The sequence below is a fragment of the Dermacentor albipictus genome, chromosome 2 (assembly GCF_038994185.2).
Source record: "Dermacentor albipictus isolate Rhodes 1998 colony chromosome 2, USDA_Dalb.pri_finalv2, whole genome shotgun sequence".
NCBI lineage: Eukaryota > Metazoa > Arthropoda > Arachnida > Ixodida > Ixodidae > Dermacentor > Dermacentor albipictus.
Window position 1 is genome coordinate 67,825,238 of NC_091822.1, and position 109,220 is coordinate 67,934,457.

Below are 109,220 nucleotides of genomic sequence, written 5' to 3' on the forward strand. Positions count from 1 at the left end.
ATGTCCATCAGCTGTGCAGCACAGCATCACAGTTGCGAGCTGCTTCTCGTAGCTCGCAGAGCGCACCTTCATCTCCTTGGCACCCTTTTCATGCACGTTGCACGCCACTGGCATATCAAAATACACAGCCGTCTAGTTGGCGTTGCCGATTTGCCCAAGGTTGTAGCCTGCCGCTTCTCTCGTTTGTAGCACGTATAAGCCCTGAAAAGCTATCAGATATTGTTGGAAATCGCTTGGCAGCTTCTGAGTGATTGAAGTGCAACTTCGGAGGCTGAAGCCGAAGCGCTTCACGAATTTCATCATGCGTTAGGCTTTCTTCAGCATTAGGCCTCGCTTCCTCGAAAGTTCCCTAGCTTTCGCATGGAGAACTTCTGTTGTCACTAGAAGAGCAGCTGCTCTCTGCGTCCAAACAGTCGGCCGAACCTGTCTTCACTTAGTGTTGATGGCCTTTCTTTGGTCCGCTAAATGACATCCTCGTTGTGGCGCACGCAAAGAGCTGCTGTCGTCGTCCCCTCTAACGACGGACGTTTTTCTCGTCGACGCTGAAGTCCCACCCGGCTTGAAGGTTCGACGATGCCTCTGCAGCTAACACAACTTTTCGCTTGAAAGCGGCACTGTAGTGGCATCTCCTGCTTGGTGCCATCGCGATAACACCACGCCCCACACCGATACGGCCGACTCGACAAAGGGGAAAATGGCGACCTCGGTTGCGTACGGTTGGCTACTGGCACGACTAGTAGCGGCTGCGATACTGACTTTTCTAGATGGCGCCAGCTATGCACCACATTTAGCAGTTTCAATGAAAAACTGGTGCGTTGTTTTAATATCCTCGAATCTAAGCAAACCCTAGAGTTTGGAATATGATTTGGAAAAATTTATCGGCCTAGATTCGAATAAATATGGTAATTTGTTTCGCTACTTTTCTAAGTGCCCCATACAAGATTAACCTTTTCCATACTAACTTTATTTTTAGAAAACCACCGAAATTTCCCAAATATTTCGTGAGCAATTTTTGGATGAAAAATTAACTTGCCACAACTTGTGGGATCGTTTCCCACCTGTGGCAAGTTGTTTTTTCATCCACTTTCATTTCGATTAATTTATCGTTTCGTTATTTCATTTATTAGGCTCAAGTAAATTCCCCTATTTTGTCCTTGGTGTCAGTGTTGGTTGGCTTCTTATGATATTACTAATAAAAACTGGGCCCCTCGGTTAACCCTCTTTCTTCTCGTCTATTAAATAACGAGGGTCTCGAATCCAGTAACATTGATGCCTTGAGGTAGCATGTGTGAGTTTATTGACCGGTTGCCTTCATCCAAAAAAGATCACGTTCTCGTGAAGCCTGCGGCAGAAGGAATGTTCAACGTTCGCCGCCAAGGTCTGTGAGTGGTGGCGCTGGCTAACACTCCCAGGGTTCTACGAGGAAACACAAATACCTAAGAAAGTCGACGGGCAAACGGTGCCGCGGTAGCTTAATTGGTAGAGCATCGCATGCGAAATGCGAAGGTTGTGGGATCATTCCCCACCTGCGGCAACTTGATTTTTCATCCACTTTTATTTCCATTAATATATCGTTTCGTTGTTTCATTTAGTAAGCTGAAATAATTTCCCTTATGTTGTCCTTGGTGTCAGTGTTTGTTGGCTTCTTATATGTTATTGCAGGTGCAGCACGATAAGTAAACCGCAGAGCAGTAAGAAAAAAAGCAGTTTTTTTTTTCTAAACTGATCACCAGGGGCCCAAATATTCCTCCCAATCATCAGTATTAGGTTGAAGCTCCAAACATGAGTTGTTAGTTTTCCAGCTTCATTTCTTTACTTCAGATGAACAAATACATGACATATTTTGATATAATATGGGATTCTTGCATTGGACAGGCAACCTTTGTCACTGCAGCCACCTCACTTTGCACGGTCACTTTTAAAACCCAGGGAAGCCAACTTCTGCATAATTCCTGCTCACTGCGCCCCCAGATGTCAGTTTGCTCAGAAACTGACATCCCTCACACCAAACTGATGAAAACATTGCCGCTTGCATATGGCACTCAGTTGATATAATGAAATCACTGGACGAGTCAAACTGATCACTAGCCCAGAAAGAGTGAATGTGGTTATAATTGCACTCCCTCGAAGAATAAAATCGGGTGGCACTTGGTGCGAGCACTGTCAACGTCTTTCTTTGTGCCTATTCCTTCGTGATATTATATGTCTACTAGTTTGTCTGACTGAGTAGCTTAAGCAGAAGCTCTACTACAATATATGTTATCCACTGAAATTTTATTAGCCCGAACAATGCTGGTAATACAATGTGAGCTATATGACAGGGACATTAAAGTTCGTTGTATCTTTTATATTTTTTTTATCTTTGTCGCACACAGCGCAATCTACTGGTTCAGTTGGGTTACTAGAAGTCAAGGAAATAGCTTAGCTGAAAAGATGTGTTCTTTGCTCCAAACGAGCCATACTATAACCGATGAATGCCCGTGTAACTTGGCTTTGACCGTTCTGAAGACCAAAGCAATGAATATTGCACAGTGCCATGCAGCAGTATATACACCATGTCTTCATTTCCTTTCCAGTGCATATCTTTCGACCACCTGAGGGATGTTTTCAGCACACGAAGTGTATCCTTGTTGTCTTTTGACTTTTAGCAGTTAGCAGGATGCACATGGAGAACTGGCAACTGACCAGCCATAACATACCCGCTGTGGGGGCATAGTGGCTATGGCGCGGCGCTACTAAGCCCAAGGGCTTGAATCCCAGCCACAGCCGCCACATTTTGATGGGGTGAAATGTAAAAATAGCTGTGTACCGTACATTGGGTACATGTTAAAGAACCCCAGATGCATTATGCAAAAAAGGGGTGAGGCGTGCATACTGGACACAAGAGTAGAGAAGTGCACAACACGAACGCCGACTATCAACTGAAGGGAGCACTGAGGCGACAAAAGAAAAAAGAGACAAAACTCATCTGCGCAAGCTCTGGAATGGTATCACCACGTGTCAGTCGGGTACATGTGCACGTTTACGTGAGTGATAACTGTTAAGGCACTTAATCTCTTCAAGGAAGATACAAAACTCATCTGCGCAAGCTCTGGAATGGTATCACCACGTGTCAGTCGGATATATGTGCCGGTCTACGTGAGAGATAACTGTTAAGGCACTTAATCTCCTCCATGTTCTCCTACTTATCTGCACAATCCTGCTTCGTTAGCTTCCTTAACCTCCTTTTTGCATAATGAATCCTTACCAACATAGCTCAGCTTTCTGTCGTTCTAAACCCCAGATGGTCAAAATTAATCTGATGTCCCTTACTACGGCACGTCTTAAAATCAAATTGTAGTGATGGCATACAAAACCCCTGAATTTAATTTTATTTTTAAGCCATAACGTGAGTAGCTAGAGATTTTCATTCTTTTTTTTTGTAAGGTTGACTCCGCGAGTTCCCAATCAGAGCTTCTACATGATGATGCCATCATTTCGAAATGTTGGCTGCCAGTACAGAAACATACTGGCCTGAGGTATCATCTATCATGCATTAAAAACAAGTGTGTAGTGGAGCCAAACCTGTGGACCGTGAAGCAGAACTTTGTGGTTTTACTTCTGACTGACCCAGCGCAGCCTCAATTGTACAGGCACAAATTTCAATGAGAAGCCTTGCTCATCCTCAGTAGAGAAATGGTTATGCGCATTTCGCTTCGTAGTTTCGAGTTTTGCAACTACAATATACAATTATGTTCACTTTGTCATTTGGAGGCCGGGGCAAAAAAACAGAATAATTAACTAATCACTGATCTATCATGCAAGTGATGTTTGCCTTTCTCAGTAGTCTATCTAAAGACTGAAAACTAGGCTCGCGTGTTTTTATCTCTAAATGAAACGACAAGCTTTTATACGGCAACCTGTTAACTTGAAGCCCATAGTAGTCGTTCAGCTTCTATGCCATCTAGCTGTAGAGCACGAGTCAATTAAAAATTAGTGCAAAAGTATTAGTGTTCCCTGCTTTTAATGCACGGTAAAGGTACACTAAAGGAAAATAATGAGTTAAGTTTGATTTAGGTTAGCTTTTTGTAACAACAAATTCATCATTTCTAGCAAGGACAGAGCTTTTGTAGGCAAGAAAATTAGAGGACTGGAAAATCGGAGGGCACCAACAAATAAATTGAACCAAATTCTGTAGTTTTATGTGCCAAAGCCACAATATCATCATGAGGCACGTAATACGAGGGAATCTGTATTAATTTTGACCCCCTTGGTTACTCTACTGTGCATACAATGCACAGCACAGATGCGTTTTTGCATTTCACACCTATCAAAATGCAGATGCACACGTACAATTTGATCATCCACCCTCAGGCTTGGCAGCGCAACATCAAACAGCCCAACTCAGACCCCGTGCTTGTCAGCAACCTTCTACAGTGAGTACAGCGCTTGGTGATGATGAGGCAGTACTTCCACCTGCTTCAGCTGCTTCAAAGCGTGCGCACGGCTCGCTTTTGCTGTTTTACGGCCCTTGAAGCCCAACTACAACAAAAGTTAGGGAAGCGTAAAAAAAATGATTCCAACAGTGTAAATACAAAACAGCCTTCTTGTATTCTTGATACCGAGACTGAAATGTACGCCACAATTACCAGTAACTGGCAATGAGGTATGACTCAGATTGCAGGGCTCTTTAGTGTGGCCTACGAGATAAGGGACCACCTCCAGGTGCCTGCAGTGTGATAAAAAACCTGGAGACGATGTGGACTCTCGTCATAACCACTCACCACCAGGTTCATGCGTCGTCTGCTAATACACTATTAAAAATACCAAAAAGGAAAGTTAGACTGCTGCTCTTCAATAAAATTAGGCGGCTGCTACTCTTCATAGAGGGCGCAGGAGCCTTCAGACACGCTAATTGAAAGATCTATGGGAGGGTAGAAATCCGAGTACATCTAAGGACATCTTAAGAGATGGGAATGCGATAGCCTTAATGTCCATCTGAACGCCGCTGTGTGGTGCTTTGCGTTTAGTGCCACGAGTAATTTATAATAGAGGTGCATGCTGCCCGAGCCCGCAAGCAGTAATAAATTAATAAATGAATAAATAAATATTTATTGCTCCCCTGAGCGGCCGTTTAAGCAAAGCAACAAGTACGACGTGCTTTAGGCACTGAATGTTGAAGGGCATAAAGGTGCCGGGCTCTCCAATAGGCGGACGAGCAACGACGAAATGGGTCACAGCGAGCCTACGAGAACTCCTGATGCTAAGTGCCCTCTAAATATGAGCTAGGTTGCCAACCGCCTCAACTGACTGTATGACTGGTTACCGTCACTATTTTGCCGGACCGATCTTATATGATCCTTTGCAGGAATATGCAAGGATCGCTTCTGTTCTGCCCACGGTGGTTGTGCCTCAAGTGGAGGACAAAATCCTCGACAGTGAGAGGTCGTGCTTTAGGTGATGTCGCGACTTGTAGCGTTGTTTTCTGGCACTGCCTAGTAGGAAAAGCGTCAAGTTTTCGACTCTCGCATACGACCGCACCAGCCGCTTACATATCCTCGGCGTGAACGAACTGTGTCTCGCTTTTCTTTAGTGTTGCTGTAAATTCATGTGGTATTGTGTTCCCGCAACGTTGCATGGACATCACATGGGATTACAAAAAAAAAATATTCTTGTCAAAATTAGCTTCAGACAAAAATTCTACCATATTGCAGGATTCGCTAAGGGGGAAGGCGCGTGTAATTGGGCTCAGGTTTCTCTTTCACGAAATAAAAATTTAACAAGGCCACTTTTAACCTATATTCTTGGTTTGACATTTTTACTGCTGGGAACTTGTCCATTATAAGACGAAGAACATGTGTTCTCGTGGACATCTACAATACGGACGACGTGTATTGCAGTATAATTATGCTCTCTCAAGATCCTCGGCGGACAGTGCAAACTCAAGCATCTCGTAGTAATGATGATTGCTCAATAGTGCCGATAAGATGATCTATATCAAGATTTACGAGGTTTGCATAGCACTACATTCTCTCATTAACAATGTTGATTTAGCTTTATTCAGTTATCATTACATAAAAAATTCTCGCGAGAGATATGGCCGCCATCTTTGCACAACATCACAGTTTTATGATCTAAAGGATGCCTATAGGTGAAATGAATTCCTGCAACAACATTGCCTATCTCCAACACACGATAAGCACCACTCGAACAAGGTTGGAAAAGAATCTGCACTCAATAATACTGTCCATCTTCCCAGTGCGCAGAAATTGTCATACAATTGCGTAACAAGTGTTATCTTTAGATCGAACCGGATTTACCGGCTCAGATACCAGGGAAGCCGAGGAACCCTTTCGCCGGGGGCGCACCGATATTATTTCGATAATACACTTAAAATGTATAGCAACAGGAAAATGAATCAGACATCAGAAAGGCCCATGCAAAAATCTCAGATATTAAAAAAAAATAATTCTGAAAGAGTACTGAAAGGACGGGGCAAAGAAAAACAACACGTGAACGGCTCCCATGTGTTGTCCAGTTGTTTTTACATCCAATCTATTAGCGCTCGTCTTAGAGTATCAATTTATTGACAAGCTCCATATTCAAGTCATGTCCAATCAAAAATATCAAAAGTGCAAAGGGCAGTATGGCTACGTTATAAATCATCAATCATGAATAATATCCGTAAGCTATAATATGTCATTATTAATGATTCATAGCCAGCCACTTGGAGCGTTACACATGAAACCAAGCTGGAAATTTTTACATTCCACGCTCGTGCGATTGCACATCTAATATTTCTTGCGTGCTTATACTTCGGCAAGGCATTTACTGTTAGCTTATCGGTAACACATTTTTATTGTTTACCTATTATTTATTAACTTGGGCTTAACACCGTATCTGTCGAGCACTGCTTCTTTTTTTCTACAAATGCAGGTTATCGAAGTTTTCTTAAGTTTAAACAAGTTAGACAGAGTACCTCGGTGCTTAAGGTAGAGGATAGGTGTAAGGCATCACATTGATTAAATATTTACTCGCTCAATAAGAATGCTTTATACGTATATTATGTGATATAAACATTCACAATCGATGTATCACATAAGTGAAATCGCCTGCAGTAAACCGGGAATGTTTAGGCACGATGGACTGTCAGTAAGCGTTAAGTTTCTGTGAGCAGCCTCTGACAGTAGGCATACTACGTTGTCGAATGAAATAAAATAAAATCAGGTTTATTTTTCCATAGAGATACGGAGGGAGGTCTGAACAAATAATTGCAACTAGTAATTACTAGTATTCCCGCAGCAATAAGGACATCGGCGCACTGTCCCTGAAAGTAGCACGCTTCCCGATAATGCGGCCTGCACGCGCCGCCGTAGCAGACGATGCACATCACGACTCCACCTCTCGAGCGTCTGCGCCTGCGCGAGTTGCGCCGCAGCTCGACTCCAGCGCTCGCTGCATCGCCGATGCAATACGTGGCGGGTTTTCCCCTAAGTGTGAAACTGTACACCGTCCTTGTACCACTTCCTATGCAACGGATTCCAGGCCTTCTAACTGTTGCCATATTAAAAAAAATTATAAATGTGCAATGCAAAATGTGCACGCATTCACGCTACGCGGCGTCTACATGTAATCCGTGTCTTTTCGCGCTCTACACAGTAAAATAATTTACACCCTTGATGGTGAGAATTGCGAATCATAACACCCTTGAAGGGTGTTTTCATTCAAGAAACATCCCATCATCATGACTTTTTGCGAAGCATAGGGCAGTTCTAGATGCCATAACACCCTTTTACCCACCGAAAGGGTGCACTGACTAAGAATATTGGGGGTGGGTGCAAGGGTGTTTTTGTTTGTTTTTATCACATTCACAAACATACAATTGCACGAAGAGACGGCGTGTCCCACGGCACTAAAGACCAGTGGCGGATCCACAAATGGGCCCTGCCTTACCCCAAGCCCTTCCCCCCCGAGACATGTCGGGCTTTCAAAGCCGATAAAACTCCTGAAGAGAGTCCCCCTCCGTTTCACTGCCTGTTTTGATAAGCCATTTTAAACATGTCCTGGGAAAAACCTTTTGCTGAAGCACTACTATCTATTATGTCACAGTGTTCTAGGTGGCACACAGTTCCTAAATGTCGTCACGCACAAATTCCGCGGAATCCAAAAGCGCGCACCTACTTTTTCTAGTATTGAATACTTAACCAAAAGAAAAATGTTCAAAATGTTATCAGCAAGGCAGAACTAGTGCAGCTCTTGCTTTTGGGACGCCAGGAATCTAGCAAAATGAATAGGCCACGTGACAGCATGCAGCTGGACGCGCCACAATTGCTCTAAAGCAGTGCGGTCGTCTAGGTTTCTTTCAAGCATGACAAAACAGGCAGAAAAGGGTGCGACGAACCATACGCGGACAAAAGATACGCCGATTCGAGAAGCTTTGACCCCACCTGACCTTCTTTCGCCGAATCAATAACCCCAATTCGTTCTGCTTCTCTCAAGTTTATGAACAAGGTAGGTTCGTTGGCAAACTTGAGCCTTCTCACCCACCACAATGCTTTGCTCAAGCAGCATCTGCAGAAAGAGCCGTGCAAAACGCTCATGGCTTCACGTCTGCGTCAATTTACGAAGCTGGCTGTACAAAAAGAAACTATTAAGTTTGTAGTTGTATAGTAAAGGAACGTTCTACTGGCTTACAAACAGCTGCCTGAACGGAGTGCTCAAAAAGAAAGGGAGAATAATCTAAGAAAGTATAGAGAACCAACGTACAACTTGCGATGCATAAAGTATTTACAACACCGACTAACAACGGTATTTACTGAAATATTTCCCCTCCCAAATTGGAGACAGTATTATTGCATGCATGAATAGGATAACAAGCCAATCATTGTAGATATAACGAGATTCCAGAAATTGGCGGGGCATTTGCAGACCCATCTTTGTTCACGGAACAGTGGTGAGGCATTTTTCAAGTGTGCGCGCTACTGCCCGCCTGCCAAGTACGTTCGCGATGTCTTGGCATATGTAGACCTGCGCGAGACTCGCCCGTCTCCCCTCGCGAGACGGGTAGGACAGGTGCACATGCTGAATACGGGAAAGAAATACTTTGCAGAATGAAATTGAATTTTGTCAAAACACCAGAGCTCTGGATTGCAGGTTACAGCGTGCACAGGGGCGCTCTGCCAGATTTTAAAGCGAAGCTTTCTGTGCCTCCTCCCTCACTTTTTCCAATTCTGCTGCTGCTGCTGTCACTGGCTTGCCAGCCGCGTCGGTGGGTGGTTTGGGAGCGTGCATAATGAACATGAGAGGGACGCGGGGAAGGCGTGTGCGAGTCCTTTTAGCGAGAACTTCGTGGGCATCGCTACAATACTCTTTGGACCTCTTTGGCCGTCACAATGCCCACTGAAACACCCTGGCCATCGACACAATGCCCTCTGGAAGACTAATTACGCGTTAGCCCCCTACTGCCCACCCCCACCCACCGCAAAAGTAGTGCAGAAGGTGCAGCACTTACTTTTTTGTACTCACATGCAACAGCGCAGAGGAGAGACAGTATGGTACTAAAGGGAGACAAGAAAATGCTTAAAGCCAACACCCAGACGAAATGTCATCACAGTTCCCACACTTTGCCAGGAAATTGTTGTTGTCATTCAATAGCCTTTACCACAGCTGCACCCTCGCCGAGCAAAGGGGTTCGGCGATGGTATAGGCACAGCTATTGAATGGGAACAATACTAAATTGCTCTGCTCGTGGTAGTTTGAGGGCGAGCGTAGTTGGGTCGAAAATGACTTGTCTACCGCATGCACAAAATACCTCGATTTTGAATATATCTTCCTCATTACCCGTCAAACTGCTATTATAAGCAACTGCAGTAAGACAAAGACCGACATCAGATTATGACAACGACAACTCATGGTGCTGTCCACCAGAGGGGAATCGTTGTTATATTTGTTCTTTCTTTTGAGCGGTCATAGGCCCCACTCGCTCACCCGCTCATAAAAACAAAGAAAAAAAAACTCCGAGATCTGGATTCGCTTCGGTTGCACTTTCACGACAGCAGGCAAAGAAAGACTTTTCGTACTTGGAAACTTAAGGTTTTCGTGTAATTCTGCACATGTGAAATTTCGTGGTGTCGCCTATACGTTTAGAAAGCTATTATGCAAGTACTTTTATATCTGCCGTTAATCCAAGCTATTTAAAATTTGAGTGAGCACTCCAGTTCAGAAATATGAGCATTGTGAACTTCTTGAAAATGCCAATTAAAGCTTTTTTTCTCTCTCTGTTTTTCTGTGCATAAAAGAAAAGACAGACTCGCAAGTACCTCTGTATCTTATACAATCAGGAAGGGCCACGTCTCTTTACAAATGAACGTCCAAGCAAACAAACAAAAAAGAAAGCATCGACAAATAAATTCACTTACACGCAGTTACCAGCCCACCTTTGCCCCATTTGATTTGATATCAGGCCATGTTTCTGGAAATAAATTTCCAGTGAAACTACCCGTAAACACAGAAAATGGCTTAGAGGTAGCGTAAAATAAATAGTTTTGAAAGTAATACACACACATAGTTTAAAAGAATATTTGTTTTTATGCCTTGAAAACGAAACCGAAATTGAAATAACTTCCCCCGACGGGTGTCGCCGCTATCGCCGCTACGTCATTTCCTGCGTCTCGCGGCGGGCCGCTGGGAGCACATGTGTGTGTTCTCCGTGACATTCTTGAAGTTGTGAGTAATTAGATTGTTTTTTGCTGCGTTTAGGTTGTACCACCTCGTTGTTTTCGTGTACTTTTGCGCTCATCGACGCGAAGTGAGCGTCCGGAGTGAAGGCGACGCGATTATGCGTCAGAAAGAAGGGCACCAGCGGCCTACGACATCGGTGTTTCTTTGTGACAGTGTGTTTACTACGCCTACGACGGCCGTCATTCGTGGCGAAGGAGAAAACATCTTCCATTCGGCCTGAACAGTGATGAAGTGGACGTTTTGTTTTTCGGCGGAATGCATCGTCAACATGGTCCATCCACTACGTAAATGAAACGGCGTGCCCAGAGTACAGATCGTGACGGCGCTCCGCCTTCAAACCGAGGGCCTTTTGCAAGGCGCATGAACTGCTCATATAAAAGGTACGTACAGCCTCCCTGATTTTTAATAATATAGCGCGAGCGTCGACTGAACTGCTGGTGAGCGCTTTAAAACGGCGATAAGCGTGCAAAAAGAGCGTGCAACAAGGCGAGTGCAACAAGGCAACAAGGCTCGTGCGCGAACTCTCGCCTTGTTGCACGCTTATCGCCGTTATAAGCAGTTATAAGCAGTTCAGTCGACGCTCGCGCTATATTATTAAAAATCAGGGAGGCTGTACGTAGCCATGTTCAGCGTCGCGTTTTTTATGGTGCGTCATTGTGGTAGTAATTTTCGCGTAATTTATTTAAAGGACAGCGCAAGGTGTGTTGGATGCGAGTGTAGTATATGTACTCCAGGCGTAGCCTATGGGCACCGAATGTGAAAAAGAAAAAAAAAATGAATGTTTCATTGTTCACGTGTCCTCAACTAGAGTTGTAGAGAATTAAGTACTGCTACGCGTCAGTATTCGGCGCAGGCAGGGAAATAATACTTTGGTTTGACTAATTCGTTCTTTCTGTTACCAAAGACGGGCGCGGACTTATACCGGGGTCACACGGCCACTTTCGAGCACGATTGAGCGCGTTCTGGATCGAAATTTTCGACCGCGATTGGCTCCCGTCCACCGATTGTGCAACGAGGCCAAACGCGTCCAGAAATTCCATTCCAGTCAGGATCGATCGCGGCCAAAAGTGTGCAGTGTGACAACCGTATTAAATGTCGCTTGTGTACTTTCACTCAATTGTTATTATTTATTATTTTTTTTTGTCGGAGGTCCCGTGGCAGGTAATGGCGCAGGCAGCTTGCAATGCTTGTGGTTTCATGACTAGAACTAATGCAAAACAAAAGAACCACGACCGTCCCGGCTATGTACTTACCAATCGCTTTAAGTTGTGCTCGTTTGTTATAGAAGCTGTCGTGCTGTTGCGGATGAATGCGTGGTTGCGCTATTTGTTTATAAATTTATCTTTTTGTATAAATAAGCACACCGAGCCTAATCAATTTTTTTCTCGTCCTTGTACTCGTTTCTTGGTTTCACGCAGGCGTGCTTATTATTACTACTATTTGTTTTCTTGTTGTGTGACTGAACCCTGCCTAAGGCGTCCTGTAAGTTGTCAACAGTATTTCTGAAATGAATTGCACTTAGCGTCCTACGGTTATTGTACGCTTCACTACCTTATTTTAATGTCTAGTTATAAAGTGTATGGTTATTGTGACTATTCTTGGCCTTTATATATGTATTTATTAAGCTGGTAAATGCTTAATTGTATTTGCAGTTTTGAGAGGTTCTTTTATTGAGTCGTCAATCTCGAATGGTATTAATGCTGGGTTGTTTTCTTGTGCCCATGCAGTTGTAGTCAGCATGAAGCAATTGCATGGCAACCGACTGGCTGTCTTGGGCCTACACGTTGCTGAAAAGACAGTGAAGACGTCTGACCCGACAGGTATACTTTTTTCATCACAATTGGCCTACATAGTTTTTTCACCGGAGGATGAAGACCTCCCCCAGTGAGCTCCAATTACCCCTGTCTTGCGCTAGCTGATTCGAAGTGAAGCCTGCAAAATTTTTTGACTTCATCGTAGTCTACTTCTCTACCGCCCTTGACTACCCTTCTCTTCTCTTGGCATCCATTCTGCAACTCGAATGTGCCACCGGTTATCTGCCCTATGCATTACATGGTTGAAGAAGGCACTTGGGCTAGTTGGTGCTCATTGCAGACTTGAGACATCAATAACTAGCGTGAAAAAGACAACATCAAGAAGCACATAAGAAAGAAGTCTAGACTTCATCTGAAATTTTTGCTACACAGAAACATGGAATGCACAGAATGTCGACGGACAGAAACAACACAGGAGCTATCGGAACAAATTTATGAACAGGTTAATTTCACTTACGAACATTCTTGGTAAGAGCCAGAGATGGGTGCTTACACACCTATTCCCCACTTTTTTGATGCAAAGTGGTTCGTATATTCCCCTATGTACCTGCTTCTGGAGCTGCCTGAGCACACGATTGCTTTGAAACTGCTCGGTGCATGAGCACGTATGGCGATGATTGGCCACCAGCCACCAAGGCACTCAAAGCTGCCCTATGTGTCCTCAAGCCAAACAGGTCGGTGTTTACACGACCGCTTGGGGGAACAAAGATAGGGCAGCTGTCATGGCTGGTGGCCATCTGGCCAATCATTGCTGTAAGTGCTCATGCACTGAGCAGTTTCAAAGCACTCATCTGCCCACGCGGCTCTAGAGGCAGGTCGACATGAAAATATTCGAAGCACTTTGCATCGAAAAGCGGGTGATAAGTGTGTAAGCACTCCTTCCCTTGCTCTCGCCAAAAAAGAGTGTTCGTATCTCGAAATGAACCTGCCCATCGATTGGCTCCAATACCTCCTGTGTCAGGCAGGGAAAAGGAAAGATAAATGTTGCTTCCATGCGTTGAGGTCGCATCCCCTGAATACTATGTTTCTGTGTAGCCAAAATTTCAGTTGAAGCCTAGAGTTCTGTCCTGTGTGCTTCTAGCTGTCGTCCGTTGTCTTTTTCGCGCTAGTTAATGATGTCTCACGCCTGCACTACATGGCCTGACCAGCTCCCTTTTTTTACTCTTTATGTCAGCTAGGATATCAGCTCCTTCATCTACTTTCTGAACCACGCTGCTGTCTTCCTGTTTCTGCTGCCATCAGGATAGGAGTGGACATGACAAATGAAACTGAATGTCATTTAGACAGAGGAGCAGTGAGACTTCCTGTGCTTTACCTTTTGCTGTTGTACATAATAGTTGAAATTGCACCAACACATCTTTTCCACCTTGTGATTTTCCCATAGCTGTGGCAAATAAATATATAGGCTTTAAGAAACTAGAATTGTAGTTTGCCTAAGAAAGAGAATACTCTTGCACCTAAAGGTAATGTGTATGATGCTCTGACTCCTTTGATGCATGTGCCTTGAGAGGTGTTGACGTTGTTCTTCATTTCTTTCTCAGTAAGCTTTACTTGATGGGTCTGACTTTGTATAAAGAAATAAGTTCTAAAGAAACCATAATACCTAACAGGCAGAATTGTCGAGGTTGAAAGTCAAGTTTTCTTTCATGACATATTTTTTTCAGGCTGTACTAGTTGATCCATGATGTTCGACAGACAGCGCAGACTTGTACAAGGGACGTCAAAAGTGGCGAGAAATGAAACAAATGCTATCGCCTCTTTCTCCATCCTTTGTCGAGTACACATTGTCTAACGTCATCGACCAATACCAACTAGCCCGTTTGCGTACCTGTACTAGTTGAGCCATTTATACTATGGTACTCTAAACCAAATGTGATAAATTCAAAATTGGTGCCTTTTCTATCTTTGTACAAATACCTGTTTCATAAAATAGTTTAAAGTGTTATGGTTGATGTCATGTTTCGACACCACCATAACCTCATAAAATATCTTCATGGATGCAAAAGGTGCCTCTTGTGCAAGTTCCGTTCTAGCCTGACACGGAAAACAAACCTGGCAGAAGGTAGAGCACATGCTCTTTTGTAAACAAAACGCATGATTGCATTTTTTGGCAGTTATTGCAATGTTTTCTGATGTTTATCTGCATGAACATTAATTATCTCAGCTGCTAAAGACACATCACTAGACACTGTGAGCAGAAAAAAGTGATTGTGCAGTACTGTTCAAGTCATGCAACATTATGTTTAAGCAAACTGGCAGGGATGCTAGCTGTTAAAAAGAAAAAGCTGACTTCTAGAAAAATTTGCACTCCTAAATGTGGAATTGAAATTCACTATGCTTATAAGCTACAAAAGATTTCCAGGATGATCGGACTAGTTACACTGGCCATTTGCTGATTCAATAAGGTTCACTGAAGCTTGTTTTTAAATTCACGCTGTTTTTATGCAGGGTGATGATTTTCAGTCTTGTGGAATTTTTAAATATAGTCCTGTTGCATATGGCATAATTCTAGTCCTTGAGCAGGAATATTCAAACACGCAGATATATCTAGCACAAGAAATCGAAACATATTAAACTAATTAAAAAAATTATCTTTCGAATGAATTACATTATAGCTAATATAACCGAAAAGAAAGGGGCTTAACCAAGAAACCCGATGTTTATTAATCATATCCTAAGAAGCCAGCAAACACTGACACCAAGGACAAGTTAGGGTAAATTACTTGTGATTAACAAATGAAATAAAGAAATGATAAGTTAATGGAAATGAAAGTGGATGAAAAAACAGCTTGCTGCAGGTGGGGAACGCACCCACGTCTTTGCATTACGCGTTAGATGCTTTACCAATTGAGCTACTGCGGGCGCCGTTTCCCCATCACTTTCTTGGGCATTTATGCTTCCTAGTAGAACGCTGGGAGCGTTTGCCAGCGCCACCACATATCTGGGGCACATATTGTAATTTACGAATCATAGCCAGTGAGATTACAAGGTGTATCTACTTGCAATTGATTTCCAGAATGGCGTCAGTTTGGAGATATGCACCATCAAACTTGCCGGAAAAATGCACTGTTGTACCACTTACTTTTTTAACAAAATGTACTTTTATGCACTGAAACACAAAAGTGGGTTGTGCACTGATGCACAACCCACTACTTTACCAGTAGTACTGAAAACATTTTGGCTCTTTATCATTAATGCACTGATGTTTAAGCTATAGAATGTCACTTGCCCCATCTTCGTATCTCTTCACGTTCCAAAGTAATCGAGCAATGCATGGCATCCAGTGGTGATGTCCGGTTGAAACAGTGGGCTGTAATTGAATTTCTCACTGCGGATGGTTCTGCGCCCTTCAACATTCATTGCCATCTGAAAGCAGTTTACGGGGATGCCTGTGTTGAAATCAGCACTGTGCGTAGGTGGGCAAGTACTGAGAAACATCAAAATCCAGCCGCATCAAATGTCCAGGATCAGCACCGAACTGGACAGCCCACAATGGCTTCTTATGAGGATCATCAACATCAGGCAGACGAGTTGAATCGGGTCAATCGTAGGATCAAGCAACACCAGATTGCAGCAACACTCGCTATTTCCATTGGTTCAGTGAACCACATAATTAAAAACCTCCTGGGTTACAAGAATTGAACTTGTTGGCTATGCTTCGACTTTTTCATGTCAGTCGTCAGTTACCGTGACACCCTACAAGTGCAAGTCTTCTTGTAACGCAGGTCTTTAATGATGTGGTTCACTGAGGCAATGGAAATGGCGAGTGTTGCAATCTGGTGTTGCTTGATCCTGCGATTGCACCGAGTCAACTCATCTGCTGATGTTCATGACCCTCATCAGAAGCCATTGTGGGCCATCCATTTTGGTGCTGATCCGGGAGATTTGATGTGGTAGGATTTTGGTCTTTCACAGTCCTTGCCCACCTCTGCACAGTGCTGACGTCAACACAGGCATTCCTGTAAACTGCAGTCAAATGGCCATGAATGTTGATATGCGCACAACCTTCCACAGTCAGAAATTCAATTACAGCCTGTTGTTTCAACTGGATGTCACCACTGGATGCCATGAATTGCTCGATTACTCTGGAACGAGAAGAGATAGGAAGGCGAGGCAAGTGACATTCAATAGCTTAAGCATAAGTGCATCAATGATAAAAAGTTCAAAATGTTTGCTGTAATATTGGCAAAGTAGTGGGCTTGGAGGCAATAATTTCTGAATTGCCCTCATATAGTTGTGTAGCCTGTCTCTCCTACATTCATGATGTGGCAGATTAAATGCCTTATTCTTTCGAAATAACGATTTCCTGGAAGTAAGCACTATCTGTGCTTGTTTTCTTTAACCTGCTCTTCATGTGATCTTGAAATATTAAAGTGAATGATGCAGGGAAGCGCTGCTAGTCATGTTTCGTGTACTTTTCCTGACATTAAATTGCAACAAATCATTTTGCAGGTAGAAAAGAAGCAGATGGCTACAGTGATCAATGAAGAAATGGCTTCATCTATGATGGCTCGCCTTAGGACATTGGAATAGAGCTACAAAAAGGCATCATCATCCTCGCCTGTGCCCTGGAACTTTGGTTTGAATGAGACTGTTCTTCAATGTAGAACGGCCGCAAGACTTGTCACCACAAGGCATAGTGCAAGCTCAAAATATTGTACAGGAGGCTAGAATAAATGACCCTCCATGCAGTCACTCTGTATCTGTGATAAATGGGACCATTTCACGCAGAACACTCGCAAGTGATAATGTGTTTTCTCTCAAAGTTGCTATGCAGTGCGTTTGTAAACACATTACCTATTGTATGCACACCATACATAACATTTCTGTGTGCTAGCCTAACTGTAGACTTAGAAACAAACAATGAAGTGCATATGTACCCGCTTCCACATGCCGTACTTCAAGGGCTATTATATTGCTCATTAGACCCGATAGGTGAAGGGGTAATATATTCCTGATTACACCCTTACACCCCATGGGTCGAAGGGTAATATGTTGTTCAAAACACCCTCAAGGGATAGGGTGTTATTGGAATATAGAATAACCATCATAAGGGTGTAATTCCCTATAAAACCCAGCTTTTTCAAGGGTGCTAGGGGGTTAGTTATAGACACCGAAAAAAACCCTTAGGGGTGTAAATTATTTTACAGTGTAGGGCGCGTTTATAGGTTTTTTTTTTCTGCCGCGGAATGCTAGCAAATACTTAAGTGTGTGCGCTGCGCAGGAACTTCCGCCAGACGCATTTGTTGGACGCATGTGTGTGTTTGCCAGAGTTTTTATTGTGCAGCAGTGTCCGTTCTGTAATATATCTTCAGTTCTGTTTTTAATGCAAGAAAGCAAAAGTGCGCTGGCGTGACTCAGCCGTAGAGCAGCTGAGTCCCATCCAGCGGGCCCGGCTTCTATCCCGGCGGGAAATGTTTATTTTTTTCTCATTTCCGGCGATAGCTGCTATGAACACCGTACACCTGTGGCGGAGGCAGCAGCGGCGGACATCGTCGTCAACCGAAACCGCTATTGCAACGAACCCATAGTACTTTGCGCTGCAAAAGGTGATACACAGGATGCGCTGGGTTTCTCGCTCGCATGACTTCGCTCAACGGCACTCAGTCAACAAAGATCAATCAATCAATCAATCAATCAATCAATCAATCAATCTTTATTTCCAACGACAGTTGGGGGTCCCTTAGGCGAAAAGCGGTAGTAACACCACTTGAAAATACCTAAGGGCCCACGTACATGACAGCGGTATTAAGATTCATACGTACAAAAACAAATTTACAGAAATCAAGTAAAAATCCAGTAAAAAAAGAAATTTAGGAAGAGGAAGATAGCGTGGGACGCAGGAAGGCAGCAGGCAATAAAACGTCGAGGTAAACCCACGTATTTCAACACGAGCGCACACTGCGCATGCGCCTTCCTTGTCTCTAACACTGAAGACTGGGTAATCTCACCGACTAGTGTCACTTATTATTTTCAACTCCACATTTCAATATCGCAATACCGTGACTGTCTCGATATCCATCTGCTCACTGTATCTCACTCACGATATCTATCTACTCACTGTGCTTGTTTTGTTGCGCGACGAGAGCGTGCTTTCTCTTTCAGGCAATGTCTGGCTATCTATAATTGAATACGAACAGTGAAGATGTGGCGCACTCTCACGCCAGCCCTTTTATTTTTTTCGAACACGTTAAATTTAGGGTAATATTTTTTCTGCGCCTTGTTTGCGCTGGTGCACTGGTTGGAAGGACAACTGAAAGAAGGCACCGGCACTTTGAGTACCTGACTCCTTCATTTTCGGCCACTCATGAGGTAACGTCCTTGCGATGATAAACCAAGGATGAATGCAGATGTAACAATAAACTTGAGGCGTTTTATTACGGTTTTACGTGCCAAAACCACTTCCTCATCATGTGGCGCGCCGTTGCGTAGGACTCCGGAAATTTCGACCACCTGGGGATCTTTAACGTGCACCCCAATCTAAGTACACGGGCGTTTTCGCATTTCGCCCCCATCAAAATGCGGCCGCCGCGACTGGGATTCGATCCCGCGACGTCGTACTCAGCAGCCCAGCTCCATAGCCACTGAGCAACCATGACGGGTAACCCACAGGCGTGCCGACAGTTCACTTTTATGTCCTGAGACCATGAGCTGTCCGCCCGCCGTCAACGCCAAGCTGTGGCTTGCGCTGCGGCTTGTCCTGCTCTCTGTATAGAGGTCTGCTGAGCCCCACGTAGCCCGGTTGCTGCCGCAGCGCGTAGCTCTACGATTCAATCCTTCACAACCGGTTAGTACCTTGCGAGAAGGCGCCATAACACGCATACACATAGGTGGTACGCATGTCACATACCTTGAGTCGTGACACTGTACGTTGCAGCTGAAGCCGATGATAATGAGGGTTTATTGGTATTCCCATCGAAACGGGGGTATCCATTTTTCCTGTACATCAGGGTTTCATTCGCGGCGGTGCCACCACGTGGCGTAGTCACCTCGATCTATTCAAACGTCCGGCAGTGACGTAGTGATGACGTCATCGAAACAAAAAATAAAAGAATTAAAAGCTATTCCTGCACCTTGAATCTCACCACATAGTTCTTCCCGCCATCGTTATCAGTGTTCTACTCGCCGTGGTTGCTCAGTGGCTATGGTGTTGGCCTGCTGAGCACGAGGCCGCGGGATGGTATCCCGGCCACGGCGGCCGCATTTCGATGGGGGCGAAATGCGAAAACACCCATGTACTTCGATTTAGGTGCACGTTAAGGAACCCCGGGTGGTCGAGATTTCCGGAGTCCTCCACTACGGCGTGCCACATAATCAGAAAGTGGTTTTGGCATGTTAAACACCATAATTATATCAGTGTTCTTGATGAGGTGTGACCGGTCGTCGGCTGGAAATTACTTGTCAACCAAAGGACGTTTACTCGAGACAAGGTAACGCCAGTGGTGATTGATTCGGGAAATTTCAGACACTTCCCGAGAGGCAGTCCTTGTTTTTTTTTTCTTGTTTTTCCGTTCTCAATACGCTGCTGAGTCAACGGGCTGGGAGAATTGTCGGAAGCACTTCGCGGCAGCTATAGCCTGGGCCTGATTTCGATGTCGCTTTTTCAAATACATGTAACACGCAGAAACACTTTCTAGAAATAATCAATGGGCCAATTGCAATGAAATTTGTCGCATTCAAAAGAGCGTGTTAAGTTCTGTCAATGTTGGAAGGTAATGTTCGGATAAATTCTGGATGTCTTAAAAAGAAGTTTCAAAAATTGATAATCTTCAAAATACAGAAGGTTGAATCTTAGAAATTCGCAGCTCTCATGAAATTTGGTGCTGTAGTTGCCGAGGAAAACGATTTCTCAATTTTCATTCGTTTGGATAGGAGGCCCGAGCAAAAGCTATCTCAACGTCGCGCAGCGTCTACGAGAGATGCCGTCGGGCACAAATGTTGGCAGAAGCATGGGACTGTACGTACGAAACCACAATCTAATTATTAGGCACGGAGTAGTGGTGGAGTGCGGAAATCCGGACAAACTGGGGTTGTTTAACGTGCATCTAAATCTAAGATGACGGGGGTTTTCGCATTTCGCGCCCATCGAAACGCGGCCGCCATGACCGCGATTCGAACCTGCGGCCTTCGCGATGGTAATGATGAAGGCAGGAGTTAATGGCATTTCCTTTGAAGCGGGAGGGTGAAAAACACTCAGCTCGCCTGTTTGAATCAGATCAGGTATGCCGTACATGTTTTTTATTACATCAGCAAGTACACATTCCACATTATTCTTTGCCTTCCTCAACACTTCCCTTTCTACCGTGTACTGCTACCTATGCAAATGCCACATGGCGTGCCACCTGATTTTATAATATGCAACTGCAATGCAAAGGACGCACCTATAGACGCTGCGCAATGGTAATGATGATGGCGGGGAGGTAATGACATTCCCTTTGCAGCGCAACAATGAAAAACAGTTACCTCGCCTGTTTAAATGAGATGAGGTATGTCGTACATGTTTTTCATTACATCAACGTGCACACATTCCACATTATTCTTTGCGTTCCTCAACACTTCCCTTCCTACCGTGTACTGCTACCTAAGCAAATGTCACATGGCATGCCACCTGGTTTAATAATATGCAACTGCAATGCAAAGGGCGCACGTACAGACGCTATGCGGCGCACACTTAGCATCGTAAGGCAAGTGGCACAATATGATGATGATGACGATTTATTGGCATCGTCATTTAAACGTAGTGGCGACGTAGTCATCTAGCGAGCTTGATTTAATCCGGTACATAATAAATATTCTGGCATTCTTGTATACATCTCTTTGTGTTTATTTTTCTTTCTTAAACGTTGTATAACTACCTTGTACCGCTGCCTGCGCATGTGATACATAGCATTCTACCTGGCACAATATTATGCAACTCCAATGCAAAATCTGCACGCATGGATGCCACGCGGCGTGCATGTGCTGTCGCGTCTCTCTGCGTGTGCTCTGAGACGTTTACTTTGCATTTTTAAGAACCACGTCATATACTGGTTTCCGGCACACTTAGAACCAAAGATCGGCGACGTCCTTAACCGTAACGAGCCGGCTCACGAGGCTGACCACGCGCTTACAGATTCCGCGCCTTCACCAGACCACTCGTAGAACAAGGGCGCCTCCGCTACATACAATGAAATCACTAAACTGTACTACCTGCAACGTAGAGAGTATAGCATGCCACACCGCGCGCTCACTCCAGCTCAACTGGTTACACTAAGATTGCTACGAAAAGACTCATACCCCACGCAAAACAGACTACACCATTACATGCCTGAGCTCTACGACAACTCTTATTGCACAAATTGCAATACATCCCTGAACGTCTATCATTTACTCTGGCCGTGCTCGCAAGCTCACATAAACTTCGAACCGGACAAGCGCATGTTTGAAAAAGCAATCCGGAGCGAAGAACTCGCTCCCCAACTCTGGGCCGTCCAGCAGGTCCACGACGCCGCCAGAAAACTAAACCTACCGGTTCTGTCATGGGAGACGCCCACTCCATGAGAGCCCGAAGTTCTCATAGCCTGCAGGACATCGAATAAAGTTGATTTCCTTCCTTCCTTCCTTCCTTCCTTCCTTCCTTCCTTCCTTCCTTCCTTCCTTCCGCGTGATGCTTGCAAGCGCTGGCGTGGCTAATCTCGAAGCTTAACTCTGAGCTCCTAAATGATCAGAGATTTATTAATCGCATGCGCACGGCCCTCTCAAGTTCTTTTTCTACTGACTTGCCATTATTTGCTGCTTGGGAACTCATTAGTCTTCGCGCAGTAGCTATAGAAATTGGATCGGTGAAATTATTCTATAGAAATAATGAACGAAACGTGCCTCGGAAGCCTTTATCTGATGGAATGAGATATGCCACGCAATCACATTGTTGACAGGGAAAATATTTAATGTGAGTTACAAATGTATGATGCACTGCGTTACAGAGGTGCCCGAATTCGATCTCGAAATTGTCGTGCTCTGCCGTCCGAGCAGCCAGCGCGTCGAGCTTTATTTGACGAGCGACGTCACACTATTTCCCAAGTATTTCCAGCAATTTACTCAAAAAGTAGTCTTCTAACAAATACGAATGACATAATTACTCAGATTAAAACTTACTCCACTGTGTTGTTAAGTGCCCCTCCAGATGATCACGAGGCAAAAGTCTTGGAGAGTTTTGAGTCTCTTATAAATCCACCACAGGATAACGATTGTGCATTCATCAGTGGTAGCCTTACGATCCAAGAAATTCAGCTAGCAATCGATCAGCTACTTTTTCCAAAACACCCTGCCTTGATCGCCTTTCAAGTGAACTTAAGGAGGCTTTCAAATCAATCAGTCCCATATCATAGGACATTTTTATTAGAAGTTTAGAGCTGGACGCCCTTCCGCAATCCTTTTGCAAAACCAACACAGTTTTTATTCCCAATAATTCAGATAAAGAGAAACTGCGTTTTGTTGAAAGCTACCGACCAGCCACGTTGTAAAACGTGGATTAGAAAATTTTTCCGAAAGTTTTGTCCAATAGATTGAAATTTGCGATGTCAATTATGATTCGTTCCCATCTTACATGTGGAAAAAGGGGCCGATCCATTCAAACTAACATACATATCGCCCGTGCACTTCTTCAATACTGGAATGTTTCCACTGAGCAGCTTGAAATGCTCCAGGTAGGAGCTCCAGGACAACACGAACGGCGTTCGTGTTGTCCACTTCTCTACTCTTGTGTCCTGTCTGCACGCTTAACTTCTATTTTGCATAATGAATCCTTACCAACTAGCTCAGCTTTCTGTCTTTCTAAGCTCCAGGTAGACCGTGCAAAAGCTTTTGATCGTCCCAGTTACTCCTATTTATTTTCTCTTCTGGAGCATGCCAACGTTGGCTCCGATGGGCTTGAAGGCGTTAGGCTTTCCTACACCTGTTGTACTACTCGTTTCCTACGCCTGTTGTACTACTCTCTCTCTCTCTCTCTCTCTCGTTTAGTTATTAATGGCCATATCTCCGAACCCATTTCTAGTTGCTCATCCGTAAAACAAGGATGCCCGATATCCCCACTACTATTCGCCCTTAACCTGGAACCGCTATACTTAAGCGTAATTCAGTCGAGTTGCATCCATGGCTTCAATATACTGGGTAATAAAGTTAGAGACTTAGCTTATGAAGATGATGTAACGTTCTTCTGCACTGGTAAGGCCAGTGTTGAAAAGGTAGTATCGAAAATAGAGGAATTTGGCAGTGTATCAAGAGCACGAACGAACTCGAAAAGTTTAGGCTTATGGTTTAGCTCATGGTGTTATACAGCAGAACAGTTTGTAGGCGTTAAGTAGGCTGATGTCCCGCCAAAGTATCTTGGAGTGCCGCTAGGCGCATATAAATTAGGCGCACACTATTGGAAAGAACGGGTTTCGGCCCTGCAAGGTTACGCCCAGACATTCGTTCCACAACGAATTTCTATTTTTGGGAAAGCCAAAGCCTCCAATAAGTTCTTGGGAACAAAAATTTACTATGTATTGCAAGTTGTGCATTGTGCCAGGCTATACGTTAAGTAACGTTAAGGGATAAGAAAAGAGCAGATTGCGTGAGGGAACAAACGCGTGTTAATGTCATCTTAGTTGAAATCAAGAAAAACAAATGGGCATGGGCAGGACATGTAATGAGGAGGAAAGATAACCGATGGTCATTATGGGTTACGGACTGGATTCCAAGGGAAGGGAAGCGTAGCAAGGGGCGGCAGAAAGTTAGGTGGGCGGATGAGATTAAGAAGTTTGCAGGGATGGCATGGCCACAATTAGTACATGACCGGGGTTGTTGGAGAAATATGGGAGAGGCCTTTGCCCTGCAGTGGGCGTAACCAGGCTGATGATGATGGTGATGATGATGGTACATCAAACGCTTTCACCGAATCTTTGCAACCTTCGTAGGGTGTTCAACTTTTGAGCCCATGAGCTGAGACAATATTTTTAGGCCTGTTAGTGAAGGTCGGCTGGGCTTATTACATCTTTATGTACGGCAAACAGTGTCTCGTTTCTCCTTTTTTTCTCGATACTTCGCATCCCATAATTCGGTCGTTCATGCAAGTGACACTTGTTAATGCGTTACCTGAGTTAGTAGTTTCTTGAAATTTTTCTTCGCGTTTATGCTTGTGGGGGTTCATGCAAGAAGTTTACTTGGTGGTTCGTTTCCTGACAGTTCCCTTTTCCACTGAATGCCTGTACTCTGTATCTCGTAAAACGTTGTACAAATATTTACTGTCCATGCTATTTCCGCCTCCATTCTACCGATCACTAGACATTAAATGGCCAGTCCACGATGTAGTAAAGCCTGCCCGCAAAATGTTTTTATCCCCTCGCTGCAAAACATTCTTCTATAAACTTTATAATGAAACCATCCGGGTAAAAACGTGTCTGCAGAAAAAGGGTATTTTTGTCTCTTCTGTTAACTGTCGCTTTTGTGATGTGCCAGAGATGTTAGACCATTGTTGTATTAGCTGCACCGATGCCAAACTATTTTGGGATGCCCTACAATGGAATTAAAAAAAACAGACTTTGAAATTAACGCTCATACTGTGCGATATCTGCTGCCGACCTTTGAAAATATTGCACCTTTCGATATGTTTTTTTCTCATGGGAATACACAGTTTGTGGAAAAGGCGAATGATGGACATAAATGCCGAAACGGTGGTACCTACAAGGGGGCATTTTATCCAAATGACAGCACACCTAAAACATGTTTATGAGGCACTCAGAGGGCATGGCACTTGGCTGACAAGCATGATACCTAAAACGTCATTGCCGCTATTGCAGATGCTGCCGTGGTTTCTCGTCGAATGTTGGAGAGGGACGACGGATGCCTCTTTTTCGTCGTCGATGCACAACTTTGCAGAAATGCAAGCTTGGAGTGCGCATTTTCCGGACTTGATGCCACGGGTGAGACGTCACCAGCGACCAGTCTAGAAAAGGAACAACGCGAGAACATCGGCGTCAGAGGGCATGGCACTTCGCTGACAGGCATGATGTCTAAAACGCCGTTGCGGCTATTGCAGATCCTGCCGTGGTTTCTCGTCGAAATGTCGGAGAGGGACGAAGAATGCCTCTTTTTCGTCGTCTATGCGCAGCTTTGCAGATATGCAAGCTTAGAGTGCGCATTTTCCTAACTTGCTGCCATGGGTGTAACGTCACCAGTGACCAGTCTAGAAAAGGAACAACGCGAGAACATCGGCGTCAGAGGGCATGGTACCTGGCTGACAAGCATGATGAATAAAACGCCGTTGCTGCTATTGCCGGTTCGTTACTGCTCTACGTATCGTAGTGATAACAGATGCTTGTTACTCCAGTCAAGCACTCATAGATGTTGTGCTATTTTGGTGGATTGCTGGTCAATACTGCTGCTGCTGCTAATGGCCAGGGATGTTAAGGAAAATCGAGGCCCAAAAATGCTGAAATCTTGCAGGAAATCTTTGGAAACCAAAATGCATTGGATCGCAAGTTAGATGATATCAGGAAAGAAATTGAAGAAGTGAATGCTAAAACTGATAAGATGCAAAGTGTGCTGGCCTTTTTCGACGAAATAAAAAATAGAATCGATAAACTGGAGACCCCCGTACGAAAATAATCTAAAAAAATTAATCGATTATGAAAATAGAAGCAGACGAAATAATCTTATGATGTTTGGTCTTACTGAAAGCGCGAACGAGTCTGCACAAGCGTCAAAAACGCGCTGTAAATGATATCGTTTCTGAACTTGTTGGCATAGAAGTCACTACAGTGGAAAGAATTCACCGGATTGGCAAAGTAAATCCTGATAGACCAAGGCCTGTGATCTTTATATTTTATGACTACAAGGAAAAGCATACCGTCCTCAAAAGCTGCGTTAAGCTAAACGGAACTTCAATCAGGATAAGCAATGATTATGCGCAGGAAACAATGCAGATAGGAAAGAAGTTAAGGGAAAGGGCTGCCCTAGATAGGGACGCAGGCGCAAATGTAGTTCTTGTGCACGATAAACTTCGGTTATACGATCAGTTATACGGATGGGATGACGTCAGAGACAAGCGCTACTTGTACTCGGGCAAACGGGATACTGATCGAATGAAGGGAAGCGAGCGCGTTCTTTCAACTAAGCCAAATGGATCTGATAGCTCATGCAGCTCACTTGAGACACCAAAGAAATAGCTTAGATTGCTCTCATTTAACGCGCGAAGTATAGTAAACAAGACTACGCATCTGGAGCATTTATTGCTTTTGCATGATCCTCACATAACCACTATAACTGAAACATGGTTGCATGAAAATGTACCGAATGATTGCGCTGTCCTTACCGGTTAGAACTTATTCAGAAAAGACATAGACTCACGTAGAGGTGGGGTGTGTATAATAGTTAAAAATTCTCTGAATACTTCATTGATTGATTGTGAAGTACCAGGAACTCTCTGGTGTAAAATAACTCAAAAAAGTGCTGTTTTCCTTATCGGATTTGTATATCGGCCACCCTCAAGCTCCCCTGAGTTTCTCGAAAACCTGAACAAGTTTTTATATTCTCATGTAAATGGGAACACTACGCTGGTAATGACTGGAGATTTTAACCTACCACACATAAACTGGAAAAATTTTTTGCATAGTAGTGTGGAATCAGCAAGCGCGGAAAAAATACTAGACATTATGTTTACTTACAATTTGAAACAAATCGTGCTTGATTATACCAGAATTACACCGACGTCAAGCTCAATACTAGAATTGGTGTTCCTATCAAATAAATTAAATGATTACAGTGTAACGGCAGAAGATGTATATCGGATCGCAGGATGGTCTGTCTCAATGTGCCTATCCGAGCAACTGGGCAAATGAAGAGCTATGTGCCAGTAAAAATTAAGGACTATGTTAGGGCTGATGACACTTCGATTCTTCATTTTTTGGAGATTCAATCTGATTCTTTCAAGAGTACCGCTGGTCTAAATACAGAAGAATTATGGCAGGAATTCAAATGTATTATAAGTCATTGCATAGACAAATATGTTCCATCACGGTTAAAAAAAACAAAGCAGGCAAGTCCTTGGATCACCCGAGATATACTTCATATGAACAGAAAAATTAAGAGATGGCGTAAAAGGGGCAAGTCGTCAGTGGTCTTGGCCAATCTAAAAACTGAAATTAAACGTACTTTGGCTAAATCTAAACGAACATTCTTTGAAAACAACCTCAGTCATTTTCTTACATCCTCACCTCAAAAATCTTGGCGATATTTTAGCGACAGGAAAGATATTATTGACGAAATTCATGATGATGGCGACATTATAAGAGGAAAGGACGAAATAGCAACAATCTGAATAATGTTTTTCCAATCTGTATTTAACGTCCCAGAAACTACTGTGAGTTTAGAAGAAGCCTTACATATTCCCCCGACTCTTCCAATGGAAACCCTCGAAATCACCCAGTAAGGACTATTTCAGCAACTACTCTAATTAAGCACGAAAAAATCGAGCGGACCCGATAACATACCTGCAGTACTCCTCAGGCGCTACGCAGAATGTATGTCACATTATCTAACTGTAATCTTTCGAAAATCTGATGCAACTCTAACTGCCGCAACCCTGGCGCACCGCATTCGTGATAACTGTATTTAAAGGAGCTAATCGAAGACAGGCAACAAATTACCGTCCACTGTCACTTACTTCAGTTACTTGCAAAGTCTTCGAACATATAATAAGAAAACACATACTCAGGTTTCTATTTTAGAACAATTTACTATATCCTTATCAACATGACTTTAGGACGGGGTCCTCAACTGTAACACAGTTATTGAGAAACAATCACGAATTTGCAGGTGAAGTAAATATAAGAAAACAGGTCTATGTGGTTGGTGTGGCTTTTGCAAAAGCTTTTGACGAAGTACCTCATGTTCAATAATTTACAAATTACGTAATGCAGGAATAAATGAATTGATAATAAAATGGATTGAAGCATATTTAACAAACCATACGCAGGCAGTTTAACTGGATGGTTATGTATCAGATTCATTAAGTGTACTCTCAGGAGTGCCCCAAGGCTCAGTATTGGTACCACTGTTGTTTATCCTTTATATCAATGACATGAGTAGCGAGGCAGAAGAGGGTGTTCAGGTTAAGCTTTCCTCAGATGACTGCTTAATTTACACCACAATTACTAAACTAGATGACCAGCTTAAAATTAAGAAATGTTTGCAAAATTTAGACGATTGGTGTAGGAAAAGGAAAATGAAAATAAATTATCCCAAATCTACATATACACACATCAGCAAAAAGAAAACTGTCTATTCCTTTTGTCATAGCATGGGAGGACATTTATTGGGAAATCCGCACCAGTTCAAGTATCTAGGGGTAACAATAACACGAAATTTACCATGGAACCAACATATAGATAACGTCTGCATAACTGCCTATCAAAAGTTATACTTTCTGAGAAAAAAACTGGAACATGCACCGCGTGATGTAAAACTTATTGCGTACACCACCTTCATTAGGACGATACTAGAATATTCAGCCGTTGCTTGGAGTCCCCATAAAGTGACGCTTAAGAGAAAGCTGGAAAGAATACAGAGACTGGCGGCGCGTTTTATTTGTTCGACGTACCGAAGGAAGGAATCGGTCACGCTCATGTTACAGCGTTCAAACTTGGATCTTCTTGAGGTACGTAGAAAGAAATATAGACTGAAGATGCTTTATCAAATAATGCAGGATCGACTTAAGATTGATACGCTCAAATATCTACATGCCCCAGGCAAAAAGAAACCACAAACTAACCACGATACGTCATAAAGTCGTACCGTACCAACACTGATACCTATGATACTGTTTTTTCCCGGATGCAATAGAAATTTGGGACGAATTGCCAAACGCTTTTGTTAGCCTAAAAATGTCACGGACATTGAAAATGTTGCTAAGGCCCATTTAAGGGAGTTTTCAATTTAGTTTTGAAGTGCCAAGTGATATGTGCGACTTGATGTTGATTGTACGTATTTCGATAAACGTCAGAAGTGTGCTGAACATCATTCAAGTCAACATCTTATCACTGTGAATTGACAAGTGTTAAGGTACTTTACGTACATTAACATTGTACATCTTTGATGTATGTAATTGTATTTATTGCCCTCTCTGTTTGACCCTCTATGAGGGTTGACAGTATTAATAATTGAATAAAATAAAAATGCACAACAAGACTGGTACCCTATTTTGGTGAGATGCTTATCCTTACCACCCTTCTAAAGTGAAACCAACGTCTCTACACACAGCATAAACGCGGTCTTTTCTGTGTGGGACTTTCAATGGGCCCTTTGTTCTCTAACTATTCAGTAGTGTTGAATGTGGGGCTGAATGCTGCTGTAATAAATACCATGAAAGAAAGAATATATGCGCTGGCGTGGCTCTGTGGCAGAGGATCTGACACTGCCGTAGTGGGTCCGGGTTCGATTCCGGCGAGAACTGGATGTTTTTTTTCTCGATCTCGGTAATATCTTCTCTGAAATCCCAGAACTGAAGGTAGAACACATACATCGTACACAGAGCGTCGAGTTCCGTCACGCCTCAAGGTTGACGCCGGTGCTCCTACAAGCGTGCACCTCGCGTTGCGGGCTCGGCGAGGATTCTCTAGTACCTGCAGGCACGACTGTCGGCTGAGCCAATCAACTACCGCTTCGGCAACCCCGTCACAGTATGAAAAGCTAAAAAAATTGCTCCGCGGCAATTGACTTCACTTGGGAGCGCCGACGACGTACCTACTGCAACGCTGAGCGCGTGTCTGCCTTTTGCTGCAGGTTTGTGTTTTCAGATCCTAACTACTATTACATACAGTTTCTCCATCACTGCTACCAGGCATTGTTTTTCTGCATCGCTTATATATGTGTTCTGTGTCGCGGATTCTTTCTGTTGATACAGCATGACTAAACAAATGGCTAAACTGAAAGATGAAATAAAACCTGAACGTGTTAAGCTTAAGCAAGAGTTTAAATATCAACTGAGGCAGTGTCGCGAGACAATGAAAAGAAATATGCACAATGAGATCCGAGAACTGAAGGTAGAACACAAAAATCATACTCAGAGCATAAAGTTCGGTCTCGCGTAAGTGGAAGAACTGAAGGCAAGATTAGGAGCTGAAGAATGAGCTAGACAAAAACACGACAATGAATAGAGTGTGGTTTAAGAGAAATTTCATGCCCTTGAATTCACGACTCTAGAGCTTGAAAAGAGGTTTGTGCGCTCAGAGTAGTACTCAAGGAACACGAATACTGAGATACAAGTTGTTGTTAAGTCTGACGATGAAAGCGTGCCTAACATTGTTCAAGAAGTTGAAGAAGCCATCAAAGAAGAAATTACAGACACAGATATTAAAGTGTCATTGTATTGCAACTCGAGATCCCGAAAAATCGAACATTATTGTACAGTTGAAGTGACGAACCAAGCCTGACGCTGCATTGAAGAAGGCAAGGAAAGCACGTCTTGTCAACAAAGGCATTGGTATTGATAGCTCCCAGAAGATATATGTGAACGAGCACCTGTGCCCTATACTAACGTGGCTCCTTGGAATTGCTATCGGGAGAAAAAGTGATCATGGATGGAAATCCGTCTAGTCGTAAAATGGCAAGGTTTTCGCGAGACAGTCTGATGACACACCAATCATAAGGATAGAGCATGACGAAGATCTTTTCAAGATATGCTAAATTTCGAGTTACATTCCTGAACCTTCTGTTAAATGAAATAGCTTTATTTTGTATTACCGCAAAATGTTCATCTGCCAGACACTACACATACCTCTCTTTTGCATTTCGAATCCTGTTCCGCTGTTGGCAAGCGCGGCGGCATTGCTTGTTTTGTCAATGAATTTTCCTTTCAGTTTACCGTCATAATGACATCTGCAACTTGCTTTCAGAGCAGCTACAGTGTTTTTCAACTGGAAGCCTATACCTCATTTTACATGAACCCTCAGAAAAGGCGAGGCGGCGGTGTCGCCCTTTATGCTAAATATAGTGATTATGAAATGGTGCCAAAATTTTCATTCATTAGTCATGACTACGAAATACTAACTCTCAAAAACACGAACAGGGCGTTCTCAGTAATATAGCGCCCTCGAAATGGCAGTATCGAGAATTTTTTATTTTGTTGGTTAAACTTTTGGAACTGTGCTTAGTCGAAAATGTTCATTTTGTCTGTCGAGGTGATTTTAACATAAATATTTTGGAGGCTAATAAGTATGTGCGCTATATAAACAGCCTACTACTTATATCTGGCTCTACTAATCGGATTACTACACCAACCAGGGTTACTCTTTCCACTTCATTTGCCCTCGATCTTCTCATTAGAAATATACATACACCTGTATGTACTACGGGCACAATTTCTTATGATATTAGTGATCATTGTCCAGGTTTGTAGTGTGTTCTATGAGTAACAAACAACACAACAAATTACTTATCAACACATTTCCGATGACGCACTGGATTTATTTAGTCAGGCCGTAATCATGCACGACTAGAATTTCTTGTTAAAAGAAAGAACGTAAACTAAGCATATAACGAGTTTCTTGGAGATCTTGTACGCAGTTGGGTTGCGCATTTTTCATTCAGACAGGTCAGACGTTAAAAAAAACGACAACCATGGGTCAAGAACGAGCACGTCAAGCTGATAAAAGGCAAAAACCGTGTTATCATACTTTCCTGCACTAGAGATGAGAAACTAAGGAATTCAAGAGAGGAAGGAATATATTTAATAAAATACTAAGGCAAGCGAAAAAGATAGATTGCTATCAACGTATCTTCTCTGAAATTAGCAAGAAGCGCCGGATGCTGTTTCGAAAGTAATAAATAGCCTCTTAGGTTGTGAAACTAAAAGCAAAATGCCGAAATCGATAACTAATGATAATTGTGATCTTAGCGGTAAAGCGCTGGCTGACCACTTTAATACTCATTTTGTGAACGCAGGCATAGCGTACAGTCATGACCCCCGAGTACCTTATTCACTGAATAATAGTTTTTCCAATACTATATTTATGGAACCAACAAATGAACATCAGGTGTTTACACCAATAATAAATTTAAATAACAGCAAAGCATGAGACATCGCTAAGTCACAAATCAATCCAATCAAATGCGTTATGGAACAGTTGCCCTTCACTCGTGCGTTGGTTCTAATATTCGGTTTAGCAATAGAGTCGGCTGCTTTCCCTGATTGTATGAAACGAGCTAGAATATCGGTGTTATTCAATCACGGTGATGTATGTAAAGTCTCCAATGAGAGGGGAATATCTCTACTACGAACCTTTCCAAAGCACAAGAAAAAATAATTTCTACTTGCCTAAAAAAATTTGTAGACAAACATGACGTTATAAGAAATTTGCAATTCGGCTTAAGGAAGGGAAGATCTACGGAGGGAGCTCTTTTATCCTTGAAAGTATTGTGTCAGCTATAGATGGTGGGGAATTTCGCCCTCGGGATGTTCATTCACTTCAGCAAGGCATTTGATTGCCTCAATCATGACATTCTTATATCTAAACTTTCTATGTGCGGAGTTCGGGGCAGTCCCCTCGCCTCCATGAAGTCATGCTTGAAGAATAGGACTCAATTTGTGTGTATCGATAATGTCCAATTTTCTTTCTTGTCAATTAAAAACTGGATGCCAAAAGGGAGTGTTCCGAGCCCACACTATATAACTTATACGTTAAAGAAGTAGTACGTATTGATGCTAAAATTGATTGCTTTGTATATGCAGATGATAGCACTTTAGTCTTTACTGGAAAGGATGCGAGCGAACTAATTATTACGTGTAATGCACTGCTACGTAATCTGTCTGAGTCTAGCCCTGTTCTTTTTAAAGCAAGAAATAAAAATGTTAAACTGGAACACCTATTTAGATAAAAATATTGAGCTAGTTAACAAACATAAAATATTTGATAATACTTTTTCCTGTCATCAAAATTGGAATGCACATTTTATTCAACTTCGCAGTAAATTATCCGCAGTAGCCGCGGTGCTGACTTGCTGTAGAGCTCTCATGCCAGTAAAACCAAGCTACAAATTTATCATGCGTTGTTTACCTCCCAATTTAATTATCGTAGCTTGTTATGGGGGACCACAACACAAAAAATATGAGAAAAATAATTACATTAGAAAAGGCGCTCCTACGGCACATTGCCGGCACCAATCCCCTATTGACGAAAAAAGTTGTGTCAGAGAAATACCAAGTTATATGGGCAGACCGCTATCACAAATATCGCGTTTTACAGATGTTTTATTTTGCAAAAGTAGAGATAAGAATTTGGCTTACATCCATAACGGCCTTGAAGCGCCATAAAACACTAGCACATCTCAGAAATCCTGATCTTTGTTATGTACCAAGTTTTCGCACTGAATACAAATTACAATCCATTGGACACACTTTACCAAAATTCCGTAATAATTGCGTTGACACTACTAATACTTCTGGCAGAGAATTAACGATGTGCTTGGTTCATATGTAAGAATAAGTGTTTTATGTATAACTATTCTAACTGTGTGGTGCCCTTTCATTCTTTTTGTTAATCTTATCAGATATGTTTGAATGTTGTGTGTTTTTGTATCGCAAGACAATTATCCTGTCAATAGGCTTATATTCGAAAATGTTAAAGTTGTTCTTGTGTGGGTTGAACTGCTTCTGAACTGTTTGACGTTACAAAGCACATCTGTTACCGCCCTGCCATGTACAACAACGGCTCTTGGGTCCAGTCAAGCTGCTTATGGTAGCTTTTAGCCCAGTAGGACATTTATAGTGTATAATAGAATAATTAATAAAGTTGAAGTTGAAGCTTACCGGACACCGGCGGCGGCCGACACCATTGCCAACCGAAGCGGCTATTGGAGTGAGCCCATAAGAGCTTACGCTGTAAACTGATGGAAGTGCTCAAGAACCACCAATGGCAATTGTGATGGTTTTCTTCGAGGAACAGCCCCCTGTTATCTGTTACTAATCCATAGAGTGTTATGAAGAACATGAAAAATCAGAATACTGCGCACATAGAGAACCACAACCTTTCAGAAAATAAGCAGAAGCTCTCAGGAATGTTGGAACGTTACTGAATTCCACAGCAGCGCATGTGCAATGCAGTCGTCCGCTAGAACTGCTGAAAGAACTTGGAAATGACTGTTCATTCGGCGCCAAAGCTGAAAACATGCGCTATCCGAGCTCTTGAGTCTGTAGCTTCAGGCCAATTCGCCGCAGCAAGACTTTCTATCGCTTACCAGCGAGGACTTGAGCGGCCGAGATCGATATTAATAAGTTCGTGACATTGCTGTTTCCATGTGTTTATTTATTTATTTATTCATAACAATCTTACGGGCTCTATGTCAGGGCATAAAGTAAGGGGGGCATATTAAACAGCACAGGTATAAAAAGTACAAATTTCCAACAGGAACAGTGCTATAAGAAGATTACTGTGCTACACAATATTGAAGGCACAGGGAATACATAGCAATATCAGAAGACACACGAACACTTGTTACTGTTAACAGAGCAACAGGAATACTGTTTATGAAAATATTACAAAACATTGCATAAATTCGCGATCAAATACACGAGACTGGGCACTCGCGAACGGTATTAAATGGGAAAAGCGTGAGTAACTGAGAGCAGAACGTGTCGGGATTAGATATGGACGCTATGTTTATCAGGGAGGTCATTCCAGAGACGAATGGCACAAGGTAGTCCATATGAATTAAATGCATTTGTTTTACCGTATAAGCGCATGAAACTGAACTTATTATGTAATCTGCGTGAAAAAGAGTGGGGTATTTGCAGTTGTAACGGGTTTGTTTATTAGAGTAAATATATTTGTGGAATAAGCACAGAAGCGCGAGTTGCGGCGGATGTCTAATGACGGCCACAGAAGGTCTAGTTTAATTTTTGTTATGCTTGAGTTGATTCCGTAGTTACGTGATATGAACCGGGCTGCTCGATTTTGTATAATTTCCATCAAATTAATTAGGTAATTTTGATGAGGGGACCAAATTAAGAAGGCGAATTGTTACTGTGGCAAAATGAATGTTTGAAAAGTGAGATTTCGAATGTTTGGCGGGGCATTACAGTAGTTGCGTCGTAGATAGCCAACAGAACGTGATGCTTTGGCGCATGGAGATGTGACGTGTGGCACCCATTAAAGTTCCTCTGTATGAAGAACACCAAGGTACTTGCATGATGAAGTGTGGGAAAGCATAGTGTTATTAAGCCAATACGAAAATTTAGAATGTAGATATTTTCGGCTAAAGCACATACATCACCTCGCGCTTTGTAAATTTTAGTGTCATGACCCATTTATTACACAGTTAGCGTTAAGGTCAAGATCTGCTCGAAGTGCCAAGTGATCGTCAGTCGTGTGAATAGGACGGTAGATTATGCAGTCATCGACAAAAAGGCGCATGCCGGAAGTAATCTGCGTGGGTAAGTCGTTAATGTAGATTCAGAAGAGTAAATTGCCGAGGACGCTGCCCTGTGGCACACCAGAGCTAACAGAAGAAGGAGGGGATGAGAAATTGTGAACAACAGTAAACTGTTCTCAAAAGGAAAGAAAATTACGAATCCAGGATAATGTTCAAGAGTAAAGTCGTAGGGCAGATAATTTAGAAATTAGGCGACAGTGGGGTACGCAGTCAAAAGCGTTAGAAAGGTCAAGAAATATGCAGTCCGTTTGAAAATTGCAGTCCATGTTAAAGTGCAAGTCAGTTGTTAGTTGAAATAATTGTGTGTCATACGATAAACCCTTCCTTAAACCATGCTGATTAGAAAAAAAGCAAATTGTGAGCTTCAAGGTGGCTACACACGTAAGAAGTGATTATGTGCTCGAGCATTTTGTAACATATGCAGGTTCAACATATGGGCCAATAGTTATCAGGTGTATGAACATCTCCAGATTTATGAATTGGTAGTATGTTTCCTATTAACCAATCGGTGCGTAACATTCCAGATGCTAAGGATTGTTGAAAAATATGGCATAAGTTCTTGCTTGAGGCAGCGACGGTATTCTGTAAAATCGTGGAAATAATGTCAATACCGGCTGAAGTAGATATTTTGAGGTTACTAATGAGTAATTTAGCGCCTTCAACAGTGATAAAAATTGGTTCCACGTATGAGGCGTCAAGTTCGGGAAAGTGTGAAACATTGGAAAATTCATCCTGAGTGAAAACACATGAAAAAAAAAAACGTGTTGAATATGGTGGTGCAATCGGCGCTAGAAATAGGTATGTTTTCTGTTACGTGTAATGTTATGGTTTTAGTATCTCTTGTCGGAGATATGGTTTGCCAAAATTTTTTAGTATTAGATGCTAGCAGCGATGCTAGGTCTTGCGAGTAGTATTCTTTGGCGGAAGATATCGCTGAGCAGTAATTGTTTAAACAGTCTTTGTATATCTGCCAAACCTCAGCAGTACGCACGCACGTAGCCTTGTTATAAGAACGCTTCTTTCTATTCCACCATTTGCGAAGAGACTTGTTGAACCAAGGGCAGGATTTGTCGTTAATTATGAAGACTATCCGGACGTACCGGTCTAATAATGCAGTTAATTTTTCCCTGCAGAGCACCCAGTTTTCGTTTACTGACCGACAATTAAATGAAGGTTGTAGCACTTCGCTAAAATTTCTTCTAGTTGGGAGCTAATCGCTTGGTAATTTGCTCTGTTATAATCGCGAATTTGTTTTGCGGTTGTGCCAGACACGGGCTTCGCGATGCTAACAGCTAGTTGGATGAGGTTATGATCACTAAAGCCGCTCATATTTGAAATGGAAGTAATTGTGTCAGGAGCGTTTGTGAGAACCATGTTCGAGATAGCGGAAGCGCGTGTAGGCGCCTTCACTATCTGGAACAGGTTAAAATCTAACGTTAGATTGATTGGTTCCACGGACGCGTGACATGAAGATTACATATGTTCCCAGTCGATAAGCGGAAAATTGAAATGACCAAGAAGATTAACGTGGTAGGATGGACACAGATGGAGCGCTTTAGTAACGCTGTCCTGCAAGTCATTCAAAAAGGAATGGTTACAATCTGGTGGCTGGTAACAGGCCCCAATAAGTACAGCGCTGGAGGACACATAAAAAGCTGCCAACGCAGTCTCATGAGATGACCTGGAGTCGATAAAATATCAATGAAGCTTTTTTTTTAATGGCGATAAGTACACCCCCACCGCGCCTATCGATGCGGTCGTTTCTATAAATTTTGTAAAGGTTATTTGCTGGCAGAATCTCATTGTCGCCGATATCTGAATTCAACCATGTCTCCGTTAGTACTATAAAGTCAGAGTCGCTATCATCTAGAAAAGCACAAAGGGTATCGCGTTTAGGTAGCAAACATCGGATGTTAGTGTAGGCCACTGAGAGCGAGAGAGCCGCTTGCGGCAAGAAAGGCAGCTAATTAATTTGCGAGCTTGGGCTTGTATGCAGCTATCTGGTAGATTGGATTGCTGAGTCGCTAGCGTTGTCATACCCATATGCTTGTTTGTCTATATAGAGCTTGTCGAGCACCAACTTAAATGGCTTTTCAAGTGGCATGGCAAAAGCTACCAGCTTTCTTCTAGCCACACGTTTTGGTGCCGTGAAGTCTTCGCCAATTGAAAATGTTGTCCCCTTAAGTTTACGTGCGGCTGACAGGATACTTTGCTTGTCCTTGAATGAACACAATTGTGCAATTATGGGCTTTTTTTTCAGTACAGTATTTTCCCAGGCGATGAACCCGTTCGTACTGCATACGGGTTGTGAGAAGTTCGAGTTCTTTTTCGCAAAACATCAAACCTCAGACGTGGCCCAACCTTCTTCGTCATCCTCTATCCCGAAAAATAATACGTTTGATCATCTGAACCTGCTTTCTGCCTCGTCACATCTGTATGTAACTCGCTGTAGCTGGCTTGAAATATCTTGCAGGTTATTCTGAGGAATAACCGCTTCAGTGGGAGCAGCTACGGTTCCGCTAGCTTCGACTAAGGGACTCCCACTAAATGTTTTTAGATTTCGTCGTTAGTAACCGCTTGCTCGTCCTTGATACCCTTAAACTCAGGCAGAACTTACTTCAGCCCAGATCCCGATTTTTCAAGTGCCTCCAGGGCGGATTCGAAAGCAGCGGACTCTGTCTTGCTCATCGGGCCTGGGTTCGACTCAACATCTCCCGATAACGTAAGAAGCAAGTTAACGATGGAAGAAGATAAACACTGCAAACAAATCAATATCAGCTTTTTAACGCAAGACAGCTCCAATGGGCATGACACCGCAATAAGACAGCAATTTCAAGTTTGGGCACTGCGGCACGGTTCAAGTAACTGACCTGGAACGATAGCAGTTAAAAAAAAATTAAATTATGGGGCTTTACGTGCCAAAACCACTTTCTGATTATGAGGCACGCCGTAGTGGGGGACTCCGGAAATTTTGACCACCTGGGGTTCTTTGACGTGCACCTAAATCTAAGTACACGGGTGTTTTCGCATTTCGCCCCCATCGAAATGCGGCCGCCATGGCCGGGATTCGATCCCGCGACCTCGTGCTCAGTAGCCCAACACCAACGATAGCAGTTGTGAGCAGCGCATCGTTACCGTGGTGTGGTGCCCGACGATGCTGGTTGCTGGCCCCAATTTATAATTTCATGCGCTTGCGTCGCCGGTATGCGCTCCCAATCCGCCTTGTCAGACATAGGGAGCAGTTGCGCTCAAACACAGCTGGGATTGCGGAAGGACCGGCATAAGCAGCGGTGGGCCAACGAAGTGCGTAGGGAAAGAGCCAGGAAGCCAGGAAAGGAGGCCCCATGACAGTGCGGCCTGGAACAATAGCAGTTGTGAGCAGCGCATGGTTGCAGCGGCGTCGTGCCCCTCCTTACATCAGCAGCTGCAACCACCGTTCAAGTTTGTGACTCAATTAATGAGTTGTGGCGCTTTGTTGCAGCTCTGCTTCCAAACCCTACACGCCTTTTGGTGACTAAAGCGCTTGCCTTCGCAGCGCCGGGCATCGTAATTAGTTATCTTACGAACTTTGTTTAGCTTTTTGAATAATCTAGTTGTGTGTGATTTTTCTTTCGCCAAAATTTTTTCGTAAGTTTGCTTTGTGAATTCCACCCCTGGTCACTCAACCCTCCTATGCCACGTCGTAATACAAAGGCTGCAAAAGTTGACGCCCTCGTTTTTTCTAATAAGTGTAGCAGTTATTTTTCCCTGTGCTTCCTCAATCTTCACTGTTTCTTTGCTTTATATGGTTTTGTGACAGCTCAAGTTAAGTTATTGCGTTTAAAATTCCACAATGACCGTTTTCCAGCCGTCCATGTTGCATTTGGCGCAGCGAATTCATTTCTTGGTGTCCACGAGATCGCACTTGCAATGTATCTTGCCTATGTGAAAAGGCCTCTAGAAAGGATTCGCAAGTAGGCGTACGTTCACTGTGAGCAACGGTTAGTCGGGATTCTATTTTCTTCGTTCATGAGCCTTGAAAACTCCCTTTTACTCAATAATTACTCTCGCATACTGGAGCAAAGTGTACTACATTACATCATTTTACTACCGTCTCTAAGAAACGTAGTTAAATGATATGATTAGCCAATTTTATAAAAAAGAATAGTGCCAGAAAGAATAGAAAAAAAAGCATAGTGCCAAAAAGGATAGTGCCAGCGTACGTCGTGCCGACGACAACTGCTGGCACGACGTACGGAGCTATAGATCCCGCTAATAGAACTAATCTATGTTTAATTTAAAACCACTTGATCTATACCCTTGCTTAAGGTCAATTTATTAAATACTGCAATTATAACCCGCAAGCCCTCGCAAGCTCCGTCTCATCAAGCTAAGGTTACACTCAGCGACAGGTGCTGCCAAGCTATCGGGAAACACGACGTGGCGTCGCATCGGCCAAAATATTGCTGTGTTGAATTTAGTGGGGGTCCAAGTACGCACAGAATTGGCAGAAACCGTAAATGCTTGCTTGGGCGCACAACTGAACAATTTATATTTGTCAGTTGGCTGAGCCCCGACATTTTTTAATGGAGCATGGCCTTCTTTGTTTAAGCGCGCACGCAAGCAGTACGCCTGTTTCACTTCCGCTGAAGCTCCGCTGCCGATGTAGGCCAGCCATCGTGACGTTTTCTCGATCTTGTTTACTACGCTATGAGGAAATATGGTTCCAACGATTCAGTATGAGGCGCCATGTTCTCGGAAATACGACACTTGGCGCTTACAGAGGCAGCTGCCGACAATGCGTAGGCGCAATGTGCCCATTTCGACGCTCAACCATTATTGAACGCCAACTGCGGCACATTTAGGCAGCCATGACTGGGAAACAGTGAGGCACCACTCTTTACCACCGCACACATTTAGGCCACTCTCGACAGGTCTGCGAAGGTAAGTAGACGTGGCTGTTTCTAGAAAATTACATGTACATAATAATTGCTAAAGGAACCCAAATATTCGTTGTCGTTATGCGTATTGCTAACGCTATGAACAGGGATAGATAACTTAGCTTTGTTCCTTGCACGTTTCAAAGAACAACGCGGAATCAAATAATAACGCCACGTACACAGCCTGAGATCTGTACGGCATGCTGTCTATATGTATGTGACCTTTAACGTGCTTCATTTCCGTGGCGCATGGAATATTGTGCTTCAGGAAGTCGATTTAATTTTGCATTGCAACCCTACAAGGATAAAACTAGCCTATTTTAACTGCTGACACAATGGATCAGAAAAATATTGGTTAATTCTGTCTGAGGTCTTTGCACATCACACGCTCATAGCATCTTCGCACGCTCATAGCATAATAGCAGTACGACCATTACGCATTACTATTTTAAAGAATTCTACAGCTGCCTTTGTTTAGCGACTTTCAGCAGGAGGGCCGACGGTAACTGTTGTGAAATGAGTGCGCGTGTACAGTAAACCAGTTGCGGCAGAACCGTCTCACGATGACTGTCGACGATAGTGCGACAGCCTTGAATCAGTATAGCGACAGAATTAGCGCATCACCATCGTCGACACGAGGTATGTATGCGGCCCATACTGCACCGGGACTCCACATTTGCGCTTTTCTGAAGACATCTAGCGCCGCCGCCTCGAAGCCTGCGCATGGCCTCCGCAATGCATGGCGCCAGTGCGTGTGAACGCTGACGTGCGCGTCATGGGACAAATGGGACCCTCTCTGTCGCTTCTTTCTGCATACGTTGTGCCATCGATTACCAATGTCGAAAATTCTGCGCAGGGTCACATACACGAGGAATCTCGCGCACTGGTGCATGTGAACGCTATGAATTCTTCCATCAATTGCCGCACACTCACCGGCCCATACTCAGTAACCCCGAGTTTGCGAAAGGTGCATTGAAGAGCGGCACATACACACTGTATTTATGGCACAGCTTGTTCAAGTGATTGCAAGAAAGGCTTTCATTGGAAAGCGTAACACAGCCATTGCATTTGTGGCGCTGCCGGCTAACACGTCTGTTTAATGTCATTGAGGAACCTATTTTGGTGTAGGCTAGATTCCACATAGCATCGCAGAAATTTAAAGAATTTTTTTCGCTGTGGTAGGCTGGCACATTCCCAGTGGCAGATACCAGGTTGCACAAGTTGGCGTCGAACCCATTCATTGAAGAATGGCATGCATCTAGTGGCTTATACCCAGTCACCCAAGTGTTCGTCGAAGAAGTTCATTGGAGACCAGCGCAGACGGAGTGGTACATACCCATTACTTCAATTTGGGGTCACACAGTTTCTTCGAACATTGGTACCTACGCGATCATGTGTCTACATTGGCCCATGTCGGCGTGCAACAGCTTCGCTGAAGAACGGCGCATATGTAGACATTGCCACATTCTCAGCAACCTAAGTTGGTCCAATGGCTGGTTTGGAACTCTGTTATCTCACGCCAGCAGCCCAATGTTCTAATCAATGGACCACACTTACGAAAATTTTAGTAACATTGAATAAACCGTCTTGAGACGAATGTTACTAGAACTCATGGACATTCAATAAACCGTCTCTAGACACCGTAACAACTTACAACTAACCTCCTAGCGCCTACTGGCCACCGATATTGCATCGAAAATATAGATATAAAATGTCGATAGAATTCTTACCGAATGCTTATTATCTTATGTCGGTAGAATGTGTCAACTGTGAAGCGACTATTTATTATCCATCTTTTTACTTCCGAACAACTTGCTAGTACCATGCTGTCGACTATTCGCCACAGACAGTGTTGACAGAATATTACTAGCAAGTTGTTAGGATGTATAAATGTGGTTAATAAATAGTCGCTTCAGAGTTTTTAGGAAGTACACAAATATATTTATGTACTTCCCAAAAACTGTAAAGCGAATATTTTTTACCAACCTTTATACATCCTAACAACATGCTAGTAATCAATGGACCACCTTTACGAACATTTTTAGTAACATTGAATAAACCGCCTTTAGACGAATGTTACTAGAACTCATTGACATTGAGAATTGAGAATTGGCAACACAACTCACATCCGAGAGTTACAATATAGAGGAAACATACGATAAGACTGTGGAGGAAATGAATGAACGCAGTGCAGACCACCATGATAATGAGACACGTAAGACCAGTCAGCCAGGGAATCAGTCACGTGAACCATAGAGCGAGGATGTCCTAGAGAATGTGATATTGCCGCCAGTGTCAAATAGTTTCACTACACTCCAAAGCGAGAATAGAGGAGACTTGGCTACCGATCAGGTGGAGGACCCCACCATTCAGGAGATCATGGAGTGCCAGAGAACAAGTACTAAAGCAAAGAAGACTATTTATTTCCAGCTGAGAAGCAGTGTGTTGTGTCGCCTATACACGGATAAGCATTTAGTGGAGCGAGATTAACTAAACCAGAACTATCGCGCAGACTTGTTGCAGCTTTCCCATGGCAGTTCGTCGTCAGGTCACCTTGGAGCCAGGAAAACAAAGCAGAGGCTGTTACAAGAGTATTATTGGCTTGGATTTTTTAAGGACGTGGATAAATTTGCATGGTCATGGGACACATGCCAGCAGGTCGAAAAGGCGTAGGCTAAGTGGAAAGCACCGATGATGTTAGTACCCTTCTTAAGACACCGTAACAACTTCCCAGTAACCTCCTACCGAATACTGGCCGCCGATATTGCATCGTAAATATAGACATAAAATGTCGACAGAATCCTTACCGACTTGCAACATATCTGGGGGCATTATGGACGTTCTACAGCAAGATCATAATATGCCTTTCCTGCGCAGGCAGACATTGTCAAAGTAAGCTTGTTACTAAACATGTTGGCTTTCCACAATACAGGATATTGTATTATCAGTGCATTCATATAACCAGGGCCTCTAGCACAAAAATACATATGCTAAGAGTAATGACAATTTTCTAGGTAGGTTAGCAAAGCCTGTATTATATTATGCTATCATAATGAGATTATTAGCAATTTTAGCAGGAAAGAAAGCACTACACTAAGGTAGCACTGAAATATCCATGAAAAGAGTTTTGTTATGAATATTAGGATGAAGTCACTGAGCACGTGCTGGTGGCCGAGATGGTTATACATGATTAGAATGCAGGCGCCAAATAAGATAACGGACGAAAGAAGGAGACACGAGACAACCATGTAGGCACCCTACGCGGTTGTCTCGCGTCTCCTTCCTTCGTCCGTTGTTTTATTTGGCGCCTTCGTTGTAATGTTAGGATGCTTCTTTGTCACACACATGCCGAGTATAGCGTTGACGTTCTTGGAATCCAACGGATCCTTCTGTGAAGGCATTTGATGGGCGGCCAATGAAGGACCTCCGTTCAATCTCTTTTGCAAAAGAAGCTTTAAGGATGCTCACTGCGAACTGCAAGCCTGGATTGTTAGCATCCAGGCGTAGCCTCATGAGCAGGCCCTTTTCAACATATACACCGTCACCGATGTTTACCTGTGAAACAATAGCAAAGCACACATTCATTTTACACAATTTTGACCAAAGAATGGTTAGAAAATGTGGTAAGGTTTGCAAAAACGGCAGTAGCTGCTCCTTGCTGATTCGGTTTAAAGAACAAAGCAGCCTTACGTATACCATGCATGCAGTATGGTAAGCTGTGCACTTGAACTTTAGACGAGAAAGTATTTGGAACTTCAATCCAAAAGAAAGATATGCATCTGCCTAAATCTAAGCAAATGCGTGCCACCCCTTGACACAGAGTGAGATCTGGTGCTATTCTAGAGATTAGCAGACATTGAAAGCTCCAAGCCTGATTATGTAGTGGGCCAACGGTCAAGCTGTGCTCGATTAATGACGCACAAGTGCTCGAGAACTATCAAACAAGATGCAATTGTCTTCGAAAACAATTGTCTGATTTCACTTTGCTGACATGCAGTTTTCAATTTACTGACTGCACTTGGGTGTAAAGATTTCGTCTGACAAAGTGGATAAACCACACACACAAGCACTTTTTTCATAGTTAGCATAGTCTTTAATAGCTACTGATACCTTGAATTTAGAAACAACAACGCTTCAACAAAGTAATTTCATAAACTGTTTGTCAAGGCAGAAGCATAGAATTTCGTAGTCACTACAAGACAGGTGAAATGAGTTAATTATTGCAATTACTACTCAAAATTAAACTTTAGACTGCTCACCCCAATGAGAAATTGATTCAAGCGGTTTGTACATACCACATAAGCATTTTGCTATCAAAAATAGGGATTAGAGAAAACCTTGGCTTGGAGGTTCATTAGTGCAAGCAGCCATGCCCTCGAAAGACACAACTTCCTTTTCTGTGGGCAGATATGAGGCTAGAGTATCTTATTGACACATATATGTGCACATACATATATGTTATCTTAGTTGTAAACATTTCTTTCATATATATGCAAGGTGTGCTTGTAACATCTCATTGTGCACAAAATCATATCTATAAGAACCCGACAAGAAGCTAAACAATTGAGCAATCCCAGTGACAAAGCATGCTAAACAAACGAGACAGCCACCCCAGTAACAAACCGTATCAAAAACTTTACTGGCATAAATTTTTATATTGAAACATAACATATGTAATAAATGCAATATACAATATGGTGATGAGCAACTTTAAACAATGACTATGCCAACATCAGAACGATGTGGATAAGAAAAGAGTGGCATAAAATGCTTTGGCAGAGCATGCAGCGACGACTAAACACAATAGTGACTGGATAAACTCTAGCACAATCGGCCAGGAAAGAAATTGGACGCCATACCTGTACCGGATTCCATAGAAATGCAATCAACATAACACACGTGCATCTGAAACCAAGGAACCACCCCCTGTCTTGTGCTAAAACCTACTTAAATATGCACTTCTACTGTATTGCCCCATTGTGAACAAAGCTTCCATGTAGAAACCGAAATGAATTGCTTTTGATGGTGGTACTTCGTTGGCCCATGTCTTTCTTTGTCATGTTTCATACCGACAAGGCAGGCTTCCGTGAAACTCTTGATGATACAACATTTGTGCGGAAGCATTGCTTAAGGCAATTTCGCCTAAACCATGTCTTTAGGTTTCACATATATCACAAAAATTTCACATATATCTTACGTTGTTGTGTTCAATTAGTTTACAACATATGCATTTGAGTGAAATAGGATGGTAACTATCTGCAAACGTGCGATCATTGTATTCGAATACCGGTATGACAACGTCAATGCGCCAGTCCTACAGCAAAGACTGCGTATGCAGTGGCTTTTCAAAGATTATGTTTTGATAATAGGACATCTATTTCGCATAGCGCTTCAAAAATTCAGGACCAATAACTTCATGCCCACTCGAGCTTTCTTTTTTCCTCTAAATTCAGAATTAATAGAAATACTCCATCTTCAGTGATTATCACCTCTTCAATTGGATTGCGTATCATGTACCTAGGCATTCATCTGGCTTCGTGTTTGTATCACTAGGAAAAAGTTATTGAAGAAAAACAAATAAAATGTTTAGAAATGTCTGCTGTCTTTGTCAAAATGTCAGTCTCAGCTATTATTTTCTGAATCTTATATTTTTGTTGCTGAAAAAGATCTAGAATTTTTGTGGGGAACATTTAAAGACGCCTGTCAGTGTCTGGTCGAAGAACACTTTCGTAGATTGCGTCGGAGTACGCCTCAGTGCGAAATCTCATTATTTCATCAGGGGCTTTTCTTCTTGCGCAGGCGCTTTAGCTTTGTTTTCATGAGAATAATTGCGCAGGTAGTTGAAGAAAGCTGATGTATTGATTTTTTTCTACACCATGGCACAAATCGGTCCACACAAGTGATTTACTGAAGCCTAGAATTCACTCCATGGCCCGTCTGCTGCTTTTTTGTTGGCGGTCAAGATCGTCAAGCGAGAATTCATAATACTGAAGTACTATAGCGCCAAACAGACGACACAAGAAGAAGAGACACGGACGAGCGCCGTCTCTTCTTCTTGTGTCGTCTGTTTGGCGCTATAGTACTTCAGTAATATGCACCAACTAGCCCAACAAAACGTTCTGCGACAATTCATAAAACTAGAATTGAGTTGTCATCGGCACGTCTTCTATTATTACATTAACAAAGCGTTAGTGCGAGGCATCGTGCTAACTGCTTTAACCACTGCATATTTTTTGTCGTCAGATATATCACCCTATTGTAACTGAATCAATTTTCTATATTACTGGATATGAACGCTAGGTCTAACAATGATCACGATGTAGAGGTTATTCTTGTGTCTTGATAAACGACTTGGGATGAACGACTTGGACGAGGTTGTTTATATGTGAGATTGAAGCCTCCGGCCATAATTAATTGACATGGGTATGCAAGAATGTGCTCAATCCATCTAGAAATCTCGGGTGTCCGATGCATTGTGCCCATAAGATATTGTCACGTGATCGTGACGTCAAAGAACACACTAGCAATACTGTGAAATACGAAACTAACTATTACCCGCCGTGGTTGCTCAGTGGCTATTTGTGTTGGGCTGCTGAGCACGAGGTCGCGGGATCGAATCCTGGCCACGGCGGCCGCATTTCGATGGAGGCGAAATGCGAAAACACCCGTGTGCTTAGATTTAGGTGCACGTTAAAGAACCCCAGGTGGTCAAAATTTCCGGAGTCCTCCACTACGGCGTGCCTCATAATCAGAAAGTGGTTTTGGCACGTAAAACCCCAAATATTATATTATTATATAAACTAACTATTATTGGGCGAACCTGTGCCCACAAAAGAGGCTACTCTTATAGCACAACGATAGCGGCGAACACGGTCGGCGATCGTCGTAAATCTCATCAGCGGGTCAAGCGCGTCGGCTTTTATACAACAGTCGTCGAATGTTCCAGACTAATCGTCGGGACCCGCGTGCCTTCCACAAAGTTCTACACCATTCGAGTCACGCGATGAAATCGGATAACATAAGGTTTGGCGACCAGAGACAGCGGATAGAAGCATCGATAGCTTTCCAGAAACTTCCGATACATGCAGGCCCGTCGCGCGCTGTGCGATAACATTTTTTGGGCAGCGAAACGTGGTCGCCGGATTAAGATAAGTACACGTGTCAATATTTTGAAAAGTGATTTTGCACTAAACTGTTTCGGGGGCGTCACTTTCAACTAAGGCCGCGTGCCGAGAATTATTTACTATGATGCGCACTCCATCGCCACGCCAGTCACAGTTCTTTCTTCAAATTCTACATCCAGGAGGAATCATTACATCATTATGCATGCTACAGTGAAGCTACGTTTATGTTATCAAGACCACTTCAATGCGCAGTGATGGAAGAAGAGATTCCAGATTAGTAGTCTTACTAAAGCTGTGTGCATAGAGAACAGGGTAACGTAGCTATGACGCAGGTGAGAATCTTTGCGTTAACAGTACAGTGTGTGACTCGCCTATGCTAGCAAGCCGGGTCGCCCTGTCAGGCTTTTTCTGCTTTCCTTTAGCTAATCGTTCTAGTTTAGGACCAGACGGCATGCACGTATTAAGGCTTTTGTCCCAAGTGTATCTTTCTCGTTTATTTCAAGTATGTCGTATATAAGCTGAATTTTGGTGCATTTTCACCCGCCCCATGCTGCGCTTTCCGATAGTATTCTGCTTACTTCCACTCTTTCTTTAGCATAGTCTTGGCTAGTACGAATGGTGCTGCACTTCTATTTATCAAAGGTTCTTAGAACATCGTCCTTTTCATGGGAATAAAAAAATCATAATAATGAGTCCTGGCTCATCCGTTTTCGCTTTACCAATGCGGCGCAATCTCTCAATTGTTCTCACGCAAACTCCGAAGATGTTCTGAAAAATATCGTCAAGGACCTGTTCTTTCAGTTTGGTTTTCGTTTCACCGCTAACTTCCGCAATTCTGAACACCTAGAGATTGTTACGCCTAATTCTATTTTCCTACTCGACTAGCTTCGCTGCTAGCTGCTGAACAACATATTCCAACTTATCTATTCGGTTGCTCGTTTCTTGAAACATCACTGACGCACTATGTATTGTTAGTACTAGTTAATTTATTAGTATTAGGAACAGCAGAAATTTCTTTCCTCATGGCATCTATCTTGCGGTAATGTGCCAATTGATTCTCAATAATGACCTGAGTTAATGAAAAGTTCATTAACTTTCGGACCAGGGTTTCGTTCAATGTCATCAGACACAAGCAATAGTAGAAACATAAATCAAAGTTCGACAAAATTGCAAAACACATTCGAGGGCACGGTAGAACTAACAGAAACCGATCATCACTGCGGCATGTAGCCATATTAGTTAGCGGATTGACCTGCAAAAGAACCAGTGGTGGTTTAGGCATGTTGTTCATTAGCCAGATGATGGCCTATCAGCATGAACCGCAGGCTAGTTTTCACACTCAACTCACGTTCAGAGAGATAGCCCGAATGCACTGTCTTTTGAAGTTGGCGCAAGGCAGAGACATTCATTTCTGAGAACTTCTGCACTGAACTTGCCAAGTTTGTGAGTACATCCTTTCGCAAACATCCGATGCAATTGATTTTTTTTCTTGTCTTGGCCCTGTCGGGAAAAAGACCGCCAGGGGGCCGAGGAGCACAGTCGTACCTCACATGGGCTCCTGCTTTTCTCGCTATTTTGTGTGGAACATTGCTTGGAAACAGCGAATTTGGTAACCTCAGATTCCTGAAGCTGCAAGGGATCGTTTTACAGCAGCCATGAGGCAGTGAGTAGACCTTTGCTCGAATAATCGAACCCTGAACATTCTGTGACCGTGCGCTCCAAGATAACCCTAACGCCGGGCTACGCATGGCACGAGCGGGAGACCAGCGGCTCGCGCCTGCAGGCCCGCGGTGCACGAGCACGGCGCTCTCGCAGTAGGAGTGAATCACGCAGAACCAGCATCTGAGGCGCAGCGCGCCCGCTTTTCTGGAAACAGATGGCGAACGCTTTACAAGAGCCGACAACGGCGTGAATGGAGGTGACCGCGGCTAACTCCGACACCACACCACAGTGGAAATACGACGTGAACAGCGGCAAAACGACGGGTATAGCCCACATCGAGTGACTACAAGTTTGTTGCAAAGGCAGATCAGCAAAAGAAGACAATAAGTTTGCCGAGAAAACAGCCATAGAAGTCCTGAAACCAGACCCCAAACCGCAAGCACATGCTCTGCGGCAGCGTCAACGCATGCTGAGGATGCGACCCTTCCCTACTGATGACTTCAAAATCGTCTTCCACCCTCAAGCAGGACTGGACCTCTCGAAGCACACACTAATCGCAGTGACACATGCCATCGGAAGATCCAGTGGTTTAGTCCAGCAAGACTTTCACGATAACGTCCGTGTAGATGTGCAGAAACTAGAGAACGTGGTCATCGCGAGCACGGCAAGTACAGAACAAGCTTCCAAATTGCAGCACATCAACACCATACAACTCGGCGGAACCGTCATCAAGTAAACCCCCACATTCGACACCCAGACGATGTGTGCCGCGGAGTTATATATGGCCTCGAACCGGGTACAAGTCCCGCGGAGATTGCTGCCGGCCTTCGAGTGGACTCAAGATACACGGTTGTCGGCGCGCGAATGCTAGGATCTTCAACAGCCGCGGTTATCACCTTCGACGGACAGCACGTCCCTTATTAGGTTACGTACCAGAGTGGTGACTAAAGATGCAAGCCCTACCGAAAATCCGTCCAATAGTGCACAACCTGCGGCGACATCGGACACCGACAGCATAGCTGTCCTCAGCCGTGAGCCAACTTCTGCTACACGTGCGGGCGCGATGGAGTCACGCAAAAACATGATTGTCACCCGAAGTGCAAGATTTGCGGGGCAGACCGCGAAACGGCAGGCAAGGAATAGGAAGTAAGAAGACAGCAGCTTGACAACGCTCGCGCCCGAGAGAATCACTGGAGCTCGAGCACCGAAGACTTCCCCGCACTGGTTACCACCTCGGACAGCTCATGGGGGCCCTTGCCTCAAGAAAGACCTGGCCGGAGACGCTCTCGCTGTATCCTAAGATCGGGCTCTATATACCGCTCTTGGTCATGGTCTCGCTCCGTTAGGTGAATCACTTACGTCACCGCGGCGAACGGAAGCAGCACCTCGAATCCGCACGCAACCCGCGCAGTTCGGGCGAGACAGCGACGATACGGACTCTCCAACATAAAGTACAGGATCTACAGAGGACGATACAACAACAACCGGTAGCCGAGTGCAACACGCCAGAACTCGAGGAAAAAGTAGCGCAGAGAGTAGAAGAAAGCATACTAAAACAGGTAGAAGCTAGAATAATGAAGCGGGTAGACCAACGGCTGCAAGCACACGAAGCGAAGATTCTTGACCTTCTTGAACGACGCCTTCAAGTCTTCGAGAAAACCCTCACTACAAAACTTCGCGCATCAGCAGACAGAACCATACAGACAGTGGTAACTAAAATCATGGAAAAGGTAGAGCCACTAACCCGTTCGGTCACCGCACTCGACTTCAAACTGGATGGCTTCATGGCACAACAACACAACTTCATGACATATGTTTACAAGAATTTCCTGACTCATGAACATCTGGCCGAGCAGTTAGGAACCAATCGCAAAGGACGAAAGACAGCACGAGTGGAATCCGCGGAGCATTCTAACTCGACAAAACCAAACCACCTACACCAGGTGGAGGACAACCACCAGCATGGCGGCTCCCAAACGTAGACATACCGAGCCGCTCCCACCTTCCGCATTTGGCACTGGAATTGCAGATCCTATAGACCCCGCTCGACCAACCTGCAAGAATATCTCAAAGCAAACAATCCGGACATATTCGCGTTACACGAAACCAACACCAAGAAAATAAAGCTCCCCGGATACAACACTATGGCACACACTGCCCGCACCGCAATTCTTGTCAAGGAGACACTAACTGCACAGCTTCATGAAATTGAAGGCACTGAAATCGAACACACCATAGTGAAGGTGTTACCGACTCGCAAGAATCAACAGAGCCTATGCATGGTCAATCTTTACAGCCCGCCGCAGGAGCAGCTAGTCCACTACGACCACTTCATCCGGGACCTTCGCAAGCACGTTAACGGCAGCTGGCTTGTTGTGGTAGGGGACTTTAACGCCCCACACGCGGCCTGGGGCTACCCCAATACCACTAAGAAAGGGGCACGGGTTCACGATGCCGCACAGCAGCATGGTCTTACGTTATGGAATGACCTGCTCCAAGCCATCCAAGTGGGCAACAGCGTGTCGAGGGACACCAATCCTTGTCTCACGTTCACTCGAGACGTGCGAAAAGCCACGTGGACCCGACTCCCGGACACGCTAGGGAGCGATCACCACATAATTCAAATCGAGTTTGAACAATCCCACCGCGCGCCCAAGACGGGAAAGGCACGACTCACTGACTGGAACGCGTAGAGGAATGAGCTTGACAACTATTCATACATCACAAACATTGAAGCTTGGCTGAACGGTATCGTAGGGCCGGCTGACGGCCACACAAGGACGATTCAACTAGACGAGGACAATCCGGCGGTCGATAATCACCTGCTGCACTTATTGGAGGCTCGGCGATCGCTCCTCGAATGATGGCGATGCCAAAAGCTCAGCCGCAAGCTCCAGCGCCGAATTGCCGTATTAAGCATGCAGGCACAGGAGTACGCTGAACAGCTAGCGAGTCAGAACTGGCGATCCTTCTGCGACGAACTTCAAGGGACTCTCAGCACAAAGAAGACTTGGCATATACTTCGAGGCCTGGTCGACGACACCCACACCAAAACCCAACAAAGACATACAATTCACTGACTAATCCACAACTATGGCGACACAGAGGATCAGCTACTCCAAGAACTTCAGACGAAGCTGCACGGCTGAGCTAACCCACAAACTACAGCCACCAACCTTTCCACCCTCAGGGAGTACCAAGGAGTGCCGAACGAAGAGCTAGATCGGCCTTTCACACAGGCGGAGTTAAAGGCGGCCCTCTCTAGGCTAACACGCAAAACGAGCCCGGGCAAAGACACAGTCACCAACAAGCACCTTCGACAGCTACCCCCTCGGGCGCTGACGGCTCTCCTTCGTTACTATAACGACTGCTGGATAAAAGGCGAGCTACCAACAGCCTGGAAACACTCGGAGGTAACCATTTAACCCAAGCCAAACAAACCCGTCTCCATCGCAAATCTCCGCCCCATCTCACTTACATCCTGCGCCGGGAAACTGCTTGAACACATGGTCAACGAGCGGCTCACCACATATCTCGAGGAAAACGATCGCTATCCGCACACCATGTTCGGCTTCCGCCAGATGCTTTCCACGCAGGACGTCCTCTTCCAGCTAAAGGAAGATGGTCTTGACCATTTGAGCAAACACAGCAAGTCTTCCATTCTAGCTCTAGACGAAAAGGGCACCTTTGATAGCGTGAGCCATGAAGCCATTCTCCGTAACCTAGAAGATATCGTCTGTGGAGCCAAAACATGCGCCTACGTGAGCGCTTTCCTCACCAACCGTACGGCGACGGTGGGGATTGCCAACCTCCGGAGCAAGACATTTCACCTACCTAACAGGGGTACGCCACAAGGTTCTGTAGACTCGCCACTCCTCTTCAACGTGGCCCTCCTCAAACTTCCCCGCCTCCTAGACACCGTCCCAGGGATATTCCATGCTCTTTATGCAGGTGAATTCGGATTCTCGGAGTCCATATACATAAGGACGGGTCCGGCTCCGCCACACTCCCTAGGCTACACATCACCGTGGCACAGCTTACTCATCTGATACGACGGGTGGCCAATCACCGCAATGGCCCCAAAGTGCACGACACCTTGCAAGTGGTACAAGCCCTCATTTACAGCTGCATTACATACGGAACTCCTTACCTCAACCTGAAGACAGCCGAGAAACAAAAGCTAAACCTTCTAATACGAAAGGCCGCCAACCGCCTCCGCTGACCGATTGCTTCGCATGGGAGTCCACAACTCCTGGCAAGAACTCGCCGAAGCGCACCTCATCAACCAGATAGAGAGACTCAAGCTAACAACCACAGGCTGAGCAGTCCTCGGACGCACAGGATACGTAACCCACCCAGACCACGATGACGAATGTAAAGAAAAGATCACGGCGAAGCTCCGAGAATGTCGACAACTTCTTCAGATACCTCGAAACATGCATCCAGACCACCTTCGAGGCAGACGGCTCGCCAGGGTAAACGTCATCAGACGCAAGCACCGTAATGACCCGCAGGCGCGCTACGTGGACGCAGCCAAGTATCCGGGCCGAAATACCTTCGCCATCAGCGTCACAGACCACAAGGGTGCGACACTGGCGTTGGCGACCATTCTCGCCAAACGCGCCGACACAGCTGAGGAGGCCGCTATAGCACTCGGCACCCATGCAAGCGAGCATGCCATAGTGGCCTTCACGGACTCGCAAGCAGTAGCACGTAACTACATGAAGGGCAGGATCTCTATAAAAGCGATCAACATACTAATACGTGGTGACACTCCTCCCCCCTACACCTGCATCATGTTGGCTCCGGGATACGAAGGACTCGAGGGGAATGAAGCGGCACACGCCGCGGCCCGCGCAAGCATCAACCGAGCCTCCCCGCACGAGATTCTAGGCATGTCCCACCCACCTAAATCAGCGGAGGAAACAGAAACAATACCGCTAACTTATCAAGCACTACTGCAGCACTATCGCTAGTATCGATAGTACTGCAGCACTATCGCCTTGGACGCAGGGCATACCCTCCAGCACATCCACAACTAACCAGAAACGAAGGCACTGACTACAGGCGACTCCAGAGCAATACCTTTACCCATGGAAGCTTACTGCATCATTTCCACCCGACGCTATACAGCTACACCTGTACACACTGCAACGTGCCAGACAGCCTGGCGCCCCTCCTACTGCAATGAAAGAAAACCCGAGAAACCATCACAGTGGCACTACCAGGAGCCCCAGCAGACGCAGACAAAAACCTCCTCGCTGAAACGGGGGAGCCTGCGATCTCTAAGCCTGACCTGCTCGACCAGCGCGAGCTCGTTGCCCGGGCCCGGAGGGCGATCCAAGCCAGAGGGTTTCTGTAATAAGGGACCCGCCCACCTAGACTGACAAGTCACTGCTTCAAATAAAGGTTTCTTTCTCTCTCTCTCTTGCCCCTGTCGACGAGAGCGTAAAACTTTGTTTATTCCTCGGGGTGTGCATGAAGTTCTTTTCAAGTAAATTATTATCAAGACCTAGGTGTGAACGTGTCCTTGTGTTATCTTTTTTTTCGCCCCCCCCCATTCGAAGTATAGATATTCTCGTCCACCGTCTGAGATGCTTTCCCTTTCGTAATTTTCTCCGCCTAAAAGCTGTCTGAGTTTGATTCAATGTTGTTAGCAATAAAGGTTATTGGCGGCAACAGTGTGCGAGGGAAATACCATGTATCAACTTAAAATAAGTAGTTCTTTGTTTATTTTTTACTTCCAGAATTTGCCCCGCGATAACCAATGATATCGCTTGAAAATGGTAACTAACTTAGGGAAGTCGCTCTCAGCAAATTATTCTCTGGATGAGTCGCACTGTCGAGCGCGTCGTGCATCCGAAGAACTCGGACGATAGTTTTTTTCGGCGTCTTCGCATGGGCGGCCATCATAGGCACAGCAGCCGCAGGCTTCGCAGCCTCCGATCGGTTGACGCGTCGATCGGTTGAGCCTTCTACGCGTCGTAGCCTCTCATTGGTGCACACCGGCGAAGCTTCGCCTCGAGTCAGCAAACTTCTAGCATAGGCAGTCGACATAATCGGTGCGCTTCGTCACGCTTCGCCCTCTTCCCGACCGACGCTTCTGACACTTCGGCGTGTGCCGAAGCTTGCCGACGCGTGCCAGTGGTTGGGGCTTAAGCGTGAATCTACTCATATGGTGATACGCACAGAGTAAAGCGAAAACGCCTGTAAACTAATTTTAACTGTGAGTTTCAAGTCAATATTTTGGTGCACGCAATAACAGCTGACTTACGTTCAACTATGTCTGATCACGTAAAATTCAGCTATATAATACGAAGATATAAGGCAAAGCGTCACGACATGCCGTATGAAGCTACACTTTGAGCCAATTTAAACTTGCAATAACTTCAGCCTAATTAACAATGAAGGTGGTCGATTCGACTTCCAACAAAGATCAAGAGTGCGATTCGCACCAAATCTCATGGGTTTGAGTGGCTGAATTGACCCTATCCAAATTCACTGATCTGCATCGGAGCCATCTCTGGAATACAACGTCGACAAACACACCAGCAGTGGCATGAGTGCACGTCTGTGCGAGGCGAGTTCAAATGACTTTCTTTACCACACGCTGCATGTTCCAGACTTTCGGATGTATGTGTCCCTTCAGGCTTTCGCCTTAATAAATACTATTGTTTTCATTTTCCACCCGCCGTGGTTGCTCAGTGGCTATGGTGTTGGACTTGTGAGCATGGGAGGCCGCGGGATTGAATCCCGGCCACGGCGGCCACATTTCGACGGGGGCGAAATCTGAAAACACCCGGGTACTTAGATTTAGCTGTACGTTAAGAACCCATGGTGGTGAAAATTTCCGTAGTCCTCCACTACGGCGTGGCTCATAATCAGAAAGTGGTTTTGGCACGTAAAACCCCATCATTTTTTTATGTTTATGTTTTCATTTTCACTTCAATAAGAAGCCAAGTTCTCGGCTGTTGTCGGTCCCTTTGTGTGCTCGACGTGCTTACATGCGGGAAACGTTTTGAATGCCTGAGTAATGCGAACGTTTTATAATGTGCAGTTGAATTACATGCATATAAAGTTTTAATGCATCTAATCAAAAGAAATTGCGTAAAGATGGGCGATCACTTCTAGCAATAAAACTGCGACTTGGGCGACTTGGTAATGCTGTTTTATTTCGAGATGGGGACATTTCCTAGGTAGAGCAAATCTATTGTCTGATCTTATTTTCCTCAACAGTGCTAGAACTCGCGTTATGTTGTGTTGCCTCCTGCACAATTAAAGCCATTTAAAACCATTTTAGGTTCCATGGAGCAAAAACGACCCTTCTACCAAATAATAGATGGCGTGCCCAGATGTCCAAATGTCGACCCTGTTTTGCTGAGGAAGGCCCTGAGTTTCAATGCCTCCAAGGGAGATCTGGTGCAGTGGTCGTTTCCAAAAAGCGGGACACACTGGGTGCAGTACATCATCCAACTCATTCTGAATGAAGGAGAAGGCATGGAGAATTACGACCAGTTCACCAGGAACACCAGGCTGATGGAGTACGTTGGCGTCGACGACTGGAGACCAGCGTTGGCGTTGCGATGCCTCATCACACATCTCCCACCACAACCAGAGTTCATCAGCAACGATGCCAAGTGAGCACATTCATATGTTGCGCATGACAAAGTTGTTCAGTTAGTTAGCTGGTCTGCTGTAGAACCCTCACTACGCTGAGGAGACCTATCGAGGTGGAATGCAAGAAACTTTTGTGCATTAGATTTAGGCTCCAGCCATAAAGAACTCAAAACCATCGAAGTTAACGAGCACCCCTTATCAGTAGTTACGGAAACTCTTTTTTTTTCTGTTTCTTACAAAATATTTGAGACAGGAGTAGACATAAGGCAATACACACGAGAAATTGACTTGTAAGTCTATGGTATTCTATGGTATATGTCTCTGTATGGTGTTTTATGTTTTCGGTAGACACTGAAAAAATTGGGAGGATACTACAGATAGGTAGAAAGGCGCGATAAGGCAAGCTTTCTTTTAATTTTGCTGAAATATCTTCATTTCCCTTCTTCTTCACTGCTGTGTTGCTCAAAGCTTCTTGCTCTGCTTCCATTTTGTTCACTCACCTAAATATCTGGCTGCCTCTGTTGCCCACTTCTCTGTAGTCGACTCCATTTTTTTGCTAATACCGTCATGGCTCTGTAGCTCAATTCTTCTGGCTCAATGCACGCTTTGGTCTTATATTTCGTTCCTTATACTTTTTTCTCCATTCATTGCCGGCTTCTTTACTTCTTGGCTCTTCTTGTACTTGTCTAATCAGGCACCTATCAAGTGGGGCGTTCCGATTCTGTGGGATGTCACTGTATTTTTTTGTAGCCGTTGCTTCCTGTTGACCACGTATATAAGCGCAGTTATCATCTCAGAGAAGGTGAGCAGCCAGCGCCACTTACAGCCACGAACATCTTTTTGTATACAGTAATAAATAAAATGAGATGACTCAACCCCGGTTGAGATCGAAAAACATAAATGCTATTTTGGGGTGTATAAGAGTACCACGTGCCTTGTTTGGACTGCACTATCTTAAGAAGGAGGCCAATTTTATGACTGCACTATCTCCGGGTCGGATTCATCTGGGTCATCTGGGAAATCTGCCCTGTACATACCTGTACATAAACATGTTGCCTCTTCCTCGCTCCAAGATTCATTTCGACGCCTTTTTCGCAGTCGTTCCTGTGCTAGAAGGCATTAAATTCTCTTATTCTTCAAGTAAAGCCACACTTGCGGTTCCGGTTTGAAGCGCGCGAAGTTTGTATGTGAGCCCCAGAGTCTCGTTTTGGCTTCTGTGTGCTAATTACGCATTGTTACTACCCCATACATACCTCTACGTTAACGTGGCGCGTCTTTTTTGTTCCTAAGTCTAATTCAACGCCTTATCCTGCCCGACGTGCCCTAGAAGGCATCAACATAGATAATTTACGAGGCAACAGTGGCCAGGAATCCAGATCCCAGCAACCCCGTAAAATTCTGAACAGATCAGCTATGATGCCCTCGAAGTTCAGTTTCATACTTGATAGGGTAGAATAATGGGGAAAGTTCTTGCAGTTCATTGTGCATTCCTGCTTACGGTGACGATTGGCGACTTGAGGCGCAAATGTGTGGGAACCACTGTGTAAAACTTCTCTCATCATGGTTGTAGATAGTTATGTAGGCCATTGTGATATATTAGCACGCATCACATAGTGGTTCCACCCACAACGGAACCTGGAAAGCTCACTTCATCGTTGTCAGATTGGTCCCATTTTTTTCTCGCTCACTAACACTTATTGTAAAGTCTGTAATCAATTTAATTGCGGTCAAGAAGATCCGGCTGAGCGCACAAGATCAGCTAGCCCTCTTACGCATAAGTATGGAGGGCCCGTCTGTGAAAACGCCGAGAATATGTTTGAAGCCTCGGTGTAGCGAGCGCCAGAGACGGAATGCGCCTCGAGGTGAAGAGAACCGCCACATTCGCGCCTTTTCCGTTTTTGCTTCGATGTCGTGGGCCTCACTGTGCACGTTCGCGGCGTCTTTTTTTTCCATGTGTATCACTTGTAATTTCGCCGTGGCACATCGGGCGTCGCGCCATCGAGATGGATGTAGCGTCCGCGAGCACGTTTGCGTCTTTTCCCTTTGTGCTTCGACCTAGCGGTGCTCAGCCTCCTTTGTGTTTGACTGTTGATTTCAAGTTATCTCAATTTGCCACTAAAAATGTTACAGGGACGTTTCACTTCGGAAACGCGGGTTACGCTTAAACGTATGGACGCTGCCAACGAGCACATCGAGAGAGACAGAAAGACAAAGAACTTTGCTAATGGTCCTGAGGAACCACGTTAAGGTACATCCCTTTTCAGGGTGTCCCCGTAGCCGTCGCGGGCAGCGCCCATGTCGGGGTCGGAAGATCGTGGTCCTCTGCCCTATCGCAGGCCCTCTGGACAGCCCGTAGTTGCTCTGACAGGTCACCGCTCTTAAGGGTTGCCTCCCAATCGGTTAGGGTGGTTAGCGATGAGCTGCGTAACGCAGGGCATTGCCAGAGCATATGGGATAAGGAGCAGTACGCCTCCCCACAGTCTGAACAGTGGGGTTCTATATTAGGTGCGAAGTGACTGAATCGGCCCCTGGAGGGAAATGACCCCGTTTGAAGCATGTGGAACGCCGATGTTTGTGGTCTATTAAGTTTAGGGTGTGGTAGCGAAAAGGCCTACTGAGCAAGTTGATAATGTTCCAAGATTTCATGGAAAATGAGAAGCGAATTCCTGTACAGTCCTGAAGTGCACCTGAACCATCGCGGTGCATAAGAACTCGCACACAGTCATAGGCCCACTCATTGGCGTTAACAACCTCAGAGTGCACATTGATTCCCATATGGACCGGAAACCATTTGATGCTATGAAAACCAGCAGCCCCCTCGGTACCGAGGATGGCCACCGCCTCCTTTGAGATCGAGCCGGAGGCGAAAGCTCGGGCTGTAGACCTGGAGTCTGTAAACATATTGGGACGTAGAGGGTCATTCAGTGCTATAGCTATAGCAACCTGCTCGGCTACTGTTGCACAAACCTTCCGCGCGCATGCTGAGTTAATGAGAGTACCATTGGAGTCAACCGAAACTACGGCATAGTGCGTACTGGGCGGCGTCAACGAAACATGCCAGATTCAGAGTGGCCGCAGCCGCTTTTAACAGGGAACGAGCCCTGGCTACCTGATGCCCTATATTGTATTCAGGGTGGACGTTACGTGGCATGGGATCTACCTTGAACGTATCTTGGACCATGGGTGATGTGGTCACGTTTCGCTCCGTGATTTCCTGGTGACTGCATTCAATGGATTCGAGGATGCGTGTCCCCGCTCGCGATGATGAGAGTCGTATTATTTGGGCCACTCGTTGGGCCTCGACCACCTCTGATAGGGTGTTGTGCATGCCTAGTTGCATGAGACGGGCGGTGATGGTAGTGAGTGGTAAACCCAGCACGCGCTTGGTGCTTTTGCGCATGAGGGTGTCGATTTTGGCCTCATCCCGTTTAAACTAGCGCAACGCCACATAGTTAACGGGGCTCATCGGAAACGTGTGGTAGAGTCTGGGGAGATTGCTCTCGCTTAAACCCCCTCTGCGGTTCGAGAGCCTGAGGATAAGCCGAAGCATGTTCTCCGTCTTGGAGGTAATGCGGGCTATAGTCTGTGAGTTGCCCCAGCGAGATTCCAGCAAGAGTCCGAGGACCCCGATGGTATCGACTCTGTGGATTTGTTGTCCGTCCCTCGTATAGAGAGCTATGGGAACTTGATCTAAGGATGTGGAGCACCTCACCCTCCGTCGGGTGAGCCTATACAATAGAAGTTCGGACTTGGTTGGTGAAAAACTCAGGCCCGTGTCTAGTAGGAAGTGTTCTGTGATGTCGAGCGCCTCTTTGAACGCACTCTCAACTGCAGCGTCAGATCCTCCCATGCACCGCATGGTAATAGCATCCTCGTAGAAGGCGTGACCCGTTCCTTTTACTGTGGCATGTCTTTCCGAGAGGCCCTTCATGGCGATGTTAAACAGTAGGGGACAGATGACCGCCCCTTGCGGGGTGCCTCTCGCTCCCAATATAAATTCCTTGGATTAAAGTGTGCTCCTTGGTTGATGGTAATATGAGAACGGGGGACAAGTGAAACCTGTTCAAACACTTACTCGACGATTAGCAAAGCAAAGGCAATACGAGACTAGCCATCGATTGCATAGTTCATGATCAAAAGCCGGCGGGCGTATTTGAACACGTCCTCCTCCAAGTGTTGGCCGAAAAGCATCTTCCGCTGGGCCCCTCCAGTGACGTGGATTATCCTCGTTACCGGGGGGAGCTGTTAGGGAGCTTGACGCGCCCTTCACGGAATCCCAAATCTGGGAGGTGCTCCAAACGCTCAATGGTCGCTCTGCACCGGGCCCGGATGGCATTTTCAATAAGCTCCTCCGCAACTTGGACGAACAATCAATTGCGCTGCTCACCGGGGAGGTCAATAAAATTGGGGAAACGGGCCTCGTCCCCGACTCCTGGAAGACAGCCTCAGTGGTGCTCATACCGAAACCAGGCAAACCACTTGCGCCGGAGAATGCGAGGCTTATCTCGTTCACGTTCTGCGTGGATAAGGTGGCCGAAGATTCCATTCACATCCGTATATCTAGGCACATAGAAACTAATGAGTTAGTCCCTCACAACATGGTCGGCTTTCGGCCGGCACTCTCCATAGAAAACGTCATGTTGCTTATAAAGCGGCAAATCATTGATGACGACACTAGAGACACTCGGGGCATCCTTGCTCTAGACTTGTACAAGGCTTTTGATAACACCTCGCACCGGTTCGTGCTAGATTCCATCTCGGATCAAGGCCTGGGTCCACAATTCCATGCGTACGTTAACTCCTTCCTCAGGGATCGCAAGGCCACTGTCAAAATAGGCAGAGAGGCAGAGAGAGTGTGACTGTGAAGAGGAATAGCGCCTCTTCCTCATCACCATCATCCTCTCGCTGGGCGTAATCACGGCGTTCATACATCTGCGCGAAACCCTCGTTTCCGAAGTGAAACGTTACTGTAACTATATTTTTGAGGGGACTTAAGATAAACTTTCAATCAGTAGTCAAACACAAAGGACGTCACCACTAAGTTATTCGTCCCAATAAGAAAAGCACAAATACCGGCCGTCATAAAAACTCATAGAGTGTCACATATTATGCAGATATAAAGGATACAAGTTGCCATCCATACGAAAGTAGCAATGGCTGGAAAATAAATCGATACATGACCCTGAGATAGAAAGGTTTGTCGTTGAAAAAAAATGTTTCTGGTTTATGCATCGATCTCGGAACCCTTTGTCTTTGTGAATGTAATGATATTTCTTTAATGGGAGAATGAGGAGATACACTAAACGAATTGATTCTGTTAAACATGATTTCAAAACTCTGTGTTCGGAAATATAAGTAAATAACTTAAAGGTGTTCATTATTAGAATGACACATGAAGGTAAAGCCGAAACCCATACGCCTGCACGCCAGTATGACGTCCCGAATGGCAAAGTACTTTCCTCACATTAGGTCGACATTAGCTGATAAAAAGTTACTGAGCCTTGGCCTGTTGAATCTTTCAATCCATTAAAACACAATGTTTTCCGTTTTTTTTACCGATTAGCAATAACCTAAGACTTAGCAGAAGCCGTCTAAATTTATGAGTTGATGGTCTTGGCTGATATGGTAACTTCAAGCTGGCATCATCACCAGCCGTTCGTTCTTGCCTGTTTTCTGTCTAACCAAGCCTCTTCTGACCCCCAAAGAGAACTTTTTCTTATTCTTAGCAATAATATTCTAATACAGTTTGAATGATTTTTCTCTTTATAACTCCGGAGAAACATTCTCTGGCGTAACCGTATAGGTTTGCTAGATTGTACAGTCGTGCTAGTTGCTTTCATAAGTTCGACTTGGCGCCGCAAGGTCTGACTACCAAATAGATAAGACAGAACAATGACCATTATGTTCCGTTTATTGTTTCAGTTTTCAGAATATAAAATGCGCTATCAAAGAGGCAAATAATTACATATAGAATGGAGCGAGCTGAAAGTGACAATGAGCATGACGTGAAACCGCTGTGTGCTCTTGTCTATTCGGTTGTTCCGGTCAATTTTCTTGAAGTGTCTATAGATGCGTCGAATGTACACGCGTGCACTTATTAAACATATGTATAACGAATCTTCAAATACATATTTTTGGACGCGTCTAAGGAAAATAGTTGAGCTTCATACAGATACGGCGTATCCTTAAGAAGGAAGCGCTTAAGCGACACCGCTAACCACAAAGCCTAACAGTACCTCCAGAGTCCAGTGGTTGGAATACGTATGGAGCTGTCCATCATACACGGATACTTTAACGAATCAAATTTGCAAGGATTGATTCTGCTCAAAGATGTGCAGTGGCTTACGTGGATGGCAATGAGTACGAGCGCAGCTAAGAGCATGTTTTATAGGAAGGAAAGTCTAAAAGCGGTTCTATAGCTGTAAAAAATAAGTTATAAATAATAAGCCAGATGAGAATATACGTAAGGGGCACAATAATTTGCATTCAGAGACGCCGAAATCAAGAAAAATCAAGTGGTAGTAACCTGAGTATTTTACAGATTGTTGGAAATATTGGGAGTACAAGAACAGCTACGCTGTAAACAAAAATTTCCTGATATTACGGCAAATATGCTGGTATTATGCGACCGAACGCTTTTCCAAATATAAAGAACAGCCATTTCCGTAGAGCGGACAGCCATAGAGTTGAGACCATAATCCAAAATATCAGTGCTTTCGTATGTACAAAACGGAAGGCTCTGTATGCTGAATAGGTACTATAACCGTAAACTACAGGTGCTCCCCGTGTTCAGAAAACGAAAGACTCTGTATGCTAAATCAGTACTATATCCATTAAAATATGGGTGCTTCCCATATTTAGTCTTACAGAGCACATTCATTGTTTGGAGAATATGCTATCGGTGACAAAGTGCCCAGGACCCGCGAGCATTGACCAAATTTTATTGGCGCGCTACCTGCTAGGATTAGCCGCGCTAACATCTGCGTTCGGAATGTGCTCACGTGACCCACTGTTTCCAGCGGTCTTGATCGCAGAAATGCAACTTGGTCGACGCTCGCACCTCCAAGGTACTTTTTTCCATGATTGTACATATCCTTTTATGCAAACGTCATAACCGTAGCTCATAGCCGAAACAGCAGGGCACTATTGAGAAAACTGTGTTGCCAACACACTGACATATAGCTCAAACAATAAAGCACCTTGCTCTTTGTGGTATAAGTGCAGTGCATACGATACATGCAAAAAGGTGCGAAATTTCATTTCTGAAGTTCTTTAGATCTCAGAAGCAACATTATATTCTGCAATCACTCGTCTTGCACTTCTTCCAGGTGGAAGTTGTGTTCGCGCTTTTACATCTTAAAGAAAGTGTCAAAAAAAAGATATTCACAGAACACAGCAAAGCAGCAACTTATTCGTTAGAAAAACATGGACGCAGACCAACCTTGTTGGAGCAAGGGATGTTGCTGTAGCTGACGTTTGAACACAGGTGCTTGTCATCAGGGTAGCTACTGTTTTCCTTGGCAGCATTTTTTTGCGCATAGCTCACAGGCCACTACCATCACTAGCGGAAGAGATGCTCTTGCGTATAATAATTCAAGAGAAGTCGAAGTGTTAAAATAAAAGCAGGAAGGGTGTGCTTAGCAGTGGTGATTGTGATAGAGTGGGTAGGAGCACTGCTGTCAGTTCTTGCAAAGAGTAGGGGTGACCAAAACAGAAAGTTATCCACAAATGGAAGCAGCAATTATTCCAGTAGACCTTGTCTTCCCGGAAGTCAAAATAGGAATTAGGATAAACTGTTTGCACATTTGAAAAAGGTAACGAATAATTAAGGAAAGCAATTTTTGTATCAAGATGCATCTGGTAAAAATAGGTGGTAATGGTAAATGAAGGCACAAATTTCCTGTATTCAGCGCGTGAAGAAAACATATCTTCCCTAAATATTAAAAAAGGACGTCAAAATTACCTGGACATAACAATAAGACAGTAAAGAACAGCCTGTGAAAGAAATGGGATGGGCAATATGTCAACCAGGTGCAAGTTTGTAAAACGTTGAGCATTGTTTATATTGATCGTGCTCTTGATGGCTCACAGCTTTCTGCCTTCCTGTGGAACCTTAGTCTAACTTGAACAAGGAATTGGGTCATTTTTGCAACAAGCCTATGTTCAAATGCTGCTCTGAGCTTCAGTGTCACTGCCATGGAACAAAATGTTATGAGCAGTAATAGTCCGTGGGTGTTATTCCATTAGTTATATCCACATGTGTAAGCTCAAAATTTAATGGTCTAAACAGAGCTTAGCTCCTTGCAAACCATGAGCTGGTATTTTTTTCCAACACAGATGCTTACACGTTATATATGTTGGCAGGTGCTCTAGCAAACTGCATTACGCTTATTGCCACAGCCAAAGGGAAGTGTGGTAACAATGAGTGAAAGAAACGAACAGCATTCCAGTATATTGGTTCAAGTAATACAGAAAAGTTGCTAAAATTATTCCACCGCCCACACAACATTATGCACCACACTGACTCCCATGATGTCGATCATACCGTTAAAACACTACACATCAAATGAGGAGTATTAGGGGAGCAGAGGCCACAATTATGTTGTGCTAGAATTATTATGTTAGAATTGCTACGTGTAGCATTCTAACAAAATGGAATTTAGCATTATTGCTGCATTCCAACTGACAAAGCAGCAGCCAGTGCGTGAGATTGTGTGAGGTGCAAACGAAAGCTCATGACATTCTGTGCAGCAGAACGGTGAGAAAGAGGTGTTATGCGAACAAATACAGTCTTTCATACAAAATGACATCCTGGAGTCAAACCTTGTACACACGCGCCAACCTTGCAGTTTGAAAACCACCACAGTGGAAGGCGAAGAGTGCTAAATGTATTGAAAAATGCTAAAAACATTCAATTATTCATTATGTTTCTTGATCATTAAAGATTCACATATTGTTCCCTAAGGGTGCTGAAAACAGGCTCCCTGCTTTTACAGTCGTAGCAAGAATGATCTGTGGCCCAGACAAGGAAAAATGACTGTGAAGTTTACGCAAGAGTATACTCAACAAATTACACCCCACTTCACACTTGAATTTCGTAGAGGAGGAGGAAACAACTTTATTTTCTCGTGGAGGATGCAGAGAGAAGAAATTGGTGCACCCTAGCCACTGTAGCCGATGCGTGTGCACAATCAGTCACACATAATATGGATTTTGCAATAGTACTTCCACAATCTGCAGTTACTGCAAGCTGCTGCAAGTTTACCGTTTCACGGTTGTAATAAATTTAGGGAAGGGAAAACTCTAATGAAGTTATCTCATATCACACATTTGGAATGCAGTATTCTGCAAATAAGAGAAGCGCTATGTGCCATCCCGTACATTGAAACGCCTCTGAAGAACCTTAATGGCCACCTGGGCTGTGACAAGGTGAAGAGTGCATTCTGTGTAACTTAGAGTGCCTGTATAGCATAACGCTGTGGAGAGCGCCATTTAGTAACATTTGTGAAGGTTTCTAAATAAAACTGCACACAGCAAGAACATTTTTGCACTTTTGCGAAATTCAAAGCCCCTCTTTTTGTTCTTTATGGGTAATGGCACGTAGGGTCACAACATCTGCAAATTGATCTTTATTCCTAAACAACCAAAGCGTATAACACCACCCTAAGTGTTATGTGCGCTCCGTCTCACATTTTCTGTCAGAAATTGTCACCATAGGATGCTGCGGTAGACAGAGAAATTTATTGCTTCAGCAATATACAATATTAGGTAGTGTGGTCGCAGAGCTTTCACAGCTGTTTAAGCATCATCGGGTATTAAAGTAAAAAAAATGAGGAATAAATACATGTATATTTCACATCACGACGCTCATGACGTATTTAGAAGTCTGAATTATAAAGGATTTCATGTTCAGCTTTGAATACAGATTTTATTCCACTAAAAGAATGCCATCATCCCAATGATTCTTCATTTGATTCCACGTTTTTATTTATTTCAGTGAAAATGTTTACGCATGGTCAATTATATCGCTTGACATATTTTAGATTGACTGATTCGTATTCGCAAATAACCATGTGGATGATACCAAGAAGTTGCTTAGCAGGTGCATATCTTTACCAGTTGTAGATTAGCAGGCTCTTGAATTCATACCTTACCCTGGGGTGCATGCCGCACTCTGATCTGATCAGCAGGTTTCCGTAAATCATCTACACAGTTTCTTATGAATGTAAATTTGTACTGGATAAACAGGCAATTTAAGCAGGTGAATTATGCAGCATAAAAATGATGTCAGCAAGAAGCAAGCATCTAGAAGTGCTGTTTCATGAAGCACTCGCTCAACACGCATAGATGGTCGAAGATAAGAATTATTCCGATTATTTAAAATTCTGGCTGTAAAATGAAATCTCCCCTCTAATATATATCTAAATTATTTAGTTATTCAGTCTACTACCCCTACCATCACCAGAAACATTTATAATCATTATCTCATATGCGCGAAATCATCCTGACCGATTTGCTTAGACACAGTTACTAGCGCTAAGAAGACTAACTAAATAAAGTTGGGACAGGACGGACTGCTATACTTCAAATGGCAGGCTTTATTCAGAAAAAGACATGCAAGAAGCCACCATATGCTCAATTAAATGCGCAGAGGGACGCATTAACGAATGTGCAACGTAGGCAAAAACGACATGCGCAAAGAAGCCGATAGGTGCCCACAGCAAGCCATTGCAAAGCATTGATCAGGTTGTTCTCAAGATGCCGCTCTTTATCAGTGAGCGCCAAGGATGGAACGCTTACAGATCCATCAGCAGCTTTTGAAATGCAATATGCCTCAAATATTTCCCTGTCTTGCTGCCTCGTAAACCGTATGAGCACTTGCATGTTGTGAAAACACGGGAAGTACTTTCATGTGCATCTACGACACGGGTCAGCCAAGTTCCCAGCGCCTGCCAAAACATGCACAGTATTCCTGCGTTCCCTAAGCCGGTCGTTCAGGCACTTGAGTGTTTTTCCAATGTAGCACTTTTTGCAGTGAAGTATAATTTTGCGCACCACACCCACGTTGTAGTCAACAAAGCGGGTGACATAGTCTTTAGTGCACGTGCTTGACTCCCCGCGTTGTTTACCAGAATGCATATTCTGGCGGGTTTGAGTGGCGCTGAACAAAACAAAACCCGCACTGCACTTCTTCGCCACCTTTCTCAGGCTGTAGGACACCGCGGGTGCCTATTGCATCGCTACAGAGAGCCGCAAGTGCGTGCGGTATTGCACCGAGCGGCTGCCGGGTTCGCGTTTACCTCTTTTGTGAGGCTCTCAGTGATTGTCCCATATAAGCGGCTCGCTTGTTGCTGAACGCCGCAGGAAACCTTGTGCACGCAAGATTTTACCAGAGCAGCTTTTCATCCAGTTAGCAGCCATAGCTCTTTTTACTATCTTGGAGAGGACCAAACGGTAGTCAAGCAAGGACTCCTTACTCCTAGAGGAGTGTATAGATCCAACAAATGAAACTAACATCTATACTGCTGTAGATATATAGGAACTGTAGGCGACCATCTACTGGCAACTCATGTGTGAACTTAAAACCTACTCCACACTTTTGAAAAACACCTAGAACGTTTTTAACAGCACGACCACTCCCCTCAGGCTTCGCACCTGAGGTAATTCGAAGGTTGTGGGACCGCTCCCTACCTGCACCAAGTTGTTTTTTCATCCCCTTTCATTTTCAATGATTTACCGTTTCTTCATTTCATTTATTAAGCGCGAGTAATTTCCCCTATGTTGTCCCTGGCGTCCGTGTTTGCTGGCTTTTTCTGATATGAATAATGAAAATCGGGCCGCTCGGTTAACCACCTTTCTTCTCGTCTATTACACAATGAGGGTCTCGAATCCGGAAACATTGATGCCTTGAGGAAGCGTTTGTGGATTAATTGACCGGGCGCCTTCACCCCAAAAAGATCACGTTCTCGTGACGCCTGCGAGGGAAAGGATGTTCTAAATTCACCGACAAGGTTTGTGAGTGGTCGCGCTGGCTAACATGGTTTCACTGGAATACATCAATACCCAAGTAGATAGGAAAACGGCGCTGTGGTAGCTCGATTGGTTGAGCATCGCACGCGTGATGCCAATGTTCTGGGATCGTTCCCTACCGGCGGCATGTTGTTTTTTCATCCACTTGCGCTTCCATTAATTTATTGCTTCTTTGTTTATTTTACTAATCAAAATTTTTTCCCTACGTTGTCCTTGGTGTCACTATTTCTGGGTTTCCTATGATTAGGCTAATAAGAATCGAGTCCTTCGGTTAACCCCTTCTTCTCTTTTTTAACAAAAGATGACATTATTCAATCATAGCGTTGTAAATTTTACCATGCAGGGGCACGACTTGGTTAAACAATAGCGATATAATGTCTATGTATACAAGTTTTACACATGCATTTCTGCCATTGTCTAAAAAGAAATAAGTTTTCCCACCTATGTCTGCCTCATACAAGATTAGAACTAAACTATACACTTTACATAGTCACCCTAACAGGAACACCTCATTATAACTTCACAGTAAATAGGCTTCTGCTGATACCAGCCTCCTACAACGCTGAACCTTGCTGCATGCTTTACAAAGAAATGGCAGTGGTACATCACTTAAGAGGAAGCTTTAGCACGGGTACTCCTGTCTAAATACATGTAAAAGGACAATTCGTTTTCCTGGGCAACCGCTGCACCAAATTTGATGAGGTTTGTTGAAATTAAAAGAAAAATTGAAAATCTAGTTATTGTTGGTTTCGATCGTTTGATTTAGATCGTCAATTTTTTATTAAAAATTGGCAAAATCAAAACTTTTCAATAAAGGAAGCTATCAAGTTTAGAACCATGTAACTCAACAACGAAAAATTATCACACAATTTTGTGCATTGCATATAATAGTACATATAAAGGAAAAAAAATTTATGTGTTACACATGAATATAAAAAAAATTAGTAGTATAGAAATACAGCTTTTGCAGAACCCTTCTAAACAACGTAACAAATTCACGCAAGATGTAAAACCCCATATCGAATTTGCCCGCCTTTATTGATGTAATGGATGCCGTTTACAGTACACCGATTTCTATTTTGATGCGGAGCTTCAAATTTGTAAGCTTCGTGCTTCTATTTTTTTCAAGCTTTCCAATTTTTGAAAAACTTTTTAACGAAATTCGAGCCTTAAATTGAAATTCCGAACTAGGGTGGTTGCTTGGGCTAGTTGGTAATTCATGATCAAAAATAACGTACAGCGCAAAGGACAAGGACAGCGATAGACGACATACACAGCACTGACTCGGATGCAGTAAGCGAATGAACGAGCTCGGCACACCGCAAGAGCAATCAAACTGACCAAAACACAAGGACTTGCTGAGGAACCGGGGAAAGACGAAGGGAAAGGGCCCATTGTACTAGAAATGAAGTGAACTAGGATGGTTGCTTGGGCTAGTTGGTAATTCATGAACAAAAATAACGTACAGCGCAAAGGACAAGGACAGCGATAGACGACATACACAGCCCTGCACAGCTATACACATAAACATGCCGAGACTCAAGCAGCGTGAGCACCCGTCGCTTCTGTTCTTCGCTCGCGATGTGTCAGTATATTTTCCGTGGGGCCGTGCTTCACTCTCGAGTCCAAATAAAACGGGGAGGACCGACGCTTTTGCCTTGTTCCTCCTAAGCATCAATACAATCTGATTTCCATGCATATACACTCCCCGATTTAGCAATTAAACTGAATTATTCGTAAAATACAGTCTATGATGATTGCATTCGCTTGTCAGCGCTGTGTATGTCGTCTATCGCTGTCCTTGTCCTTTGCGCTGTACGTTATTTTTGATCTTGAAATTCCGCTTCCAACAGTCACTAGAACTTAACTTCCTATCTCAAATGCAATAAAGTTGATTAATATAGATGCAGGAGTTATCTCCGAAAACCGTTTTTGCGTTTTACGTGTATTTCAATGCGCCGCGTCGGAGTTGGGCCCCTGCTAAAGCTTCCTCTTAACTCTCAAGCTATTCTGATCTGCAGAATTGTTGAACAGATCTACAAATGTCCCATTTCATGTGTAACAGCTTAATTGATTTGTTTCGACAACTTACGAAGCGCAAGTTACCTTGACTTCTACTTGTTTAGCATTTTTGCCTGATATACCACAACCGAATGACATCAGTATATTAACATATAACCCTGAGAACTTCATTTGGCTTATATTATACCAGCTTAGCATACAGCTACAGCTGCACTCTGTCATATCTGTTGCAACATTGAAGGGGTGCTTGTCCACCAGCACTCCAACGACACTAACAGTGATAACCTACAAAGCTAAGTAGATTGTCATGATCCAGGTAGCAAAAAGCTGAGAAAACAATGAACACTGAGGGCAACAATACTGCGATAACTTGAGAGGGGTGGACCCATTGCAGGCAGCAGACGTCTTTGCAGCTTCAGCAGGGCAACAGCAAGTAGAGTTTCAGTTAAACCAAAATGACTTATTAGTAATGATATGTTGCCTTGTTCCTCCTAAGCATCAATACAATCTGATTTCCATGCATATACACTCCCCGATTTAGCAATTAAACTGAATTATTCGTAAAATACAGTCTATGATGATTGCATTCGCTTGTCTTGTACGTCGATGTTCTTTTGCAACTGATAGAACATTTACAGCTTGCTTACTGACATGAATGCCTTGACTGCCCATACATCGTTCGAAGCAAAACGTCTTGCTGCACTGCAGGCAGCCAAGCAGCCAGAGCAAATGACTTTCCTTTGGACGCTACACTAAAAACGTGCCTGCATGCAAGAAATTAAATACCACACGTAGCGAGCCGCTGCTATTATCTACAACGTTTAGTTCCGTAGTCTAACAGAAGTTCTTGCCGTATGAGATACAGTATGCTGTCAAGCCGGTACAAGCGCCAATGCAAGTCCACCCCTGGATGCGGTGTTATTCTTCGCTTTTTACCGCAAGAGAGCAAGAAGTTAGAAGTGACGCACGTAAAACTGCGATCACGACCGAGCCGATCGCGCTACCATTGAAATCGATCTGAAGAGATAGGTGGTCCTTTTCCCCATTCCTGCGTCATTTTTTGTCCCAAGACGCTTCTTAGTCGCATTTTGAAACAATATTGGTGTTCGCGACGACGGCTTACCACACACCATTTTAACACCTACGTTATGCAAACCAACTAAATCGAAAATGGCCTTACCTAGTGAGCGAGTTATGAGCGCGCGTAGACTGTTGGAAGATTCGTTGAGAGCAGGCGATCACGTGCCCAAACGCATACTTCCACTCGAACACAGGGCAACTTCTTCGATTCCGCAGCGTGCAGAGTTTTGTAGATGAAGTGAAACACATTCATCGCAAATATCCCGGCACTATGAGCGCACATCACGAGCGTACAAGCGTACACCACACAGCGAAAAATTCGGAACTTTGCCAGTTCGAACATGCCGAGACTCAAGCAGCGTGAGCATCCGTCGCTTCTGTTCTTCGCTCCCGATGCGTCAGTCTATTTTCCGTGGGGCCTTGCTTCACTCTCGAGTCCAAATAAAATGGGGAGGACCAACGCTTTTGCCGTATTTTTGAAATACGACATACTTTCCGTATTTTTGCCTTGAATTCCTCCGTATAATGACCTAAAACGATTTACAGTATACATATTGCTAACCGTTCTTGGAGTCGGGCGCGAGCACAATTACACTATCATTTTTTTTTCTTTGCTGGGTGCTTGGTACAAAACAATACAAAAAACAGTATAATCACAAATTATATTGCGCAATAGAATGAAATGCCCGTCCATTTTTGGCTGGATAATACAAAAAGCGCTTGAAGCTCTTAAGGTAATTCAATCAAGTTAACCAATCGTGTTTCTCCTTCTGACTACTATACACTTTTCTGATTATTTTGCTACGTCATTATGCTTTTATACAGCAATAAATGTTATGCCATCGGCTGTAACGGGTGATTCTTGTCAAATGTTTGGTGGAAGACATCCCATAAATATAGAGCATCCCAGCAGTCCAGAAAAATGGTCAGTTAGCTCACGCTTGTCACAGACTCGGAAGTCAAGTGATCGAACAAAGAATCCTCTAGGCTGTACCATGTTTACAGCTGTAAACATGGGTTCACAACCAACGTTTAAGTACGTAAATGATAGAAAGAGATGTTTTTAGTTAGTACAGGGAGAAAAACATTAAGCACTTGCACTAAACACATCGTAAAAAAATGACCAGGCAAAGTTAAACACAAATCAAAGAGACGAAACCTGCAATTAGATGTGTCCGAGGGAACAAATAATTCCTTAACCTTTTGCCGCGTCTTCAAAAGAAGCATCGAAGTATGAAGTTCAAAAAACAAAGTATTTTGATCGCAGAAGCACAAGCACCTTCCTAAAGTGAACAAAAAAATTCACCGACAATTACTATAGTCCAGAATTCGAAAGTTGAGCGTAGCTCTATACGTAATTTAATTTTGCTACATATACTTTGAGAGAGACATGTAGCAGAGTCGGCAGTCATCGGAAATCTAATCTGCGGGTCAAGCGCGTCACCGTGTATGCATAACTTCTCGAAGGGTTCCAGTCCAATCGCTGGTGCCTTTTGGCTTCCAGAATGTACTACACAATTCGCGTCGCGCATACACTCAGATTACGAAAAATTGGCTAACCATGACAAGCGAAACAAGGACGAACGGTACCAAGTCAAGCAAACCAAACAAGCGCAAGCGAGAGCTGACATGAGCAGACGATAGTAAGAAATGAAAGGTCCGGCTGAGACCAGATGCGAGTACGCGTCGAAGCCTCATTATGTAGAGGCTTCAAAATTTCACTCGAATATATTAGGCAGCATAAATTACTTGCCTTTAGGACCCGTTTGAAGTGCATCTTTCAAAGAATGAGGAAACAACAAGAGAAGGCAAATGATGTCCGGCGCGGAAGCACTTCATGCAGAAATGTGTTAGCTATGTCATGAAAGTCCAAAAAAAATGTGGAGGGCCATTTAACCTTCATTTGAAGTCGATCAGAGACAATGTCTTCCTGAGTGAGTTGGGGGTGAGAATCGGACAGAGTCACTGCGCACGGCTCTCTATCGCGTCACACGTCACGTGAAAGGAGTAGAAGGAGAGCTGAACTGCCTATTTCTCTTGAGGGTACCGTTTTCGGTATTAGTCAGCATTTTTAGACAGCACATACCTACGAGAGCGACCGATATTTCTGCTCAACCGTATCTGAAGGTACTGCTGAGGTAAAGTGGTAAGCAATGGTACTGCTGAGCGTTCTCGCATAATAAATCGTTACCAACTAGCTCAACTTTTGGCCATTCTAACCTTCAAGTAGGCCCGCTTTTTACCCCAAGCTGTGATCGGTTTTCAGTTTTTCAGGCTTCCAGCTTTCTCAGAGGCCAATTCTTGCGCGTGGTACGTGCATATTATACAAATATTTTATGTATAATGTACTGAATACCTAGAGCCACATTTAAACGTCTATTTCCTAAGAAAAGCAGGTCCTCACATGCGCTGGCACTCATTGAAATTGATATGCATTAGTGCACATCTAGCTTTTGACTCATGTTTGCGCTATAAACAGTGCTACACACTACTACACGATGCAGTGTTAACTGCATTTAATAGATGAAGCTGCATCAATGTATAGCTCCGCACAAAAGATGCCAAGTGTGTTTTTAAACGTCTGCAGAAGATGAACGTTTGATAGAATGGCGTAATAGTTTTTGCATTGTTAGTAGTCTGCAAAGTGTGATGATCAAACCACAGCCTACTGGAAAGAGCGGTAAAAAAACCGGGTACCACAAGGTCACCCGCCCATGTTCGTGAACGAAAAGTGAAGGTGACACGAAGGTCCGTCAGCCGAGCTAGCAGTTAGGTGAACAGTTCTACTTTGCTACTTTAAATAAATAGTTTCTATTAATTTGTGAAACACATCTTCCACTTCGACATGTTCGCAATTCTCAAATCTGCGAACGGCTGAAACACGGAAACATTTCACGCAATCACTTAAGCGAATCAGTTACGTTCACTCAGGCGCGCTCCACCGCAACCTCTCTCTCTCCACCAGAGAGAGAGCGAGAGAGAACGTTGATGATAGGGAAGCGCGTATTCAGCTGCTCCATGTGCTTTAGGACCTGTGGCAGGATGAAGCATGCCGCAGCAGATGGCATGCGCTATACGTCCTTCATGTATAAAAATACTGCCGCTTAACGAGCCTGTAAAGAAAGTTGAAGTTATAATACGTCGGACTTACCTTTACAGAACGCTTTCTTTCCTACCTTACTGCTGCTTTTATGCAGGCTGAAAATTTACAATTGCGTGACACTTCCTCCACTTTGTGGGTTATAGTGAACCCTATAGTTTCCGAAGTTATTTCTAGGTCTAATCTTAACCTTACTAATGTTTTACCGACTGCTGCTTTCGGGTAAAGCCAGAACACCGTTTTTTTCTCCTGACTTCCTACACGTTAAACGGCCTATATCGCTTTCAGTGAAGCGATATAGGCCGTTTAACGTATAGGTATAGGTATTACTCCGAAAGCAGCTTAACCCATCACGGGATTCTTTTTTGTGTTTCAGTCTACATGAATGAGCCTTAGCGAAGTTAATGATAATCAGCGATGTGCTACTATTTTTTGTTTATTTCTTTATGCAGGTATGTGTACGTGGCGAGAAATCCTTGGGACGTGTGTGTGTCTATGTTTCACATGGTCACCAACCTCAGCATCTACCGTTTCGAGGACGGCACTTTCGACGAGTTCTTTGAGCACTTCTTGAACAAGGACTTTGGCTATGGCTCCTATTTTGACCACGTAGCCACTGGATACGCTCTCAGAGACAGGGCCAACGTACTCTTCCTCACTTACGAACAGCTGAAAAGGGAGCCCCGCGAGACCGTGCTAAAACTAGCACGCTTTCTTGGCGATCGCCATGGCAGGATTATAGAAGACGATGGAAATGGCTTGCTAGACCGAATCCTGGAACTGTCTTCACCCAGCAGTATGAAAAGTGTAATTGTGATGAACTTGCTTAGCAAGGAGTGGGAAGTCATGATGACTAGAAATAACATGACGTGTAAGGACGGTTACGGTGGGGATTGCAAAAAGTATGGCATTGTGAGGAACGCAAAAATTGGCGATTGGAAGAATTACTTCAAACCTGACCAACTTCAGCGCTTCGAGGCGAAGATTAGGGCGGAAGGGGAGAAAGTTTCGTTTATGAATTTGTGGGCAGACATTAGGAAGGAGGCACTTCAAGTGGCTTGCTCGTAAGTGAACAAAAACTGACGTTGCCCAATCGCGGAAGAAACAAACAAATGCAATACACAGAAGATGCCCCTCTGTTTTATTTGTATTGTGCCGTTTTATCCTTGACAGAGCTACACAAACGGCTGCTTCCTTATATTTCGCTCGCAAGTTTACACTCCGATGTGTAAGCATACAAATTCCTTCATAATAAACCAAGTAACGCTTCGAAAGACAGAACATTGACAACGAAAAGCAACGAACCCGGCTATTTATTTTGCCAACATCAATCGGTGCTGTTACTGTTCATGTGCAAGCTTCTAGCCGAAATTTGCACCTTGCTTCTTTATGGATCCCGTGAAGGCAATGAATATTTCCTTATGGGGACGTACACCTGCACCGCGAGCTCTGCAGGAATGTCTCTAACAACGCAGCAATGCGGCAGTAGCAATGAACGTTGGTCGTAAATAAACGGACAGAAGCAGTTACTTCTTGAAATAGTTGTGGTGATGATGATCCTGTGTGCGTTAGCGTTCTTGAAATGTCTAAATAAGTGAAAGAAAGGACGAACTGTGAACTGAGGCACCAGGCTATTACTGCAGGACTTTACAGAAGAAAATTTGACAGGCACCACTTCCATTATCAAATTAAAATGACAGCACTGTTTTAATAAACTTCAATTCATGACACTTGAACCTGCTTGTATGGGCTCGCTCTTTCTCCTCTGACAAACTCTGCAATGTTCATTGGGATTCCTTACGTGTGAAGAATCATATGTCATCGCAAGTTATTGTTGTCACTTCATTATAATCTCGTGCGAATATTTCATGGAGAGCAAAGAGCGAAGCCTTAATTTTGCCGCACTCTCTAATGCTCACTAGCGTCCACGCGAAGCGTACAGGGTTGAAGAGCTGACGCAGATCACGGACCCTTACTTTCCAACCCGAATCAGGACATCCGCGTGCAGAGACTCTACCCCTGATCTCATCTTTGTCAAGAACGTGACTGAGGCCAAATGGCATAACCTGGCTGAGACCCTTTGTAGTGACCACTATGTTTGTGAGGTGGAGCTTCCTAACATGAGTAAAAAACTGCGCGAATTCTCGTACACGGACTGGGATAAATTCCGCAAGCTTCGAGAGGAGAGGCCTCCCTCAGATTCCCGACCTACCATAGAGCAATGGATGGTTCAGGTCCAAGAGGATGTTCGGCGTGCAACCTCTAAGGTCTGCGCCAACGTTCCTGTTGAGAAAATGGACAGCAGGTTAGCCCATCTTTTAGAGACCACACGGTCTATTCTCAACAAATGGAAGTGTCAACGATTTAATCGTAGGCTACGCAAAACGATATCTGAAATTAACAAACACATTGAGAAACATTGTGTAACCCTCTCTAAGCAGCAGTGGGACGAGGTTCGCAATTTCATAGACGGTCACATGTGCAATGGAAAACTTGGAGCTTGCTTAGGCATCTGTTTAACGAGAGCAATACTAAGTATAATCAGAGGCATGTCATTGGTAGAACCATACATGAGGCCGCACGAATGACCTGTGAGGATGAACTAATCCGCACGCTTGCTGAAAAATATTTCCCATTCGGCTCTGGGCATTCTCCTGTACATCTCGATAACCAGGGCCAGGCCAATTCCTACCTGGACGTGGAGTTTGGCGTTAAGGAGGTTCGCAGGGTTCTACATGGACTCAATGGTAGATCCGCACCAGGGCTGGATGGCATCTCCAACAAGGCGTTGGGAAATCTGGATGACAAATCAATCGCATATCTCACAGAGGAAATTAATGAAATTTGGAGGAACGGAACCGTCCCATTATCTTGTAAGACTGCTTTCGCAGTACTCAGCCCCAAACCTGACAAAACACCAAGCGTTGATAACTTGAGGCCCATCTCGCTTACATCCTGCGTGGGTAAGTTAGCGGAGCACGCGATTTTGAATCAATTCTCCCGGTTTCTGGAGAATACCAACATTTACCCCCATAGTGTGATAGGATTCAGACCAGGCCTATCCACACAGGGTAACATGAAACTGATTAAGCAACGACTCTCGCGACACTCGGGCCGTTTTGGGACTTGATCTTGAGAAGGCCTTCGACAACGTTCTACATTCGTATATCCTAGCCTCGATATCTCGGCTCAATCTTGGTGAGAGATTTTACGGATATGCTAAGTCGTTCCTCTCGGAGAGGAAGGCTACTCTCCGGGTGACCGATCTCGAATCACAACTGCTGGAACTTGGCGAGAGGGGCAACCCACAGGGGTCAGTCATTTCCCCCTGTTTAGTCAATATAGCCATGGTCGGCCTAAGCAGAAAGCGTCTTGAGATTGAAGGCATCAAACACACTATGTATGCTGATGATATAACTATATGGTGCACTGTAGGCAATGACAGTCAGGCTGAGGGAGCCTTACAGGAGGCCATAGACACTATCGAAACCTATTTCAAACCCACCGGTCTCAGATGCTCCCCCTTGAAGTCGGAACACTTACTGCATAGTCCCAAGAAACGCGGTCCAAGTCTCAAGGGGTGAGCATCGTTAAAATACAGATACGTCAACCTATATAGAAGAAACGGTTGCCGCATACGCAGAGTCGATTCAATAAAGGTCTTGGGCATGACCGTTGAGTCAGGGGTAAAAATCGCAAGACTATACACAAGCTAATTGCTAAAACTGAAAGTGCTGTGTGTTTAGTTCGGAGCGTATCAAATCGACATCATGGACGCAAGGACGATAACCTCATTCGACTAATGAGTGCTTTGTTCTGTGCTACCTCACATATGTGGCATCCTTGCATCGATGGGAACGGGCAGAGCGGGAGAAATTGAGCGCACAGCTTAGGAAGATTATTAAGCGGGTTCGTAGGTTACCCGTATACACTTGTACAGAGCGCTTAATGCCCCTTGGCATTGATAATACTCTCGAAGAGATTGCAGAGGCCGAGGAGCGCGCAGAGCTAACTCGCCCCACTTCAACGAAGGCAGGGAGATCCGTCTTGCAGGAACTCGGATATCGCCCCAATAGAGTAGCGGATGAGTTTTCTGACGTTCCTCCGCCGGTTCGTGAGAACACTACGGTTGCGCCCATACATAGGAACATGAACCCCGATCATATTCGTGGTAGAAGGACGGCAAGGGCAGTCAACCTCATTAGGCAAATTCGGAGTGAACAGCGACAGGTCAGCTTTGTCGATGCCGCTTCTTGTAAGGGACGTCGGGCGTTCACCATCGTCACTGTCGACGGTCGGCAAGGAATCACCAATGCTGCCTCGGTTCAGACGAGGGACTCCGAAATAGCTCAACAAATGGCTATTGCGGTAGCCCTGCTGGATAGCTCATGGCATGTCATCTATAGTGAATCAAGATCTGCAGTCAGAGCATTTGAAAAAGGTGCCGTTTCCAAGTAGGCCCTCAGATTTTTGGGGCGAGGCCATCACGCACCACTTCATTTATTGGTTTCCCGCCCATCAGGGTCAGATAAGGGGTGCTCCTCCCAACTTCAAAGAGTTGGCTCCCGGAACTGCGCGTGAACTTGCCCACTTCGCTACCCTCGAGCAATCGGAAGACGACTCCCCAGAGAACAGGGACACGTCCTAAACCTACAACGAGAATACTAAACTCTACTATCTGAGCCGTATAACCTACTTTGTTCCTCATCCGCAGCTCAATAGAGCTCAAGCATTAACGCTCCGTCTGCTACAAATGAACACGTATCCCAATCCGTCGCTCTTACATAAAATTTATCCAGATACTTGCACCAATGCTACCTGCCACAATTGTGGAGAAATAGCCACGTTAGACCATATGCGCTGGAGGTTTGCCCGGTCAAGCTCTATCATCGATAACAGCTCGGCCAGATTGGAGGCGGTTTTCCGTAGCCCTCTTCTCGCTGACCAACTCTGGGCTCTCCAGCAGGTCCACTATGCGGCCGAGAGGCTCGGACTTCCGGTTCCCACGTGGGAGTGGCCGGATTCCTGAAGACTCGCGATCTGCAGGACTTCATTAAAGTTTTGCATACCATACTAGACTGTTGGATAACTAACTGTTTTCTTTGAGCATTCTTGCCTTGGTGACGAGGACTTCATTAAAGTTTTGCATACCATACTAGACTGTTGGATAACTATCCGTTTTCTTTGTGCATTCTTGCCTTGGTGACGAGGAGGATATTGTGCCGAAAAATATCCGGGATCGGCTGGGGTTTGGGCTAACGCACTCCGGTTTTTTGACGGTTCAGTTTCGGTTGGGAGAAATAAAAACACGACTCCAACTCCAACAGATGTCCAAGGATGTTGTCGGCGTTCGGAAAATGCACCAAGCGTTTCGAGTGCTGCCATGCATGCGGGAAATTTTTAGGGATGTTTGCTTCTGCCTCTTCAGGCATGAATGTGTGCTGTATATAAGACCATTGCCTTCAATGAAGAACTGATGGCAAAGTTCGAAAGATTAGCGCGTGAAAAGCTGGTGTGGTCAGGGATCTAAAAAAGCTTATTAAGGCGAAAGCCTCAGATTGCTTATGAGTCTAAAAATTCTATGTGCAGTGTTATGGCACCACAATTTACAGAACGTCAAACCTTCGACCTTTGGCTGGAGTGAAACCCAGAGGCTTCGTTATAGTTAGGGTAAATTAGTCTCTCAGTTGCTTGATAAGTAGGCGTGAAGCCGAAGCCGAGAAGCAGGGTCAGCATGATGGGTGGTGTTTGTAAAGACAAAGGTAAATAAGGAAACCATTGATTCGGAGCGAGGTAATTAAATCACTTTGGCCCACGATTTTGGTGAGAGTCAAGTCGATTTGGAGATATCGGCAAACCGACCATATGTGACTGATGTCATTATACCCCCGTAATAAAAGCATGTTCTCGCCTAAGCTACAAAACCTCAAGTCACCTTAATAGCGATACTAAAATTAAGATCACCGCAAATTGCCATACACATGAACTCAAAACTAGCTTGTAGTAGATATTTTGTAATTTATATGCTTTAATGTCCCTTCTGTAAGAAATAATATATTGGTGACCGGGACAAGGAATGAATGGCAGGGTAAACGGACATCGTGCGGAAACAGCTAAGAAACTTCCCAAAGCGTTCGCCGAGCATTACAACCAACCAGGTCATAACTTTGGTGAAGTTAAACTCTGCATCCTACAATCAAATTTCCGTTCCGCAAGAGATAGTAAATACAGAGAATTACACTTATTAAATAAGTTCATGACCTTGGAATCAAAATGCCTAATCGTTTCAAAGGGAGCTTCAGAATCCATTCACTATGCTAGATTTTAAACTAGAGGCAATAGCACTGAGCTATATTGCATTGGGCTGCTTATTGCCTTGCTTTATTTTCTCCCTTTGATTTGTTCTTTTGTTTATATATTTATTCCATTTTATTTTCTTTAGACGAGCACGATTATACACCGCTTTGTTTATTCCCTCTTGCAGAGAGACGACAGTTGACTAACCTTCTCGTTCATTGTTCTTGCTTTCATACTTATATACTAACGATGAGCTGGAATCGACAGCTGTTTGCGCACTTTGCGTAGTTTCACGTTCTTAACAGGTTGCAGGGTCATTGGTTCAGGCTGTCATATGAGGACATGCGAGCAGAGGGATGTAAGTCACTAGTGAAACTGGAAACAGTGTATTCTGAACTGCGGGTGCTACCAACTGGTCTCTGGCTTTTGCTTACACAATAACATGGTTGCTAGCAATGAGCTCTGGTGCTCTTAAACCACTGACTGAAGTCAGAGCAACTTTCGGACTTGCGAATTCTCAAAGCGCAATAAATGATTGCCCTGTAGCCACATGATCAATTGGTTACCTCACCTACGTGACATGGCAGTAGTGATCGTTATGTTCCGTAAGTGAAAACATCCAGCGTCAATAAGTGTGAGCTAGAGCAATGCGCCATGATCACTGACAAAGAATGTGTCATTTCGGAACTGGCAGCGGGACTAACACATTCCTGCAGGCGCTTTCTTCATATATTTGACTATGAGTTGCCGGAAAAGCAGCACTTTCGAACAATACGAAGCTGAAACATTACACCACAGAGATGGTGTATTGCTAAGTGGGAGCGCTACCAACTGATTTCTGGCAATACCTGCACAACAGGGCAACACAACTCCCCACTGCTGTCTATGACATCGGGTGAAAAGGCGAATGCTTTCCCATCTTTGAAACTCCTGGACACATCGCTGAATAACTGCAGCATTTCAAAGGGCAACTTTTCAGACTACTTTATTCTCTGTACTAATGTCATATCGGAAAGGACCAATTTCAACTGTCTGTGAATTTGTAGAAAAAGGCATAGAGTAATTTATTGCCGACCTGCACAAGAGGAGGTGGCCTTGCAAGATGTGACTGTGGTTCTCTAAAAGATGACCTCATTGAGGATCGCTTGGTATTTGGACTTTGTTTTGATTCGAAAGCTTGCCCTTAGCATAATACAAACGATGTTAAAAGTACACGAACAGATTCGACTTATGCAAAAAATCTAGCAGGGAATGACGATGTGGTCCATGAATCCAACGTTCAAGGTTGGGTGGGCGGCCAGGCCGAAGGTCTGTGGCCCGGAGGTGGCGGAGATGGATTAGATGAAGCCCAGGGCACATCCATAGTAGGTGTGTCACTGTCACAATTTGGATTTCTGTGTTACAAAATGGGCACGATGAGCCGTAAGGACCATGGTACTGTTGTGGCTAGAGAGCGGTCACAGATGGGGTGAGCACGACCCCGACACGTAGCCTTCGTAACGTAACCTCCTCTCGGTGGGTTAAACCACCAGGGAGGTCTGACCCACACGGAGGTATTAGAGCTCGTGTGGTACGTCGGAAGTTTTCCTTTTCCCGGGTCACTCGCCCAAAAGTAGTTGGACTTCTAGACAAGAAAAGCGGCAGATTGATTGCAAACTTACACACTGCAGCACGTTGCGAACATATTCAGAAACTTGGAAGCTATGAAGAAACGGAAAGAGTTATCGCTGACTATGTCAGCAACCGCAGATTTGGAATAGTCACCTATGCTCAAGGGGCCACCAAGCACATTGAAACTTACTGTGAACTCTGAAAAGCCAACATGCAGTATCCTGGCATCATCAGTTATGCGTGCCTACCATGCAGCAATGGGCCAGCCAATTCTATGTTTATTGCTTACAGCCAACTTTTGTTGTCATTTACATCGGCCTTTGCTGTTGTTGTTAAGCCTTGCAGTGGCTTTACTTTTATCCTCATTTACCAAAGTGCATATATTGTTTCAGTGTGAATGAAAGTACAGTATCCACGAACATTACGTTATCGTCACAGATTTTTTCAACATTTTTACCTGCTCTAAAGATAGTCGTGATAGCCGCGACAACTAGGCACTGATTTTTTGTTTTGCTTGCAAAAGATTGCTTTTTTACTGTAATGAAGGGAGATCAATTCGCTCTTGTTTATTAAGAACATGAAGAACAAATATTTTGAGGGTTTACAGGACAGTTGTTTTTCATTGAGGCCAATACTGGCATTCCGCGACCTACATAAATTGTTGGAGGAGAGAATCTGGATACTTCTTTGAGAAATCGGTTCACATTTTCATCCGCCCACCTACACAGTTTAGTTAGACTAAGCCATACTTGTGGATTACAGATAGCAGAATTCGATAATTTTTATCCAATTTGCACATTGTTCACACATCCTGAATAAGGCTTTGTGCATCTTATGACATTATTCAGAGTTCATTTTTACATTTCGAAGGCAGGAACTCAGGATATCGCAATGGCGTTGTCGCGTAGCATGCGAATGTAGGGAAAAAGAAAGAGAAGAGCAAAGAGGGCTCTTTACACTGCACTTATTCCTGTATCCGCGCGCTACGAAATACCGTCGTTATCGCCTCCGACCAACTCGCCAAATCTGATACCATAATACAGCACACCACCTTAGAGTACACCGGCCTCCTGCGTGCATGGTGGGGATAGAATGTTGCCAACTAAAGCTTATTCTCTCTCTCTCTCTCGCAAGCAGTGTCGGACAGATAGCCCTCCCTGAAGCTCAATATGTTATCAAGACGATGGCAGGGGAAGAGAACACAAAACGACGACACAGTAGAGGTCAATATGATATGCCGTAAACACTAACTTGTCCAAACTGAACTCAGCAATTGCCATAAGCTCAGCATATTGATATAAATATCCATTTCCGAGAAATCACAAAGTAGTTCGTAAAAATTCGCTATGCCAAAAATACTGATAAGAAGAAAAATCACGTGGAAGCTATTCCATAATGCAAGTCAATGTTAGTTTGAGTAGCACAGAAGTAATGCAACGGCGCACTGTGGTGTCACCGCCGTATTGCGTCATGCGTGAGACGTATGTATGCAGCCAGGCTCCTTTGTCGTGCTTCACAGAGGATGCACTGCTACATCTAAGAGTATCACCGTGAAGTGTTTGATAGGCGCATTGGTGAATATGTATATTCAGACAAGCTTGTCTGATTATAGATATCGAAGCTTTCATTCCAGCCGAGCCGTACCCAGTGTCGCATACCCAGTGACACTGAGTACATTTCATTTTTACATCTCGAAGGCAGGAACTCAGGACATCGCTACGGCGGTGTCGCGTAGCATGCGAATTTAGGGAAAAGAAAAGAGAAGAGTAAAAAGGGCTCTTTACACTGCCCTTTTTCCTGTATTCGCGCACTACGTGATGCAGTCGTTATCGCCTCCGACCAACTCGCCCAATCTGATACCATAATACAGCACGCCACCTTAGACTATACCTTCCTTCACGTTTCTGTGACAGTTGGTTTAGAACTGTGACTCCTCAAAACAACAGCGTAAGGCTTCACCAATTCTATCATGGACAACCCAGTGAGCCAAGTTGGCGGGAAAATGGTAGACACAGCGGAAAGTGCTTTAAGTGTATTGAGAGTACAAATCACATTGACAATCTCCATCGCGTTGTTACAAAAAATTAGTGTTACGAGCATTTACAAAATATATTTGCCATGGTAGGCTAAATGTGCCGCGGATGCTTGTATTGCCCTCGAGCACAAAATTCCATGACGAGGGAGTGGTAAAAATACTTTACAACCAATGTTACGATTACAGTCTATTTAATGCAAGTAGCATTGAAGCATTGTAGCCACAGACATTGTTCTCCAATGCAGAAGCATGCCGTGTATGAGGTGCGGATGCAGCCGGGCCCCTGTCTCGCGCTTCCCTCTGGACACGCTGCACGATATTGCAGTGCGACCGCGAAATCCGCGAATGGCGCGTGCTTTATTATATCTTCATGCAAGACTGTCTGAATGTAAACACAATGCGGGTTCACTTCTGCCCTGCAGTATAGATATTTTATAAGATTGTTTGTTTCATTCAACAATAGTATGCACCCTGTGACCAAAGTTGTTGCCAAAGCAGTTCATTGAAGAGGGGCCCTTAGTAACCAGAGTTGGCTGCAAAAGAGGTTCATTGAAGAGCACCACATACCCAGTGACCCAAGTTACAGTGAAAGAAGTTCAATGAAGAGGAGCATTTACCTATACCCCAAGTAGGCTCGGTAGTTGGCTTCACATCCAATTTCTTCAGCACAGCAGCCACATGCTGTAAGCATTAGACCATGGGCTACCCAGTGTCCCATTTTGGCGGGAATACGCTTGGGACATAGACGCACAGTTAGACCCTGAAAAGTGCATCAAATGCGCCAAGCGTACTATGAGCAAAACGAGAACAAGGTGAAAGCAGTAGCCAATGTTTCGACAAGTGTACTTGCCTTCTTCAAGGCGATACATGCTTTCCTTGTCATACGTAGCACTAATTGAAGACAGTCACTGCAAGTACATGCGCGAACACTTCCCACCAGACCAACACTCACCACACATTAGCTCTAAGAGTGGCGCCACAACACACGCTACCCGAGACCTCGATGCCGTAGCACCACAGCACATCACACATTTTGTCATTCACTGCGGGACTAATGCCTTTAACCACGACACCCGTGACAACACACGTAAGGCCGTGAAAACGCTCATAACCAATTTGCACTCCAATAGACCAAATGCAGAGATCACCCTGACAACAGTACTTCCAAGGATCTAGAACCAGCACAGGCCACATACTCAACAATCAGAGATACTCCTAGATCACGCACTAGGGACACGTAAACTCAACGATTTTCTTCTGGACATTAGAAGCCTACACCAAAACATCGATGTCATCCACCACGGTGAAATACACCAGGACCCCGACATTCTCCTCGCCCGAGACGGACTACATCGCTATTTTTATGGCCTCAAGTTAATGGCTAACAACATCAAGTGCAGGCTCAGGAACTCTTTTAAATCGACGCAACCAACAACACCGATAAATCCTGCGTTCAAGTTAGCTTCAACACAAAAACACATTCGTGAAATTTTCGATTTCAGCTCGCACGCACGTTCCACCAAAGCAAAAACCCAAGAAGCATCTGCACAAACGGTGGACGTGGAACCAACACCGCCAGTACAACACCCGCTCATACGGCAGCCCACACCTACTCGTGAAGCCTTCACGCAAACACCTACATACACTAATAAGCAGACCGATACACAGACAAATACACAGACACACATCGGTGCAGGCCTCGATAATAAATGTAAGCATAAAAAGACACCGTCTGGAGATGTTTCACCCCGGAGGTCTGCCCGACCTAAACAGAAATGACTACCATCGACAAGGGATAGCAAAGGCAACAAAAAATCTTGCCCTTTCCTTCAATCCTGCAAACTCGCTGCCAAGCAAACAAATTATAGATCTCACCTGAAAGCTTACACTACCTGCATTAAACAGAGAAAAATCGGAAACCTTTTAAAATTAAGGTTAGATTGTGCCCTTGGTTTTTTAACCTCCAGGTTATAATTGAAGTGAAATGCTGTCCTAGAAAATACATCGCTCTCTCTTATTGATATTCTCGAAGAACACTGCAATGAACAAATGAACAAATTGTAATAATTGCTGATCAACTCGATAGCATAAATTTATCTGAACCGAAAGAAAAAACTTGAAATATTCGTCCAAACTAGGGAGGACAAATTACTAGATAAATACCAGCACAAAGATAATAGAGCTGCACATCCACCCGCAGAAACTAATGTAACGCCCCGCAGGGGCGTCTGCGCAAGCAGGCGTTTGGTGTGTTGCGACACCACGTACCCGAGCACACGAGGGTTGGACCCTCCCGCGTGTAGCCGCGCGCGGCTTAGCCGTGCCTGGGGAAAGGGGGATCCTGGGGGTTGAACCGATGCTGGGTGTTTGGACCTTTAAAGCCCCCCGGCGGAGGCAACAAACCCCTTTGGCCTCTGCTTCACATAGACGGCACCTCCAGACTGACCCACCTGGAGGAAACCGGCAGTCGCCTTTTCCTGTCCTCCTCTCTAGTCTTCGTCTTTCTCTCCCACTTTTCCATCTTTCCTGTTTCCTCTTCACTTCTTATTACTTCCGTATTTCCTGGCGGCAAGGGTTAACCGTGTGTGATATATTCAACCTTGGGTATATACATTAGGTTATACTGGCGCTGTGTAGCTGGCGTCTGCAGGTTTCTTGGAACCTGCAGCGTACCCTTGTTGGGCTCCATGGTGGGCGGCTACCACCGCCGCCGAATTTTGAAACCATCCAATGGCAGAAGCGTTCCCGCGACTTTCAGATCGGCTTCTGAAAAGAGGTCGCACCGAAGCAACATTCCAGTTCTTTTTAAAACCTAGCGAGGACACATTTCCGAAATACCACGTTCTTCATAGTGAAGGCAACACCACCGTTAGAAAACTGTCACCATTCACAGTATCGAAATGCCTAGCAAACACAATTGGATCGGGTTACAAGGCCTCAAAGATGGCTATCGGAGACCTCCTCCTTGAACTGACCAAGAAAAGTCAACTAGAAAAGCTCGCCGAACTCACCACTATCGGTGACATCAAAGTGACAATCTCTCCACACCGCTCACTCAACACCAGCAGGGGAGTTATATCTGAAGAAGACTTCTTGAACCTCAGTGACGAAGAGCTCCTCGAAGGATTTCAGGAGCAAAACGTAATTAAGGTTCAGAGAATAACACTACGACGAAATGACCAACAGATCCCGACGAAACATGTGATTTTGACATTTGGTAGTAGCATGGTCCCTAGTTCACTCGACGCAGGATATCTGAAAATCAACGTCAGACCGTACATACCTAACCCAAGGCGGTGTTTCAAGTGCCAGAGGTTTGGGCATGGATCACAATCATGCAGAGGCAAAGAAACATGTGCGAAATGTAGTGCGAATGACCACCTTCTGATAACTGCAATGCTCCCGCAAAATGTGTAAATTGCAAGGGCGATCATCCAGCTTACTCACGGAGTTGCCCTTGCTGGAAAAAAGAAAAAGAAGCAATTGCTCTACAGTCAAAGAAAAAATCTCGTTCTATGAAGCCAGAAAGCGGCTATCGTACCTTCCGCGAAGATATAAAGTTTGTAAACAGGGATGAAGGGCCTCAGACAGGCTCGCCAACGTTTCGATAGCAGGACCTATCTTCGTCAAAGGCGGCCTCGTCATCCTCGGCGTGTTAGTTTTAAAGGGTTAGTGCAGTGACGTCACGTGCGGGCGACAACACCCGCACGTGACCTCACTGCACTAACCCTTTAAAACTAACACGCCGAGGATGACGAGGCCGCCTTTGACGAAGATAGGTCCTCCTATCGAAACGTTGGCCAGCCTGTCTGAGGCACTACATCCCTGTTTACAAACTTTATATCACAGTGTGCCATTCCATCTGTCAGCCCCTTTCTTGTTTTTGGACTTCCGCGAAGAAGTTACGCCGATGTGACGCAGATGGGGGCAGCGTCACAGAGGTTTCAGGAGTCCTCCGAGCCCATGCGTAGTGGTCCCGCAGTGACCCCTCCCGCCTCCGTGATGGAAGCAGCCGACGCTGCTCCATCCTCTCCAAACGCCCTGCAGACACCAGTCCCACAGGGCCCTAAGATCAAGCGTACCCCAAGGCCCGAGACACGTGTCTCGGCGCCTAACTCTCGATCCTCCAGCGCCTCGGAGAGAGCGATGGAGGTCGACGCAAAAACCCCGGTGTCATTGACACCAAAGGACAAGCGCTCTCTTGAGCGCGGTAAAAGGGACAAAATCCCGATAACCACTCAGAATAAGAAAGCGATAACCTAAAGGTTATCGCTCATTTGTATAAGCCTTTTTAAATCCATGTCACCTAACATCTCACCTCTTATTCTTTCCGTAGTGCCAATTCTTACGTTTTAATTTTAAAATGGCTTTTATTATTCATTGGAATTGTAGAGATCTCATGCACAATCTAGGTGACATCAAAGATATCATCAACATCTTTTCACCAGTTGCTTTATGTCTTCAGGAAACAAATCTCGGTCCAAAAAATAGTCAAATTCTCAAAAGTTTCACCGTTGTCCGAAGGGACCGCGAATGTTCCACCCGTTTGTCAGGCGGAGTGGCTATAGTCGTGCAGGGCGGCACTCCTACCCGAAACGTCCAATTAAATACATCTTTAGAAGCCGTAGCTGTCACCATTCTATCTTACAAAACCATCACCATTTGCTCACTGTATATTCCACCCCATACCCACTTCACTACTAAACAATTAGAAAATTTAACAGATCAGTTACCAGAACCATTTGTTTTAGTAGGGGATTTTAATGCTCATTGTACTCTATGGGGGAGTGTCAAAACTGACCAAAGAGGACAGTTGGTTGAAGATTTTATTTTATCCAATGACATCTGCCTCTTAAATTCAGGCGCTCCGACCTACTTTTCAGCAACCTGCCGCACTTTTAGTTGTTTAGACTTAGCTTTTTGCTCACCTTCACTTTTTACTGATCTTAAATGGGAAGCTCTCGACACGTCATATGGCAGCGACCACTTACCCGCACTCATCAAACTCCTATCATCACCAAGAACCCTAGTAACTAGACCACGTCGATGGAAATTACAGCTTGCGGACTGGCCGGTCTTTATGGAGAACGCGATAATCGAAGATGTCTTTTCGCCAGAGCTAAGTATTGACAAACTTAATAAAAAAATCACTGAGGTTATAATCTGTGCGGCAGAAAAGGCCATACCCCAGTCATCAGGTATTGTGCACAAAAAGCTAAACCCCTGGTGGACGAAGGAGTGTGCTGATGCTAAAAAAGCACAAAATGAGGCCTGGGGAGTCCTACGAAGGTACCCCACCTATAGCAACCTGTTAACCTCCAAACAAGCGAAAGCCAAAGCACGGTTCATTCGTAGACATGCTGAAAAATCATCATGGCAAAAATACATCTCTTCAATTAATAGTACGGTAACATCAAAACGAATGTGGGATCAGGTGAGGAAATTTAGAGGACAGTACTCATCTTACACAATACCACTACTTACATGCCCAGGCACACATACAACACTACAGGACCAAGCCAACTCATTAGGTGAACACTTTTACAACATCTCCAGCTCGGCAAACTATTCAAATTCATTCTTAAAATATAAAGAGTCGGCGGAGAAACAGAGACTGCCCACCACTGGGGCTTCAGCTGAAATGTATAATAACCCCCTCACAATACATGAATTGAACAGAGTTCTCTCTGGCGGTAAAAAAACGGCAACAGGTTTTGACCGTGTCCACTACACAATGCTGGCACACTTACCTCAATCATCGGTAGGGACACTTCTCAAATTTTTCAATATGGTATGGGAGTCTGGGGTAATGCCCACAGATTGAAAAAATGCGATAGTAGTGCCCTTTCTAAAATCTAGTAAACCCGCAACATCCCCTAGTAGCTATAGACCCATTGCATTAACAAGCTGTCTAGCTAAATCCTATGAGAGCATCATAAACACAAGACTCACATTTATCCTTGAAACAATACGCCTAATAGATATGCACCCGTGCGGATACAAAAAGGGTTGCTCCACCATTGACCATCTCGTACGACTAGAACAGGAAATAGGTGACACCTTCCTACACAGGCAATATTGTCTGACGGTTTTCTTCGATTTAGAAAAGGCCTATGATACGATGTGGCGATATGGAATCCTAAGAGACCTGGCTGACCTGGGAATTCGCGGCAGAATGCTAAATTGTCAATGTAATTTCATGTCAAATAGAACATTTCAAGTACGTCTCGGCACAACACTTTCACGCACATTTACACAAGAAAATGGCGTACCACAAGGTTGCATTCTGAGCACGACAGTTTTCATAGTCAAAATGAACTCTGTTAATAAAATTATCCCATCATCTGTTATGCACTCATTATATGTCGACGATTTGCAAGTTTCTTGCCGCGCTTCAAATCTACCCGCCTGCGAAAGACAACTACAAATAACGATAAATAATCTGACACAATGGGCCGACAAAAATGGTTTCCGTTTTTCAACACACAAAACTGTTACAGTTCTCTTTTCCCAGAAGCGAGGTTTACACTGCACTCCAGTTCTCACATTGTATGGTACAACGCTGCCGGTCAAAGAAGACTACAAATTTTTAGGTGTAACTTTTGACACAAAACTGAATTTCCTTGCCCACATTAACTCAAGTAAGATAAAAGCAAATAAAGCACTAAATATCATTAAGGTTTTATCGCATAAGCACTGGGGATCTGACCGAACATGTCTATTACGTATATACCGGTCTCTTGTACGTAGCATTCTCGACTACGGTAGTGTAGTTTATGGTGCAGCTAGGCAGTCCTACATTAAGCGACTTGATCCAATTCACAATCTTGGCCTACGACTGGCCAGCGGTGCGTACAGAACATCGCCTGTCCAAAGTTTATATGTTGACACCAATGAGCCGTCCTTACAGCAACGCAGAGCACTACTTACACTTTCCTATGTATTACGAATTCGATCATTACCACAACATATATGCTACAGCATCGTAACACAGTGCAAATCACGGATACACTACACAAACAAACCAAACATCATTAGGCCACTAATCTTACGACTCGAACAATACTATCAGAATTACGATGTTCCTCATGAGGCCCTGCAGGTTGCTGAAAGGCCGCCAAGGTTGCCACCATGGTACAACATCTCACAGCTATGTGACTGGACACTAACACATCTAAAGAAAAAAGACATTCCACAAGAACACATAATACAAGAGTTCCGAGCCATTCAAGAAAAATATAAAACTTACACGGAGTTTTGCACTGACGGCTCCAAAACACAAGAATACGTAGGTGTTGGGATCGTAACAAAAAATTGGCAACATAGCATTCGGATAAATAATTGTTCTTCAGTGTTTACCGCCGAAGTTTTTGCAATATGGACGGCAGTAAAAAAATTACCAGCGACAAGCAGATGAATGCTATCATACATACCGATTCATTAAGCGCACTCAGATCCCTAAACCTTAACTCCGCGTCTGAACCCCTAATTGGTAATATCCTAAACATGTTGGCCTACAATGAATACGGAAGAACCTTACGATTCTGCTGGGTCCCAAGCCATGTCGGGATACCAGGGAATGAAGCAGCAGATATATGCGCGTTCATGGCTGCGCACAAAGGTATAACACAAACAGCACTTCCATACAAAGACAGTATCCGAGTGATTCATAAGGGCCTGACACCAAAGTGGCAACTAAAATGGGACTCATGCACAAATAACAAGTTACACACAATAAAACCCCTGCTCGGAGAATGGAAGTCGTGCAGTCACCAGCAACGCTTCTATGAGGTGATCCTATGTAGACTTCGAATCGGGCATACACACCTGACACACAATTTTCTACTTCAAAACGAAAACCCGCCAACTTGCGAGAAGTGCCATGAACCACTCACCATAATGCACTTTATTATGACATGTCGAAACATTGAAACACAGAGACAAAGGCTTTTACAAAATCTCTACAACTTACACATACCTTTACACCCCGCATCAATAGTCGGATATGAACCGCTAGTGCCCTTCACTGACTTGTTCAGCTTTTTAGAAGAAACTGATTTTTTACACAAACTCTAAAGTATCGCAGCTTGCGCTGCTTTAAGACTTGAATTCTTAATATCTTGTGGCTGGCGCAGCATAGCCTTAGTCGCTTTTGCGCCATTAAACCCGAATTACCTACCTAACTGAACTAATGTAACCCCTGCAGCACGTATCTCTACGGATAGTCCTACATGCGAGCATCCATACCACTGCAGCAATGTAGTATCCAAAAATATCCAAGAGTCTAAGCCCCGAGGAAATTGGTCCCCTGAAACGTGTTCTAATGTTTTCTGCGACGAACATCGCCGTAAACGAATATAAACTTCACAAAGATATAACAGAGTTTTCAAGACGCCTGCGCATCAAGGAGTTTTTTTTTCCGATAGGACAGACGTAGGAAAAGAAGATAAAGACTCTCTTAGACCACCTAGCACGTGGACATCGGAAACCGAACAGTGCCCAGACCTAGATTTATACATAAAGCTGATATCAAAGGAAATTCTAGAGTCAGCACGGCATTGACTGAAGCACAAAAATTTGTCCCCCGCTCAACAGCAAACACTTAAAGAACTTGCGAAAAGGAATGATATTGTAACAAAACCAGCAGCCAAAGCTGGCAGTATCGTAATCTGGTCTATAAAAAAGTACAAGAATGAGGCCTCCAAACAACTGAGGAACCACACCCATTAAAGAAAACTCGACTCTAACCCAACTTCGGATTACAGCAACACTGTGAAAAACACAATGGTGGAGCTCCTGTCCAGGGAACTAATCCCGAAATCTAAATATAGCTTCATGATGCCCAAGAACAAAATAGTAGGGCGCTTTTGATGATGTGTGGTGTTTTATGGCGCAAGGGCCAGGTTTTACTAAAGAGCGCCATGACATGTGGTAATGTTGACGATGTATTGTGGATGGCATGCACAATAAACTCGCCATGGTAGATTTGATATGGCTGTAAAAGGGCCTAAAAAAACTATGCTGTAAGTGGAGTGGAATATATAGGTTGTAAAATAATGCTGGTGACTAGGATGTGATTTGGGCTATGGCAATGGGCTTTCGTTAAAAGATGATGCAATAAAACCATAACACTGACACCAGAGTTTCAAGAGAGCCCTTGAATGCAGGGCTGTTAGTCGTGTGCTTAAACGTTGCCTGGCCAGATGATTTTCAGGGTGTCCGTTTCGGCTAAAAACTCTAAGACTGTTTGCAGAATAAAAAGAGGTTCATCGCTAAGAAAAAATGCAGGTTGAAGGGGTAAATTCCCGCGGTATGCAGCAGGGAAATACTTTTTCCTCTCGGTTTCTATTGCAGGGCATTGAATAAGAGCATGGAGGACAGTGAGATTATTGCCGCACCTAACACAAGTTGGAGGATCGCCCCCAGTCAAGAGATGAGAGTGGGTGCCGTATGTGTGGCCTATCCTTAATCGGCAAAGAAGTACTTCCTTGTACCTTGCTATTTTCCCATTTACCCAGTTCCCCAGTTTTGGTTTTATTATGTGAAGCCTATTCATTGCTTGTTTATCCCATTCGCCTTGCCAATGATTCCGCAATTTACTGCGTAGAAAAGGCTTTAGGTCTGTGGCAGGGATGGGGATATTTGAATCTGCATCGCTAAACGTTACTGACCCAGCGCTTTCGTCAGCAGCTTCGTTGCCTTTAATACCTTTGTGACCAGGTACCCAGCATATCACAATCACTTGATTGCACATATATATGGAGCACAACAGACTGTACAGCTCACTAAAAACTGAGTTTTTATATTTTATTGGTTTAAGTAGGGCTCTGACTACACTTAATGAGTCTGTAAATGCAATAGCCCTAGCAAGTTTTGTGAGCCTTATGCTTTGAACAGCTGAGCGTATAGCGTAGGCTTCAGCTGTAAATATAGTTGTGTGTGGATTTAGTGCTCCGAATACTGAAAATGAAGGTCCCAGAGCTGCGTAGGAAACACCTTTAGTGGATTTGGAAGCGTCTGTTTAATATTATATACAGGAGTACTTCTCCTGAAGTTCACGAAAATGGAATTTTATATGTGCTTCTGGCGCCCTCTTAGATACTTCTATGAAAGAGGCGTCGCATTCAATGGTCTGCCATTCCCATGGTGGGAGCAGGCGGGTGGGTGTCAATAGGACATTCTCTGGGACTAAGACACCTGTTTCTTCTGTCAGTGTTGTCAAACGAAGGCTGAACGGAGGTCTAATAGCTGGGCGGTTATGAAATATTCTGGCTGTAGACACTTCATGAATAGATGAGTGACATGGATGGTGCACGTCTGATTTGACCTTCAGAGCATAGGAAAAAGTTAAATATGCCCTTTGGAGATGTAATGACCATTCATTACTCTCCACATACAGGCTTTCTACGGGACGTGTTCTGAAAGCGCCTGTAGCCAGGCGTACGCCCAAGTGCTGAATGGGATCTAGCATCTTTAAAGCACTAGGCGCAGCAGAGTTATATACTATTGCTTCATAGTCGAGGCGGGACCGTATAAGACTTTTGTAGAGGCTCAAAATGCATTTCCTGTCACTTCCCCAAGATGTGCGGGACAAGAGCTTTAGTAAATTCATTGTCTTCAGACATCTCGCTCTCAGATACCTAATGTGAGGGACAAATGTTAGTTTCGTGTCTAAGATGATTCCTAAAAATTTATGTTCGTGGCTGACAGATAGCCGTTGCCCATTAAGATAGATAGCAGGGTCAGGTAATATACCTCTCTTTTTAGAAAATAGAAGGCACGTGCTTTTTGGGGGGTTTAACTTAAATCCATTCTCGTCAGCCCACTTAGATATTTTGTTTAGGCCAAGCTGTATATGTCGCTCACAGATAGAAATATTGCATGATTTAAATCCTATCTGTACGTCATCCACACACACTGAATAAAACATTGTTCGTAGTATGACGCTTTAGAGGGAATTCATTTTTACGATGAAGAGCGTGCAGCTCAGTACACCTCCTTGTGGCACACCTGTTTCCTGTGTAAATTGACGAGATAGCACTTTACCAACCCTCACACGGAACGTACGATTAGAGAGGTAGCTTTGGATCAGATTCAAGAGACTGCCTCTGACACCCATAGAAGCCAGATCACGAAGAATTTCATAACGCCAGGTTGTGTCGTATGCCTTTTCCATATCTAAAAATACGGCTAATAGAAACTGCTTGTGCACGAAGGCATCTCGGATATTCGCCTCCATACGGACAAGGTGATCTGTCGTACATCTACCCTCCCTAAAACCACACTGCAAGGTGTCTAGTATATTATTACATTCAAGATAATGGATTAGCCGTCGGTTTACCATTTTCTCAAAGAGTTTGCATAGGCAGCTTGTCAGGGCTATAGGCCTGTAGCTGCAGACCGAAGTTAGATCCTTGCCTTCTTTAAGAATAGGAATTACGACTGCTTGGTTCCAGGCAGATGGAATGTAAGCGGCAGAGAATATGGAATTAAAGAGTGATAGTAGTGTTTTGTGTGTCTCGGTGTGTAGATGTTCAATCATCTCATAAACTATTCGATTGCCTCCAGGAGCTGACTCATTGCAACAGTTCAGTGCAGCCTGAAATTCCACCGTGTTAAATGGCCGGTTGTAAGCTTCATTTTTATTTCCTTTCCGGTTCAGAGGCTGTCGTTCCGCTTGTCGCTGATATCTTAGAAATGTATCTGAGTAACGGGATGAACTCGAGATGTACTGGAAATGTGGCCCTAGCGAATCAGCCTGGTCCTCAATAGTGTCTCCTTGTGTGTTTACTAAAGGTAGAGGGTGAGTTTGGCAGCCTTTTATTTTGTTGACCCTATTCCAGGCTTTCCGTTCGTCTGTATATGAATTGATGCTACTGGTGTATTTTTGCCAACTTTCCCGTTTGGCCCGGCAGCGTGTTCTTCTACCTAGTGACTTTATTTTCTGGAAATTGATAAGATTCTCGGCAGTTGGAGACTCGCGAAGGTGACTCCAAGCCTTATTTTGATTTTTACGAGCTTCTTTGCACTCCGCATTCCACCAGGGAACCCGTCGCCTAGTGGATGATGCATTTGATTCAGGGATACACAGTGACGCCGCATCAACAATAAATGCGGTCAGATATGCCACGGCGTCATCAATAGAAAGTGCAGATATGTCTTCCCAAGTCATGCGGGTGAGTTCTTTATAACGCTTCCAGTCGGCTGACTCGACTATCCAGTGGGGGATGCATGGGGAGCATTGATCATGCTTTGTTGATTTTATGACAATTGGAAAATGATCGCTCCCATATGGGTTTTTAAGCACGTTCCACTCTAGATACGGTACGAGTATACCAGATGCAATGCTCAAATCGATCGATGAGAATGTTTTGTTTGCCACGCTATAGAATGTAGGCTCTTTATTATTTAGTAAGCATGCACCTGTAGTGAAGAGGAGGCTTTCTACTAAGCGTCCCCTGGCATCACAACGACAACCTCCCCAAAGGGTGTTGTGTGCATTGAAATCTCCAACGACAATGTAAGGTTCGAGCAGTTCATTAATGAAGCTTTGTAATTCCGTTTTTGAAAGATGGCAGTTCGGGGGGATATATAGTGAGCAAATTGTTACTAGGTAATTAAACAATATCGCACGGACTGCAACTTGGTGTTTTAAGCCGTAATGGCCGGCATGCAACACCCTTATCTACAATTATTGCCACACCGTCAGACGAGGCATGGGCGTCGTTGCGGTCTTTCCGGAAAATGGCATACTGTCGGAGAAAGTTTGCTTGTGAAGGTTTAAGATGTGTTTTTTGGACACACAGCAGCTTTGGGGTGTACCTATGTAAAAGTTCCTTGATGTCGTCTAGGTTGTGGAGTAAACCCCTCACATTCCATCGTATTATCTGTGTATCCATAATGTATGTGTTTTGTGCTCTGTGTCTAAGAAATATAGCTTAGCTCTCGAGGCCTTTCCAGGCCCCTTGGTGCGAGCTCTCTCTTTCTTCCCGGCGCGCTCGAGGGAGCTGCGCCGTTCCTTGGGTGTCTGAGACGCCGGATTTCTGCTCGTATCCATTACCTCGTCTGAGACGGTGGATACTGCCCGCGGAGCGGGGATTTTCGCGGGACTGGTGGGCCGATCTGCACGAGCCGTGGCCCTGGGTTCAACAGGCCCGAGGGTCTGCTGTTCCTTCTTTGCGGGGGCTGGAACAGCGCTGGCTGTTCCGGCCGGGGGGGGGGGGGGGGGCTAATTGCGTGACCGCCGTCACACTCCGTGTGACTTGGGCGGCCGCAGAATGATGTAGCGCTGTCCCCCGGTGCGCCACATCGGTGTAGGACGGACTACATTGGTTCAACGAGAAGCGCTTGCGGGCCTCTTGGAAGGAAAGGTTAAGTTTGACTTTGATTTCGATTATTTGTTTTTCTTTTTTCCATGATGTGCAAGAACGAGAGTATGCGGGGTGGTCCCCTTCACAGTTAGCGCAACGTGTGGCGGAAGTGCAAGTGTCGGAGGAGTGCTCCTTTGATGCACATTTTGCGCAAGTAGTGCACCCTCGGCAACTTTGCGAACCATGCCCGAACCGCTGACACTTGAAGCATCGGCGTGGGTTAGGAATATAAGGCCTTACCCGCAGTTTGCAGTATCCTGTTTCTATTGAACGGGGTAAGTTGCTGGTTCCAAAGGTGATGATTATGTGCCTGGTTGGTATTTCTTTGTCATCTCACCTTATTTTTATCCTTTGTACCTTGACAACGTTCTGTTCTTGCCATCCTTCTAGTAATTCACTTTCGGTAAGTTCGATAAGGTCATCTTCTGAGATGACACCGCGCACTGTGTTCATCGACGTGTGTGGTCCTACAGAAACGGGGATGTCCCCAAACGCTACAAGTTTTGATAGTTTGTCATATTGTGGCTTGTCGCGAACTTCTAGTAGAAGATCACCACTTCTCATCTTCGTAACTTTATAACCTGGGCCTATTGCTTCTGTGATAGATTTAGCTACAAGAAATGGTGATATCATTCGGACTGTCTTGGTTTCGTGCTAGCTGTGGACAGCGTGGTATTTAGGAAAGGACACTTTCGGTTGCATGAAAAAGTTGAACTGTTCATCGGTGCGCCCCCTCTTCAGGGAGCGATCAGATAATAGGGGAAACGCTTCAGGCATAAAATTTGGAAAATTCGGCGGCGATGATGGCCACCCACCACCGAGCCCAACAAGGGGACGCTACAAGGTTGGAAGAATACCTGCAGACGCCAGCCATGCATCGCCGCTATAACCTAATATATATACCCAAGATTGGATATATTTCACACGGTTAACCCTTGCCGCCAAGAAATATGGACGTAATAAGAAGTGAAGAGGAGACAGGAAAGATGGAAAAGTGGGAGAGAAAGACGAAGACTAGAGAGGAGGACAGGCAAAGGCGACTGCCGGTTTCCTCCAGGTGGGTCAGTCTGGAGGTGCCGTCTATGTGAAGCAGAGGCGAAAGGGGTGCGTTGCCTCCGCCGGGGGGCCTTAAAGGTCCAAACACCCAGCATCGGCTCAACCCCCCAGGATCCCCCTTTCCCCAGACAAGGCTAAGCCGCGCACGGCTAAACGCGGGAGGGTCCAACCCTCGTGTGCTCGGGTACGTAGTGTCGCAACACACCAAACGCCTGCTGACGCAGACGCCCCTGTGGAGAGTAGGGCGCTTTTATCTTCTTCCTAATATACATAAAGTCCTGGTTGAAGAAATATTAACAGCAGAAATCCCAGGTCGGATTATTGGGTCTTATAACAACACACCTACTGAGTCACTATCTAAATCCTTAAATCACCGAATGTCAAACATCCCAACCACCCACCCATTTTTTCTTCAAGACGCCACATTTGCTTCGAATTATCGACGGCATCAACGCCAGCAAAATCCTTTCAGACTGTGCTATTCTAGTCACTTTGGATGTTTCAGCCCTTCACGCCAACATATCCATGAGTGAAGGAATTGAAGCTGTTTCTAAACCCCTCGCAATCAATGCCCGAGTGCACGCTCCTGAAGTTTACCTGTCGCTCCTTAAATTAGTTCTCACGCTCAACTACTGCGAATTCAATTCTATTCACTACCTGCAAACTTTGAGCACTAGCATGGGGACACCATTCGCTCCCACGTATGCGAACATATTCGTGGGACAGCTTGAAGCAGACTTGTTGAAATCGTACCATTTGAAACCCCACGCCTATCTTCGTTAAATTGACCACATATTTATAGTATGGAAACACGGCACAAGCGCGCTATCCTACTTAATCGCTTTCGTCCGAGTGTTAAATTTAGATCTCACCACTCTCCAAGTCAGATAAACTTCCTAATAGAAAACTTCTACATAGAAAACGAAAAGCTGAGAACGACTCTTTACCGGACTCCTACGGATAGCCAGCAATATTTAGACTAACAGAGTCATCAGCCACGGCACTACAAGCAAGGAATTTTTTCGGACAAGCAAAACGAATAACAAGAATCGGCAGCGACCACTATTATATCCACGACCGAAATGACCTTAAAAGAACCCTAACAGAAAGGAACTATCCCCAAGTTGCTCTCGATAGAGCTTGTGATGGGGTGTCAAGATTGGAGAGAGTCGGTATTGGCGAACAAACAGCGTGCACCAGAATCTGACAGACCGCCAGCCTTTATAACAAAATATTATAATGCACTCCCAAAAATAAACATCCTACGAATATACCACCCAATATTATCAAGTAACGAGCATCTGACAAAAGCGTTCCCGGATGTACCTAGTGTTACCTATTGCCGCAAAAGGAGCTGTAAAGACATGTTAGTGCACGCAAAAGTTAGCCAGCAGCATTCCCCCATAACAAAAGCATGTTGTAGCCCCAGCTTCAAAGTGGCAATAAAATTAGAAGCACCACAGATAGTTATACACATGAAGTCAAATCTAGCTGCATTTATACAAGTCCCGATGTTATTTATATGCTTGATTTTTTCTTCTGTAAGAAATAATATATAGGTGAAACAGGACAATAAACGCCAGATGAAACGGACATCGCGCGGACACAGCTAAAAGGCTGTGATTGTTCCCCTAGTCATTGCTCTCCGCAGCGGTCGTGTAAGCAAAACGACAAGTATGACGTGCTTTAGGAACTGAATGTTGAATGGCATAAAGCTGCCGGGCTCTCTAATAGACGGACGAGCAACGCCGCACTAGAAATATGTCCCAGCGAGCCTACGAAAACCCTGATGCTAAGTGCCTTCTAAATATGAGCAAGATCGACAACCCCCTCAACTGCTTGTATCACTGGTTACCCTCACTATTTTGTCGGGCCGGTCTTATATACCCCTTTGCGTCGATATGTAAACAGGGCTTCCGTTGTGCCCACGGTTGTTGTACCTCAGGTGGAAGACAAAACCCTCGACTGCGAAAGGGTGTGCTCGAAGTGACGTGCCGACTTGTCATGTTTTCCGTCGTATGCTAGTAATAAAAGCAATATTTTTTCCACTCTCGAATACGACCGCACCAGCCGCTTTCATATCCTCGGCGTGAAAGAACTGTGTGTCTCTTTTCTTTAGTTTTGCTGTAAATTCATATGGCATTGTGTTCCCGCAAGATTGCGTGGACATCACCTCGGAATACAAAAAGAATATTCTTGGAAAAATTACCTCCAGACAAAAATTCTGCCATATTTCAGGAGTCTCCAATGGCGAAGGCGCGTGTAATTGACTCACGTTTCTCTTTCACGAAATAAAAACGTAACAAGGCAACTTTTATCCTACATTCTAGGTTTGGCATTTTTACTGCTGGGAATTTGTGCATTATAAGACGAAGAAAATCTGTTCTCGTGGACATATTGACAATGTGGACGACGTTTATTGCAGTGTTACTACGCACTCTCAAGATGCTCGCTAGACAGTGCAATCTCAAGCATCTCGTAAAAATGGTGATTGTTCAAAAGTGCCAATAAGATAATATATATCATGTTTTACGAGGTTTGCGTAGCACTACATTCTTGCCAATGTTGCTTTAGGCTCATTCATTTATGATTACATAAGAAATTCTCGCAAGAGATATGGCGGCCATCTCTGCACAACTCCATAGTCTTATTACCTAAAGGATGCCCAGCGTTGAAATGAATCACTGAAACAACATTGCCATTCACCAACACGCGTGAAGCAACCACTCAAATAAGGTAGGACAAAAATGTGCCTTGAATAATACTGCCCATCTGTTTCCGAGTGCGCAGAAATTGCCATACACTTGCGTAAGAAGTGTTATCTTTAAATGGAACCGGATTTACTGGCTCAGACACCAGGGAAGCCAAAGAACGCTTTGGCTTGGCGCCCACCGATATTATTTCGATAATACTCTTAAAATGTACAGCAACAGGAAAATTGATCAGACATCAGAAAGGCCATTGAAAAGAATGTTCTGAAATATTTAAAATTCAAACTTCTGGAAGAGTGCCAAAGGAGGGAGCAAAGCAAATGAACACATGAACTGCACCCATGTGTTGTCCCGTTGTCTTTACATCCCATCGATTAGCGCTCGTCCAAGGGTTTCAAATTATTGACAAGCTCAATGTTCAGGTCATATTGAATTAAAAATGTCAAAGGTGCAAATGGCAGTATAGCAATTTTATAAATCATCAATCGAGAATAATATCCGTAACCTATAAAATGTCATTATTAATAATTTATAATCAGCTATTTGGAGCGTTACATGTGAAACCAAGCTGGACATTTTTTCATTGCACGCTCATGCGACTACACATCTAATATTTCTAGCGTGCTTTTACTTCGGCAACGCTTTTAGTGTTAACTTATCAGTAACACAACATTCTTATAGTTTACACATTATTCATGAACTTGGATTTAACAGCGACTTTGTCGAGCGTTGTTTTTTTTTACAATGGCGTGTATTTGAATTAATTTTCATAATTTTGAACCAATTCCTCGGTGCTTCAGGTGCAGGTTATGTATAAGGGATGACAACGAATGAATATTTACCTGCTCACTCAGAAAGCTTTATACGTGTAGTTATCGATATAAATATTCACAATCGAAGTATCGCATCAGCGAAATCGCGTGAAGTAAACCGCGAATATTTAGGGAAAACGTAATGTCAATAAGCGTTATATTTCCGCGATCAGCCTGTGACAGTAGGCATTCTATGTTGTCAAACAAACTAAAATAAAATCAGGTTTATTTTTCCACAATGAAGTGGAGGGAGGCCTCCAGAAAAATAACAACTAGCTCAGATGTCAAACGTTAAGGCCCCCGTTTACATGACAGCAATGATGACATGGCGAAAAAACGCACTTAGTAATACAATTCATTCGTATTTATTACACAAGTATGATAATAATACAGGTATGAGTATCATAATTGAATGAAAAAGGACTAAGGAAATTGGACTAAGCGTTGTGGGATGCCGAATGATACGCTTCGAAGGTAAGTTCATCGCTGAAAGGCGCAGGGGAGTCAAACACGATGTACTGATTCCATACGTTCTTGACGGCCTGTTCTCGGAAGGTGACTGTATATTCCAACACAAGAGGTCACTGATCCACACTGCTAGTGTTTTGCAAGAACTGGTTGAAGAGCGCGCCGTCGCTATCCTGGAGTGGTCGCCCCAGTCTCCGCGCGTCATCGTCACTTAAAATGCCTGGGGCTCATTGAAAGTCCCGCTTGCGAAACATCCTCTCTATCAATCGCCCGAGGATGGGGTTTGGTACACCATCGTCAGCGAATGAGACGTGCTGCGAGTGAACACATCGCTGACTAAAGCACTCTACAATTCACTGCCTTCCAGGATGGACGCTGTAATCGCTGCTGGTGGGGACATGATGAGATGCTAAGTTCGGAGCATGACACGCCCAATTCCCCGCCGCCGGGCAGGGTTTGTCTGGTGTAGTGAATGACTGTCGAGAATTAATTCCAGCTGATTGTCTTAAGCTAAAATATACCTTTATTCGTATTCGTTTCTTTCATCGTGTTTTACCACAGTAGTTATCATTTTGAGTGATTTGTTTGTCTTCGGAGTCAAAGACTGAGCAAGTAGCTCGCACATCTTGATGCGTCTTGTCGCTGTGCATTAGGGTAGCACCGACAGTGAAGAAATATCAGCGTGCACACTCAGTAGCCCGGCCTTTCGAAAGAACAAACGAAGCATGCTGTTAAAAGGAGTTTGTGGAACTCCGTCATCGCCAATGAAGCTCAGAGGTTGGCGTCGTACAATGTTTAGTAAAGAATATCAGCTCAGTTCTCGCAGTAATGATCACATTGACGCACTACCCCTGACATTAGCACGCTTCCCGATAATGCGGCCACCACGCGCCGCCATACCAGACGACGCAGATCACGACTACGCCTATCGAGTGACTGCGCCTGCTCGAGTTGCGCCGCATCGCCGATGCGATGCGTTCCGAGTTTTACCTTACGTGTGAAACAGACAGTACGACGTCCTTGTACCACTTCCTGTGCGTCTGATTCCAGGCCTTCTACCTGGTATAATGTTATAAAACTGCAATACAAAAGCTGCGCACATTCACGCTACTCGGCGCCTACGCGGTGGAATCTCGTGTCTCTTCGCGCTCTAGGACGCGTTTATAGGGCATTGTTTTTTTTTTTGCCGCGGAATGCAACTTCCGCCAGACAGGACGCACTTGTTCGACACATGTGTGTGTTTGCCGGAGTTTTTATTGTGTAGCTGTGTCCGCTGTGTAATAGGCCTTCAGTTCTGTTTTCCACGTAAGAATGAAAAAAGGCACTGGCGTGGCTCAGCTGTAGAGCGGTCGACTCCGAGGCAGCGGGCCGGGGTTTGATCCCGGCGGGAACTGTATTTATTTTTTTCTCATTTCCGGCGATAGCTGCTATGAACACCGGATACCTGTGGCGGAGGCAGCGGCGGCGGGACATTGTCGACAACCGAAACCGCTATTGCAACGAACCCATAACAGTGTGCGCTGTAAAAGGTGCTACACAGCATACGCTGGGTTTCTCGCTCGCCTGACTTCGCTCAGCGGCAGTCAGTCAACAAAGATAGCGCGGGACGTACGAAAGGAGCAGGCAATAAAACGCCGATAGAAAGCGACGTATTTCAACACGAGCGCACTCTGTGCATGCCCCTTCCGTGCCTCTAACACAGAAGACTGGGTAATCTGACGCAGTAGTGCCACTTGTTATTATCAACTCCATATCCGAATATCACGATACCACGTCTTTCTCGCTATCTACCTACTCACTCGGCGCCGGCCGCTTGCCATGCCTTTTTTGGGGCGCGTCCAGGGCGTGCCTTTTTTTTGGACAATATCCGTCTATCCACCGTTGAATTTCATTACTTTCGAAGGCGTTAAAGGGTAATATATTTTCCTGCACCTTGTTTGCGATGGTTCCCTGGTTGGAACGACAAGTGAAAGAAGGAAACGGCGGTTTGAGTACGTGACTCCTTCATTTTCGCCCACCCATGAGGTAACGTCCTTGTGATGGTAAACGAAGAATGAATGCACATATAACAATAAACTAGAGGCGATTTTTGTTTGGAGTTTTACGTGCCAAAACCACTTTCTGATTATGAGGCACGCCGTAGTGGTGGACTTCGGAAATTTGGACCACCTGGTGCGCCTAAATCTTAGTACACGCATGTTTTCGCATTTCGCCCTAATCGAAATGCAGCTGCCGTGGCCGGGTTTCGATCCCGCAACCTCGTGCACAGCAGCCCAACTCCATAGCCACTGAGCAACCACGGCAGGTACACTAGAGGCGTGCTGACGGTTAGATTTCATGTCCTGATACCATTAGCGGCCCGCTCGCCGTCAACGCCAAGCTGCGGCTTGTCCTGCTCTCTGCACAGCGCTCTGGTGAGCCCCACGCTGCCTGGTTTCTGCCGTGCGCGCAGCTCTACGATTCACTCCTTCAGAATCGATTCCTACCTTGCGACGAGGCGCCATAACACGCAAAGAAGAGTAAACACAGGTATCCAGAATACGTGGTACGCATCTCACATGCCTTGAGTCGTGACACTCGACGTTTCAGTTGATGCCAATGGTAATGATGGGTTATTGGTATCACCTCGGAAACGGGAGTATCCATCTTTTCTGTACATCAGGGTTTCATTCGTGGCAGTGCACATCCACGTTGCGTAGTCACCTTGAACTTTTCAAACGTCCCACACTGACGTAGTGGTGACGTAAACAAAAAAAATAAAAGAAATAAAAGCCATCCCTGCAACTTGAATCTCACCACAAAATTCTTCCCGCCGTCGTCATCAGTGGTCTTGATAAAGAGTGACCGCTCGTTGGCTGCATATTCCTTGTCATCCCAAGAGCGTTTAGTCGAGACGAGGCAACGCCAGTGGCGATTGATTCGGGGCTTTTCAGACACTTCCCGAGAGGCATTCGTCGTTCTTTCTTCTTTTCTCCCTTTTTCTTTTTTTTCTTTTTTTTTCCGTTCTCGTTACGCTGCTGAGTCAACGGGCTGGGATAATTCTCGGACGCACTTGGGGGAAGCTTTAGCTAGGGCCTGATTTAGATGTCGCGTTTTCGAATACATGTAAAACGCACAAGTACTTTCCCGAAATAATGAATAGACCAATTTTATTGAAATTTGTCGCATCAGAAAGAGTGTGTTAAGTTCTAGTGAATGTTGGAAGTTGAAGTTCAGATGAATTCTGGATGTCTTAAAAATAATTTTCAAAATTTGATAAGCTTCAAAATTTAGAAGAATGAAGCTTAGAAATTCGCGTCTCTAATCAAATTTGGTGCTGTGGTTGCCGAAAAAACAGTTTTTCATGTTTCATTCGTTTAGCTATCTCAGTGTCGCGCAGCGTCTACGAGAGACGCCATCGGGCAGAAGTGTCGGCAGAAGCATGGGACTGTACGTACCAAACCACAATCTGATTATTAGGCATGCCGTAGTGGTGAACTGCGGAAATTCGGACAAACTGGGGATGTTTAACGTGCACCTAAATATAATATCCCGGGGGTTTTCGCATTTCGCCCCCATCGAAACGCGGCCGCCGACTCCGCGATTCGAACCTGCGCCCTGTGCGATGTTACTGATGACGGTGAGGAGTTAATGGCATTCCCTTTGAAGCGCGACGGTGGAAAACAGTCACCTAGCCTGTTTGAATGAGATCTGGCATGATCTGCATGTATATCATTACATCAAAATGCACACCTTCCGTATTCTTCCTTGCCTTCCTCAAGACATCCCTATATACTTTGTACCGCTACCTATCCAAATGCCATATGGCGTGCCACTTGTTCTTATAATATGCAACCGCAATGCAAAGGGCACAGGTGTAGACGCTGCGCGATGGCAATGATGATGGCGAGGATTCAATGCATTCCCTTTGAAGTGCGACGGTGTAAAAGAGTCACCTAGCCTGTTTGTATGAGATCTGGTAGGCCATACAAGTTTATCATTATATCAACATGTATACATTCTATATTCTTCTTTGCCTTCCTCAAGACTTCCCTATCTACCTTGTGCCACCACCTATGCAAATGCCACATGGTGTGCCACCTAATTTTATAATATGCAACTGCAATGCAAAGGGCGAACGTATGGACGCTGCGCGATGGTAATGATAATGGCGAGGAGTTAATGGCATTCCCTTTGAAGTGCGACGGTGAAAAACTGTCACCTCGCCTGTTTCAATGAGATCAGCTATACCATACATCTTTTTCATTACATCAAAATGTACACATTACAAATTATTCTTTGCCTTCCTCAAGGCTTCCCTATCTACGGTGTACTGCTACCTATGCGAATGCCACTAGACGTGCTACCTGCTTTAAGATCATGCAACTGCAATGCAAAGGGTGCACGTACAGACGCTTTGCGGCACACATTTAATATCGTACGGCAAGTGGCACAATATGATGATGATGACGATTTATCGGCATCGTCATTTAAACGCAGCGGCGGCGTAGTCACCTAGAGAGCTTGACTTAATCTGGTACATAATAAACATTCTAGCATTCTTGTATAGATCGCGTTAATTTCTTTTTCTTTCCTAAACGTTGTGTAACTGTCTTGTACCGCTGCCTGTGCATGTAATACATGGCATTCTATCTGGCGCCATATTATGCAACTCGAATGCAAAATCTGCATGCATGGACGCCACGCGGCGTGCATGTGCTGCAGCGTCTCTCTGCGCGCGCTATGACGCGTTTACTTGGCATTCTTCCGCGGAATGCTTGCAAGCGCTGGCGGGAGTACACTGGAAGCTTAACTCGGAGCTCCTAAATGATCAGTAATTTATTAAGCGCGCGCATGGCCCTCACAAATTGACTTTCTACTGACTTGCTGTTATTTGCTGCTTGGTAATTCTTAAAACTTCGCACAGTGGCTGCAGAAATTGGATCGGTGAAATTATTCTATAGAAGTAGTGTAGAAAATTGGAGGACGCTTAAGCTTCGCCTTCAAGAGTGGAACGCGACAGCGTTCCCGTCGACCCGCCAAGGGGTGTAAGACAATGGGCTACAGGGTAGCCATCACTTACGAGGCGCCCCGCATCGGACGCGGTGAGCGTCGAGCCATATGGTCGAGTAACGCGGCGTTCGGCGCAGCAACGAAACGTGTGCCTGAGCAAGCGGAACGAACCAAAGAACGCGGTATCTCGGAGGGGGAAATGATGCACTCCAGCCAAACGTCGTGATCGGCACGGGCAGAGAGATAGACAGATAGTGATCTAAAGAAAGGAAGGACGCTTGATTCGGCAGAGGGAGCAAGGCGAAGCGTTGTCAGGGGAGAGAGAGTCCGGGCAAA

General features: G+C 44.5%; 1 protein-coding gene across 2 annotated transcripts; it reads left to right on the forward strand.

Moving 5' to 3' along the window:
- Positions 1-30,209: 30,209 nt before the first annotated feature.
- Positions 30,210-76,975, forward strand: LOC135903252 (sulfotransferase 1C2-like). 2 transcript variants are annotated; one of them, XM_065433671.1, is made up of 3 exons: positions 30,210-30,332; positions 56,984-57,320; positions 75,985-76,975. In XM_065433671.1, the coding sequence occupies exons 2-3, from the start codon at positions 56,989-56,991 to the stop codon at positions 76,598-76,600; spliced, it is 948 nt and encodes a 315-aa protein (XP_065289743.1). In that variant the 5' UTR covers positions 30,210-30,332; positions 56,984-56,988; the 3' UTR covers positions 76,601-76,975. The 2 variants fall into 2 exon arrangements, with proteins under 2 accessions (XP_065289743.1, XP_065289744.1); XM_065433672.1 differs by lacking the exon at positions 30,210-30,332 and adding an exon at positions 40,736-40,901.
- Positions 76,976-109,220: the final 32,245 nt, after the last annotated feature.

Coding starts and splice junctions, on each gene's coding strand:
- LOC135903252 (XM_065433671.1), top strand. CDS start 56,989: ATGGAGCAAAAACGACCCTTCTACCAAATAATAGATGGCGTGCCCAGA. Junction 57,321..75,984: donor TTCATCAGCAACGATGCCAA/GTGAGCACATTC, acceptor TTCTTTATGCAG/GTATGTGTACGTGGCGAGAA.